We start from the raw sequence: 106,334 nt of genomic DNA on the forward strand, positions 1-106,334 counted from the left end.
GCCAAAGAAAAGTAAAATAAGTCAACGTCATTCGAAGCGGGAAGTTGTTGGGATGTCCATTAAGGTCAGCTGAATTAAACACTTATTTGGGCTGTTAACCGTCTTACGTTTCACTTGTTTGCTTGAAAACAGCTGAAGCGATATGGCGGACGGCCAAAATCCCCCCAAATTGGCCCAATTGCCACTTTTATTAGGCTGATATTGCACAGGCATGTGGATAAGGCAACGTAACCTGTCCATTTTAAAAATTTCACAGATTGCGTAATGTCTGGTTCTATTTATAGGTACGGGACAGACGTAAATTGAAGTACAAATCCTTTGTTTGGCCCTCGTGACGTTGGCACGAGAATCGGTTTATCTGGGAGGCGCGACTGTTTGACGAGCACACATTTCCATCTTGTTCAGCCCCTCCCTTCTGCCAAAATCCGTAATATAATTTATTCCAAAGTTATAGTTACGTTTTCAGTTGGTACGAGGCAAACAGTGGCCTTCGGATTTTCTCCTCTCGATATTTTTCTTCCTACATAGCTTCCGTTTCCCGTTGTTTTTGACTAACGAGCTTGACGCTTCGTCAAACTTCTAGAATCACTATTTTCGGCATTCGTGCGTAACGATTTAGGTTTCATCTACGAATTACGAAGTCGATGAATTACAGAGAAGCTGATTATTCTTGTATACTTAAAATTATTGTGACTTACACCAAATTGTTTCGGCAATCCATTAATGTTTACCGCGATCATTTTTAAATTCAAAAATTTCTAATTCGTTCAAGGGCGAGTGATTTGGCTTGTAATATACTATACGAGCAACTGCCTCTACCAATATAAAACTACGATGCTCGAATTTCGGTTCTAATGAAATGGTAAAAGAAAAATATTTACCAACTGATTTTAATTTCTCTTCAATTTTCGAGACGACGTATAGCGTTATCTTTTCTCATTATACGAAGAAGATATTTCCTTCTCAAACGAAATTCTATACTACACGCGTGCGAAATTGTGGGCGTGCAAAATATTGAAACTGGAGCGTGAAAAACGTATTCCTGACTCATCGGCATACGAGCTACACAAACAGAAGCCCACACTACGCGCACACCACGAAGTGTTGCATGGTATTTGGGATTAGAAATCTAGCCCATACACTATGTCCTATACGATGATCACTGAGTAAGCAATTCTAAATTTGACGCCGACACATAGAAACAGGGAAAAAACTAAAAAGAAATAGTTTCGTTTGTTACCATCTCGCGATACGTCGCCGTTGAACCAAGATGAGTATGCGAAGGTGGTTCTAATACCGTAATCTAAGTGAAAAAGTTCTTTTTTCAAACACCAAGCCTTCTCGGCTGTCGTACAAAAGTCTAAAATATAGGTGAATAGGACTTTTAATGGTAAAGGTGATTCTTTGTTGTATTACTTAAATAATATACTATATAAGTGAAAAGGCGTACTTATTTTTAAAACATGAGGAGATATCCAAAAACGTTGCAATCGGAAAGAGGTGATAATTCCTCTCGGTTATGCCCTTTCGTTACGAACCTTACGAAGAATAATCACATTCACTAACTATACAACGAAAATATAAAACTTTAAACATTCTTCCCGAAATCGATAAATCTTTGGGTTTCAAAGCTTTTTGCGTCGTTCAGCCTTTTATAAATGTGACAAATGAAAAAATGCAATTTTGGTATTGAAAGGGCGTATCCACTAAACACAAAGCCTTTCACCTTTATTAATTTTTTCGGTTAATTTTAGTGTTAATATACGCTTTGAATACTTCATAAGCGAATGCCGGGGAAAAAAAAGTATTGCGCGTCGTTTCACCACCAAATTTGCCTTTTTGGTGCATGCATCTTTATGATTCTTATACCATTAGACACGCGATAAGTTTCGGACCATACTAGATCACCGTTAGCTATAAACAAGACAAAGGTGTAACAGGTTGCGCGAGATATTCAGCGTCTCAAAATAAGCGTACAACTAACCTAACCCTAAGCAGTGAACCGATTGACTCTCTTCTCTGCGCCATATTGCTTGTAGCCACGTCATCATCGTAAAGCAAAAATACGAGGGGTGTTTTCTTTTTTGTTAAATTTTTCCTTGAACGTTAATCTTTGAACTAAACGTGTATCGATGAAACAGAATATTCCCGTAGACCAAGTTCAATGTCAATGTCAAATATACAAGCGTCGATTCCCTCGTCTGCAGGCTCAGCGTATGCAAATATATAACACACAGACACATTCGCGTGATATATACAATGAACACGGACCGCAAGCGTGTCGAACGTTTTTCCACAGTTCTCAGGGACGCAGTTATAACTTGGAAATTTGAAGGAAAACAAAAAGCGGGTCGACGGAAACTAAAAAAAGATCGAGGCAACGGTAAACAAAGTCATGTACTATACGACGGACGTTAAAATATGTATAGCTAAATCGATCGCAAGCCTGCAGCTCTGAGGCCTGGAAACGTTGGTGACTTTTAAAAAAATATCGGAATTCTCTGATGCTTGCGTATGACGAGAAGATCAACTAAGTATAGGTTAGGTTAGGTTAGGTTAGGTTAGGTTAGACTAGAGCGAGCGTTCGTTAAACTCGCCTCGACGATAGCATGCATATTCGCAAATATCATAGACGTAGATGAAAAGGAGCGCTGCGCAGTTATCGATAGAAAAATTTCTATGTATTGTAACAAAGACGCGGCAATGGATAACCTAATGTATTACAAATAACTTTCACCTACGAACAGAGTATACAGGGGCATTCTAGTTGGGCTGCCAGGTAAGTCCAAGTATCGAATATCCCCGTCTATTGGGAATAGGCAATATACGAATGTATGTGTGTTCCTGCTTGCCGATTACACATATTCATGGACAAGTATTAAGCCCACAGACACAAATATGAACTGCCGAAACGTTGAGGTATAGCCTTGGCAGATCCGGTGATATAGAATTCCAGCGATCGGCGAGACACGGCGATACGTCCACAGACACCTGCGCAATGTTCGTGGTTCCGACGAGGGTTTTTTCCACTTTTTACATGAGTTTTAGCGACTCGTTTGGAACGAGGTCGAGTCGAATTCTGCGAAAAACATTTCGGCTGTGTCCATAGCGATTTTGCAATGTTTTCAGAAATCCTGTCAAGCCTGACGTCGGAGTTCAAGATGGCCGCCGACGCGGGTGATCTGGTGGGGGATGCGGTTCAGCTTATCGAGGGTTCGACTGTATCGCGCGCATCGATGTTGCAGGGCTTTCCCGCTTTTCTTCGCACGGTGTTTAGAATGTTGGAAAAAATACGCAGCGTGCAGCCACACACGTGCGCTTATTACAGCGATGGCTACGCAGCTGCACACAGCCTTTTAAATGCGTCACTTGTCGAGCCTAGGCTAGGCTGTATATCTAAGCTGGTCTAGTATATTTATCGCCGGTTGTTTGTTACAAAATGTGTACTCCCACTTACTCTGCCCCAGATTTTCATCCTCCAACGACGACGACGAGAACGAACGCCGCGTCGTGTGAATGAGCTTCTTGTTTCGACGGTATATCTATGCAACAATTTCTTCTTCCTCTTATTCTTATTCTCCTATTCCGAAATGCATCGTATGTATATCGCGTGTACATTGTAGGCATTTTCGTTGAATACGAAACGTGCCAGTCGATTGTTCAACGAGCAATTTTTAAATTATAAAAACAATTTGGCCAAAATACAGTACCCATTGACTCGCAAACACGTGAAACTAGTATGCGGATGTACATATGTACATGTGAAATAACGGTCAGTGCGAGGAATATATAAAACGCAATTAACTTCGACTTGGCTATCGCCAAGCGCTCGGTAAAACCAGATAAAAGGAGGAAATATTTAGCGTTCGGTTTTCATGATTATATAATATATCTATATATAGATGTGTATGCCTATATCGCTGACGTTGACATCGTCGATCTATAAGAGGCAAAGGGCCACGATTTCATCAAACGAAATACAAGATACAATTAGAATAGAATATACGATATAGTTTACTTTGTATCTAATAACGCGAACCGGAAACAAGTTGTAAATTGGAATCTGCACCGCAGCCAGCTTTACTGCGTTTCATTCGTCACTCGATCGTCGTCCAGCCACTGGAAGTATAAAAATGAAAATTTCTTGCGAAATGGGATTGACGATGTTTTTTAAGCGCGACAATTTTACGCTCTGCAAACTGACTTCGTTACGTTAGACATCACCCGGTACATTACCCTAATGTAAGCTGTTCTGTACCAGACTGCGTACGTAGTCTGAACGTGGTAATCATACGACATAAGTCGACTCTCTAGTAACTTTTGCATCGTTCAAAATCAGTTTCAATGGCTAACGAATCACCGCAAAATTACCTTGCAAATGCTCTTTATTTTCTATATTTCTCCTGAAATATTACGATTTCATGATTTGTAAGAAGTTCTTTCGCGCAGAAACTGCACACACGTACAGGTGGGGGAAAAAATTTTTTAAATAAAAATTGCGTACGTCTAAGAGACCATTAACAGGATAAAATCTGGTCGTGCGTATATGACGATCGTAAATACATCTCGAAATAAAATTGCCGGAGCTCTGACGTTCGTCGCCGTAAATACGTATACACAATACATATGTATGTATGTGTGTGTGTATGTATGGCATAAGCATAGACATCTTGAAACAAACGCGAAAAATAACATATATAATACTTATAACGATTCTTATAAAAAATGTATTAGAATAAACGTATGTTATAATATTATTAATCGTAACTGTACGATAAACAAATTGTTCTTGTGGTTTATCCGTCGTCCGAATTCTTGAGAGTTTTTACTTCACGATATTGGCTGCTGCTTGGAGTTTTTGATTCATATGCGGTTTTTTCCGCAAACTGAATTCACAGCTACGTTAATGTTTGGACCATTATAAACGAGATGACGAATTTTCGTGCACAAAGGAACGAATGAGATGAGAAGAATACCGATTTGAAAGCTGGGAAACGGGCGATATTTCGTAATCATAAACCGCTGTCCCAATACCACAAATTATACGGTGAAGGATTTGGGTATCGCAATTCGCGCGAGAAATTTTGAGCAGCAAGTTTTTATGGTGAAAAGAATTTATGCGTTGCACGGTGAGGAACAAATAGAGATAAAAATAAAATAAGTACCGGCATTTTAATTGAAAAATTGAATCACCTTGTACCTATAACATTTAATTTACTCACGAATAAAGCTCATCAATGATTCCGTGAGTGTTTCTTTTGAGATTCATCATTCCAGATTTAAGGTCGCAACCGCGTGAAGCGAGAACAACAATTTTTGTGAAAAAGAAGAACAAAGACACTCCGGTCGCGAATAATACAAAGTTCGCGTACAACCACGTAGATTATTTCGACATTTCGGCAGTTCAGTGTGTGGAGTATTCAACAATCAAGCATCAGCTCTCTATGTTGCAGGTAATAAAGTGACTGCATTTATATATCTACAAATAAGATAAGAGTCGGATGTAAAAGTGAATACTGATCAATTGATTTGTCAGATAAAGAGAGTTTCGTTATACTGCACATACGATAAAAGCTAGAAAAGAATAAAACTCGAGTTCATCGCGTAACGAATTTAACCACGGCGAAAAATTCTTGGTACTGCGCAGCCCTGAGAGTAAGGAAAAAATTTCGGGGAAAAGATATTCGCGAATAACAGCCGCGTTTCCTGAAGAGCGAAGGAAGTCCCGTTTCCTCGCCCACGTTTAACGACCACCGCGATGTCGACCTTATCTAGCGTTTTCTTACGTCAAGATAAGAATTAATCGAAGATAGGCAAACAAAGTTACCACGCATCTAGTCGAACCATCGAGTAGAGTTTTTGCAGCTTTGCGTCGTCCGATGTATCCATACGTCTGTCACAAGGACACTCTACTGTCGAAGAAGACGGGAAACGTGTCACTGACAGGGTGCTCCGAACGAACTCGATACAAATTAGTCAAAAAAAAACTATTAGTAACAGTAACTAATTCCTTCGTTATAAATTCTGTATTTCGCAATTCGGTGCAAGAACGAAGTACCAAGTACGACGAAGAATCCGACAGTAGGTAGGTACTATCGAGGGACCAACAGCAGTCCTGGTGATCCGGAATCCGTCTCTCCGATGGCTTCTTCGTCTGTACCCGTTGCCTCGCGTACTGTCGTTTCTTCGTAAATTCTACCTCCGTTTCAGCTTCTCTTCCTTCCTTCTTTCCTTCCCTCTTTCTACCATATTTGTGCTATCGTTAAGTTTGATTTGAAATAAAGTCTGCGGTTTTCGCCTCTGCTGTAGATATCGTTACGAAATTGTTTGAATTTTGATTTCTCTTGTATGTTGATTATCATTTCTTCGGTGACATTGCATCGTGTGATTCTAATATGTTCGCGAATCACGCTCCGCCTCTCGTCATCGTATGCCTGTGTGATTTCCGTTGATTAAATTTGAATTACTGAGTAACTCGGTAGCTAACGAATAAGTACTTTCTCTCTGGTTTATAACAATATCTCTACTTTTCTACTAATCTTCTCTAAGAACTGCTTCAGTAATATCGGTCGTATATTGAGCTATCTCTATTAATTTCCATTGACTCAATTTCATCTATATATTTACTGATTCAGCTGGTGAATACCGCCGCTCTATAATCAGATCGCGTTGTCAACTTTATTATATAAAAATGAACGCATTAGCATTTGGTGGCCAACTCGGCTGAACGATCTTCTCTTCCGATTGTTTAATTGACGCGAGTCTAATTGGGGAATCACACCGCAGGCAGTGTCGACTGCGATAGTCCTCAACTGGTCGTAGCAGAGAAATATCGTTACAATGTACATATATATATATATACACACATGTATCTATATATTATATATTATATATGTATATATATATATTCGCATATGTTATATACCGACACCCGCTTATCTAACAATAAACAATTCCATCGGTCGCTAGAACGTGCCAACAATAAGACACAAACAAGACTATGACTGATCCTCCCCCTTCGCCGCGAATGTCTCAAGAATCGAGAAAGACAAATCTCGGACAAATCGGACTTACAACTATACATAGCCGTATAGTTACCGTGGGAGAGGATATCTCTCGGTAGATCGATCGTCAATGAATTCAAAAATATTTGCATTTCGCGTTTACGGTCTATATAAATACGAGAATCAGAGGAAGGAAGGAAGGAAGGAAGGAAGGAGGAACACGAGACGGAATAATAAAAAAACCACTTGCGGCGCAAGTACGACTATGGAAGTCGGTAGCGACGCCGATGGTGGGGATGTCGACGAGGAGGCAGGAGGAGGCAGGAGGAGTCAGGAGGAGGGAGGTGAGATTAGGTCTAGCCGGATGTTCCATCGGGTGCTACGACAATGGCAGAGGCAACGCCGAACGCCGCCAGCTGACTCGGCTCCGTATCTCCGTAGTATTCGCCGTGTGGCCGTGTAGCTTCTCGGCAGTAGCTTAGCCAAACGAGCGACAGTCCGCGTTGCGCGCCAACGAGCCGAGGGTTTCAACGGAGGTTTTGTCGACCAAGTATCGCAAAGTATCAAAGTATCAAAGTATCAACGAGGCGCCGGATCGGACAAGCGCTGAAAGTGGCTGAAATCGGCGGCGTGTAACGTGCGCTTCGATTTCGACAGGAGCGGAATTCGCGGAGTCTTACAAATACGGCAGTTCTTCCGTTCTTTTTCTCTAGTCCCCCCCAAATCGCGGGAGTCGTGTCCGCAGTGTGACTACGTATATTATTGTCTGTCCCCCGGTTACAATCCTTTCTTTTCATAAATCGTAGTTATCAAAGTATCTCCGTCGCTGTGCTGCCTGCGGTACGCTGTGAAATTGATCGATAACGAAGAGAAACAAGGAGGAGGCGTTATACAATAGGTGCGTCGATATTGGAATTAGAAATTGTACTTGTATTGTTGATTGAGTGAGGTGAAACACAAACCAACGATACCTACGACGGAAATTCGCTTCTGTTGACACAACGACGGTTGCACATCGTTTTTTAAGATGCGATTGCGACGCGACGCCGCGTGTTTTTCGGTTTCCTCTTTTTTTTTAATTATTCCCCCACCTCCCCCCCCCCTGCCGCCCGTCATATTGATTCATTTCTGTGTGTTGTGCCGTGCATGTGCCTCGAATGATCAACACGTGGGACATTATGATACTTCGTACACGACACCACTAGCTTTGTAATGCATCGTGTATATAATACGCGCGGAATATTTAATTTGGCGATAAACAAACATCTAGATTTACCGCGTGTGTGTGTGTGTGTGTGTGTGTCTTTTGTCCTGGTTTTTTCCACCTCCTCGTGATAATTATTTTTGCAAAACAAACAAACAAACAAACAAACAAACAAACAACGCAAGACTCGTGAGAAGAGAAGGAAATAAAAAAAGGAAGGAACGAAAAAACGACACAAAACAAAACAAACCCGCCAAGAACCACGGGATAAAAAACGAATAACAACAATCCTCTATTTCTAGGCAGGAAACAAGTTTTGAGGATCACTATAACTAAGACTGTTTAAAAATAGTTCGATATACGGTAGGGGCGGATAGAGTTATAGTATAGACTCTAGGGTACCTATGTGTACGAAGAAAGAAGAAGAATCCGTTTCAATATCACATCACTGACATAACCGAATAGAAACAATCGACGCGAGACTGTGAAAAGAATACGCATTATTATACTTACGCGAATCGAGATACTACGTACACACGTATGAGGACAAACAGTATCGTCTACTATCTAATTGTAAGCGGTGAATTAGAAAAAGACAAAATATTTACCGTTACACACGCATATTACGCATGCATGAATCTACATTGTACATACATACATACATACATACATACAAACATACATGAATAAGTTGTACATACACGTATGAAACTCGCAACGCAATTCTTATAATCGTTCGCGCTAAGGCAATCGTCGAACTTTGAAATACACGCATACGTAATGTGAAAATAGTTTTCTAACTTGTAAACAAAGAGCGGTGAAAACGGGACGGCTGTCGAGTAAACAGCGGCTCAAGCGTGCGTGCGTGCGTGCGTGCGTGCGTGACTACACGCGTACGCGGTGGGAGCGACAGAGAGAGAGAGAGAGAGGGAGGGAGAGGGGTCGACTCTTGTACGCGACGAAGGCAGCGCCGCCGCACCGGCAGGCCGCAAACAGCAGCAGCATCTGCGAGGAGAGATAGAAGGCCTGGCATTCGCCTCCGCCTCGCGTGACGCAACTCATTCACGTCTCACAGCTTCCTTCCTCTACGCCCGTCTCGCCACGAGAGAGTACGAGAGATCCTTACTACGCAATATTTAAACCGACGCAACGCTCGAGAGACCCAGAAAACGCCTGACGCGCGCACAACAAATTACGCGTGTAAAGCAACCCCGGATTTTAGGGTGTTTCGAGAGGAGTTTCTTACGCGTTAAAGATTTGGGAGATTTTTCTACGAGAATACGTCTCGTTTCGTTGTTTCGGCAAACTTTTTAATCGGTACGGGATTTGGCGTAAAATGATCGCGCCGTGTTTGCTGGATATAATAAGGATTGTACGAATTTTTTGTCGTATGTTTATTTTTAGCACTTTGACCTATAAGTCACGATTTTTAACGTAATTTTTTAGTTTTCGGGAGAAAAATTACGGCTCGGAACTTGTACCGGTAAGGTTTTTTGACTCGTGTGTTAACCTCACGTCTGTCTCGTTAAGAAACCGTATCCAAACTCTTTACGAAATTTACTATTTCATGTATAACGCGAGCTTGTTTTTTACGCGGTTTTCCATGCTTGTTTTCCGTACACAAAGTACTACCCGTTGCTATGACGGTAGAGTGAGTCTACAGACGCGCATGTGTGGAGTACAGAAAAGGCTAATTTTTACGAGTCAAGCGTTACTAGTGATCTTTTCTGCACTGCGCGCATGCGCTGTCGCGAAAAAATCTAACATTACGCGACCCTAATCTCAATTTCGTGGTTCGTGAAAAAACGCGTAACTTATTCTTGTTATATAAAGAATCGTGTACAACAAAGACGCGTATTTGCAATATTCGACTATGGCTCACCTACGACTCATATTGCAAACTTACACTCCAAAAGACAGAATTTGCCACCTTGTTGCACTATTCGCTAATTATTAGGTAATTTGTAATCAGTCGTATGATAATAATTAATCGGTCCTCTGACCGATCACATCCCACTTCCGGACCTCAACACGATCATATCACAAACAATTTCAAACCGAATCGGTGTCTGGTGAAAGAATCAGATGGATTCCCGTAAAAACTCCAACATCGGTCACGTGACATCACGCTGAAAAGTGACGTAGTTAATCGCTTTCGGAAATTGAGGACCGCTTGTCTATTCTTATCGCGTTGAGGACGGCTATTATTATTAAGGACGGATATTACACGGATTACACACCGCCGCCGGTTTATTTACTCGTCCACCGATATATGGGTGGAAAATAGGTCTGTATGGACGTACGTAGATACATACATACTCGTATGCCGTCCGGTTTGCATTTTTTTTTTTTTAAACAAACTACGAAGAAGATGGAAAAGAAGAAACGAGAATTGTTTTCTTTTTCTCCTTTTTTTTTTATTTTCAACACTTGTTCAAATTGAAATTTCGCCGCCACGGAACGATCGAACAGCAGTCAGTCGTATTGTTGTCGTATTTCCACAGAAATTCGTAGTAGTACAGATATGCTTGCATCAAGGGGGAAAATTTCATTTACCTTGTAGTGTTTTGATTTCACGTGACGTTGACCTTTCTAAAGTCAATAAATAAAAAGATAAATGATTATTTCACAACCTTGTAGAATTGCCGAAATTCAGTTGATCGTAATAAAGCTAAATATGCTCTTAAATATTGAAAATTACTCAATTTTCGTTAAAAATCGTTCTCTTAAATTGAGAAGGAATGAATTTTGTGACAATAAGTTATTTAAAATATATTCGCGTCATCAGCTTGAATTAGTTTCAGGTTGACACGAGAAACATATTTGTTCGGCTAAAAAAAGTCGCTCAGCATTTCTACGAAACGATACAAACGACATTATAGATACTAACGTGTATAATTGAATAGTATCGGAAAATCAGTAAAACTCTTTTGAATTTGACGACACGACGCGACGTGTTTACTATTAATTTTCTGCCGAGTCAAATACATAAAGTTTTTTTCCAACCCAATAAAACTCTGCATTTAATTTATTTTGTACAAACGAAGAATCGTTAGGATCACACACGATTTATCAATATTGAACAGCGTGCATTAGGTGTATATATTCGAAGTTCGTTTTATTTATATCGTATATATAATAAATACGACGTGAACTTGTCAGTTCGCTGCAGGCATGTGTCACGGCCACGAGATAAAACGTTAATTAATAATATCGCGACGCAGTTATAACCCCGAACTATCGTACTGACAGCCAGACTCGACTCTCCGACGGTGATTTCTCTTCGCTTCGATGACCAGCAACGCTGCTGAAACAACACTTCGCTATATACTCTTAATTCAAATATGTGATAATCCAAATCTGGCATATTGCATATTTCTGAGACCTTCTTGTAATTAACAACGGATTGACGTACGCACGTAAAAATACTCTGCATTATCGTCGTGGTTTCTTTCTCTCTCCCTCTCTCTCTCTCAACTTATGACGCAGCGTTTGGTAATCGGTGTACCAATAATCAAGTTATTACGATTGGTCAGTTGACTGGAATTTTCTCTCCACCGTAAGCGGGCAAATTTTAACATTTCTGAGATTTTTATGAAACGATGTTAAATTGTTATCATCAACACGATGTCGGGAATATTTTTTTCTTATCTCTTTTAACTGCACGGCGTCTTGTTCCATGCATGCTACACGTATTACGTGCGTATATAGTACGTATGTGTAACGTATGTTATGTATATCGTCGTCGTTTTCGCCATTTCGTTCGCTCGCTTAGCTCCCAGCCTAATTCATTGTATCTATCTATCTACCTACCTACTACCTACCTCCCTACCTCCCTACCTCCCTACCTCCCTACCTCCCTACCTACGTGCCTGACCGACTGCCTGTCTCCTCGCGCCATATGGAGGAATTGAATTCTCGTTAGTGAACGTTAATTCTTTAATGCGTATTCTCACCGCGTGTCAAATAATTTCTACCGCCGTATTATAAGTAGCCTTCTCCCGCTACTCCGCAAGATCGAATTCCTTTAGCTTATATAAGAGTACATAATCGAGCATCGAAAATAACACGTTCTTAATTCGTATTTATCCGAAGAGCGCAATTCGTGTTTTACCGCCTCGCTTAACGGTTATTATTAGAAGCGTGGTAAAAAGAAACTCGTCGCATTCGTAATTCGTTTAATTTCAGCAACGATCTCCGTATTGCACCGCATTATCTGTCCTCTCTTAATATTCAACTTTCAGCTTATAGAACGTAACAAAAATTAACATTGTGCGAAATAAACTTGTGGTGAAATAGGTATCGTTGCATTAACGATTCTAAATATTCTTGCATTTATATAAAAAGATTTGCTCCAAGAAATTATTTAGTCTCACTAAAGACGTCAATACAAGACGCTTGACGGTGTTACAGAAACGTCGAATACGACGTTTTTTTTTTTTTTTTTTAATTATTCACACTTCATTTGTTTTCAGTCAAATCTCACAGCGTAGTTAAAAAATAGATACCATAATAGTTATACGTACTAGATTTTTCCGGTTACAGTTAATAAAAGTCACTGCAGCTGATACAGTAAACGGAACAAGAAATTTCCCTCGTATCATACGTGTGACGGAAAAGTTACTTAAGAGTAGGAAAATTTTGTATCGCACAGTAGAAATGAGCTCATATTTTTTCATTCTTATTTTGTTACATTGACCCTGTCTTTTTAAAACCGGTTCTATACTTCGTAATATGTCTTCCTACTACTAAATTCAAGACATTCCTAGAACAAACTGTGTTTGTCTATATCTCTGGATATACACGTGTATATATACATATATGCGCGTGTGAGTAATGGGTCGTAAAAAAGTAGTAGAAGAAGAAGGGGATAAAAATTCTACGCAATATTTGCGGACACGCGCGTCACCAAGTGCTTTTTCATCGTCCGACATTTAATCGTTATGTTGTTTGGAGCAAGTTTAGCATTTTTTCGACATTCCTGTCGTCATTTTTTTTGACAAAGTGAATCTTTCGCTGGCTGTACCGAAGCGGAATATATTCTATCCTAAATACGGTTCTAATTCACTTATTGTTAGTCTTCATCCCTGTTTCCAACCTGCACGAGTTTCCGTTCATTTTCGTCATCCACCCCCCCCCTCTTCGTGCTGCGACAAATCACTCGACGAAACTCACGAATCATTAGAGAACACGCGACCGTTCGACAGGCATTAACTATTAGTCATCGCCTCGCCGCGTAGAAACAGCTGTCTAATTTTTCCCGCAAAAGTAATCCGTATTTTTATGTGCATATCTATGCATATATATATATATATATATATATATATATATGTATATATGGATACGAGTATGTGGTGTGTATTAACGACGTGTGTTTAACGTACCCTCTCAACAATCAGTCGTTGCTTGCATGTTTGAGTAATTCTCAGAAGATGTTTTAACTTATCATCGTTGTGTATATACAGATATAAATTTCTTTCTTGGTATAATAAATCATACGTTATAGGAGAGTTGGACGATCCAGTCAAGGATATTTATTTGCATTCAAATATATTATGAAATATTATATACGTTTACTATATGGAGGTGCAGCCCACAAGTAGAACACTATACACATAATTTAACTATGCAGAGTTTGAAGATATTTTTTCCCCATTATAATAGCTTTATAAGCGAAAATCTGTCTTTAGGAATACTTGATTTTTCCCATACTAAGTATCCGTTTTATATGTCTATTATCTTGTTCGGTTTACAGGTCGGAGGATAATCGAAACACAGGCGTCCTGCGGTCTTGGTGAATGATCACGTTTTGGAAAACGACTTGGGTTCATCGGTCCTGCATCTGGTTATAAATTAGATTGAAAAAATTTTTTGTTTTGAATCAATAAAAAACAAACAAAAAAACACAATAGTGAAAGGAATTGACTACACGTGAAGCAAAGAACAAAGATAATTAGAAATAATCAAAGAAATTAGATAGCTAATTGTGCTTTGTTTTTTTTTTTTTAAACTATCATAATTTATAAACAGCGCGTTTTAAACATTACGCCTAGTGTGTTATTACATAAAAACTTGTAAAAATAAAATAATAAGTTGTTAAAGAGTGAGAGCTAAAAGTTGACTTGACGTGAAAAAGTAAATTGAAATATCGACAAAGCGTTTGTGGCCATTGGCTATGAGACACAGTAGCGGGTGTGTAAAATTTGCGGTGTATGATTATTTGAATAAGAGGTGAAAGGAGAACCAGACACCGATGAAAAACGGTAATCATGAAGGTGAAAAGATCGATTGTCCTGTTTTGCTTTCTGGGCTGTGTGTTGTGCAGCGAGGAGAAAGATGGCGATATCCGAAAGACGAAATCGGTGCCGAAGCAACGTGACAAAACGCCGTACGGAAAATACCTCAAACCGTCTCTCGACGAGGGTGAAAAATCGAGCGTCATCGATTTCGCACGTGATCGAAGAATAACCGATTCGAACGGTTCCGAGTTTGAAAACGCGACGAGTCGGAACAACGAGTACTCGGTTGATACGGAATCGACGAAAATGGTCGCCGCGAGATCCGCGGCCGAGGATCAAGCGGAACCCATCGTCGCCTTGTCGAAGAGTTCCCACGAATCGACGCCGTTGAATATGCCGACATCCAACGCGAAGTCGAAGGACCGGAAACGCGGAAAGTACTGGCCAACGAAAAACAGTACGAGCAAAGCGGTCGACGGTATTTGCCCGTCTATGGACATAAGGAATTCGGTGAATAATTTCAACAATTTGAAGGACTGCGAGATCATCGAAGGATTTCTTCAGATCGTACTGATCGATCGACCGAACGAAACCTTATTCGAAAATATGACTTTCCCAAAGCTCAGGGAGATCACGGGCTACCTCTTGTTCTACAGAGTAAACGGACTGAAAAGCCTTACCAACCTGTTTCCCAACCTCGAGGTCATCAGGGGACAAACGTTGATGACCGACTACGCATTAATGGTCTACGAAATGCGCAATTTGCAAGAGGTAATATATAAATCTAATCTATAATCTGTGATCGGCTCGTGAAATATTAATAACAAGTCTGTCAGCAGCTATGCTTAGTAGGTTGGACCGAAAATGGAAAATTTTAGAAAAATCGATATTTAATGGCCGGGTGTGGAAAAGTTGTCGTTTAAAGGTACGCGTGTAAATACAGAAATTTTTTTTGCCGCCATTTCGTAAGTTGAGATCTTCAGCTCCGGAAAAAGCTTCGAAGTTTCGGTTTTATCGATCAATCCAAAATTCACGCTTATTTCCGTACTTGTACATGTAAGCACGATCATGATGGTCTCTTATTTCGCATCAAATTGGGATATTTTGAAATGTCGTTCTCGTGTATAATAGACTATCGAGAAAGTTATAGAAAAACGCAAAGTTATAGTGTTTAGAATTGAAATCTCGCTATTTTCATATCCGTGCTTGAAACCGTGTTTGGAGAGATAGCGATAGACGCTGGATCAATAACGTGGGATCCGCGAATTAGTGATAGAGGACAGGAGCGAGTGAATCGGGATGATAATTAAAGATATTTGATGATTAATGAACAAAAGACATGTTTTATTTATGCACACGACACGAACCGTATCGCTAGATATTAGAAAGCAACTGAAGTTTTACAAAGACGAGGGAATACGTAAATGATGCTGAGATATGATTTTGAGAAAGTAGACAATTGGCAAGTGTGAGTAAACCTTGATAGACAGAGTTGTTTCAATTCTTTCTTTTGCAATTTTTTCTTTTCTTTTCTTCTGTACTTTTTTCTAATTTTTATCTATTTCTGGTTGGTTCAATATGATACTTTATGTACTCTTATTAGAGGAAACCGTTTGTTGAACCACCAAGAAAGTATTTGTACGGATTAGAGAATTGGGAAATAATTATTTTTCGTTTCAAGCTTTCTCAAGAAACCGGAGAATCTCAAATATTATACTCTTCTTCGTAGAGGGCGACGAATAGGTTGCTGCTTGAATTTATCGAGTAAATTATTATTACTTAGGTCTTAGTTTTACTGACTAAGTCACTGACTAACTCACTGACTCAATGACTTAGTGGGTTCCTAAGTAATAGGACCAGAATGGAAAAGCCTGAAACAAAATTCAACTATTTCTCAATTCTCTAATCCGTACAAAAACTTTATCTAGTTTAAAAAACGGCTCTTTTTATTGAGAGTGTACAAAAAGTATCACATCGAACCAATCATAAATGAAAAGACATTAGAAAAAGTACAGAAGGAAATGAAAAAAAAAAAAAGAAATGAAACGAATGTGCAGCCAATGACGATTCCAAGCTCGGACACGAAAAGAACAAGATTTCGTTTCTAAATGAATGCGAAATTAATCAATGTGTCCGGGAAACTAAGCAAATGTTTTAAGTACCTGCTTGCAGGAAAAAAATTCCGTTTGGATTTTTTTTTTAAATTCATATAACTCAAGTTATATTACCTTTTTGTCCGATATCTTCGAAAAAAACGACGGAACTAATAACTTGAAAACAAAAAAAAAAATAGAAAAAAAAATTGATAAATAATATCGAATAATTTTTTGGATATTGAATAATTGATGAAGCAAATAGCTATATGCAATTTTCACTTTGTTAAGGGACTGAAGTGCTAATTAGCTTTTCGATGAACATTATGATCACAAATCGAGTATAAAAAAAGCCAATTCATGCCTGTACGATAAATATTATTCTGACATTTGAAATAATATTTACACACTATGTACCGAGTGTGATATTAAACGACTGAACATGCAGAGTATAAAAAAAAGTCGGTAACAGCTGCGCATGAAGAATGACCTGACGGACCCATAAAGGTGGGTTGCGCTAGGCGCGTTTGTTGAAAGCGGGACGTGCCCCAGATAGCTTATCTTATTTTTCCTTTGAAATAGTTTTATTGCGTTCATACCTAACTGTCGGTAGAAAGAGAAAAAAAAAAAACATTCAACATCGTGAAATTGAGATTTGCTTGTGCAAAGTTATTGCAAAGACGAAAATAACAACGGTTGCATGCCATCATTTTAACATTCAGAATGGAAGGTCACATTTGCAATTTCCAAGACTCGTTGAATATATTAAAAGACGAAGAAATAACAACTTTCGATATTTATCGTGCATTTGAAATATTCAATGGATTGACTTGTGGCTTTTTTTTTTTGTTAACATAACTGATTAGAGGAAAAATAGAACCTATATACCTACCCATTCGATGTTTGGATTCGACTAAAAATCGATAATGTATTCATCGTACGTTTTTCACGGTATGTTGTGCTTACGAAACGCGTTTTTAATTCTAAGATAAATTCTGCTTACTTCCCACACACAAGGAATCAAAGGAGCTGAACTTCGAAGACAATAACTCGTATTGAGGTCAATTGACGGCAAGGTTAACCAGCTTGAACCAATTGACCCTTGGTTGAATTTGGCGCCTGACCTCTCTCGCTTTTATTCAATTGAATAACAAATTCTCATACCTATAATATGTTTCAGCTCGGTCTTAAGAATCTAACGGAAATAACGAGAGGAGGAGTGATCATCGAGAATAACCCGAGTCTCTGTTTCGTGAAAACCATCAACTGGTCGATGATCGTTGTTGCCGGTGACATATTCATCAAGCAAAATGGAGAGTCCACTTGTCCGGGTTCGTTGAAATATATAATTATGAAAATAATGTCGATACGTTAATCGTCCGGATCGCCAATAATGTTGTATTTCATGGTCTCTTCGTTTCCCATTTATCCAACACGCAGGTTGTCCGCAATGCAACCTTGGCTATTGTTGGACGTCGAAACATTGTCAGCTAATGGAGAAGCCTCGGTGTCACTCGGAGTGTTTGGGATGGTGTCACGGACCCAAGGATACGGACTGTTACGTTTGTAAGCATTTCCGTCACGACGGAAGATGCGTCCGAAAATGCCCGGCGCACCTGTAAGATGATTATTTTACTTGAAAAAAGGCAGCTTAGTGCACTGTGATACCTTTCACGGAATCGTAAGTTCTACTTCCTGTTCTTTTCTTCTTCATGTTCATACAGGTACGGTTACTTGATGAGGAGATGCATCACTCAACAGGAATGCTTGACGATGAAACTGATCCTTCCGCGAAACGATTACGGGGAACACGATCAAGACGTTTTTCGTCCCTTCAACCATTCTTGCATCCAGCAATGTCCCAAGGGGTTCGAGGACGCCGTCGATCCGAAAACTAATGTAAGTTTCTACTCGTTGTTAACGATGAGTGTTTATGCTTGATCCTTTCATTACCGCAATGCAGGATTTTCCTGGCTTTAAACCCTCGAGTATACTTCATTTCTAATCCTAATTTTCGCAGATCACGACGTGCCGAAAATGTGCTGGACCTTGCCGTCGAATATTGATTGGAGGTACTATCCGAAATATGGCCGACGCTCAGCGTTACGAAGGTGTCGACGTCGTTCAGGGGGGTCTTGAGATTCACATACAAAACAACAATCCAAACCTAATGGCCGAGCTTGCCAAATCGTTCTGTTCGGTTGAAGAGATCACCGGGTACCTCAAGGTGACGCATTCGTTTCCGATCACGTCGCTGTCGTTCTTTAAGAAATTACGAGTGATCAGGGGAGAACCACCGGACAGCAACAACTCAAGTCTTACGATACTGGACAATCCAAATTTATCGTATTTGTTCCCGAAGGATCAAAATATCACAGTTCAAAGGGGCAGGATGTTCTTTCACTACAATCCCAAGCTCTGTTTTTCGAGGATCGAAGAACTCGGCCGCATGGTCGGTATCCAGAATTTTTCCAAAGTGGACGTTGACCCGGAGTCTAATGGTGATAAAGTCGCCTGCGACAATGGTAACATAAATATAACTGTGAGGGAAACTGGGCCGGACGTTGCTGAAGTTGAATGGAAGAGTTTCGAGCCGTCGACTGGCGAGCATCTTCTGGGCTACATTTTGAACTACATAGCAACCGACAATACGGACGAGACGGTATTCGACTCGAATTTTTGCGGGAACAACACCTGGCAGTCAGTGGACGTCGATCCGCCAATGTCCGATGGAAATTCGCAGAAAGTTTCGAAGTCGATAACTGGCCTGAAGCCGTACACCCGTTACGCGATATACGTGAAGACTTACACCCTGGGGAACGAGGGTTCCTTCGCGAGTCCGATTGGTCAGTCGGAGATAATTTTTTTCCGTACTCGAAGCGACGTACCGTCACCCCCGACGAACTTGTCCTCGGTTCCGTCAAGTGATACCGAAATCATAGTGCGATGGAGTCCGCCAGAGTTCCCAAACGGACCAATAGGATACTACATTTTGTCAGGATTTGTGAGAAGAGACGATCCCGAGTTACTCGAGGAGAGAAACTACTGCAAATACGGTCTCGTCGACGAGACGGATATCGAATTTGAGCCTGGCTTCGAGGTGACGGAGAAAGTGGCAGTGGACTTGACGACGGAAAAATCTGACTTTGAAGCTGCAACGCGGAAAGATAACACGAAGAAAACCACAAGGTCGTGCTGCAAAAAGGACCTTGTCGAGGCTAAGCCTGCGCCTCCGATAAAGTTTGCGATCACGTGCAACGAGAACATCAGTCTCAGCCGTTTCGTACCTGGCAAGCAGAGTTTCTGCAGACCGTCGAGTATGAGTTACCCGAAGCCAGTGGTTGTCCGGGGTGCGTACGAAGTCTTTTCGTTCAACGTTACCGGCGAAAACAATTCCTACCTCGTTAAAAACCTGACGCATTATTCGACTTACACTATTTCCGTCGCCGCCTGTGGTATGAAGCTCGAGGACGGCGCGGAGCAGTGTTCCCTGGTCGAGTACACGAACACCAGGACCTTGAAGAGGGAGTCGGCCGACGACGTGCGCAACGTCAACGTGGAGATTTTGAATAACACGATAGTAACGGTCTCTTGGGATTCGGTAGCCGAGCCAAACGGATTGACGGTCGCCTACAAGATCGAGTACACGAACCTCGACGTCAGAGATGTGAAGAAAGCTGAAGATTGCATTACGGAGAAGGAGGCACGCGAAAAACGCAACACGTTCACTTTGGGCAATCTGAATCCGGGAAAGTACAGCGTCAGGGTCCAATCAATGTCGCTCGCCGGAGACGGAAACTTTTCGGGATTTGTCGAGTTCGCTGTTGGAGTACAGGACCATAGCTCGATGGGTGTGATGATAGGGTTATGCTTTGCCATAGTCGCTGTACTAGTGGCATTCATCTTGTGTCTCATGTGGAATCGGCGGCAGTACAAAATGAAACAGATCAGATTAATAGCGAGCGTGAATCCGGACTACATTGAGACGAAATACGTCCTGGACGAGTGGGAAGTGCCGCGAGAGGATGTCGAGATAATGGAGGAGCTCGGGTTGGGTAATTTTGGAATGGTTTACCGCGGCATCTTGAACGGCACAAGGAACGTTGCGATAAAAACAATATCGGAAACGGCTAATTATCGTGAACAAAACGAGTTTCTGAACGAGGCATCGGTCATGAAGAATTTCTCCACCTTCCACATAATCAAACTACTCGGTGTCGTCTCGATTGGTAGTCCGCCGTTCGTTATAATGGAGCTTATGGAGAACGGGGACCTTAAAACGTATCTGAGAAAGATACGAGACACCCAGTTGGTGCCGAACTTTTCACGCATATGCAGAATGGCCGCAGAAATCGCAGACGGAATGGCTTACCTCGAGTCGAAGAAATTCGTTCACAGAGATTTGGCAGCGAGAAATTGCATGGTATCGAAGAATCTGGTTTGTAAAATCGGCGACTTTGGTATGGCCAGAGATATATACGAAACTGATTACTACAAGATCGGCAAGAAGGGTTTGCTGCCGATCAGATGGATGGCGCCGGAGAATTTATCCGACGGTGTTTTCACCTCTGACTCTGACGTTTGGTCGTACGGCGTTGTATTGTACGAAATATTGACCCTCGCCGAAATTCCATATCAGGGATTCTCGAACGAGGAAGTACTGAACTACGTGTTGCGCAAGGGCACCGTTGAAATACCGAAAAACTGTCCTGAGGTAATTTACAAAATAATGGAACGTTGCTTCAAGTGGAGACCTAACGACAGGCCGACCTTCCTCGAGATAGTTTCCGAGCTAGAGCCGTTCCTTTCCCAAGATTTTTGCACAACGTCGTTTTACCACTCCTCTGACGGCGTCGAAATCCGTAACTCGGGGGTAAAAAAGGTTTACCACAACGCTGCGCCCATCAGATTTTACTTTGGCAACGAAACCGCGAGGTGGGTGAAGGACTTCGAAGACAACGTGATGCTGCTTGATCAAACTAAGGCTGGTTCGAGTCGGGGACGCATTTTTAAGAACGGTTTTCAACAGTTTGGCGACATCTCCGCCATGGAGGACATATCTTTGGATCGTTGATGCGTTCATCCACTTGCAAAAACCTTCAGCGGTTGGTTAGTATCTTCGTTGAAAGCTGATCGCCGAAACTCCGCGAAAGACTGCAGCCTTGTTCTCGATCAAAGTACCTAAATTTCGAGACATTTCGGTGGTGGTTCGCTACACATTACCCGTATTCCGTGTCTCATTCAAATTGTAAAAGAGCGTGCGAAAAATATAGGAGAGAAGGGCGAATGTGTGAGAGTCAAGAAGTGAACGAGAGACTGCTGTTTTTGTGCCTTTAGACACAAAGTGCCTTATTTAATCAACGAATAATGAAATTCATGGAAAATGTGTCTGGAAAGAAATTCATCTTGGCTGTTTCTCTACAATTCATTTCCGTCAGTCTGTGTAGAAATACCGTTTTAAAATATTTTACCTTGGATAAAGTCATTCTTGAAAGTAACTTACTCCTGATAAGTTGTATTCAATTACACATCGTCATCACAGATCTTGGCGCGGTTTGTTACCAAGAAGGAGAAGAAGAAGTTTGCGTTTTGAAGAACGAATACCGCTAAATATTACATGCATATGATATATCCAATGCTATTTCAGACACATTTTTCTTGTTTTCGGGACCAACGAGTCGGAGTTGAAATTCTCTGAAGAAACATGTAGAATTGGATTTTATTCTTCATAAAAAAATTTCTTACGTACAACTTCCACCTCTGTAACTATGACATATGCATGTGCATATGTATATGTATATCGTAGATAGTTTTTGAACACAACACAATGAACTGAGGCTTAAATATTATTTAATTACTTGCGTCACCGTATCGTAATATGGGTTATATCATAAATCCAACTGTATTATTATCATCAAAGATTTCTTGGCTTCGATTGAACTCCGGTTGAATAGATCGCAGATCTTAAATTCCCTTGTTTCATACGATCACCTTGAACTACAGATAAACCAGAACTTCTTGTCAAGCTAGTTATTCCAATCTTGATTAATCAACTTTAGACTTGGTCCGACCTATTACCCATTTTTTACACATGGAACTATACTTTACGTGCATCCGTTTAATTCACCAAATAATACAACTCATTTCAACATTAAATTCCAAAGATGTATTTCAATTCAGTAAGAGTGCGATTTGTCAAGAATCAGAATTTCATTGAATTCCAGACTCGCGAAAACGTCAAGAGAAGCTTTTTTCGAGGTTGAAAAAAAAGATTTGTTCTACTCGGGTGAAAAAGATTTCTATTTGTTTTTTTTTTTTTTCTTTTTAATTGAATTGTTTTTATTTTTTGCTGCTCACGTACCTTAGATTTAACGATCGTTTCTGTTATAACTTTAAACACTCGCATATGCCGAATTTAAAAAAGTTTGGCACGCACTTGCGTATTCCTAGAAGTAGACCCTGTACTCACGTGTGTACATACATGCATACGTACACTCGACTCATTAGATTCCGAATGTACCAGAATCGGAGACGTCGGGTGTACGTCTGTCAATTGCAACTATATTTGCGATTAGGCAAGTCCTTTCGCGCAACGTCGCAGACACGAGTATAAACATTTACTTATTTTACGTCGCACTTATGACGGTTGCACGTGAGAATTTTGCACCGGGATATTCCTAATCAAAAAATCCTGCCATACCGTCTTCCACAAGAGACTATGACCATTATATTGTATACAAAATTAATTTATACACCCTAGCGATTAAGTTAAATTATTCTATTTTAGATAATAAACCAATTCTCTATTTTGTTTTCGTTATATTTCTTGTTTCCGCGTACAGCGACGTTCTTATTCTTATAATTAAGGTGTTCGTTGATCGGGAGCAGGAAAATTTGAAATCAAATAACTTGTACTTTATAATATATTTTATATTATGTATAATTATTTTATGTTCATACACTTAAGACTTACATTCAATAGTTATGGACCGTAACAATGATTAATTAATATCCTAAGCCACGTTACTGTTAGTATTGCCGCTGAGTATTACAACTAGTCACATAAGCCAAAAGTTTGTTATTCTCGCAGAAAAGTTTTCTTTTTTTTTTCAGTTTTTTAAATAAACAGTAATAGGAAACCCAATAACCGTGTTCGTCAATCATCCCCACCTCACGTTCACGCTTATCTATACATAATCCGTAACATCCGTAACCTTATTGTTAAAACACCTACACATAGTTCTCAATTATCGCTATATCTTGTGCCGGCCGCACTTGACCTCTTCACATTTACATAACACGATATCCAGTTTTTCTTTTGCGCCTATTTTTTTTCTCTTTGTCCTGGAGCAAACAGCAAAGCTCTAATCTAATCTCGCTGCGATTATACTCTCAAGAAGCCCGCACGTATATCGACTAGACGTTGAGCAAGCAATAAGGGTGTCGGTCCATATGGCGCTTGGTAACGCTCGTTTGTAACTCAATCTCGGCTTCAACATTGATAATTATGAGTGATCAGGTGTCTGCTTGTCGCCTACGTACTAATTGTCTTACCGAAGCAAGTATCGACGTGGGTGGTCCCCATCTTGCGCCTCGACGATGTGCAGGCCAAACTAGAGTTTAACCAAGCTTACCGCAAAAATCACTCCTGAATACCGGTATTCAATTGAAAAAAAAAATCCCGTTTCCTTTCCTATTCCAACTTTGACAGCACCGGCAATATATTACATCGTACATGATATAACAACCGTTTTAGATGAGCAAGGTACATTTTCAAAGTCATGGAAAGTCGTTTTCTCCCGTGCAAAAAGAGATGGAATTCGCAATAACCGAATCGACTAAATATGAGGCCATTCAGCCTGTAAAACCCAATTCAATCTCAATTATACAACATCACAGACATCGCATGATGTTCATCTAGTTAAGATAAGGATTGTAATGATTTGCGTTCATGTTTTCAAGTTCAACGACGGTGTACTTTTTCGTGGGTATCGGGTAATGGTCGAGGTTTAAGAGAGGGTTGTAAATATTCGCATTCCTGGTTTCGATCTCTTCGAAAGTCGCAGTCTTCGATTTGTCTTGGTGGTGCTTCGGGTCAAGATCGAGACCAAGGGACTGAGAGTCTGCTTTTCTTTGGATTTCATTCGAGTCATCCGAGCGATCGACCTTTGAAGGCCACCAGGTAGCAGCGGGTCGGTTCGGTTTTCTGGGTTTTGTTGCATCTGCTAATGTTGCCGGGACGAGCGGGACTTCTGGCTTCAGGTAACTGGCATCGTCGTCGAGATTTGTTCTCCAATCCAGGTTCAGCGGTTTCTTCACCAAATTTTCTTGAGTAATTTCACCTTCAGTTTCAGCAGGAATTAACCGCGATGAAGGAAGCCCGAATCGGGTACTCATCGCCTGTAAATTCTTCAATTTTAATCGAAAAATTTTACATTGTGAAGAAATAAGGTTTGAGCATGACTGCAGAAGGAATGTCCAGATGATTTCGAGATAGACTAATTTGTTTTTGCCACTTATCGTAAAAGGAAATTAATTTTACTATTTATCGGTAAAAGTCATTTTACATTTCACTCTGACAATTTGTTTTTACGCGAAGTACTTATGCTTACAAGTGATTAGTGAACGTACAAGCAACGATTTTAAAAACAAAAATTTCTACTTGAAAAAAACAAAAAAAATTAAAATAGGACTTTCGGAGAAACAGTTCCAATCGACATTTCTTTGAAGGTCGAGCGATATGTATTCGGGTTTAATGACTCAGAATTTTGTCTGACCGAAGAGTCCCAATAAATATCAGGTCAAGTAAGAACGGTTTACAAATAATTTGGCATTTGTATGTATAACAGAATCATATCTTCATTAAATGCGCAGTTATTTTTATGCACCCATCCCTTTCTTTCAAGTTAAATTCGCATACGATGATAAAAGAATTTGTAGGAGTGGGTATAAGGTGTTCTCGCGATTAATGAAATCTCAAATAGAACTCAGATTCTTGGTCAATGCTTAATTACGGTAGACGGATACACTTACCAGAGCTTGCATGGTAATTAATACCATTAGAGAGCAAAGGTATAGCAAGAAATCCATCACTAAAACGGAGTAAAAGCTGCACTGCACTACACGGAGTAACAATAGTCGACTAAGGACTCAAACTGACCGTCCTCTCGGCGCGCTTATATTTATAAGACGGCTCGAGATTTCATCGCTAGTCGATAGCCCAGAGTCGAGCTGATCTGAAGAGAAAAAAACGCAGTAAGCACCACTTCGAGAAAACAGGAATGACGTCTTTGGAACTTAGCAGGTCGAATCAGAATCAAGGCGACTTTGCACTAGAGTGGTTAATGAATTCATTTGTTTACTTCGCTTTTTCCTTCTTATTACGCATTTATTTTGTATTGTTGTTTTCCGAACGTTGTCTGTCGACGTCTACGTAGAGAAACGTTCGTCGAGACTACAACAGGGGCGTAAACACCGATGATTACGATTCTACTAAGACGTTAATCCATGTTACGAAGGTACCAATTGCCATCGTACCCAAGCCAATTGACCAATTTACCAACGAAATGTGCTCTCTATTTTAACTACGGTATCTCATTTATGCTTATGCGAAATTATTTCTTTTTACAATGTTTACTAGCAAACATCACGCTCTATATTTTTCAGGTCATTCGTTGACCGAAATCAGTTCACGAAAACAGAGATGATAAGCATGGTTTAAGCGATATTTTTCGTAAGTGGCTTGACGAATTCATTTAGAGTTTATATTACGTGTATGACACGCGTGCTTAACCGACCCAATGGTCTAAATATTTCTAATACAGTTGCCTAATAATTTACCAATCCAAAGAAAAATAAATCTCAAGTATTTTGAATGCACGATTATCGAGATTTTGTCATTAATTTTTATGAGACTTTGAGTACGCGTGACTGACTGATAACTCGTCTCAACGACTATTTCTCTAATTATTTTTCGTCCATTTAATACAGGAATAATCTTTCTTTATCGTTATGCACCGTGCACGAAAAGCATTTACACATTTTAATGCGTCGATATGATAATTTATAATTTATAAAAACACATTTAATCGAAGCTACATCGTATCTGTTATGGAACCGCACTCATCGTGAACTTGAAATATTTGCAAATGCATCAATAATCATCTTTACAAAATTACGTAGCCTGCCGAATTATACTCGTTGACAGAAACTGTTTTCTGCTATAAAATCGTTGCAAACTCCAGACTAGCAGGTCAAAGGCTATCGCTAAGATACGAAACTTTTTAACCCTCTCCGTTGTTACGTAACTCCTTATTTCTACACCGCGCAGCATTAGTATTTTCGATTTTACGTATATACGAATTGTAACACGAAGCCGTTTATCAGCATAGCTTTCTTCCAGGTTCTCTGTGAGAAAAAGAATCACTTACCACGACTTCCTCGCGAAACATGGTAAATACTATTTGTGGTAAAAAGTAGGAAAAAGTCTGTGATCAAATGCATTTCTGAGTTGACTAACAAAAACAATAATTTACGGTGCGGATTCACTGTTCAATAATAATATACATGACATACTTTCACTTTTCAACTTGTCGATTACAGTACGAAATTAGAGTAAGTGAATCAGCAGGGATTATAAGTCAGGCAGAATTTCCGGTGAAGATTCTACAAAAAACGGATTAAACAAGCATCGCTTCACCAACTCCCTACCATGTCCTTCGTCCACTGTGCACTCGAGGCTACTTCCCTGCCCACAGTTACAATTACGAAATTCATGTATAGCATGTGGGTTTGTGCATATGTGGCAGCGTGTCTCATGACTGATCGTACGCACTAGTACACTGCAGTAGTTCGAAGCCGGCTAGAGAGAAACATACCGTGTTTTATTGTTAGTGTCGTTGGCATAAGCACGCACGTGTTGCTATTTCTTTAGTGTCGGTTGTGCCAATTGAGGTAATAACATGCAGCCGGGCGGTAGGTTGTGCCTACCATACACGTCCATGGTTCTCTAAAGCTGCACCAGAGTTCGTCCTTGAAGGGGTGCTTCGATCAATGTCCAGTTCGCGGGTGGTTTGGTGCTTCGATATCAAACCAGCCTTGTAAAAGTCGCATTTGTCACACACGTGTACTTACCCAACTCCTCGGGCTTCCTCGCGGTAAGGCAGCTTATCGTTTACACAACCCTCTAGAGTCTAGAGGTTGTTTAAAAGTCGTCGTCCATTCGGGACTCTGGATAATATCGTTTGAGTCAATTGTGTCGAGAAATTGAAGAGATCCCGGAAAGTGTATTTTAGTGTGGAAATCTGAAGATTGTCGTAACTCCTAAGGCACTGAAAATCCCAACAGGAAACTCTTAACTTGATACTTTGTACTGCAAAATAATCGGAGTTGATCCGTACGACGGGTCAATCGGGTATCTAGGGTCGTATAACTGAGCCTGACATATTCTGTGAAAAACAGAACAATTGTGCTACACCCTAAAGACAGAAATACGACGTTAGCTGTGGTGTAAAATTGGTAAAGATAACAAACACGTGGCGCTCAAGGTTCCGTTTCTACAGCCACAGGTGTGACCGTATTATCGTTGGTCGTGAATCTATTGTTATGGAAATTGAGAGGAATTTTTTATGACTCGAATTACGCCGCGATGTTCTAATGGATTAATAATAACGAGAATGATGTTGAGTTCTCAATCTTTAAATCCTATTCCACGTGGTCGTGTCGATGGAATGAAACAATCTGTTTATATTCATCCGGCGATGATTGGGTAACGCTAAAAACGTCTTTTGCATATTGTTTGTGGCTATTTTTTTGGGGGCGTGACGTATTCATCAAGGCTCCACCCACCGAAAGTCAGGAATTGATGACACATCCGTTTCAAACGTTCTGGGTTCAGTCAAAAAATTGTTGCGTTCCATCAGAGAAGAACTTCACTTACACCATATCGTATTAGGAATGAAAATTTGCGTTTTCCCGAGTTTCACGACTCTACTCAGACTGCCTTACGTCAAGAGAAAGCCGTGTTTACCGTAAAAATCGCGATAAACTAAACCGCAGGTGTTACAAGAGTGATACAATCAGAGCTCTGATATTCAGATTGTAGAATTATCGAACGTGGCCTACCAGTTAATTAAAAGGAACTAACGACGCATACGTTGATCGTATCCACACAATAAGAGGACAAAATTTTTCCTCCCAATTAACGCCACATACCTAAAGTAGAGCGATAAGCTAATACGATAAATACGCGGACAAGGTGAGTAGCCAGATCCAATCCGAAAAAGCAGGATGAAAGCAGTAGCCGTGATTTTTGGAGTTGCTGCTGCCATTCTGGCTAGTGTCACTTCCTCTCCGACGAAGAGGGACACCGAGACAACGACCAATGAGCAAGGTGAGTACTGTATTCACAATCAGCCGAAAGCATAGCGTTCGCACTCACCAGATGCTACTTGCAGCGATGAAGAAAGACTCGAAACACCATGATCCGGTGAAGTTAACCGGTTTATTCTAGTCTCACAATCACCGTTTCAAAGTGCATAGTTAAAGTTTGTCTGCTTGCTACTACTTATTGTCAGTAACGCGAAGCAGGAAATGTATACACTCGTGACGTCGTTGGTCGCGGAAATAATCAAATGAAATGAAATTTAGTGTTAATTTTACAGAATTCGAGGCGTCGCACGTAGGCCTGATCATATCTCCGATACTGTCGACTACCGAAATTCGAGAGATCGAGGTCTACTGGAGCCACAGCTGTATCCGGTCCGGAGATACAATTGCCGTCTACACGAAGGAGCCTTCGATCAATGCTACGCCAATTTACAGCTTCCAGCCAACCGCTTCCAGCGGCATTAGGCAGACCGGAATCGATGCCGAATTCGTCCCAAGTTCAAATCTGACGTTTGAGAGACAATGCCTAGGTGGGATTTATCATTTTAGATCTACGAACACCGAGGCTTCTTCGATTCAATTCTCAAGTGTGTCCTTGATTGTGTATGTGCGCGACAGGATACCACGTCGCTTGGCTGCGTGATGATTCGATAATGAAGACCAACTGCTTGGAGACTCGACCAAACTGGATGGCCGACCGGCAGGAAGCATTGGGCTCGAAGAGATTCCGCGACCTTTTCCTACCGGGAACTCACAATTCAGGCTCATACTCAATCGTGGAAGAACCAACTTCGGAAACTCTAGTGTCCAAATACGTCATCTGTCAGGTGACAAGTGAACTGTCTTAAAATAAACTCCTCTGGCCTGATAGACCACTGTGTAACTGTAAAAGCCACAGTATCGTGTAACTGTTAGGTACATAAATGACCAAACCGGATTCCTGAAGGTACAGACAGACCGCGTACAACATTGCATTTGCGAGACTTGATATTTTGATATGCTAAAAGCAGAATAGTTCGGAATTCAAGCATAATTCTTTAACTCAAAATCTATTCATGATATATTTACGAAACCAGCTGAGAAATATTTTTTCTCATTTGTCGCAATAGCGGACAACGAATTTTTGGAAAAAGTACCGCAATATCGTTCACTTTCTGCTCGTGTAAAACATCAAGAAAAAGAATTGACGATGTCTTCGTGCCTGATGAATTTCATGTTACATCAAATATAGTAAATAAATTTGGTGGATTATTTTTTTCACACAGTTGACTGTTAACCGCAGTATAAAAATCATTCCTAGCCAAGAAACACCTTCGCAACAATCGAAAGAAACTTGATTTTCCAGGATGAGGATATCTTGGCCCAACTGATATACGGGGTTCGGTACCTTGACATCAGGGTGGGATATTACAGCTCCTCGGATCCGGTCTGGTGGGTTAACCACGGACTGTTCAAGGTGGTCGAGTTGCAAAGTGTGATCGATGACGTTAAAACTTTCCTCGACAATACCAAGGAAATAGTAATATTTGACGTGCAAGAATTCCCTATTGGTGAGTGACACAAGAAGCTCCAAAAAAAAAAAGGAAACTTCCCTATCACGAGGCTACCATGTTTCGTCTAATTCAAGGTTTCGGTACCAACTTGACGATACACGCAAAGCTGGTAGCTTATCTCGAAGAACAATTTGCCGACTACCTTTTGCCGAAGAGTTACGGATGGTCGACCTCGCTCGAGACCATTTGGGCTTCCGGAAAGCGGTTGATTATCGGCTACGATGAGAGTAACGTCGTTCCTCTGTACGACTCAATTTGGCCCTGTGTCACCCAACAGTGGGGCGATGTCAGGACCATATCCGATCTTTACACATATCTGAGCGGAATCGAGTCGGTCGCGCTAAGGTATGAACCATATTCCACGAACCACTCTATATTCGATCCCTAGCATCGCCCCTCATATCCGTCTCTGCTTTTCTAGCTCTAGTGCGGTAAACCCTAGATCAGCCATGGCGGAGTTAACTCCAAACACTTGGGACGTTTTGCTCGACCGACTTGGAGGACTGCGCCAAATGGCGGATGATGTTAATATGAACGTGACGAAGTGGTACAACACCAAGTTTCAGGAGAGCGCCAATATCGTCGCCGTTGATTTTTTCAAGGGTACCGGGATCGTCGAAGTGGCGATCGATTGGACCGACAAACGGGTTTCCAACGCCTCATCTTCCCTCTACACTTGCACGGCGAAATAATAGAAGAAGAGAGTCGTAAGCCGAGCGGATCATCAGAGCGTGTTGCGTGATCTTTGGCCACTTTACGCGTGACTATGCGAGATAAAATCAGAGTCAAGTGACTATGTATACCTATGTTCGATTGGTATCAGTACACAGATATGGTCAGTCTTGTAGTCTATTTACAGATTCGAACTTAATCTGTCCAAGTATGTACAACGCGTATGTTTGTTTATTAACGTACGATGCATACACGTCTACTCGCCTATATCTATGGATTATATGCTTATGTACAAATATTGTTTGTGTTGTTTACCAGTCGTACGGCGGTCACCCTGAATTTCACCTTTCACCTTTCACCTATCAAATGATAACTTTTATTTTCCACGCAAATTAGCACGTCTCCTAGAAAATAATATTCTGCACGGACATTGCTGTTGAATAAACATATTAAAAATTGTACAACTTTGATTTACTCCAACCGTATCTCGCTCTTTCCTTACTCGACCTTGACTCTTCCCTACGCAATGCCTGACGCATTTTTAACATTTTGCAAAAGCTTCCTGTAGAGTCTATTCACATAACAGTGAGTGTTACGCCATCGGATGGTAATGATACAATGGTTAAAAATAATAGCAACGAACAACACAACGTCGCAGATTACACTCTGTACATACGTTTTTGGTACACTTCAAACGTCACATCGAGATATATCCGCTCATGAATATCGCGTGGCGGTTGTTCCACGCCAACCTGGATGGACAGTCGAGACTTTTTTTCCCCCTATTAATTGCAGATTTTTATTTCTGATGATGACGTTCCCATTTCCGCCGGAAAAGAGAATAACACCAGGTTTGTGACCAAGGTGATCACGAAAAGCGAAATTATCCAGAAATCATTCTTCCCAAACGATGGGTTTGAAAAGCTAGACACGTACGTTATCCGATCTACTCGCGATCTAAACGCAGTCCTGAATTTTACTCCAACGCGGTATAACTATTCGCACTAGATAAATAATTAAGTTGAATCTGCACGAATAGAGGCAATAATTGATAACCAAGTTATTATAAATATTACGCCGGTCGTGTAAAATGGTGAAATAAATAATTGATACAGTTTGTTTTTTTATTTTATTTTTTTTATGTGCAAGTCATCTCTACTTGTAAAAATTTTGCCAAATTTCCGGAGACAAACATTTTCTCAAATGGATCGTAATTTGCTTGTGTTATTCTATTTTTACGTAATCATCCTCGGTGCAGAGCCAATTTTTTCCCAGTATCTAAACAACGGATTGGAATTTGAAAATACGTTATTCTGCGCGGATAAAAAAAAGTGTGCGACAATCGATCAGTGCCCAGAAATCTTGTCCCTAATGAATCGTAGAGCACTTCCGGTTCACAGGTAACTATTGAATCGACTACACCTCGAGTATCGGGCAAACTTCCATTACAATCTATCATTTTAAACCGTAGGTTTCGTCACCTTGTGTGTGGCTATGTAGGATCTCACCCTAAAGTCTGCTGCGACGTGTCGACGAGTCAGTCAACACCGACGTCGACGGCATTAGGATTACGGGGAGAGTCCCTGCCCTTCAACAAGAATACCGGCTGCGGAAAGAGTTTGATTCGAAGCAACATAGAGACTCTGGGAACGTTTCCTTTCGTAGCAAGAATCGGCTTCATAAGTAAAGATAATACTCTTTTTATCACGGCTACGAACTATTCCAAGCAATAATTCTCTCAAAAACTGAAAATTTCTCTTCTAATTCAATCACAGACGTAGACAACGGACGGATTAAATACCCTTGCAGCGGGGTGATCGTGAACGAAAGGACTGTTCTTACAACTGGTACTTGTGCTCTGGCTACATCCAACAATTATAAACTGTAAGTTGTACAAATTAATACTCTGTATAAATTGTATACTGGCAAGTTATGTTTTCTTTAAATTATTTCATTCATTCAGCGGCTTGAAGTAAAGTTGAGAATCCGCCAAAGAGAACAAATTGTTGAACCATTTATGTTGAGATTTACGTTTTATTATTTCAGTCAAACTGTGGTGTTGGGAGAATTCGATGAGGCCGATAACCCGGATTGTAATTCGCTGTTTTGTGGGCTACCAACTCAAGAGTACAACATATCCTACGTCGTCAAGCATCCGGACTTTAGATCAGATACTTTTGAAAATAATATAGCATTGATCCGTCTTCAAACGACAATTGACTATACTGGTAGGTATTCTACGCAAGTGGAAATGATTAATATGTTTGGTCCACTTATTCCCGTCAAGATATAATAACATGCAATTTTGTACAATTTGATGTTTGCCGACGTTAGTCACTGTGCAGTCAATTTGTCTTTTGGAAAGCGAAAACTACAATTTGGTAGGCAAGTCGCCGGTTTTAGTCGGCTGGGGTAAAATATCAAGCCAGAAAGGTGCGTAAAATACGCTTTGAATAAATACCGAAGGGTGTCTGTGCGGCGAATGAATAATTTAGCGAATATTTTTTCTACACCGGCAGAAAAATCAACTCAACAACAATGGTTGGAAACAAAAATTTTGCCAACACAAGACTGTGCAACGTTCATGAATCGTGGTTTTTCCGTCGAACTGTGTGCCGGAAGTGTGAAAGAACCATGTTCCGGTTTCAGCGGAAGCCCCCTGGCACTGAAATACGGGGACACTTACACTCTGGTAATTATTGTAACTATTGATATCGAAGTAAATTATCTTTTGTTTGGATTAAAGCATCCGGTTAGAACTGGGATGTGTAATCTGTGCGAATCAATTCGCTGCGATTCTCGATCGCGATTTCATACACCTATAGCGACGCAGATATTAATACGTATAATCATTGAACACAGCATTTTCGTAATTCTACCTTCAAGCACGTATATGTAACATCATACGTAACATTACGCGCTAACGTTATCGTCGTTTCAGGTTGGCATCCTGTCATACGGATCGGATTGCGAAATTAATTCAAATTCACCGTCTGCATATGTAAGCGTTGCAAAATATGCCGACTGGGTTCTCACCAATTCTTAAATATGTTATATACGTATACATTCGGAATAAAAAAAAGGTAATATGAGCCTTCCTTATATCCTCGATAGAATTTTTTTTTACAATCTCACGAAACAGTAAGAGAAAAACGTTACTAATAAAATACTGTAAAATTATATCAAACTGGTTTTGACCCACGTCCCATTTTGTTCTGTTAAATAGCTTTGAATTTCCGGTGTCAAAGTATACCTGACACCGAAGCTACTTGGTAATGTAGATGAATTTCAATTAACACAAGTGGCTTAGTTTATATTTTTTTATAAAAATTGGCGGTTTTGTTACGAGTGTGATGAAATCACTTTCGTAAAGTGCATCCCGCACGTTGTCCAGCAAACGATCAAGCTGAATTCAAGTTTCAGTATTCGATTAACAGTCAAATAAATAAATAAGACGCCGGAAATGACAGTTGAATATTACCTAAAGAGTTATATTCTGTGAAACATAATTGGAATCAATATTTATTTTTTTCAACTCGTCCATGATTTTGGTCAAGTATGCCTCGATATTTGCCAAAGATTCGTCTATTACCGTTTGGCCAATCCAATCCTGATCCTTAACTTTCCTCACGACGCCTTGAAGGGACAATTTCGCACTGCCCAGCATCGCTCTTCTTTGTAGCGGTGATCCAGATTCAGCACACTTCAAGTATGACTCTGCCAAATCTGCGCATAAATGAAGCACATCTATCGTCGCTTCGACCTCCTTGAACCATTTCGGATTGGCAACAGCGGTACGATGAGCTCTCTGCAAGTATTGAGCCGCTTTCTGATAATCCATTTCCGTATTCTTTGTCGCTGTCAGCTCGGCGTACATTTGCCAAATCGAGGCATTATTCGGCACTGCCGACGTCAAATGTCCAAACAATTCCAGGGCTTTCTGGAGTAGTTTACTAGCAGGATTACCATCGGCATCTTTGATATCGGTGATAATTGCCTTGGTAAGAATTTTCAAAATTTGTACATCAGTGTGATGAGCTTTTAGCTCGAGAATACGGTGGTAACATCGAATCACCTGCAAAACGAGAATCAAATTTTTCATACGATGTGATTGAATTTTCTTTGTTTTCATTACTGTTTTCGCCCAAAAAACCTCAAATCTTTTTACCTCCGAGAAATGTCCCAAGTCAATACTAACTACCATTAGATTGTCCCACACTTCCCACCTGTCAAAGTTACATTTGACAGCATCTTGAAGGGATCGCCAAGCTCGTGGCTTGTCTCCGAGCTTGATATACGCCTTCGCCAAGTTGTTCCACGCCTCGAAATTCTAGTAAGTAAACAGATAGATTAAATAACTAATTCTCACCAATATTTCATTCATATTCCTGATGAATGTACTGACCATTTGCTCTAGAGCACAATAATGGCGGTATGCGTTGGCTGCCAATTTCCAATCTTCTATTTGTAATGCAGCAAATCCAAGCCTAATCCATATATTCTCTTGAATATTATTCAATTCTACAGACAATTTCAAGTGCGGTACTGCCTCTGTGTACTGTAAAAATTGTAAATTCATCGTTACACAGAATGTTTGAATGTTAATTCCTCGAATTTGTCTTCAAGATTGATTAAAAACAATTGCATTAGATACGATCTTTGATACACAGGATAAAAATTTGATTAGCTCTATCTCAGTCGACTTACATTTTGTTTTGAGTAATAATGTAGACCCCAGTGCCTTTGGGCACGGCTGCTCTTTTCACCAGATAATTTCCATGCAGTTTCATAACATTTTGTATCCTGCGTCGCGTCACCCAAGAGACACCAAAGTTTTACTGTTGGTTTCTTATCGATTTCTTGCTGAATTATTTCTGCAGCCTGAAAGAATCAGATGAAATGATATCAGAATACCGTAATTAATCATCGGCAGATGTTGATACTTTTGAGCAAAAGTCTAGAGGCACTTGATTTTAATCAGTTAGAGAGGAAGAAAAAGTGATTTTACAGATATTCGCACACCTTGTGTCTTAATTCTAAAATGGTGTAGCACACTATTACGCTTTCCCAGAGTCGCAGCTGTAAGTACAGATCAAGAGCGCTCTTGACCATGCCTAGATTAAGCATCAGATCAGCCAAGGTTTGTCTAACTTCCCAAACAGGTTTCATGCCACTGGCAAAAAATATATCCATACGATGAGAGACTAATGGCTTTGAAGAATTCAATTGCTCGATCAGATACTCTGTCTGTGACATAGATCTTTCAACGGTTCTTTTGTGATTCGATTCCAGTACACACCGCTGACACAGAGACGACATTCTCAATGGCCAGTTACTCGAATTCTCTATAACATTCTGATACAAGTTTAAGATCATTAGATTATATGTAAAATACATTGAAATCAAGATCAGATTCTGATATCAATTGATAAACATCAATTCTCACATTTAGGTATGGTACGACCTCTTCGTCAGCAAGTTTGTCTTTCGGTTGAGATTTTTGAATCTGAAAACTATAAAAACAAATAAAAATTAACTGATTGTAATTTCTTCGTGTAACTTATTATTGATGTTTTTATGAAGATTTTTAACTCAACGAATAATAGCGTATGATTAATTTGTAACTTATGAAATTAAACATTTGTCTAGATGTCGACGCAATTTCCCATGAAAATTCTATAACCAATTTCTGATAATGAGATGAAATTTAAATATTTACCATACATACTATTTTGCCAAAACAACTGCCTCTTCCAAAGCACCCAGTTCGATAATTTCTGCAGCTTCTGAATACTCCACTCGTTCCAATCTCAAGTCATCGTTCAATTCAAGAGCCGTCGGCAAATCTTGACACTTTCTATGTGGGAAATTGTCTTTGTCCATGGAAACTTTCAACATTAACTGAGCTTTTTCGTCTTGTTGATACTTGGTGCGTTTACCTAGCATGCCGACTAGCTGCATATTTAGTTTCGCTGAATGCTGAGCAATTTCCACGTGTTTTTCCATGTTCTGTATCCTTCTATGATACAAATAAAACTGCACAGTCTCAACATGAAACAACGTCCTGAGGTACTCATCACCCAAAATATCATCAGCAGAAATTCTTTCTATTAAATCATCAGTTTCTTTGAATAAAGTTGCAGAAGCTTCTTCAAGAACAATTTGATGCAATAGATTGGCTCTGAACAACCACCAAGCAGCAGTTTTGTGATGATTTTGCAATTTTTCATTAGAAAACAATATCTTTGACAGATACAAAAGCTCGGGCTTCTTCACATTTTCATTGCATTCATCTTCGAGGTGCAAGAACTCCAATGCCTCCTCACGTTTACCTAATAACCAATCGACGTCCGGTGTATTTTCTGGGCCAGTGAAGTTAGTTTGAACAAAAAACAACAGCGACGCTATTCCAGTGGACAATAACTGAAACGTGCAGTTAGGATCATCATCCACAGCGTTGAGTAAACATTTAACAAGATTATCGTCATTAACAAACTTCTTGAGATAAGATGAAGAGAATTTGTTATTCAAGATTTGTTCGTAATGTCCCACATGGAATTCCTCAATACTGGGTATTGCCTGCGGAGCTGAAATACATTCGATTTGAGTGTGATAAATTTATGCTTGTTTTTTTTTGCGAACAAGTAATATTTTCGTGCGTATAAATTTACATACGCAGTGCAGAAGTTAACCTTACCTGCGTCATCCAAGAAATTCATGATGAGTTTCACCTCCGAATTCTTCATATCATCAGTATCCATTTTCTCCATATTTACGTTCGATTTTAGAAAACACACTCCTCACGAATCAGGTAAATCTTTTTCTGTTACTGAATACGTTGCAACAAATATCACTCTACAAGTGGTAACAAATGGATCCTCATTGTTGCCACAATTTTGCAGACCGCTGGAGGAAATGGTTTAACTTTCCATCGCGCAGGACAGCAGTGTCGTCGTTGGCCACGAATTACACGTCACGCAATAGAGTGTACGCTGCAGGCAAAATCTAACCACATCCACAAGATCGCAAGGTCTTAAGTCCACGCGCAAAAGGCTTGGTGAATTCTCGAACGTGCGTGCGTGCGTGTGTGTGTGTATACATATGAAATGAAGTAGTCAGACGTAAATTTTTTTACCGACATCGAAATCAATTTCTGTTAAAATCCTCATATTTGTCAATAGGCTCTTGATAAGTCCTGCAAAAATTGAACTGGCATGTGCCATGAACAATTGCTAATCGGGGAAATATTTCAACTCAAAAAAGATACCTACTCTGCCAAAACACCTGAGGTAAGATATGTCTTCGATCAGCAATTATACACATGTTAATTCAATTTTGGCAGGTTTTATCAAGACTTTATTGACGATTCCGGAATTCCTAACAATAATCGCTTCAGATGTTGGGAAAAAAGTTTTATCGAAAATACAAAAGATACGTTGAGCTGAAACAGACAAAAGTTTGATTAGCTGGAACAGTCAAAAAGTTTGATTAGCTGCAATAGATAAAAGGTGAATCAACTGAAACAGTCAAAAGATTTAATGAGCTGGAATACACAAAGGGCTTGATTACCTGAAACAGTCAAAAAGTTTGATTAGCTGAAACATACAAAAGGTTTAGTTCCCTGAATCGGACGAAAAGTTTAATTGCCTGAAAGACAAAAAATTTCGTTACCTGAAACAGACAAAAAGGTCTAGTTAGATAAAGCGGTTAGAAAATTTGATCAGCTGAAACAGACAAAAGATTTCATTAGCTGAAACAGATGAAAAGTATGATTAACTGAAAGAGTTAAAAAGTTTGGTTAACTGAAACAGAAAAAAGGTTTCATCAGCTGAAACGGACAAACGATTTGATTAGCTAAAACGGACGAAAAAACTATTAGCAGCACAATGACAAAAGTGTGTGCATCGACAAAAACAATGTCGTTCAAGTGAATACAAAATATTTCTTGGTATACTTAAAAAAAATTAACAATTAAAATATCGTCAAGCAAAAGGGTCGATCGATCGATTCGCATTATCAGGGTGGCGACAACTTCGCTCAAATATAATTCCTTGACTTTTCCCTCCGAAAAATTCGGAATTCCCTGACATTTTCCCATGAAACTTAGGTAATGTTGGGCAGCTTTTACGACTAGAAGCTCCAGATGTTGTGCACCTTGGATATATAAATTTGGATCTAAAAACACATTGTATTGTCTTCGTTTCACACGAATAATTAAAAATTGCACGATCTCATTTCCCAAAGTTAGCTTGACTGAATTTACGAAGCATACCTGAAGTTTGAAAACGATTCTTTAAAAACAGCACGTTTTTCCCTATGGTCCATCATACTTCCCTATCATTTCCCTGACTTTTCCCGATAAAGTGAATTCTCGGTTTTCCCGGTCCGTCGACACCCTGACTCGATCACTGGATCACTCGATCAGTCGATTAGTCTGCGAGGGAACGTCAGAAATTCCCGGCTCATTTCCATCAAATTAATTTTTTTTGTTCTAGTTATCCGTGTATCATATAATAGTAATATACGCCTTCCAACGCACCCCCACGACGGGTTACAGGATGGTCACAATTACAGCAAAACATTGGCAAAAAATGTATAGTCACATATGCGAAACTTATTGCACACATTAAATGATCGAGACATAAGAAACCTAGAAAATATCGTTTTCCACCTAAATTCCACGACAAAACTTGTCTTCCACCCACATAAGTGAGTGTGATAAAACATTCAACAAACTCACACCCGCAGGGATGAAATTGGTTACAATGCTTCGTTCTGTAGTAAGAAACACAAAAATAATAGTCTTCCACCTACGAGATACATCAAAAGTAGTCTTCCAAGCCTTTACGACTTGCCTGAAAGACGATCGTTGTTGTTCTGGATGTTGAACGACTATCATGAAGTTTTTTTTTTTTTATTCCATACATTTGTTTAGTGAATTAATTTGAACTTTGGCGGATACACTAGATCTCTTACCAAGAAAATTGGGAGTTCGATATATTGATAAAACTTCATAAAGTGCTTCTAGATGAAGAAAAACAATGTTTTACTATGCCATAAGGAGATGATTTCGAGGAAATTCACACTTATGTTTAAAAAAAATATAGCTGAGGTAATATTATAGCGCCTTTTCCCGAAATTTCAATCTATTCTTTTATCAAAATAGACGTAATATGGGGTAAAAAACTTACTTATTGATTTCAATTTCGAATCAATTCTATATTTATTATATACATCCTGCATAAATTATGCTGATCTTGTTTGACAGCCGTAATTTCGTGACCCTTCGTTCAATTTTATGTTGAAATCTTCAGTATCAGACTTATTAATTTCACTATCGTCTTCTTCGTCTCATTGATCTTGATATTGTTCTGTATTTGTTTCTTTATTTGTAAATATATAAATGTAATAATTTGTTACTGGCTGGATAATTATTTTTATACAACTTTTTATGTTATTTTTTTTAATACCTTGATTTTCATTCAAGTAACTTGTCATTTCGTCGATGGATTTGATTAATAACAAGTCTATTACTTAATTCCTCCCAATCATAGTCAGTAGGAGAAATGTCTATCGGTTACGGAAAGCAAGCATTACTCGAAAGATTTTGAAAATTTAAATATAAAGAAAATCTTCTTCCACTGACTATGGTTGGGAAGAATCAAGTAATAAACTTGTTTTCCAATGAAATCTATCGATGACATAGCAATCAACTTAGAAAAAAATCTGGGTGGTATAAAAAAATTCAAAAATAATTCAAAACTAATTATCTAGCCATTATTACATTTTTACATTTACCTATTGAAAGATGAAGAAACGAATACAGAACAAGACCAAGACCAATCAGACGAAGAAGACGATGCTGAAATCAATAATTCTAATATTGAAGATTACAATGTAATAATCAATGAATGTTCACGGAATTCCGGTTGCCAAACAAGATGAGCATAAATTATGCAGGATGTACAGGTTAAATATAGAATTCTTTGAAATGAAAATGAATAACTAATTTTTTTACCTTATATTACGATTATTTTAATCAAAAGATAGATTGAAATTTTGGGAAAAGGCGCTAAAATATTACCTTGGCTATGAAATTTCCGAATATCAATGTAAATTCCCTCGAAATTAATCCTTAATGTCATTGTGAAAAATTGTTTTTTTCATCTTAAATCATTTCATCGAATTTCGTCAACGTATTTAAGTCTCGTTTTTTTTACGGTAGAATATCTGGTACAACTATCCATCAAAGTATTAAATAATTTACCGAACAAATATGCAACAGAAAAAAAAAACTTCATGATAGTCATTCGACTATTTCGAACAACAACGGTCGTCTTTCAGGCAGGTCGTAAAGATGCAGCGTCGTAGCCGCGTGCTGGGCGCGGCTTCATGGGCTTGGAGGACGACCTTCGTTGAATCTTAGGGCGGTTCAAAAAATGCCTATTTTAAGATTTTGCTCTTTAGCAAGATTTTTGCACTTTTTTATTAAAAAAAAAGAGATTACGTGAAAGGCCTGAGCTGAAAAAAAAATTTTACTACTGCCTTAACGACGTTGAAATTTAGAAAAAAAGGTATTTGCAGGAATTTTAAAATTGAGATATTCCTCGATGGCTATGTTTGATTTGTGTGACGAAACAAAAGTTACGGTTAAACCTGAGATACGTGTGATTTTTTTTAGTACCGAAAAATATATGTCGAAATTCGTTGCAATGTTCGAAAGTGGAAAAACGTATTTTTTTTTACGAACTTTAACATAAATTTTTCAGTACTGAAAAAATCGCACGCCTCTCCGAATGTATAAAAACTTTTGTTTCGACGTAGAAAACATAGCCACCAAAGGATTCAAGGATATCTTAATTTCGAAATTCTCGAAAATAGCCTTTTTTTGAAATTTCAACATCGTTGAGGTAGCAGTAAAAAAAAATTTCCATCCCAGTCCTTTCACGTGAGCTGTTTTCAGTAAAAAAAAGTGCAAGAATCTCGGAAAAGACCGAAAACCAAAATAAAGGCCCTTTTTGAATCGCCTAATGAAATGTATTTTATAAATGGAAGACTATTATTTTTGTCTTTCTTACGTTAAAAAGAAGCATTGTAATCAATTTTATCCTTGCGGGTGTGATTTTTTAAAATATTTTTTCGCACTCACTTATCGATGTAGATGGAAATCGAGTTTCGTCGTAGAATTTAGACAGAACACGGTATTTTCTAGGCTTCTTAAGTTTCAATCAATGCGCACAATGAGTTTCGCGTATGCGGCTATACATTGTTTTGTCAATTTCTTGCTGTAAATTGTAACCCTCCTGTAACCACCCGTTGTGGGGGTGCATTGGAAGACGTGCATATTACTATTATATGATACACGGATAACGCACACGAAAAAATTGAAATTGCGGAAATGGTATAATGAAATTTGTCGATACCTCTCGGACTAAATCACTCGATCACCCGATCAAGCGCAGGATGGCTCCAATTTTACTCAAATAAAATTCCCTGACTCTTCCCGTCAAAAACTTTATAATTCCCTGACGTTTCCCCATTAATATTAGGCAATGTTGTGCTGTTTTTATGATAAAAAGTTCCAGAAGTTGTGCACCTTCAATATATAAATTTGTATCTAAAAAACACACCGTATTGCTTCGTTTCACACAAATAGTTATAAATCGAACGATCCCATTTCCGAAAGTGAGCTTAACTGAATTTATGAAGCATAGCTGAAGAGTGAAAAAGATTTATAAAAAAAAACGCCCGTTTTCCCTCATGGTCCATCAAACTTCTCTCACTTTACCCGATAGACGAAATCCCCGAACTCTTCCCGACTATCCCGGTCAGTCGTCACCCTGATTATCAATCGTCGCGCAAATGGCGCGTCTGATTCCCGTGGTTAATCTACGCGCAAAAAGGCGCGGCCGATTAATCCGTCAAAAAATCTTAAATGTCTAGGACTTGTCGCAAAATTCTGTAGAAAACCAATTCGCATCTGCGTCTTTTTGAATCCGACACATCGCGATGCGAATTGTTGTTCCGAGATGCGAGTCAAGTCCGGGAGGGAGGTGGAGGGCATGCATTATTGTGTGGCGTGACGGTCGGCGGTCCTCTTCGACGCGAAGTCTTCGAGCGCAGCATCTCTCCCCATCTAGCGTACCACGGAACGCGATAGATGGTCCAGAGATGCGTTTTGCCCATTCAGACGATCACAGAGATCAATTTAATGAAATAATGATAGAAAATGACTGAATAATTGAGTTCAACAACGACTGGAAAATGATAGCAAAGTGACGAGAAATGGGAAATTTAACCTTGTTAAAATTTGAAAGCTTACTGATAAATACTTCGAAGACTCTTATATTCACGAGTCTTTCACGTGTTTCTGGATGAAAATCACTGTGATCGTTTGACGCTGTGGATTACAAAAGTTAGTAACATCGCTGTGCATCGCGACCTTCCTACCCCCGCCTAATTCCCGACGGAACCACCCAACGGAAATGTTGAAAAGAGATTCACACGCGCATCCATATCAAACCCCGCGACGGATCCCATGACGACCACCTACCTACCCGATTACCTATATTCGCTCTAAACGATTCTCCATTTTTTCCAACACACATCATTCATCGTCATTTGCGCCGTGGTCACTGTGACTTACTTTTTCATTGATTACCTGTGGGGAGTAAAAAGTTTTTGTACCATAGTCAGCGAGTGTATTGTTTTAGTGATTGCTGGCGGACTATCGATACATCAACCTTTTGTAAAATGGATTAAAAACATCCTGCATTTTTCTAAGCGAGCTAAGCCTGTAGTTGTTCGATAGTTGCTGGGCATTAAAAAATTGAAAATGATTCAAGATATATGATACAAGTTGATTACGTTACGTTCTGCCAGACTTTGAAACGTTATTAATTAAACAATCGTTGAAATATGTTTAAACCTCAGGTTCATCCACCACTTAAACGACATTATTGTAATTATATAATCTGTAGCTAAACACAATCTGTTTTCTCGAATGTTGAGTAAGCGATGGTAACCTGTCGCGATGCTCATTCCACTTTCAGCAACGTGCAAAATTTCTAACTTTGAGTAATTGAATAAATAAATGTGTGAATTGAGTAAATGAATCGACTGAAAGTCAAGCACCGTTGAGATCGCGAATGAGCCTATCCATGCAGCTAAGAAATCGAAGATTTGTGCAACAATTTTTACCGCCACGCCACGAGACAAAGGAATCCCAGGGAATTAATACCCGTAGCCTAAACACATGCAAACTCACCAACGTTGCTGAGTAATGGAGAAGTTACTCAGATGTCTCTGCTTAGTTCTGAAAAAACGAAAAAGGAAGCTCGAATTAATTTAGCAAACTGGATTTTCTATTATTACTTTTTTCTACTTCCATATTTGTCTGCCGCGTGATACGCAATAACAAAAATTAGGTTTCAAATGCAGCACATTGAATTATCAAACAATAATTGAACTAAGTTTTCTTACCTCCTCCGGGTTGCTCCACACTTTACACGTACATGTAGTAGTTCTCGTAGCTTCACAGGCTGCATGGTGGTTACACACTTTTCACACTACAATAAGAACATAATAAAATATTAATCGCACAATGTCTTGGATCAGATTTCACGTCACAACAGACTAACTGTGTCAAAATAAGTTATTTGCATGATATTTCAGTGGTTTTTGATTTATTTATAAATGTAGTGTAGAAATTCCATTGCAGGGCTAATAAAATAAGAACAGATATTGGATAAATGCATGAAATTAGTGAGGAGCTACAATCATTTACGATCAAAAGACATGGTCATTAAAAATCATATCGAATATGTACCTTTCAGTTTTATTCACAGCACAGCGGGTGGTTCAATTTTTGGTTTGTTGTCAGAGGTCGATTGATTGGATTACGTCATTTGGATCATTGCTAAATGTGGTCGATAGTGCTGCAATATAGTTTGCCCCTGTTAACAGGTTAGAAATAACAAAATTTTATTAACATGCAAAACTAATAAACAAACGTTGAATAATTACCATTATTTTTTGTAAATATAATAAAAAACTGAATACCAACAAATTTTAGCTAACTGACAAATTTCCCAGATTGAAGTTGGCCAAAAGACATAATCAAGAATGATCTCAAATGTGTACCTGTTTTCTAATCTTTCCACAAATTCGCGAGCGGTTCAGCTTCTGCATTTTATTTTCCAACATGTATTACCAGGGTCACTCAATGCGAATCCTCGGTAACCTCGTTTATCCTTGCAGTAGTTCAATTCTGCAATCAGGTGAAGAACAAAACCATAAAATTTTGTTAATATCTGATCTAAATCAACAGTCATATACTCAATGTTTAAATACATGCAATTTTGCTTTGTAGGTAATGCGTTATGCCAAGTTTTCGAAAATTTCATCGATCACATAAATCAGTGAAAAGTAATTGGGATTGTTTTGTACCTGGTGTTTATATGTAAAAAAATCATCAGTTCCCCGCTACCCAGTAATGTCTTCCAGAACGTTGTCGGGGTCTCTTTCTGCAATCAAGTAAAATAACACAATATTTTGTTAGTACTTAATGTATCTTCAATAATGATTAGAACAGCATTCAAATTTCACCATAATTATTCAAGACACAATACCTGTGTATCAGAAATCAATAACAGTTGACGATTTCGATTCTCACTCGAAATTTCGAAACGATTAATAACGCCGTGATGCATTAACTTTTGTTAAACCGTAATAAAGGATTACAAAATGGAGGATCCTTCCATCGATCGATCCCCAAGAAGAAATTCGGAAACAGATGCAATCCCATACAGTTTTATCTAGCATAAGAAACGAGGCCACAGTCAACGACGCAATAAAATTTTCATTTCAAAAACGTTTGTTCACGTGACAGACCCGATCCGCGAACCAAAATCCGAGACACAACTCGCCCGAAGGTCACCTTCCGCAATGTCCGTGTTTTCCGAATGTTAGAAAGAAATCGACAACGAAAGATTATCAGATCATTTTCTTTTCACGAAAACCTTGTGATTATATGCAGCGTAGTAATTACACTCGATTCCAAGTTCATTCGCACTTTTTGTCTTGTAGTTGGCTGCCTAAACAGACTGAGTTAAACTTATTTTAACAATACAACTACGCACTTACCGAAAATCAGCCCCACAAACAATAACAAACGACACGCGACGCGGAGAATCGAGAATCGAAAACGCTACAAGCTGAAGTTGCACCAACGAATAAAAATTTGAGATACGATAACTCACCTTTGACGTCCTCGACTGTTTTTGTTTCAGTACCTCGGCTCTTTTCTGGGTAATACGCTGCTGCATGCCGTTCGTATATTATTCACACTGAGTTTCGTGGGCTTTATACACTGATTGAATCACAATACACAGCCTTTTTTAACCGTATATAATGTATCACTGCTCGGCCATGTCCCGAATAGTCAAAGCCGATTGTACATGCCGATTTGAATTCTAGACTTATTACTCGCGTAGTTCCACTACGGCTGCTCGAAAGCGACTGAATGCCGCGCTGCTCTCGGTAGCAAGTCTCGACCGGTCGGAAATCCCATGTGAACTGTGCACAAGGCGGTCAGATGTTCGAAAAATTGTCGTTGGATGCGGCTTCAGGCGTGAATTGAAATTTTCCGGTGATTTCCAGATGAACAAGGTACGTTGATCGAAGATATATTCAGTCATTAGCGGAAAAAAAGTAGTCCCGCAAAACGATTGTGAGAGAAAAAGTTTTCGACCTTTGAAAATCGAAACAAAAGAATGTTAACCCTTTCGATATTTTTAGTCGATATTTAGCCGATTTTGAAAAATACTTAAATCAATTATTTTATATTCTTCAGTCAACGAATATTTTCACGTAATTCATTTCCATTTTTTCACACTTCCAATTAACAATCCTCGATTTTTAAATTGTTCGAATGAAAATGTAATTGAGATCCACTGACCTAACCACGTGGATTTCGACGCGAGGTATTATGCCACTGACATATAGGTTAGCATGTACATCAGTGTTCGCTAATATCATGAAAATTGCGTTTAATAACACAGTCGAATCATATAAGGAAATAATTACTTTGCGAGCTTACCCATTACCAACATCTGCAAAAAAGTAAACTATTTCAGAATTGTTTTACGTTGTCGCTTATGGTTTCCCAATCACAACTCTCTCGGCACAATAATTCTTATTTATACTCATCCTTGAAGCATCTCAGAGTTGTTTTATTCAATCTACGTGCAAATTGTTATCTGTATTCATTGATTATAATATTCTATAATTGCGCAGAAAATGGCTAGGCATAAGTATAATACAGTTCCCGACCAAAGTTATATCAGTGGCTACTGAAGTTCTCACACATTGGATTCAAATTGAATAACGAATGAAGTGTTTGGTAGGCTTTGCAACGTTTGATAAAGCAATAATTAGGTCCAGTTACAACTACTCAGCTGCCGGTCGAAAAAGATTCAAAGAATTAAAAAGCTTGATACACATCATCGAATTAAACGCACATAGGCGGTACTGTGAAGTTGATACGCATTTGTTTAAAGTTTGATGACATTCGAGCTTCACATATATTGTTCTGAAGGCCTGAAGGAAAAAGACATAATACATGGCCACGATAGTAAAAACTACAGATTCTTGATACGGCAAATATGTAACTTAATTTTCAATCATTCTAGCATGAAATAGTAGACCAAAAAACGATCTGCAGGATATCTACATCAGCACAAATGAATGATCTAAAATTAATACAAAACAAAGCTAGAAATATTAAATTACAAAAGTATAGCAAAAATATATTTCTGTAGTACTTTTACCATAAAAAAAAAAAAAACAAATGACAAGAATTAGGATTACAGCTTAGTGGATTTCTTCACCTCGCATTAACTGTAATTAACATGATTTATTAACAGTTTTTTATTTTTTATCAAATGTATGTTCATTCAAGTAATCGTTAAAAATATTCATCGTAGTGACTCACTCAGATGTCCCAGGTTTAGCTTGTCGAGGATATCGATCCCTAAAAATACAAATCTCTTGTAGCATAGCATACAAAGGGCCAACCTAGTGTACAGTGCCTGTATAAAAAACATCTGAACAAGATTTTACGTCATAAACCAAAATACGAAGTTAATTCCTTGACCTAATGAACTTGGTCTACTCTTTACCGTCTGCACGATAATCGGCCATTGGATCTGCTGGAAAGCGATGACCAGTAACAGTCGAACTATGAGTGGAATTCGTACGACCGGTTCCCACCAATTGCGCAGCTACCAAAGCATCCATTAATTCTACTTGCGTACGGTACATTAGGCGAGCATGACCCTCAGCTAACCTATTGTGCATTAGAAATCCTTGATAATTCAATCATTACGATGATAATAATAATAACAATTAGTCCTGCTATAGCCTTTCGGGCATGTCCCCATAAGTGCGTAGCTTCTGCAGGATGAGGGAGGGATGGTATAGTGCCATCATTATGCGTAATGGAACTCTATTATTTGTCAATGTTTCAAAATGTTATGGCAAAACCTATGTGTCTGATTTAATTATCGATAATTAAAGCTCTGACGAAAAGCTTAAACGAGTTACCTAACAAGGCTTTCTAAGAGTCGTACAGTTGTCCTTTCTGCTCGTCTCTCTGGGTTCAACCTGTGGTATCGGTAAGTGGCTCTAATTACTTCTGAAGCCTCTGGACTTATAACAGGTTTGAGTGTATGTACCAAAGCGAAATAGTCCCTCACCGTTTCTTCTGTCCATAAGGTACCCGGTTCCAAAATGTTCAGCTGCTTTTCTGGTCCACTAAAATCATACATGACAATTGTCTCCTTTGAAGATAAGTTACACTTCTAATAAGATCATGCACACAGAAGCCTGTAGAAGCAAAACGATCTTACATGGTAATTTTTTTTTCTGCCGATTCCTGAGCTGTTTTTAAAATGTGGCTTGCTATCATCTCGTCCCATTCTACATTCCGATTATCTCTTAGAACCACGATCAGATCAAATCGGCTTAGAAGAGCGTCTCCTAAAGATGTTACAACTTGTTTTCCATCAATGCAGTGTCCGCCGATAGGATTAGTCGCCGCAATTACCGTACAACGCGAATTTAACGTGCTTACCAGCCCTGCTTTAGCTACTGATATTGTTTGCTGTTCCATCGCTTCGTGGATTGCACCTTGATCGTGTGACCGCATTGAGGAAAATTCATCAATGCAACATACTCCGCCGTCAGCTAATACTAATGCTCCACCTTCCAACTGCCAACCTCCTTCATCCTTGATCGCAGCAGCTGTCAGGCCAGCTGCGGTTGAACCGATACCAGTTGTTAACACAGAACGCAAGGCTAATCTAGCCGCGGTGCGGAGAAGCTGTGACTTGCTGGTTCCGGGATCGCCAATAAACAACAGGTGCGGTTCACCTCTGATTCGTGTACCTAATTTTGAAACATTATCATGACGTTCTTGTTCTACATGGCAAATTGTTATTGAGAATAATACCCTCATGGTGTCTAACAGCTTCATGTCATGTAGACGTAATTTTCTGCATTTTTTGGAAGTTTTTAATGGAGCAATAACGTGATAATTTGTCTAGTGAATTTGGTGATCAAAATTTCTTCATTATCATCAAACTTATTACCTGAAAGGTATAGGAGGTATTGGTAAATATTTCATATAGGCTTACCAGAATCTTGAGACTTTGATACTCCGCCAGCAAGCACAACTGCAAGTGCCTTTTTGACATTGTACATACCATAGATCTGGGGAAATAAACGTAGTCTCTGTGGTTAAAATGCTCGAATTATTTGAAGGTGTAGATTCATTTTATACCTGAGGGCAAAGTGAGCCAAGTATGATATCTCTACCGACCAAAGGTTGTGCTTTATGAGCTTCCCAATACCTGGCAAATATTTCTTTCGCTTCATTGGTGGAGAATTGTGCCTCGTTCATTTTACTAGAGACAGCAACGCTGTTTGCCATAATCACAGTGCTTGCTTCAGCTCGTTGACCCGGTGTTAATGAGCCCCATTGTCTTATCACCATTCCACTAGGAAAATAGTTTAATGTCGTAAAACAAGGTATTCACTATTTAGAAGCACAGCTTTTTAACAGAGATTCGAAACATGAATTGACTCCAGAAATTACCATATATCAACGTGATCTCCGGGTCTACATTTATCAACCAAGTCATCCAAAAGAATTATCCGAGTTCCACTAGCATATGAAGCTCTTGTGTCAATCTGACATTTCTCCTAAGCATGGTAACAATCGAATTAGTGAAGTTCATACTAAACGTGATTAGTATATCAATCCGCGATATGTAAATTTACCTGAATTTTTACTTCTTGATAATCTGAGCAATCGTTCTGCTGCAAAGTTGGATCTGTAAAGATGCTTTTTGAGTGACATGCATCGCATTCTTTGGTCTCCGTGAATTTCCTTCTTTCCCATTCTAACTGTTCAAAATCAAGGCAAAATTAACTCTATGTTTCATGTTGTCATAGACTCTCTATTGTAGATTATTTTGATCTAATGATACAAAATGATCAAAGATAAGCGAGCAAAGAGTATTTTTCAACTCAATGCTATTTAATCAGCATAAAATATGGAATAGAAATTGTAGAAGAATGTAGTAGAAGAATTAATATACTCAGCAGGAGAATTATGTACCTGTACAACGGTAACGTGTTTACATTTACGACAGGTATAGCGCTGACAGACTTTCAACACGGTAGGCTGCGACGTTCGCACAGCGATTCCTGAGGTAGAAATCAACTCCCCAATCGGACTTTGGTTTACTTTTATCGGGAAAGATGTTATTCGTGTATGAATCTGAAATTTCAGTTGCATCTGTATTACGATCTAGTTTCATATATATAGAGATAAATGATATCAAATATTTGTATCGGTACGTTTCGTTATTTCTTTCACTTTGTTCATTTGGAACAGTATAAAAATGTATCCTGAGTCGGTATTAAGACATGGAATAAACGAATTTTATACCTTCTGTTTTACTATCAGTCCAGGGCTAAATAATTTTTCCTGCGCTGTTATTGCCGATTTATCGCAGAGCGGCAAATACTCTCGAGGATTGTGCAAAAGTATAGTGGCAAGTTCTTGATCCGTTTCAACCAAGGATAGAAAACTGAAAAACACAGGTGTATTGCATATTTAGTGTTGTGTATGTATTTACATAAACAGCAGAAACCAAATTATATCCAGAGCTTATAGGTTAAGGTTATTGATACAGCGATTATCTCCAATCGTAATAAAGTTATTTGAAATGTATTATCTTCGTATTACTTTGAATAGAAAAAAAAAATCCGAATGGCATTTGATTCAATTGTAGTGCTAGCTGTGCAAAGTATATGGCAAGAATGGTCAACAATGCTCCGTACTTTACGTGTATCGAATAATGTTGAGTTTCGTTAACAGCTTCAAGTATCTTCATCAAATCATCTTCGTGGTACTTTAAAAAGTATTTCTCAAGCATTTTAACTGCTTACAGAGTTATTTCAAATCCCAATGGAAACAAATGAATCAACGATGAATCGAGGCAGAGCAAATAGGATTGGATTTAATTCGGTCAACTTCAGTCGGGATCCGCAAGAGGCGCGGGAAACCAAACGCACGAACTTCAGATCGAAGCGATCGCGAAAAATTGACGATCGATGCAGTGTGAAGACGGTCGAAGAACGCGTTTGTTTGGAAAAAAGTTGCTGTCTAGATTGTTTCATGTCTCTCATTTCTCTCTCTACCGGCTCTAATTCGAGTTCTGACGAAGAACAATCGTCAACACTCGCGATTCTTCGAGATATATCTGTGATTGACTATCAGACGGGAAACAAGAAACAAGAATTGCTCGAAGAGTTCGAGAAGGCAGGCGGCGTGTGAAAACGTGGACTCTGCTGATTTTTACAACAAGGTATGCATTATTCGCAACATTCTTAAGAGGTTTTACTTTGTGCTTTATGTCGATGAAATATGGCTTCGGATGTATGTACGTATTTTTTGTTCATGTGGAATTTACATCAGGCTGAAATTTGTAACGTTATTATTTTGACGATGTATCTTTGGAAAAAGTCGTGATTTTGTCACTTACAAGCAACAAACTTACAACAAACCGTTAATACAACGTCGAAAAACTCAGATTTTGTTAATTCAACTTTTTCGGGTATTCTAAAGGTGAAAAATAAGATTTTTTGTTTCAACGGTTCCATAAGTTAACGTTACTAACTTCAGCCTCGTGAATTTACTGACTTGTCCAAAAACCTCATGTCTTTATGTTGCTTTCATGGATGACTTTTTAATAGATTTTAAAATATTTACAGACCAATGGTCTTGCTGTGTTCAGTTACAACAAGATGCAAAACGAATGTTTCTGTGCTGTATTATACGATTCCGTGGAAAAGTTAGCAAGGATCAGCAGAGGTTACAATCCATCGCATGAAGTTTAATTGGTGAGTTTCTTGATTTGAATTTTTTTTTTATCTATGTGTCGTTTCCTTTTTCTCTGCAGTGGGGTAGACGATTAACCAACATATGTCAGAATATTCAAGAAAAATATTCTCAACAGCCTTTATTCGTATTTACGAAATTACAATGTGGATATTGTGTGAATATTAAAGGAAGAGGAAAATGAATTTGAATTTATTACATATGAATAACGATGAATCCTAATGCGTGATTGCTGCAGCTTACTTAATTTATCTTGAAAAATAATTTTCAATTTGTGGTATTTCAACTAGCCATAATCCGCCTGAGCGTAGGCAAGCGTTTCACAAATGTACTTACGGTTGCCTGAACACAGGCGATTCAAAACTGGCCCTGTGTTGCAAATTATGCTAGAACAATCAGAGTTGAAGTTCAGAGTCGTCCATGTATCTGATTTTTATCTCTCTTATAATTTTTACGGATGATTCTTGAATTTTTCTATCTTGAATTATACAATCTTTACACAAGGGTAAACGTTCATAGCCTTGAATGAGATTGGAATAAAGCTAATTCTGGTACTCAGATACCCAAACATAATAGCAATCCATCGCTTGCGTGTAAAATAGCGTCATGTGATTTAATGTAACGCTTACACGTGAATACAATAATTTTCCCATATACGTGGACATGCATACCTGAACCATTATGTATGCAGCACAAAAGAGTAGTTTAATAAAATTGAACCATTGCGAAGTCACCTGTAAACACACATCATTGCTCTCGATTGAGCGATGAAATCAGGGTGCGGTAACGACGCATTCGCAGCAGAAGTTGACTGCCCGTTCTTCCCAGACCCATAACTCCCTCGGTTCGTCAGACGAGCTGGAATCGTCGATATTCGTCGGCGTCGAAGCGACGTTCAGAGACGGTGAGGGAATGCAGACTCCGGTGTAGCGACGCAACATTTTCACTGTAAAAGACTTTGGCTTGCAGGTGTAAAAACCGTACCAGCAGTTGGTCTTCTCGCACTCTAAGATTCGCAAAAATCTTGGAAAATAATCGTTTCCCAGGTCGATCCATTCAACCTTAGCGTTGCATTGCCACGGTGTATTTTTTTTCACATGTCTGATTTCCCGGTTTCTATCTTCCGACATGTTTTCCTCTGTATTCGGGTTGCTTGCAGGTAACTCCTCTTCGTATTTTATGTTCGAAAACTCGAAATCCCAAGCCGGGGCGTTACTGTACACGGAATTGTACTCTTCGTCGACATAAAACGACGGTATTTTATCTGGAATCATGAATATTCACAAATCAAATTTCCAAGATCATCGAAGAGAAAACGGTCAAAGTCGAATCGTTAGTTGTGTGCGAAATTATGTCGGGGCCTTACTTATCTTTCGTTTCACGACTCCGGAAACTGTTGGCTCCGACTGAACGCTTTCTCTGGGATCAATGATGGACATGTACCTCGCATTGAACGCCGGCCCCAGAACGGTGCTCAGGATGGCCTCCGGGATGGTACGACATTGTTCGGGACCTTTAACGTCTGCACTTAGTCCGACGTCAGTATCTCCGCTGTTATTCGAAAACTGGATTCCATCGCGTTTGATCGATGCTCCGAATACGGCAAAGCGCGTGTGATGCAAACACAACAAAAGCACCAACACAATGTCCAGCCTCAAGCCCATCGTACTTGGCAATAATCTATCGTCCGATTCTCAATTCAACTGTTTACTGGCAAGTTTCCTTCACCGCGTGTCCTCGGAGCACAATGTTTGCTTATCTATCTCCGGTTTCTTACAACCTACTTCGACACAGATTATTAGATGTTCACAGACTGCGTGACGTTTGTCGTTTGGCAGGTACTCGTTGATTGTTCTGAGCTCAAAGGTTCGCGACTTATTTAGACCTGGATTTTTTGCCCCTTCTTCCCTCATTCTATCTATGGTTTCAAGGTAAGAGGGAGAGGGTACGAGGGATTATTTCGACGGTTGTACAAAGTCGTAAAAGGTTTTCTAATAACTTTCCGTACTGCACCTGTATTAAACTTAGGTATCAACCCATGTACACCCAAGTTATTGTTGGAAATTAGGATTAGACAGTGATGTAGCGGGAAAAAGGTTTTCATTCCTCTGCTGTCCGTCAATTATTCTTATAATGACACATGACAACGATAGAGGATAATTGATAATTTATAGAGTAATGAAGACGGTGGTTTTCTTTTTTGTTTTTAATTTTTATTATTTTTCTTATTTTAAAATAATATTTATACATTTATAATTAAGAATATGAATCTATATTTTTTTTTTTTTTTTTACCATCGTAAACGTCTGCATTCTGGACGTCTTTGTTAAGCGTTGTAGCATAGATACAGATAAATGTGCGAATACTTTGTTAGTATAACCGTAGGTGTATACATATAATATCGTTCTACGTGTACACGGTTTGGAAAAAAATTTTGGTAATTTCAGGTACCGCTCTATAAATAAACCTTACGAAGGGATAATATTATAATATTTGTTTATTAAAGTAGCGTGATGGATAAATTACTAGTTTAGAAGTATAACGAAACGTGCGTGTATTGTTAATAATTTGAGATACACATGTTACTAAATCGTTAAAATGCTTGAAAACTATCAATTAACTCTACGCAGTGTATGATTATAACCAGACAATTGTATTCACATATATTATATCTATACATATACACAGTGATTTATACGTGTGAAACAATATTATTCGTATAAAACGTTCGAGAAGAAGGTGAAGAAAAACACGCGAGCGCGTCAAAGTCGTTGTTTTTTTCTCGTAAAATTAAAAATATATCACAATTTCGAAACGAACGATTTTCAGATATGGTACAATTATTGATGCACTATCGTCTTAACGATATATAAAATTAATTATCAAGGAACCTCGAGGGATGCGCCGCGTGTACCTCGGACGCGATAATTATGATAAAAATTTTCTTCAATTCTACGAAATCCGAGTAGGTGTAAAATTAGAATCCGTCAAATTTCTAGGTCTAACTAATATTTTCTAGTCCAGAGACCCTCGAGGCTATATCATCAGGTCGTTAGTGAAGCGCGAACCTTTCCGGCTGCGGTATTAATATTCCTAATCCCGAATCTCCTCCAAAAGATAATCCTCCAAGTTATCCTGGTCGTCGTCGTCATCCCCCTGCCCGTAGTCGTCGTACTCGTCATCCGCCACCCGATTAACCGTAGGACAAAGCCTGCACCGGGACTCGTTTATGCCGTAGTTTATACAGGTGTCGCCTACGCATTCGCAGCATCCGTCGTGAAACCACCTGTAGCTGGCTGCTCCCATGCTCTGGCACGTTGTCTGGCACTTGTTCCAGGAGTTGCATCGCGCTATGAAGGCAACCGTGCAATTCAGCGTCACGATTCTCGCGTTTCGAGGACCGGAGACGGTGCCCCGGTGCCTGGAGTCTTCGCCTGGATATGGAAAAGAGAATAAGAGAGAGAGAGAGAGAGAGAGAGAAGAAGAGCGAGAATTGGAATTAGAAGATTAGCCTAAAATTAAGTAAATAACGAGAACTATACGTAAATAATGCAGAGTTGACATAGTAAAAGACAGGGGGAAGGAGGGGGGGGGGGGGGGGGGGGGAGGGATAAGGCAGGAAGTGGATCTCGCTTACCGATGTGATACATAAACTCGGGCCTTGAGTCGAAGAGCGAGGCGTCAAAGTCGACCGGGAAGCTGAAGCTCGTCCACCTCTCCTGAGGATCGGGGTCCATGGTCAGAGCCTGGAAGAGTCCTGGAACCGGTTCGTCCAGTTCCTCGATGTGGGACTTTGCGCCGAGGGGATTCCGTGCCGTCGCGTTCGGCTTTGGACAGAGATCTTTCGGGGAAATAAGGGGACGGTTTTTCGTTCCATGAATGGAAGGTTGAAGGTATCCTTCGACTTACCGACGCACGAACAGCACTCGTCGTAGAGGTAGCTCAGGCAGAAAAAGCACTCCTTGCAGCAGCTGCAAGTCTTCAAGTCGCACTTGCAGCTCTCAGTCAATAAACACTTGCTAACTATGCTGCCGCAAACCGCCTGGTTACAGGCACTTGTGGCTGCTACTAATGACACCAGCAAAACTGTCAAACGCGCAATAAATTCACGCGACATCTTTCCTACGCGCAGATTATTCGATTACTGTACTGTACATACCGTATACAAATTATTGTAACTCCCTTCGCTGTAACTTCGCCCACGCTTCTACGTATGGGTAATGCACATGCTCTTACTGATACCTTCTTTTTTTTTTCTTTTTTTTTTCCTTTCTTTCTTTCTTTGTATGTATACTATCTCGTGCAGATATTATTACGTATACATGTATCTATATGTACACGTATGTGTGGGTGTTTGTGTCGTTGCGTGTATTATGTGCGCGGGTGTCGCACGCGTGTCTCCTCTTCGACGACAAGTTTTACTTCATTGGCTCTGAGTTGATTTGTGTTTGGGTTATTTATACCTTCGCAAGTCATTCTCTTGTTCCTACAGGTAAGGACTGGGTGGGGTACTATCGGAGGGTGGGGGTGAGGATGAGGGCTCGGACGAGGAACGACCGATTTGTTAGCCTGTTGTATATTCTAATTTGCTGTAATTTCTAGATTTGGTTATACTCGACATTCCTTGTTACAAATGGTTTCGCTTTCATATCATTAACGAAAATTATTTATTCGCACGGAGGGGAATAAGGATTGTTGGATCAACAGTGGCTAATTCTTAATACTTGATGGGTGGGAAAGGAAATATTTTACTCGAGGAAATTAATTTTTTTCTTCAGCTAATCGAGTATTTTTAAAAATATTTTTATGTTTATTGTGCAGTAACAAAACAGTTTACATATACCGCAGAATTTCGCACAATTGCGATAATTTGATGTCAGTACGACGGTGAATTGATATTGAGGCCACCTTTTTCAAGTGAAAGAAATTTAAACAAACAAATTTAATGTTGCACCGACAAAAAAATGCATAAGCATTGAAAACTATAAACGATTTTCACTCAATTAACATAGCTGAGAGCTTCGGCGTGTAGAAAGAAACTTCTTCTTATTGTTAGATTAAGAAAAAAAAGGTTAATTAATCGATACGTATAGACAATCGTGTACAACACACCGGAATTCGCGGTAACATTTGCCAATAATCGAAGCATCGCTTGGTATAGAAAAGGCTTGAAAATATACGCCTTGACTTGAAAAATTTGCGCGATCTACATTCGATGCCTATTTAATAAACATCCAACACATCGACACAATTGTTATACGTACGCGTCGCTTTTCGCGAGCTGTCGAGCCCCTTTTTCTTGGAATACTCGTACCCGGGTAGTCGAAGGGCAGGCATAGAATTAACCCTCGTAAAACTATCTTCGATGATCCGAGGGATTAAAAGGGTAGCGGAGACAAAGCTCAGGTCAAGGGATAATGAAGGGTGCGAATAGGTCATCGGTCGCAAGTCTTTTGCGCAGCTGTGCCAATTGCAGGTATGTTGTATCAGAGTTGAAATCCTTGGAAAATGAATATTTGGAACAGCAAGAGTTGGATTTATTGGTTAATCCGCTTACCGATAGATCAAGGGATCCTGAGCTTTTCTACAGTTGTGCAATACGTTCATAATGCTTTGCCTATAATTACTCAACGGATTTTGACAGAGCCTCATTTGTGTGGATTTTAATACACCGGTCGTTGACAGGTGAGGGTCTAATTCATTTCAAATATCGACTCGTCCTTCATCCGGGATTAGGAATAAACATCGCGCGGTGAGAGAGGCTTTTCGTTTGTCAGGAATTTGAACCTTTGTGTGTACATTGGGTCTTCAAAGGCACGGTCGAAATTTGAAACTCGAATTTCCTGCTTTCAAAATTATTTTTTACTGATAACGGTTTCGAACGTTTGACTTAGACAGCTTCTGGTCCATAAAGTAAAGACTTTGAGAAGTAATCCAGATTTTTTCACATCATTTCAAATCCTAGAAAACTTTGAAAATCGGACTGTTTCTTAAAAGACACAGTGTACACAACGCTTCTCGGAAAGTATAGTTAGGAACGAACCTTATACTCATTATACTCATACTCAAATCCCACATCAATCTTATACTCATTGTTAATATCCATCATTAATAATAAGATCAATTAGCCTTCGATCGTTATGTCGGAAAATTCTGATTCTTCTTAAATCATTTATCACTTATCACGTGGTCGACAGACTTCCACGATTTTTTTTTAACACAATCAGTAAGCACGAAGGATTTATCCGTTTTCCCTCTTGGCTAAGTAAAATTGATTCGATCAATTCCGGTGAATTCTCTTTCCTTTGAGGTACTTCGTGTGCCAAGTACCTGAAAATATATTCAATCTGCACACCAATATTTGGCCATGCCGTTCAGGAATAATTGCAAACAATTCGCTCTCGAGTATCAGGCTATTTGCAGGATCGCGTGGTAGGCATAATGTGCACAAAAACGTACAGCATCGATGCGGTGGATACATTTTATTACATACGTACATAATTATTTAAATACAATTGCGATATTGTACTATGTTTTTCTGTTATAGGCTACGCGCGATATGTAACTAAATATATTTTTGTAAGCTAAAAAAAAGTAGTGTAAGTGAAAGGCGTAAAAATCCTTGCAGACGGTCGGACCAGCCAAGCTCATTCGATAAGTTCATTAATTGAATACCCGATACGCGCAGCATTAAGCAGTTCAGGCTAATTACTTGAAATTGCAATGGTCCTGACAATCTTAAAATCTACCATCATCATCATCGTTATGTTTATGATAATTATTATCACTATATTACCTATCTCTTACATCTATTATTTCTTCACTATCGTCTGTGCTTGTCGGACTGATTTTCACATTGAAAATTCATCCAATACTTTACGTACGTTGTATAATATAAAGTACAATACGAGTCACATTATTTTTTGGTTCATCCAAGCAAAGCGCCCATTAACGATATAATTTGCTCGTTTCACGATCGAGTAAAAACCAAGCAACGCGCTAGTCTCTTCTGTATTCTCCAAAGAGCGCATGAAACGATGAATTTTGAATACATCGTCAAGGAACAAACTTTTATCACGTATCGCCGTGTTACTTTCCAACGAACTTCCTTACCAATTACCTATAATTTCACCGAGAAATCCTAACTCCGACTTATAATTTATCCTTAGTACGGGTGAAAATCTGCGAAGCCATTATCTTCACGAATGGCTCGTTAATTTGCTAGTATCGTCCACTGATTATCGACCAGAATTTTTCCACGTCGGTACTGCAGTAGGTAATCGGTTTTACGTCGGATTAAACTGGGTCTCGATCCTCATCCTGGCGTAAGGGGATTCCAATTTTACGTGACAACAGCAACTCGAAGGAAGCTTGAACAAGTCCCGAATCGCCGTGCCGTTTTCACTAATCGCAGCCAGTTGCCGGTAGATGTATTTCTGCTTGCACATCGTCTTGTATCCGGTCGCGAATCCACCGATTACCGAACATTCTCCCTCGGGCGATCTGGACAATGGTTAAGAGCCAATGAATCACTGCATCGCGAGCCTTTTCGCCCATCAACAATAGAGAATTGATCATTGCACGCGTCTTAATACTTACCGGCATGTCTCGATCCGAACTCCCTGTCTAAAGCCTTCCTGGTTCACAATGAACAGCCAATTGTTATCCTTGTTCTGAGCAGCCGTGGGGAAGATGAGCCGCTCCTGGATGATAAATTATAATTAGGTTAATTAGCGTGTTCATCGAAAAACTCGGGTACTCATAAGACGCACAATTTGTGGCCAATAGTACCATTTTTGCCTATGTTTTTGCAAAATGCAGTATTTCTTGAATCGACCTTTCATCTCTTCAATTTATACTCCATTCCTGACCAAATTATTTTGACCGACTTTGACAAAGATTTGGACTGAAAAATTCGATACGCTTTATTTTTAAACCAACCAACTTTGCCATAACTTTTACGTCTACCAGGCGGAGAAAAATTTGACACCTACCGTCGTAACGCAAAGAGCAGTGCTGTCGTCTCTGTTGAATCTCTCGGCGATATCGTCGACCTGCGAATTATTTTTTTCCAATTACTGCCCGTCTCTTTTACGTGATTAACAGAAAAGGATGAGGAGGAGGGAGAAATCTCACCATGTCTACTACGGCAAGATACTTGAGATCGTTTTGCCGCTTTATCAAGTTGCTGACGTAGTTCTCTGGGTAGGAATCCGTCTTCTCGCAGAATGTTTCATCTCTGCATGCAGGATCTGGTCCAGGTTTGAAAGTTTTTAGCACAGGCGACGATTCGTCGTCGGGAAAAACTATATCGCCGGTCGATGATCCGTCACGTCCTGAAGACAGAGAGATACGTCAGAGGGATCCTTGCACTCTATGCCTACGCTTTTCATGCACTCTATGCTATGGTTTTGAAAAAGAAGAAAAAACATGGGGAAAGCGATTTACTCACCGGTGTCTCGATTCGTCTCTGCATTTATTTCGCTCAGCAATTGCCAACGGTGTTCTGTTCTCGGAAGGACGTATTCGTCGTGCTTGTCGAAGGACCTGGACACTGTCGCCGAAGGCATCGATACGCTCATTTCGAAGAGCTGAAACAGCAAGTTTTGTACGTAAGGATAGATGCACTTTTCTCGGCTGTTTTTTGATAGGAAAAATGATGCCCAAAATTCCGAGTATTTAGTATTTGAGTAAAACTTGTTATCCTCGATAACGAGGTGAAGCTAACGTCAAATCGACGCGTCGCGACGTTGAAATTGGGATATTATAGAAATGCTTGGAGAGAAAGAGGGAGAACTGAGAAGAAAGATATTCAGGCGAGCTTGAAATATATTCGTGTGAAAGGCGAACGGCGAACAGTTATGGGAATTACTCGAATGCCAGATAGCATCAGCAATCGCCAAGGCCACAGCCGAGGGTAAACAGTTCGTAACTATATTTATATTTGGAGTTAATGGTCAAAGATGGTCCCGTAAAGGCGCTATCGGAACCTCCGAATTCGTTAAATTCCGCGTGATAATAAATATCGATAGAACGTCACCAAACACCGAGAAAAGAGTTTATTTATTATTTACAAACGTATATTTAGATGTGGAGAAATAAATGTTTTTTTATTATCATCAAGTTTTAACTGCGGGCCAAGTAATGACCGATAGAACTCTGTTAATATGGTTAATACGTCACGATTTTGGTTCAACTACACAAATTTGATAATGATGATGAAACTTTGCCTTCGCCATATACAAATATACGTTTGTTATCAGTAAATAAACTCTTTTTTTAGTTTAGAGAAATGTTTATCATTTTCCTCTCGGTTTGCACACAGCAGCTTGTATTGATATTTCCAATTATTCCAACGTTCCGAGTGACGCCGAGAGAATCTCGCCTTGTTTGCTTCGCTTCTACGTCAACGATTCTGCAACCTGTACCTAGAACCCCGTTGCAGAAGGTGGCAACCATCGTTACGTAATGTAATGACTCGTAAACACGTCATTTAAAGTACACGGAGATAAACTTTGGGCAAAAAACATTCCGTTTAAGACAAGTCTGAGAGAGGCGAAATGTCGGTTAACCCTGACTATTAGAAAAACCACTCACCACGGTGGTGAAAATTAATCCGACTGTAACCAGGTTACGAGGCAGTTGATCAAGCGGCGAAATCCGCCTGCCGGGGGATTCCCGTCGACTGACGGTTCTGCTCGTTAACGTCATCGCACTAGCGCGGTTTCAGCTAGCGATTCGCTTATTCGCGAGTTAGATCAGCGCGCCACTTCGTCTGAATGGTAAATAAAATCACAATGAATCGGGAATTAAACCTTGCTAATTTGTGGCAGCTTCACTGACTGGTCACTGACTTCCGGTAAATAAATAATTATACCGCAGAGGTATTTTCACAGCGAGGAGACGCGGCCGGTATCGTTCCTCTAACAGGTTGCACTTGATTAAACCGGCGGCAACCTTCTTTCGTGTATTTATGACCAGTCGGGTTACTCGCCAATACCGCTGAGAGGAAGGGGAAAGGGGTTGAGTCGCAAGTGGGGCGAAGGGATTGGGACAATTGGCAAGTGCACGATGCGTTTAGGCCGTTGCAGACCTGTAGGGGAAAGGTCGTTGGAAAAGGTTAGTACAATGGTAAAATGTCTACCGAATGCTGAGTCGTTGATAGAAGCGATGACATGCCTCAGATTTCTTGAGATTTAAGATTGTGCCTACCGATGCGAATTCAGGAGCAACATCGACGTACGACAATTTAGGTTCGACTAAAATTTAGTCAGCCATTAAAAAGATGGGCTAATATTTTGTAAATTTAACTGATCTTTGTAGTCACTTTGCGTAGTCGTGATTTTATTTTTTATGAATTTTACAATAAGATATAGTCGTATCTTGAGTATTTATCAAGTAATTATATTCGTGAGTTGTTTGTATCTCTATAAAACTTATAAAAATAGAATATACGGGAATTAGTAACAAAAGATTAGACATTGATGTTTCGTTTCAAATCGCTTTTAAAGGTTAATGATCAAAGGTTCAATCTGTAATGAATGAGGCTGAAATTAGTAACTTTATTGTAATGATTTACTTACGGAAAAACCGTTATTTCAAAATTGTAGGGATGTAGGAAATGCAGCGAGCCATAATTATGAAAAACTTATTTATATTTCGAAGACTTAACTTACTTACTTCAAAGTAAGAATATTTACAAATTTGCAAAATATTAATTTTCCCCCAATATTTCGTTACCTTAAGGTTACCAACTTTAGCCTCATTATACCGACTCATTTTGTCGGAACAATTATTTTCTACAAAGTAATTTAAACAGATTTTTGTTTTAACTCCCCCCCATATTGATATGTCAAGTTTCTTTTCCCCGTGTAGTTAGCAGGTGAATGCAGCATGCTCTGATTCTTTTCAAATTCACCAAAATCACCATTTCGCGAGGTCTCAGGCTTGGTGATTTTGGTGAATTGACCAATCAGAGCATGCTGCATCCACCTGCTATATAGCTGGACGTGAAAATCCAGCCTTACACATTCACGATAACGTCAAGTTACGTATTACGCTGACTCACGAGGAGATCACGTCAACTTGATGATAAATAATTATACCACGGATTAATCGAGAATCGCGCGTTAGTGTACCACGACAAGGGGAAGGCCAGACCGGATGTTTCCATTGCACGAGCGTCAAGATCTTGAACTCTGGGAATTCATAGAGTCGAATGAATTATAGCGAGAACCGACGACCGCACTGCGTACATGTTCATCAGCCATAAAAATGTTGTTGTGCTCACGATGGGAAACGTGAGGCGGTTATTAATATTATTTTATGTATACAATGTGCTGCTTTTTACGGTTCGAATCTCGTGATACCGGATGTTGAGTAGACGCTCGCGATCAGCGGCCTCTGGACGATTCATCTCGGTTGTAAATCATGTTTACATTTTTTTTCCCCCTTTAATGGATATTTGTTACACGTGCGAAGAGTGTCACGTTTTCCTGTCTATCATTTGTCACACAGAGATCTAATAATGTTATAGTGTAATAAACATTCCTAGTCACGTGTCACAGGAATTTTATTTACAATTTGATTGAATGAATTCTGTAAAAAGGATTGCGTTTTTTGCTGTTATAATTATCAAAATTTTTCTGCATATTATTGAATATGAATTAACGAAAATAGCACATATACCGTCAAAATATATTCACAGCGCTTTGCATGGAAGACGAAAGACGTTTATGATGATTCTCGTATAATTTTCAAAACTAACTGTGTACGTAATAAACTTTTTAATTAATGAGAGAATAAAAATAAAAAATAATTGAAATAAAACAACGTGTTAAACCAGCTGTGGAATTTAGCTCGGTAGTTTTGTACGCGGTATATATAAGATCCTTGGAGTAATTAAGGCAACTTGAGATCTTGCTGAACCTCGGCAACCGGTGAAATGATCAACCAGCCATTTCTCCTGCTGCGAAACCTGCAAAATGCGAAACGGTACTAGTTCTACTGTAATTAGCCGACTGAGTCAAACGTTCTGCCTAATCTTGTGTCTCAATTTATTCTACTGCTCAACATCATGTATTCGTAAGTGCGCATAAATCAGCATACATAATATTGGCTAAATTATTACATGCGAATACTAGTCCAGATTTATACTGTATATAACTTAGGTCGTAAAATTCATAGAATTCGCGCCGCTCAGCCGTAGGATTATTAGCAGCTTTCTGGAATATGAAACATGTAGATTGGAAATATACGTAGCAATTATTCAAAAGCTAAAAACACTCGCCACTTTGTGATTGATCGTTACGAGTAATTTATGATTAGAAAGAATTCAAATAAAAATTATAATTGGAATCAGTAATTAGAATTTTCGTTACAGTTCACAATTGTAATTAATCATTGATTTTTTACTATTCCAAATTATGTTTTTATAATTGGGCATTCGAATCTAATTAATTACTTCATCTAATTTAGTAATGCTCAATACCTACGTCATTTTTCAATCCCAATATCAATGCAAGGTTTTGAATGATGCTTGACCTCTTTTTTGTGTACATAATAATCCGGCATAACAGCTGATACGTCGCAGCAAGTAATAATATACTTCTTAAATTGGCCTGATGGTAGGCAATCCAACATACTTTCATTGTTTAAATAGTCGCCTAGAGGTAGGCAATTTAACAAGAACAACGGCTCGGATAGACGCCTATAGTTAGGCAACCCAGTCTGGATCCAGAATTAGATTTTTCCGAGTCTCGATTTACCCTCATTTTCCGTGAATGTATTAAATAATTTGAATTTTGTGGAAAAAATGAGTTTATTCACTCGCGTTTTTTTCTTATCAACATTTTTAAGCCCTGAGCTCTTGATGTGAAGAAATAAATTTTCTTTTTTAAATCTCTGTACTCATTTTTGAGTGTACCTATTTTAGCCGGCAAAATTTTTAATATACGAAATGATACATCGATTTTTTGCGTGAAAATGAATTCAAATTTGAAAATCAAAGTACAGATTAAAAGTCGAGCGTCTTGATAAAACTCGGTAAAACCTCGAACGTAATTTTGAGTAATTCAAAATTGACGAGTAAAATTTACATTTGTATGTAAAAGATGAATCGTAATCAGAAAGAGCGAGAATTTCGAGTTATTAACAAGTCTTTCAGTGGCGTAAATTTTATTTATTCATTCATTTAATAATATTTCTACACGCATCTTACGTCTAATTAGAGTGTACTACCTACATCCCTCTGCCATTATAGATGCAAAAATAGAATGTTAATCTATTTTTGTTGTAATCTTACAAGTAGGAATGTACGATGATCTTAGAATAGACATTTGGGTTAATACAACGGACGATGTAATTAAAACACTCGTATCCGAGCAAGATATAATTCGAAAAATCTTTACTCTTTATCTATTCTGATTTTTCGTTTAAAATCTCATCAAGTTTTTCACCGTTTGCCCAAGCAAGTATAACGATAGTTTACAAAATCGAACTGATGTTCTCTTCCGTTGAACAAACTTGCTTCGCAGAAGTTCCTCCTCGTACGAGGACTAAGTAACATTGAACGGTGAAAATAATATATTCTGCTTTCAATCATTTTATTTACAATTCGTATTCATCGTTACCGTTTCCCTGAACGCCGCCTACGTTGTTACTCATTCGTAACTCATCTGCCCTCGTCGTGCTCGCTATTTTCGCTATAATATCCCGTGTATTATGATTACACATTAAATTATTACGTCTGAGAACAAAAAGCACGGTGAAAATAGGAACGATGCTATCGATAACAAAAAAAGGTAACATGTCACATATATGTATATCGTATATAACGTAGGTATACTTATAACATGTGATATATATATATATATATATATATATATATATATATGTATATATACACATACATATATTTACAATATATGCTGCGATTTAGGTATAAAGTATAATTAGCATTAAAACATGATTAACTCGCGAATTGACGGTTAGTTAATAATATAAGTAATAGTAATAATGAAACTAATGAATGGTGAATTTTCATTCTGAATAGATGCAATGAACAAAATATATATATAAGTTTCGAAACAGTCTTGAATACGTGTCTAGATATAATGTAAAAATACACATAGCTCTAGCTGTATTATAGCAAAATAACATTAATTACATAATTACTATATTATATCCATAATATGTTCATACAGACGATTTCAACGTCTAATTACTAGCTAGCGACTCTCGTAGCGTCATAATTATTGATTTATTATTCCCTTTGTCCAATCAAACGTTAAAACAAAAAAGAACAAAATAAACTCTTGTAACCACGCGAAATAAAATTCGTATATTTAAAATAATCTTAAAACTAGAGTACTTCGATATTATCATTTTCGCTACCTTTCATGATCTGAATATTTACAAAGAGAGAAAAAAATTACAATGACAATATTTAGAATGAAAAATAATAATTCTTCGCTCAATGGAAAAAAAAAAAAAAAAAAAAAAAAAAACAGTGTATTGTTAAACAGAGAATTCGTCAAGGATTAATTTCGTATCAATTTTTTATAAAACATTTACGTTTTCTTATCCAAATATCACCGTATCTTCCAAAACTAATTGTAAGACCGATCTCTGTTAATTCATACATATTTCTATTATCTTAGATTTCGGACTGTTTCAAAACTTTGCACTTTCATCGTCGTCGTTGTACTTCTTACTTCTGATTTTTTCTTTCACTCAAATCGGTAAGAAACGATTCTAGAAATATTGTAATCACGCTGCTCAATCGACGTGCCAGTAATCAGTTGCAATTTACGCTTTATTTTCGTAAAACTAGAAACTGCAAATGAAAAAAGAAACATATATATATATATATATATATACCTATATATGTATACATACAGAGTGAATAGCTAACAGTCGACTGGTCTAACGCGCATGCGCTAAAATTGAAAGAGCAAATGCAGTTGTTTTGTCAAGTTGACCAATCGTCATAAGTTTAATCACCGCGATGTATGTAACCTCAAAAAATTTCACAGCTGATGGTGGCAATTGTGCGCAATTTCGGTCATTTCCCGATTAATACTTTTTACGAATAAGAACGTCCGCAATCCGTCCATTCGTTATTCAAAAATAGTTCCAACGGCCAAAATGTTTTATCTTTTACCGATGCTGTAAAAATTTTGAGATTACGTAAATCGCGGTGACTAGACTTACGACGGTTGGTCAACCTGACAAAACAATTGCATTTGCTCCAGAATTTTAGCGCATGCGCGTTAGACCATTCGACCGTTAGCTATTTACTCTGTATATGTATATATATATATATTACATATTTATATAGAATGAAAGTTGATGTATGAAATAATTGCAGTAGAGTTGTGGCAGTAATTTTAAAACTTATCGTCAGAACTAAAATTGCTGTGATAAAGACAATACCTCTTCATATTTTTTCCCACATGAACTTTACATGTGTACGTTATATTATATCCTGATTTTCGTAAATGCCAGCGCGACTCCCTGTGTAAATGGAATACAGAATCGCTGCATAAATTCCTAAACCCAGCCAAGCCTTACTTACATGTATTATGATGATGATAGTAATAATAATATTAATAATAACAACAATAAGAGCACGACGAGGCTGAAAAGTTCAATAAAAAAGAAAATAAGAAAATAACGTCCGTAAAGAATCTAAACCAAATATATAGGTGAACGTGAAATGTACTAAACATTACATATTGTATACCTATACATATATAATGTGTAATAATGACGAAAATGATCAGCGATGAGAAAAAATATTTCAAACGGTATTGCGAACCGATGAAAAATGAAAACCGAAGAGCATAAATCACCATTCCGTTAGTTCTCTTTATCATTTCCTCTACGTCATATATTATATATATATATATATATTCTTTCCGTGTATACATGTACTCCATGAGATATGGAAAAAAGCAGCGATCCGTGCCCCCGTGTTTTCGAAGTTTTTCAAAGAGAAAAGGAAAACTTGCGTATAAAATAAAATATGAGTAAATCGGCGTCCCTCAAAAACGTTCATTGCTCCTGGGGCACTTTGAGGAGGACCGTTCTGGTCCCGTCAGCGTCGGAGATGTTTATTTTGAGCTCGTTCGTCAGCGCCTCGAGTTTGTCGACGATCTTCGTCGCCGCTTCGCCCCCCGGTTTTGGCGGGGGCCAAACGTCGTCGAGGGGAGGCTCAATGAACCTTCGTCCCGGCTTCACGTCGCCCTCCGACCCTTGGCCCAGGGTTCCGCCGACGTATTCGTACCGCGACGTCATCTTCGACGCCGGGTCCGGGTCCAGGCGGGGGCGTTTATGCGCCGGAACCGCCAAAGCTGGACTGTTGTAGTCGTGGTCGAGGAGGCCTTCGACTTCCTGGAGGAGCTCCTCGCCGCACTGCAGCTGGAGGTCTTCGCCCAGAAGCTGCTTCGTATAAAGCAGGCTGCGCGATCGTCCTGTAAAAGACATTTTTATTATTTATTATCAATCGCGTTTTTTGCTTCTGCAATACGAATTATTGACTTTTATACACTCAGATTAATATGGATCTCAACGAATGATATTTCGTTTTGGCGGACTAATTGACTGAATTCATTGAATTTGAAAAATGTTTTTCAATTTATCGACATTTTTTTTTCAACGAAGTATGTCATCTTTTGTGTTGTACTTTGTCTGTTAGGATTAAGCAGTTGGACGTTTCTATCTCTATCTCTCTGTCTGCGACAAGTTTTCTTAACAGCCTTATTATACAGAATTAACGATTCTACCGGCATTTAAAATTGTGAATTTTTTTTTCACAAAATGGTCTGAGTGTATTAAAAAATGGATGAACAACGATTTTCGATCGTGTTTTACGAATGAAAAAAAAAGTAATTTAATTCAGCATTGGTCACTTATACGATAGCGAATATCGTATGTATGCCTATAATAAGCTATATTATCAGTTGGCCAAAGAGAAAAAAACAATTCAAGTGTTGCGCAGCGCTCTTCTGAGAGTGTCCTAAAATAACGTAATCGTTATTCAAGGTAAAATTCCAAAGCAGAAACGAAGGGGTAAAAAACGTAGAAGAAATTTGAAGGCAACATTTTTTACGCGTTTGAAATTTCGACGCCGCAGTATTTGATAACGATATTATATGATTAGACTGACAATATTCAGCCTTGGGGAAGTTTATCGCAGGTATTTTATATCGTCAAGGAAGATCTTTGAGCCAATTGTGTAAACAATTAGAGCTAAGGTAGATATGAGTACGAATCTGAAATGCCGATATAAAGCATTTATATTTGCCACTTGTTATTTCCTGTAGCGGGGCGTTATATTTTTCTCGTGAAAATTATGCTAATCCGATGGATTATAAAACTTTCAAACTAGCGCAAAATTATCTATAAAATTGAGGGAAATTCACTAGAAAATTAAATATAGCGTGGTGCAGAATCCGTAACAATATTTGTGACAAACGAGCGAGGTTAAATATATTCGAAAAATTGAGATTTCAAGGATAATTGTGAAGAAAATGTAGTTGTAAGAAATAATTATACAAAGACGACGAGTTGACGAAGAGAATTTGTCATACATATGTATTATATATATACCTAATACGCAAAGTTCGAAACGAACAACTATAGTAAGCGTTATAAATTATCTCTCGGAACGCAGCGTCTCAAACAACTGACGCATATATTGGGTCAAGAATATTATTCCGCCACGCGAGGCGGTTAAATGCAGTGTGTGTGATAATCGGGACTGCGTGATGTAACTGTACAATTTACGAATGACAAAGTAATAAATGAATCCGATAAGAGCAGCTGCGTACACTCGGCCGCAGTGATTCTAAAACGGTTTGTGATTTTTTCAACGCGTCTGTTACGTTGGCAGCGCAAAATTCCCTAGACTGTTACTATGCAGAATCAGCCTGCAGCGCCAACATCGATCGCCCGCGAAACAGGCTTGATCTATGCAAATATAACAAGACCATAGACAGATTATAAATGGAGTAACCAAGGCATAGGCGTTAGCATAAGTGGAAAGGTCGGATGGACTTAAAGAGAAAAAAAATCGAGTGGCCGGTCTATCCTGGTTTGCATACGGCATACGCGTTCACGCATGCGTCAAAAACACAAGTCCGCGTAAAATACTGCGCATGATTGTTAGAAGAGGATAGATAGATCACTCGATTTTCTGTCTACTTGCCTATTCTATGAATAATATCTTTACGAACAAAATCCATGACCATCGAATCTAACTCGAAGAATACATTATGTAACAAGGGAATAATCAGCTTTATTCCTGTGTTGCATGTAGGACTTTATTCCCAAGTTAACTGTGGCCACTTTATTGTTTTGGAAAGTAGGACTCACGCACAGAGGCGAAGAATTTTGAGTTCTGTAAGTTTGAAAAGTAAAATTTGTTGAGGACTTATAATGATATAGAAGGTAATAATTGAAAATTGAAAAAAGAGAGGAAATGAGAAAAACTGCGGGCCGATTCTGCATTACCAACGTAACCGACTCGGAATCACTGCGGCAAGGTATACGAACTGGAGGGGATACGAGGCCTGAGGAACGTTCGAGTCGTTTAAGGTCGCGGCTTCTAACGGTACGCGCTTGCGGGATGGGATGCTTACAATTAGCGATGAGTAGTTTGTACGGCTACCAGTTTTACCGCGACGCACCTAAATAAACCTTGAAAAATCGATGTACTTACGTAGGTCGATCCCGAGGAAAATCCTGAAGGAGAGATAGAGAGAGGCGTAACGCGAGAACGAAGAGCCCCTGATAAAACGAGGGTAAAAAGCTTCCATAGCTCGACTGTTTAGACGCACGTACGATAAGTTATCTCGATATGTATTTTTATTGTATACGTAATACAATATTTGTCACAGTATCTACGCAATGCGACGTGCATATTTGAATTCACGCGACAAAGATCCAAAGATCGATATTTTCTTCTCATCTCGACGATTTAGGTATATCATGGGCAAAAGTTGATGTTTTCTTTTTACATCGACAGGTGTTTTACACCTATCGAGAAGACACGAGTATCTTTGATGACGTTACGCGGTTGCAGCAATTGTGTTTGAATACCGTGAAGAGATATTCTGCAGGGACTGTAATTAATTTGATTACTAATTGAGACACGGGGAAAATGTATATAATGGAAACTAATGGGCAAACACGGAGATCTTATACAATGCCAGTTTTTGTAGAGAAAAATATACAAGGAATTACGAACATGATGCTTCGTACATCTATAGGCTCGTGCCGATTTTGATTCTTCGAGCAAGAAAACCTTTTTATCGTCCCGGCTGATAAAAAGCGATAAGAAGAAAGACTCGAGGAAAAGTAAAAAACAAATAAAAATAAAACGAATAAAAATCTAATTCGATAACCTATTATGCAATGTGGAGGAATAATTATACCGAGTTGCAAATTCCGTACGTCGGAAAAAAATAAAAGCAAATTAAAAAAAAAAAGAACGCCATTTCTTGCAACATCGATCTACACACACGAGGTCCAAATTAATACGAACGTTTACGTTACGAAACTTATTTAAAAAATAACTAATTCACGACTTTTAAGTGAATTTACATGCATTGAGTTTGCAAAATATGCGGTTTCCTGTATTTCGGACAATTCTAAAATCGCATAACTACGATTTTACACAGTTGTATGAATGTTGAGAACTTCAAGCTTACAAGTACAGAACGTGTCGATTTTGACTGCGTCTTCCATTACACTTAAGATTTCGTTCGAATCGGCGTCTCGACTACGATGAGCATTAATTGTAGACCGAAGAGATAAAATTCCTCGAAGAAATGCTACACTTTTTTCGAAACCGGTGTCCAGAGTTCGGAATACAGTCAACATCGGGTGAAAAGTAGTTCAGCGGTTTCTTATCGTGAAATGTAACGGCTGGTAATCCTCGCCAAAAAACCCGCACGTTATTGCAAACCGAAGCAATTCGAGGAAAAAATAAATGTAGTAGAAAAAGAAACTGTATCTTCTATTAATAAAGGCCGTGTAAACAAATACGTGCATGAAATCGGTTCAGCGAATTACGCAACGTTTCTCCTCGTCAGCAATGACGAAGAAATTTGACCTCTTCGGGTGACAGAAAAGTAGATAGAAAGAGAGGGACAGAAGATCCGTACTTAGTTACCATATTTCGCCATGTTTTGGGCCCGATGGTTTGTCATACGAGCTCGGAATATTAAATTGTAAGTAGCTGGCGTGTTCTCCACTTTAGGGCCGACTGGTTAGAGTAAAAAATTCCTTTCTCTTACGGTGTCAATGAACTAGCTTGCCTCTGCCTCCGCAGTTCAAAAGTTATTATTTACGTACCCGTAGAATTCGCTGAACGAAATTGATCAATCGTTAACATTTTCGCAGAATCGGATATACATACGCGTATATGTATACCTATAATGTGAAGAAAATAAAATTTTCTCATTTTTATTCTTTCATTTATCCCGAGGTAGAAATAAATATATGTCTGAGAAACTGACCGATGAAGGAAGTGTTGGGGAGAAAATTCCCGTTAATCCGGGGCGTGAAATCTCGGCTATTATATCACCTCGAGCGGAGCAAGTTATACAGCGAGTTTAATTTCGAAGTTGAGAGAAGAAGAGGAGAACTGGTACAGCGATAACGAGAGTGTGACCCATAATAGGAGGAAACCGCGGGCGATATCTTATCTCGGTCTCTCGTCGGACACTCGGAGTATGATGGGAAGCTTAGTTAGTGCTTTTAATTTGTACAAAAATCATCACTTTGCGAATATGCACCATCCGTCTCAGGCAGTAACGAAGGAAAATGCCAAGTTTTCAAAATCGCTCCAGCATCCGGTAATGAAAGTACGATACAGAGCAAGCCGGGGGGGATTTGCCAGTCGACGAAGTGAAACTCCAGTTTGGCATGTAGAATCAAATCCGACACACGCGGTCAGTGATGATTAACGATTTAGTCTCCGTTAACGCGATCTATGATTATTATTATTATCTAGTTTTCAATGATTGGACGATTCGTTGAGAGCGATAAATTTGATACACAGAATTCGAGAAATGAGAGAAAAAATTTATTCTAGATCTCTTTTATTCTGTTATGGAATTTTGAAGTACTAATTTGGATAAATAATGAGATTTGTATCGATATTTTCCCATCAAACAGTAACGCGATGATTATGGTTAAGATTCTACTAGTCTATCTATATATATGTTACAATGAAAACGGTGAAAAAGGAGGAAATTTCTATTGCTTAGAAAGTGTGAAGAATACTTGCAGGTAATATCTTGTGCGATATTTAGTGTTCTTTGATCGTAAGAATCACTCTAAAAAGATTTTATCTCCGATGTTTATTCAAAGCGAAAGCGTCGGAATTTTATACTTTTATACAGTTTTACGAGATTTTTCCGACCGTTTCAGAGTAGAAGATGAAGACGAAATAAAACGTTATTCTGTGAAATAAAAAAAATTTATATACATTGTTATTAATCTCATTGTGAGGTTCATATTTAATTGGTGAACGAGAACTTAACTCTCTGTATCGGAGAGATGCCGAATCTGTGTACGTGCAATATATTATAACTGTTCAACGACTAATCGCACCGGAGCAATCTTTCTAGGTTACTTTCACTGTAAACTTGTCTTATATATCCTTGCGTCCTGCAGATACACAGACAGACAAGATACGCGCCTACATAAAGTTCACGTCTTTCTCTCCCCTTTTGCTCGACATCCGCCAGGCTTGGGTTTCGATTTATTTTAAAGTAAGCCTTGACTGAAAGAAATAATTCAAACCGATTGCTATTTTTTTTTTCTCATCGATTTTAACCGGATTTCTGGTTAAAATGTTTCCTGTTAAATGATTGTCGGAATCAAATCATTAAATTGGTTAATTTTTATCGGTTTCTTGTACAGAAATATGGTATTAATCCATTTAGATCTCACTTGACCGATAAAAATTGAGATCCCATTGGCGTCCGCTAATTTCTAATATCTTATATCGGAAGTCGAAAGTCTATTCATGGCTTCACAGATTGATGCAGCCAATGAATTTCTCGGACCGCGGCAAATCGCTGTATTACAATGAACCAATTGCTGTAATTGATACGACTACAAAACTCCAAGAAAGCAAACATCCGCACTGCGTTTATCCAAGTTGATTAATGTCTGGTAAATTGAACGTGAGAAGCTAATGAATTATTAATTCGCGGAAGGAAACTGGCTCTCAATATTCAAATACAAACGGATCCACACTTCCAAGTTTAACGACAAAAGTAAGAGGACAAGGAAAAAGAAGAAGAAGAAGAAGAAGAAGAAGAGTGTCTCCCTTCTCAAGTCCTCGAGCCTTTCACAATCTCGTCGGGTTCAATGTCCGGGGCGACCCGCGATCCTCGTCGGTCAGGTGTGTAAACCGAGAATCAAGCGACCAGCCGACGGATTTCAAGAATGCTACGTGCACGCGGACACGTTCTTTGATTGTAGTACAAGATTGTGCAGGTATAAGGAACGGAATTTATACCCACGGGAAGAGAAGCTTCGTCGTCACCGGCGAGGCAGGCCGACTTTGACCGTGAAACTTTTTTCATTCGAAGGCACTGCTAGGTAGGTCAGATTCTTAATCGCTGTACAGTTAGGTTAGAAATGTGAATGCGATGAGAGGAATTGAGATAGGACATTAAGGGGATTAAATTGCTGTTTAGCTAAAGATCGATGATGATTTTGATAGATTTCAGTACGAGGTAGTCGTGCATCCAGCATCCGGTACTTGTAAAATTATTATTGTATATACGTAAGCTACGAAGATCTTTTTGAAGATACAAAAATAGAAAGTACTGGTGTTATTTATAAACGAAAGCTTAGATATATCGATGATTCGTTTTAAATCGTTTCAGAATTTTTAAGAATCTAGTAGATTTTTAACCATTATAAAGCAATTTGGAAGAAAGCATCGGTACCTAAGCCTACGTTCCTAGTTCCAATATTATATATTTTGTATTTTTTTATTTTTAGAAGGATGTGCGTAGCTTACAAATATCATAATTTCATAAGTGTTGATTGTTTAGCTATCTCATAATAGAATTTACAAGAAGTATCGAAATTTTGTCAACTAACCTAACTTAACATCACGCAACAAATCAAATTAAACGTACACTTGAAGTTTTTACGACAAGCTCTATTTAAGAGAAGAAATTAGCTACGGAAATTTGGTTTGCGCACATCGAATTTAAAATCTAGGACACCGAATAATGCGTCCTGTTGATTAGTCGAAAAGTAGAATCGGTTTAGAGAAGTTTGGGTTTTGTGTCTCAAGAATCGCTGACGTAATTTTCTGTGCATTCTAACGCGGACCAAAAAGGGTCTCGTGATGTCAGACTCGCAATCAGCATTCGAGCCTTCGGCGTCTGAGAGCCCTGAAGCTGGACTTACAAAGAGACAGAGAAGGTCGGGACGTAATATCGAGAATTAATTTAGGTCACCGCGCGTGAATTCTGAATTGAAAACAGTCGCTTGGAGACACGGGAAAAAAGAGTTGAGAAGCCCGAATTAAAAAGAAAAGAAAAAAGCTCCGGTGGTTGAGTAGAGAGATAATTCCATACATTTCTTCTTTTATCGAAAACAAAATCATATGAACCATATTAAAATCCATTAATTTTTTTTTATCGATCTTGTTCGTTGGTAAAAAAAAAAAATATCTGTTAAGTAAGATCGTCATAGGTTACAAATGACAAACACATGGCTTATCAAAACGTACATTATCCTTATCTAAATGCTATTCCATTTAGAAACAGAATACACTAAAGTTCCGAATATTATCTGAACGATATGCTTTTGATTTATGTCAGAAAAAGTTACTCGTGATCCAGCTTCTTAATTAATTGTACTTAATTTTGTTCAACTTAAGGGAACATCGGACGAACCAAACTTGAATTGATTCTCTCAACTTTCGTCTCCTTGTTTTTTCTTTTTTTGGTAATATTTCGACTGGGCATTAAACACCGCAAAAAATATTCGGTGCGGACTTTGATAGTTCATAATTTGGTGCCAATCTAATACTGCTGATTCTTAACAGTACGGTAGTCCACACCGACTAATTTTCGTCCATTTCAATATCGAAATTATCATTTTTTCCACAGTACGCAGGTAATACACATTATTCAAAAAAATTACCTGCAAGTGGTGGCATTTTCTCCGACTGCTCCTGTTCCTGCGCTAGCTCGTTGCTGTTCGCGTTCGAGTGCGGACGAAGGTTTGGTACGGCGACGAGGGCGAGAGAAAGCAGAAGAACCATCAGACAAGTGGCAGGCTGTGCACTTTTGTTGCTGTTCTGTATGAGGGTTTGCAGCCTCTTTAGCTGCCCGGCGAGACTCTGGTTTTGGCTCTGGAGGGCCTTGATGCGTTTAAGGAGAGTCATGTTTTCCTCGGTGCACTGCTTGACGCGGTCCTCGAGGCCGTCGACGTACTCCTTTTTCCTCTTGCGGGAGTCTTGGGCGGATATCTTGTTGCGTATCTTGCGTCTGATCCTCTTGAGTTCGCGCTCCTCGTGTTTGGTAAGCGGATAGTGAGTAGGCAGAGTGATTCCCTCCTTCTGGAGCAACCGCTTTTCCTCACTGTTCAGCTTCAGCCGAGGGTACGGTGACGTTTCCGGTTCCGAACTCACTTCGTCGCTCGATATTCCACCCTTTTCGCTACCGGAATCGTCCTGCTTGATGCTCACCTGTTTCGGAAGTGGCGGTCATTTGATGGATACTTTTTTTTTCTACCACGTAGAAGGGAAAGAAAGAGGAGTTACAAGGGCTGCGGAAGCTTACCGACAATGGTTTGCTGATCACGTTGCCCTGGTTGATCTTGAAGCCTTTAAGATTCCTCGCCTGCGTCGCGTTTATGATTTTTATCGTCCGGACTTCCTTCATGTCCTTTAGGCTTACCGGAAGGAGAATCGAACGCGGATTTCCCGAGCCGACCGGTGTTACCCGGATCAATTGTCTAATGTTATTACGTTTGTTACTCTGAAGATTGCGCAGATTGATCGTCGCTTCCGGTGGAATTTCTGGCTGGTGTTGTGTCACGACGTCTGGAACAGTTAGAAATCAGGTCATTCGTAGCTTTGTATACTGCATTGAATTATCGAAGTATTTGACAGTGAGGATCGATGGATCAGCTTGTTCTAAATCAACGAGGCTGAAGTTAGTAACGTTAATGTATCGAAAAAAAAATTACTGAAGCATTTACTGCACCTTGAATAAATTGAATGTACAAAAATCTGAGCTTTTGATGCTGTACTAACAGTTTACTAAAATTTAAGTCATCTTAAAGCAGCAAAAATAACGACGTTTTACAAAGATGCGTCATTACAATAAAGTTACAAAATTCAACCTGATCTAAATCATCGATTCGAGTTTCGCGTTCAAGGCTAAAATCCAGTTTCTCTCTTTCTTCGATTTTTTTGAAGATTCTCGGATCGAATTTAAAAAAAAATTCGACCCAGAAATCCCTTGGAAATATGTTTAAAAAATTGTCGACTCAACCATGCTGAGTATTTGGTAATCGCGAAGAATATAGACCGCAGCTCGATAATGAGGTCAGAGTACCTACATGTGAAATTGGCTGAAGATAGTGGTTGTATAACATACGTATATGCCACTAAAGCGAAACAAGGCGCGTCACGTAATATCACGCACAGAGAATTCCTACACAAGAAGTGTATTTTACCTTAATCAAGTTAATTTACCCTAGAAAACGATGGGAAAACTTAGGACTTAGGAATTCATATACATAATAGCAAAGTTGCGTTCACACCCTTTACACGAAACATCTTCGAACTGCAGATAATATTCTTTATTTTATCAATTTTCACGTTTTCTTTTGGTGTACCACGTTACTGAGGACAGTAACAACTTAACGATATCATTTGTATACGAGTCTTGCAAGCTCAGACTTCAAAGAGATATCTTTGACTTTTCTAACACGAAGAACCCTTTCCAATCCTGGTTTTCGCAATTCCCGCGTCACCCTTTGTAACAACACTTGTAGGTACTCACTAAAATTGAGGGTCTGTTGCTGTTGCTGGACGACGACGGCCTCCTGGGATTGTCCGTCGGCGATGTTGTTGGGCTCGACGACGTTCACGAGGGTTTGTTCAAAGTCCATTTCCTCCGTGGCATCCGTCCCAGGTGATCCGAGGTTCGAGCTCATCACCGATCTGATCGGGCTGTCGATCGGACTTTCGGGGCTTGATTCAAGGGATTGATTCGGGCTCTCAATTGGGTCGAATTCGACGAAATCCCGAGGGCTGTTCAAGTCGGAGTTGAATTCTATCTGCTCTTCCTCGATCGGCAGTAGCGGGCTCAGCTGCTGTTCGCACGAGCTTAAAGCACTCGAGAGTCCGCTGTCCGACGAGGAGGACGGAATTGCAACCAGGTCGCTGTCTATCAGATCGAACTGGTTGTCCAGCTTGAATATCGAGTCCAGGAAATCGTCCGGATTCGTCGGCCATTCTTCCGTCTGAAATACGAAAAATTTTCTTTGATTTAAAAGTAAATAAAACGACACAAGTATGTATCTTGCAGATTTCAGCAGCTGTCCAGCTAAGAATTTCACGATTTTCTGCCGATTTAGCTGATTATTCAAGTCAAAATTTTCGTCGCAATTTGAGAATGAAAATTACTCAGTTTTTTAGGGTCAACTATGTGCAATCTACGAATCTAGTTTCTTCGTTTCGTTTTTTCTACACGAGAAAAAAAAATAAAAAAATTTCCGCGTTTTAGATCGTAACAGTTGTGAACAACAATGAAGCAAGTTTGTTTAAAAAATGCTAATGAGTAACGAAATTCAATACGAGGTTAATGAAATGACAGTTTTTCGACTTCGGAATAATTTTAAAGAAGCTGGATTTGAGAAATGTGAGTTTAGATAAGGTTTACAAAATTCGAGACCACTAAATTTTTTAAATGAAAAGTTTTCCTTAAAATTCACGCTCGTAATAAGTTGACAACTTGATTTGTTAACCGGAAAAATCGTTGAAGGCTTTCCCGAATCGGAATACAATATTTTTTTCAGCAAGTGTAAATAAATTGTTTGAAAAATAAAAACAGGCCGTTCAAGTCGAATTGAATTTGCCATGTTTGTTGGATTGCACGCAAGAATAATTATTCGCAATCAATAAAACGACCATTATCTGCTAGGGTGTGATTTACTGAAAAGACAGACAGCCGGCGCCACGATTCGCGACAGTGAAAAACGTGCGAGGGTGTGATTGACATCGATTTATTGACGCGCGTTCAGGGATGCGGAAGGACGATAAGAAGCTCGTTTCTCTGCCCCAATTGAGAAAGGTGGATCGATTTTCCATTCGGCTATCCTTTCTCATCAGTGTAACCAGTCAATTGTTAAATAAATTCTATTACATCACGCGCTGCGCTTGTACGCCATGATTTCCCGTATAACAATAAATCGTCCTAAGCCCGTTAAATCTTATTTAAAATATTGAAAAAAAAACAATAAAAATATAATACGAGATAACACATAGAATTTTGTCTGAAAACTGCAGTGAGATCTTTTTACGTAATATAATTATATGTGTTTTTTCTTGCAGGACATACGCGGTAGAAAATATCTTCAGAAAGCTGACAATCACGGCGAAAAAAGGTGGAAAGAAAAGTTATCAGAGTGTGGCAGAATCGTACTAAGGTACATAATTTTTTATTCGTTTTCTTTTAGGTCAGTTATTTTGCAGATTTCTCCCGTTTCCTGTCTCTCTTTATTCTTCACTCTCTCCCTCTCTTTCTCTCTCTCTTCGCCGCGTACCTATTATATTCCTCTCTTTTTGGAATAGTTGTACAGGCACCGCATGGTAACGGGTGAAATTACTTATGGCATAGTGGTTTTACTGTTCTATGGTTGTTACAGTGTTACAAACTTCGTAGTGTAAGAATATAAGTAGTGAGCTCGTACAGATAATTGCACCCTTTGTTCAGTACAGTCAAAATTTGCATAGAAATTAGCTTTATACCGCGGTCGAAATTTTGTCCGCAATAATCCGTATCAGTAGTAGTGCTGTGCGATTACACGACCAATCGGCAACTTCGATTAATCATTTTTTTCGACTAATTGGTTAATTGATTAATTAAGTTTTTCGATTAATCGTTTTCCCAGTTAATCTTTACTTTACTGGTTGACCGGCAGAATTGTCATGAGACAACTTTGATTAATCGATTATTTGGAGAAACGATCAACCGAAATCGCGTATTAATCGATTAGTCGAAAAAACGATTATTCGATTAATCTCACAGCTAACATTAGTACACATTGAGTCCGTGACTCGGTCCATAAATTTTTGTTGAGAAACTGGAAATTTCTGCGAGCGGGCTTCTGGACGAGCAGAATTATCGATCTTGAGAATGACTAGAGCCAAATCGCGCTTTTAGATGTCCGTCGGGAATTCCCGCTGGATTAACAACCTAAAGCTATTAGCTAAAAGCGGTTATTTTACGATGAAATTTAGGAAAATGTCGATGCTAGTGCGTAGTTGCCTAAATATTTTCATCAACGTTACCTGCACGCTTTATAATTTATATACAGTACTGCGAAAGATGATTATTTCTACTGGATCCGACTATCTCGCAAGTTTTTTTAATTTCTCCGAATTAACGATGCGCAACATCGAGCAATAATTTAAACAGTTCGGTGCAAGGATAATAACCAAGGCGACAACAATTAACTGCGTTGTGCAAAATTGTTTCAACGATTTCGGTTGAATTTTGCGGTATTATCATTATACAATTCAACCTTGCGATAAGAAATTACTCTATAGAAACAGTAATAACACGTGGACTGAATTGAACGTGCAACTTACTTGTATTTAAAACTCGTGAATGCATGAACAACAATCAGCACTGATTAAATTCATCGGTATCAAGCCATGAGAAAAAAAAGAATTGTAGATTCTTGCCTACCGAGTTGCCTCTTTGCTCTAGATATCGCGCATGCATTGTTCGTCTGCTCATTTTAGGTCTTCAGAAAATGAAACAATAAATTTATGCTCATTGTAAGGGATAGCATTGTTGTACAGATACACCAATTAAACTCAGTTCATCGTCAATCTTCACTGCTGAGTTCTTTATTCTCTTTATGCTTCGAACAGTCGGGCTTATAAGCGCTTCAGGGTCCCGCAAGCTAACGGTTCCTCCCCCCTCTTCGTTCCAAGAACGAAATTACACATGGGATGTGAATACTGGACACATTTGTTGTCTCGATCAAGATGCAGCCTTTTTCTATGTTGAATTCAGCGTAACAAAATGTCGGACGACAGTTTTCGAGTGTTGGCTATAATTTAATTGAAGAATAGTCGAAAACGAAGAACTGTGTGAGAGGATATAAATTGTAGAAATTTACAGGACGCAGGAGCGAATTTCTCCTTTCTTTCTGCTGGATTCCGTGTAACTTCTATTATCGAGCTCTCGACTGTACTTTGAGTTGTCGTAGGGGAGGGTGGCGCAAAGTGGCCCCTGGGGGCAAGTGGGTACCTTAAAATTTTTGATATGTAAAAAAATTTGAGAGCAAAGTGGACCCTCTGAAATTTTGTAAATAACAGAGGATAAAATTAACCACGAGAACTTTTCATTAAATATAAATTATTCGGAAATCATTTACTCGAGTAATTGCAGACTTCATAACGCCAAACGTCTGAAGTTGTGCTTTAGTCTCAACTCGTCAAAGTCAAATAATTTCCTGAACTTGAATTTGTGAATACTTTTTCTCGAGAAAGCTAGATAATAATTTAACATAATTGTTCATATGAAAACTAAACGTTTTATTCTGATTTTAGGCATTATTTTCTTAAGGGGCCAACTTTGCTCCACCTTCCCCTATGTATGCGGTGTTTATAGGTTTTTGAATTGAACGTCCTATCGGAATGCACGCAATTTTGTCGATACGGCTTGTAGAACCAAAAAGAAAAAGAACACTCATCGTTGCACGTAGCTTTATAATTATTCTTTGACCGATGTTCGCATAATTTCGAATACGTTCTCAGGTCTTGACGATAATGATAATGATTCGTGCAGTCACATATGGTCTGTACAATTAGGTCGATATATCTTCCATCTGGAGATCTCTCTTCCGAGGAGCGCGGTGCCTTCTTTTTCAACCTCGTTAAGATCGGTCTTCCGTCGTTGCTTCCAAACACGACGATAATGAAGCCATTTTGGATTTCGCCTTTCACTCTGTTTCTTGCGGTCCCAAGTTGCTGATTCTTCCGATCGATGAAAAACGTGTCCTCGATTATGCACTTAATCACCTTGGCAAAATCAGAATAGCGTTTGAAAAGCGGGTGACATTAAAGTGTATAAAAATCACTCATCGCTTCCCTCCTAATTCATTTCCGGAAGAAGTGAGTGCATTGAGTTGTTCCGATTCGGAAATAATATTCCATAGAACAGCGTCTAGCCTCGGTTTCAACCATTGCACCGTATATGTATAATAATGAAAGTCCTGAGTCTGATGATGGTTAGAGTCCAATTCCTCTACAACGGTGAATATGAGCTCAGGATGATGATGGGTCATCGCTACTGCGAATTAGCGGTAAACTTGCATGCCTTTAAGTCGTTTTCGCGTCCACCTTCCAGACTAACAAATTAAAAAAAAAAGCGGCGCATGTAGCTAGATTGGAACAACTCGTGGTAACAAAATGGTCCGTTTATTATCCACCGGAGTTTTTGCAAATTTATACTAGACGATGCGGGCGCAAAAAACGTTTCAAGTGCCCACACGTTCACCAAATTTTCAACTTATTATTCAAAATCAACCGCGAAGAACTGAAGAAGTATTCGATCAGGTTCACTTGTGCTGTAGCACGCAAACATTTACGTATCATGTATATTTGAAGTGTGAGTCATCGGCGTGTGGCAAAACAGTTTGAAATTTTACAATAGATGTAAAGTCTGTAGGCGCAAGCTTTGAAGTTTCGTTCCAAACGGGAAAGACCAGGATTCATGCAGATGCCTATTATACGTATACACGAGTAACATGCAACCCGGAGAATTCGATTGCAGAACTCGTGGTACCAGCGAGTCAATAAGATTGGATATGATACGAAGACCGAGGACCTCGCGCTTTATCTCACTTGTGCACGTATTCTACGTAACACATGTGTGTTATTTATGCAGCTGTAAAAGGCATTGTGCAACGCGTAATATACTAATTATGAAGAAGGATATAGGGAACCGGTTATCGCGTACGAAAATTTTTCGAACTTTGATGAATTTTTAATGAAAATATTCAAGTTTTCGACGGAACAGGATGAGGCGCCTGAATATTACAAGTCCAGTTGACAACGTTTGCAGAAATGAAGAAGCGAACCATTCCTCGAATTTCCAAAACCTATCATAGAATTTTCATCGACTTGGTATGCTTTTGAGCTGCTGCATGGGTTTGAGTAGAATGAAAACTGATTATCGTCGACCGGATTTGCGAATGAGGCAACTTGCAGTGCTAAGTGAAAGTATAGAAAACAAACGTGTGTGTACGTAATGTAATAGTCACCGACGAACTTGATCCGACAAAAGCGTAATGAATCATCGTGAATCGTTTCCTAGCATCGACTGTCCGATGTTTTTCCTCATTTCTTTTCCCCTTCTTCCTTGTGGACTTCGGCCACGGTTAATCGGTAGCCCGAGCATACTTGTCGGCTGATATCAGGTTTTATAACGATTGCCGATATACAGTCTGTGGACCAAAATGGCCGCCGTCAGCAAGCGGCACGTGTGGCGGCGCGTTAAAATCTCGCCATATGTTTAACAAAAACGTGAATCGGCATGATCTAAACTGGGAACTATCGGCATTGCCTTTGTTTCTTGGGGGTCGGCGAAACGCAGCGCAACTTGTTGCAAATCCCGGTTTCTATTTCTGGCTCAAACCCGCTGTTTTGACAAGCGTGCATATAGCGCGCGTGGTCCACTTTTCGCCGCGGCGCGAGCCGGCATAGGTTCAAAAACGAGTTTGCTAAAGTCTCGCTTGTTTTGCTCCTTGGCTTATCTGCGACGTTCATCTTCGCGATTCACAATCAGATACCTATTTCGAATCACCGCTCTATCTACACGTCTTGTTTGTTTATGCCGCAAGCCGAGCAGCGTCTGCTTGACTCGGAGGATAAGTATCATAAATCATTGAGACGGTGTTATCAATGTTCGTACTCTGCACCTAGACGGGAAACCGCTTTGGAAAAAAGAAACACGATGACGAGACCGGACTGGACATTTCGTCACTTACCGCTATAGCGTCGTCCCGGCAATCGTCGTCCATGAGAACGGACTCGTGCTTAACGTCTTTCAGCATCGGATCCTCCCGGTCGAACAGGAGGTCCATCAGACTCATGTCCGAGGACAGCGACATTTTCGAAACTCAATTCAAGTCGCTTCTCAGGGCGGGAAAATGTAAACTCGTCACTGCCACTGACTCACTGAATTGTACTCGCGATGCTCTCCCATCGATACAAACTGCACTGAACACGGCCCGCACCGCGATCGCGAGATAACTGACAGCAGCTGCGTTTCACTTTTGGCTTCCGCCCCTCCTCGTCGACGCGATTATTCCCCACCGCCTACTCTCGACGCACCGACGACGACGGCCGCGAACCAACGGTTCTTTGAACTTGGAACAGCGGGACGGAGTGGGGGTCACCCTGGGTGCACCGACCTTAGAAATTTGAATTAATCGACCGAGGATACGATATGAATTTTTTCAAATTCGATGGGATTTTTTCACACGCGTTGGACTCGCGATAACAGACACGGCTAAGCGTGACCGCATAGCCGACTGCCAGCGTGTAACTAATTACGTCACGGCGTCGCGGCGAGTTGTAAGATTCCTATTGGGTGAGCCTGTTGAGTCGATAGCCGATTCGAGTTTTGTTCCGACAACGGAGCGCCTCTGGCGGATCTTTCGACCGTGAGAGACTCGGGGATGAAGAACCTCCAGTCGGTGCTGCTGTCTCATGGAATCCCTCTGTACCATTTATGCCGCGAATCGGATGGTCAGATATAACTGTATGTTTCTGCACTCGTTTTTCAAATTCAAATTCAAATTCAAATTCAAATTTAGGCGGCAAAGCGGTTATTGCGCGGCAAACAAGTCGCCCAGGTACCTTTGGACTCGTTCCAGGTATTGTTGTTTGGGAATTTCATGAAAGGGCGTTAATCAGTCGTGCGGCAAAAGGAAATTTGGCTAGGTATAGAGGGGCTGAGGGGGGATGACTTGGCTGACTGAATTCTTACTCAGGCTAACGAGCGGTCGCATTTATAACGAAACTCATTAGAGTAATGCAAGCGACGGATTTTTCGGATTGCTAAACAAAGGTGGTCCTTGCTTATTGCCTTCGGCACTATTATACCGCTCGCATTATACCCATTTGCGTGTAACTGTAACTTTGGTTAATCGTCCAGTTTTAAGGGCGAAATCGATTATTGGCTTACTCATTGTCAGTAATCGCTAACGATTTCATGTATGGAAGAAGTATAGATTTATTTATGGCGTATAGTCAATAGTGTGCAGTATATATATATAGTGCTAGACGGGGGTAGAACTCACTTATTCGTCGCGTTCTCCTTGGTGCAACGATCAAATCATCTGTTCTTCAAATCATCTGAGATTAGTTTGATACCTAAAACCAAGCAATGGACACTTCGGATTCAACCAAGTCATAGAGAATCGTGACGTTTCAATTTCAATATGTCCATGCAGTTGGATCCACAATGACGGGTTCCAGAACCCATTTCAAACGATTTCAAACTCTCAAGTCCAAACGCTCATTTATCTTTTCAATTCATTTTATCATAAAATGAAAAATCATTTTGTAGTAGATAAAAAGAAAAAGGCGGGAGAAATTTTAGGTACGGTATTTTCTCAAAATCAACGTATCTTTCCGAATCTGATTTTACACGAATTTTCCTCGATTCAACCACGACTGTTGCAATCGTATGCTTTTGATACACAATTCGCGGAGTGACATATTTTCACATGAGACTATAAAGACGTTCTTGCGCGATCAAGTTGGGGTTGTTGCCTGTTGCTAACTATTGCTGAGCTTTTTAAATAATTTGACGCCCGCGTGTGTCGCTGGACTGGCTGGCTTCGGCTTCAATTTATTCGAGAATTGCCGAGCACGCGCTATTGGCATTATTGCCGCAATTTGCACGTATGTCCATACGACACATACATGTTCACCAAATACTCGTGCAAGCCTGGATGCATAGTCATCTCAGTCGCACTAAAAATACCAGGCATGCGCCAACTGCAAGCGGTGCTGAATCTGCTGCAATGTTGCAAAATCTATACAGCAAACTACTTGTGCTAATTCGGGTTTCGAGTTCTTATTTACCAGGAAACGTGGTATGTACACATATTTATTAATGTTCATTTTCGCAATAGTATTTGCAAATTAGGCAACAGTTACAACAAGCTTCGGAAAAGCAGACTTACAAAATGATAGAAATTGAAATTCTTGACATTATTACAAGGACTATATCCTATTATTTTTACCAGAATGAATACTCGAGGTATTTATGTTTATAGTCTGGCTGAACACTTGTGTCAATTATGGTCTGTTACGCGCAACATATAATTGATATTCGTATATATGTACGTTATTAACGTACAACGAATAATCGCGTAATGACACGATGCCGAGCGGTATAAGAAAAGTTGATTATATACTTCAATGTTTTCCTAATAGAAAAAAAATTCCAACATATTGATGATTACTTCTAACGTGTCTAATTGAAAATTCTGCAACAGTTAATCAATCAACAATGAATAGATATCGAAAATTTGATTAGTTATTTTTTTATTTTTTTTTATTTACACTATGGTAAGGTAGATTCGAACAAATTTCATCTCTACCACACAAGTTTCTCGCGAGTATTTCGTAGTTTCGCTCTTGCTTAGCAGAATACGTAACCACGGTGAATCGAGAGCAGCATACGAAGTTACCGACTGCATTGCACGTGAAGAAGCGTTGGTTCGATAACGTCAGATGATGCTGAAGGCGCTCCTCCCGGCTGTCAGCCAATCAAGATCATTCATAATTGCGCTGTGCATCGCGTCGCGTTGGTGGTTTCTAACCGCTAATAATATTGATTGGCGCAGGTTGCAGGTTGGCGGGCTCGACGATACGGTGAAGCACGAACTTATGAAGAGTGCTTCAAACCTATATGCAGTGCCAATGGATGGCCGATGGTTAGATGGTAACGTCCTTGTCGTTATTCGATCGACGATGTGTTATCTATCTTCTGTAATAGTAAAATCAACCTATCGCCAGTTAATTTCATAGGCATCTAATCGGATTTCATTTATTTTCACTTTTCATAAGGGAGAAAATTACATATTGGTGTTGAACTATTTAATTTGTTATCTGGCATTTTATATTCTATTCCACTGATACTTTTCAAGATTTTTTCTAATCAGTCTTTGACTATACAGGGTACTCTACATCAACTCGGACGAGTACTAACCCTCGCCAGCTTAGATTTACCCGTCGAATTATTGTGGTATTTCAACCACTGTAAAATATTTTTGGAAATTATTATAAATTTTTTTTAGCCTTCACTTCGGAGCTGTTGAATTTAACTTCTTCGCATCAAATTTTTTAAACGATCTTATACTTCAAAATGGAAGGGTCACACGGCAAAAATAATTGCTTTTTAATTTACCTATGTAATTTGAATAAATTTTCACAATTTTGTTTTTTTTTACACCGTTATGGAATAGATAATCATAAACAAAATAAATAGAAAACGCTTTATGGAAATCGTTGTAATGCGACTAGCACTCGATTGACGTCACATGTTTTACGTATATAGATACGTACTTGACCGACTAATATATCAATATAGATCGTCGACACCCGTGAGTGCCTATTTATCAATTTCGTCGTCGAGTTGCCGTCGAGTAGTTCGATTGTTACGTGGTTCTGCGGTTTGACATACGTTACGGTATGCAGTTCAGCTTCCCGTGCTCGTACCACCGACTAATTCGACAACGCCTTTCATCAAAGAGTCTCTATGTCACTCAATTCCGCGTACTGCATGTTTGAAACCCCTCGCGTCTCGAATGCATTAACCGTTAACGTCACCCCGGTACTCCGTCACACGCGACGTCGATCACAGTCGATATATGTTGACGTTGCTCAGGTACACCCGAGTACTTGAACATAAACATGAGAAGTATCCAAGTAACATTTCGTCCCCAATTCCGAGGGGAACGATGATTGCGTGCGAGTTTTATGACTCCCCTATCGATTCAAACACATTCCCATTTTCATCGGAATTTCACCTCGTTTTGACGTACGTCTCACGGTTGCGACTTGTTTTTCAAGTGATTTCAACTATAACTTTAACTAATGTTTCCAACATTCATATATACCGCAGTATTAGCTCAGGTTTCTGGTCACTTATTATGAAATTCTCCGGCAGAAACAATCGATCAATTTTTATCCATACATCTAATTTACTAGAAATTAACCTACCCTTAGAAGCTTAGTGAGGACAAAAATTACTATCGCCGACTAATCAGATGTGCTGAAAAAGCAACCTTCGTTTTACACGGCCATTAAAGTAATTGGTACAGTTATTTTGGGCGCCCATCGCGATTTCCTGCACGTACTTTCTATTTTCTCTTACTATATTTTTGCAAGCATGTATCTAGGCGCTGCACGTGAATCATCTCCTCGGGTGTTTAGCTAGCTACTCAAGCATGCATAGAAATTGCACTTAAAGAGGAGGCATTAGGATATTAAATGAGAGGCAAAGGCTTAGGAGTTATTCGGAAATTATATTTTTCACGATTCCTCGGAGATTTGCCAACCGAGGAGGGAAATCGCTGGTTAGATTATACTTAGCTCGAAGAATAGAGCGACATCTTCTTTACCAAACGACGGCTTAAGATGCAGGATGTGTACCGGCGCAAAGTGCAAATGGGTTTGACACTGGGATGCTAATGGGATTGAACCCGTTATCCCGTTTCCCTGTCTCGCGAGTAAAAATCTCGTTTAGACTAAACTTTACCCCATCATCTAACGGCGTTGTCAATATTTCGTTAACAGTAGGAAAACGTTTTGCAGACGAGTTTTCGACGAGATATTTGACGCGTTATTACTGCATTACAGTTATAATATCTTTCTCAATGCAGTTTCGCAGTGACGAAGAAACGTTCAAAAAATTGCAACCAAATTTCTGCAAGGTACACGTATGCAGAAATCTGTATCAACAGTTTTCAATCAACATCGTTATAATCACAATAACGTTGCCTATGTTTTAAAAAAATTTTCAAACCGTACTTGTTCGGACATTCCACCTCGAACCATGCGATTCCCTACGAAGCATCGCCACGCGTATTTTGCACCCTTTCAACTAGCACTTTGTGCAGAGCCAGGAAACTGACCCCGGCATGTCTGTTGCAAAGTTCATGAGGGTTGAAGAGAATCCGGGGCGACACGATGCGACGCGACGCGACGGCTGGCCTGGCGACGCAGCTCTTGTCGGTGTGAAATATTTGAATTTGGTGGGATCGTGTGCATTGTTACGAGGCTGATACAAAGCCTGGCCCTGCAGCGTTAATGGTGGCTACAGTGCAGCATTCATCGTGAGACAGGATATGTTTCCGAGGCCGTAAAACGCCCTACCCTCCATAACGTTTCAGCAGTTGGACTTCGCGGGGTTCGAAATGACCTCGCACATTCGCTGAGAGCCACTGACCGTAGAAACAATAACTTTGGCCTCTGGGTGCAGGGGTACCGTGGAGCATCCTTCGCAGATAATACGTTTATCACGAGCTTATTTATTGCCTCAGGTGCCCGCAGGGTTTTCCGCTATATTTACACGCGAGCTTGCCATGTGTTTCCTTATCAGGATTCCACCGATTGCCTACCTAAGCTACGAGTGTCATGTATGTACCTGCACCTTACGTTGTTACGCTGGCTTCTTTTCACCCATATATCTGATCTGCAATGTCATAAGATGGAATTACATCGGTCGTTTCCCTCCTGCACGTATCAATTTTTCACTTCTCTGCGTCATGGTGTAAGAAGAATAGACGATCATGTTCTATCGAAGCTCTGAAGACGGTTCATCTGCTTTGGTACCCTTAAGTTATGTCTGCGAGGATAGGGAAAAGATCCGAATGCGTGACGAGAGGAAAACACGTGGAGATGAAAAGGTTTCTGAGATTTTGGGTTTTTGAAAGGATACGTGCTTCGGGTTCGTATAACGGATACAACTATGAACGGAACCAGATTTGCCAGTTTCGTGTTTTCGTGATCCAGCTTATGTGTGTCCGCTTTGTTTAACGTGAGGTATTGGCTTGCAGGCTATACTTGGATATAGAATAATCGATACGTTGAGAAACAATATCACCTTCTCTTGAATGTTTTTTAAATGAAATTTTGATATTGCAAATTACACTGGACCACTTTTCGTCGTTGAAATGGAGATACGTTTTCAAAATCAAGCAATTGTCAGTCCGAAAGTGGGGAATCTAGCCGCGAGTGTTGATTAACCCAATTACAATATTTTAACAAAACAAACAGCCCTAGGATGTGGAATTAATATCAAGTCACGCCCTTTCCCGCCCTTCGGTTCTGACGCAGGTTCGACGGGGCCGCGCTGGACCTTCGAACTTTGGAAGGTCAGAGGGATTTGTGAAATTTGAGATCCAATTTACCAAGGTTATGACTTTGTAAGCGATGCTTACTGGCGGTTCGTAATTGCGAACCGTCAGACTGGGGCTGGTCCGAGGTTAGTTTTTGAGGGGTGGATTTACCCTTCCGATTATTATCCGATGTGAACTAATAACTACTTTATAGTAAATTGTTTACCGTATCCCAAGGGTGACGGTCGGTGTAATTACTCATAAATCTGATAAACTGAAACGAGACAGAATAAACAACTAATTCGTAAGTTTCGAACATTAGTTCAAAGGTTGAAAAAAGGCTGAGGGATGTCTGTTCATCGTTTGAGAAGTATAAATTTGCTTTGAAGGTAATTTATTTTTGATTTTTCACGGGTCGCAATGTAAACAAAATGGGTTAGTAATTGTCATTAGACGAAGTTTAATTTATCGAGTTTCATATTCTGTCAATTGAAATGGTTTTAATTTTACACAATAAACTTTCAATATCCAAACTTCTGAATAAGGACATTATTCACCGAATCGTGACAACCAAAAATTCATCCTCCGTGCTGCGGGTCGAATAATAGATTTTTATTCACAAATTTTGCAGTATGTGATTGAAACAAAAATTTTACGAATTCAGTTAATGTATCTTGAAAAATAAGAAATGTATTTTTTAATCGAAAATGTAGTCTATCCTAAGTGGGTTTAACTCGTTTAATGCTGGTTCTGGGAGTCTGCCATGAAGATAAATGGTTTCTTGTTCATCGGAAACATCAGAGTTGTCAGCCTCTAAACATAAGATAAATTCTGAAACAATGGATTGTATCGGAACACGAGGTGAAGTTTATCTCTTTAAAGGATTATAAAAAGAGATATTTACTCTGCACATCTCTATTGACATCATGATTGGTAACGCATTACAAAAAGAATTACAGATTTTGTGAACAGTTGATTTCTCGTTGTCTCGTACAATATTTCGGTGGTATGCTGCGATCGATGGGGAAAATAATTCGAACGCATATATCTACAGTGTGTGAGTATAAATCAGGATTGAAATCGGATTGACACTCTGCTTCCCACCGCGTCAATGCCAGTTATTCGACAATCCATCGTGAGCTGAAACGATTTTCGTTCGTAGCTTTGGCATACATCAATTCCCTTTTTCTTCTTTTTTTTCCACCACCCTATAGCCGCGTTTCCACGTACTACCTCCCTTCGTCTTCAATTTCGAAGGTATCGGTCTTACGCTTTTGAACCTTTCGAGTCGAGTTAAAACCGCCGGAACGTTTTTCATTTTTCACAATTCTCTCTAAAAATCTTGACCGATCAATCCGAAATATTACGAAAACGGACAGTGTACAGCTAGATTTCACTTCAACAGCTCGGTTAGGTATACGATTGTAGAATATAATGTGGATTAGGAAGAATTAGTCATGTGGATAAATAACAAGTTTTACGCAGTGCCAATCACCGAGTTATTATACTCTCTGATTTTCCGAGTAACTATCTGTATGTATATGTATATATATAGGTATATATATAGGTATATATATTAGCGTGCCAATTCCAGGTCTTGGCAAATATTTGCCAGCGACTAATATTGGCCTGATTTTATCAAGTCTTGTCGGCGGCAGTAATGAGACTCCTTCTAATTGGCTGGCTTGTTTTAGATGTAAAAATCCGCTCCTTCTTCTCCTTTCATCAGAGCCGTCTGATTACGCGATAGGCGAACGTGGTTCTCATCGTATCGACGGTCTTCTAATTAGTTGCGTTGAATTTCCGCGGAGATGGGGAAGAATGAAAGATAGATAAAAATAAAATCCTGATTGGATTTTCTACTAACATTCCAAAGATATGGAAAAAAGAAGAATCAAATCAAGCTAAAAATTACTTGCGTAACGAGTTTCAATAATGGAAGTGTTCGGACCGGGAACGTGATGGTTTCATCTGTCAAACATTTACCTGAAAATGAATAAACGATGCGATTGTAAAATCGACCCTGATGCCATTTAACAAGATAATCGCTCGGGCAATTTTAATTCCCGCGAATTATTATTACAAATTAACGGCGAGAACGATTTGTGATTCATTTATTCACTCCAAAATGGAGAGAAACTCGAGTATATTTTTTTTATGAGCTAATAATTATCGTTCGAGAGATTCCATTAAAAACTTTTAGTTTATAAAAAGTTTATTACTGAGAGTTCACTGAGTTTCTTTTAATATACGTATCGCTTCTTTATAACTAAATTCAATAAGGATTCTTTTTATACTTTCATGCGTGAAGGTAAAAATTTTAGGGAGCTTGTAGCGAATTGTTGTATTTAAGGATCTGACCTACATAAACATCCACTATAGGTGATTCTGATCGTATTTCAACTTCTGCAGTCTGTTGGTATAATTGAATAGCGCGGGTTTCACGCCAGCTGAGCTCGGTACGTGGTTGTAAAAGTGAGCTTGTTAAAAGTCCAAACAGGTTGAACGAGATTCGGTTTTTCAAAGCAATTAGGATACATTTTCAGTCAGATTTCAGATACAGCTGTGGTCGTTTTTTCTGTTACATTTGACTCGCTTTGAACATACCGGTTGTATAACGCCTGTCAAGAATAAAAGTCCCTTATTCTTCAGGGGAAAATCGTGAGCTGGAAATCCTTCCAAAGCCGTCGGTCTCATATTTCACAATTCTCTTTCCGCGACTCGTTACGCAACCGTCTTCCAATCACTCCTTCCAACCGTATCATTTTCATCGTCGAGACGAAGTGAAACGGCTGTGCGAAATCACAAGATCCGCTGCTTTTGACAGGGGTCGGAAACAAACGTCGGGAAAAATATCCCGTCGTTAGGATCAGGTGCACGGGTTTTATTTTTAAATTTATTCCCCGATTTAATCGGGATCAATCGCGTTTCAGACTCTCTTTTCTTCTATTTCAAATCCAAGTTTGCATTTCCCGGATATCCTCAGCTGTCGTCTAGCTCTCGTATAACTCAGGTCAGTCTGCAGCGATCGGAAGAGGGCTTTGAAAACCGAGAGAGCTTTTATACGGCGAAGAAAGGTGAGGAGCTGAAGCACACCGAGGCACTCGAATCGATTTACACAACGGACTGTGGAGTGCATCCTGCATACGTGCACCTCGCAGCGTCTACGTGTCCATCCGGATCGTCGCGGCCTTCTCCTCCCGAGGTTCGTCCTGATTCCTCCAATCCCATCCCCGTCCTCGCCCTCCTCCACCTGAGACCAGGTGCTGCTTTCCTGCACTGCGCCCTGTTTCTTCATCCCAGTGCATCGCTGCCATTGGGGATGAAATTTATCACGTGCAGAGAGCTTCCGGGGTTAGAGTGGAGGGATGTCCGGTCTGCACGCTGCAGATGCGACCAGCCGCGTCTTCGGGAAGACGTATTATATTCAATCTCTTGCGAATTTCCCCACCTGGATAAATATATCGCCTGGTCTCCAGGACAGCCGGTGAAAAATGCTGTGAAAACCTCGTCGCGGTGCACGACATCCTCACCTTTCGTTCAACTTGGACTTCATCAGTTAGTATGTGACACTTACTCTTCGTCTCTTCGTAATTCACGAGTTTATCATCCAGAAAAGAAGGTCAGTTCTAGTATTGGAAGGATCTATGGTGTGCAAGGTACCGCTTTTGCCACAGGACGACGAAGTTTCGTTACTTCTGTACACCGTTTTTCCTTACTCCCGAGTGAAAGTAATAGGCTACGTACCAGATCGCAGTTCCAGGGATTCCAGGAACTTAGAAAGGGTGGTTCAAGAGCTTTTCTTGTCGTTTATCCTTTCCTCCGCCGTTTCTTGATAGTCAGGACAAGTTTCTGTATTGAAAAGAATGTCTTGTCCTCGGTAAATTAGTGAACGTATTATGATTACTTTTCTATCCAATTATATATCGCTGCAATAAAATTAAATTCCTGTTTCTTTTCAGACATGAAGAAACTCTGACGTATGCATATCATAACTCCGGTGAAACTCACCTGAACGCGGATCGTGGAAGGCTTTTAAAGGACGATGCCCACTCGGCAGATACACTCAAAGTGCTGCGTTGTTATCGCTTCCGTGCTTGGAGGATGCTGGAGAAACAAGGTAAGATCAACCCTTATTCAGTATACTCCTTTCGTGATTTATGCATGAAGTTTCCTCGGCTCCCGACGATCGCTTGTTTATGTAGGCGTGTATACGAAGGGAGTGGACAGGTCGATCTCTCTGCCTCCTGGAGGAGCTTCCATCTTGCGGTTTAATATATACTTCGAAAGGGTAAATTTACCTGCGGGACATTGTCTGCTCTTTAAGGAATCTATTCACATCGGTAATTCAGCTGGTTGATGGTTTTGCAACCGGGGAATGCAAAAATAGGTTGGTAAAAGGGTCGACCATTCCTTTAATTTTAGATTACGTGCTCGCACATTGTTACAGAGAAAAAAGAAATCTTTTCCCTTAAATAAGTGCGCGACAAGGGACATGATGAGTGACAATAAGTTTCTTTTCATTGCTTACGTTCAAGCATTTTAATCTAATTAACTATTAAAGATGAAGAGGCTTACAAGTGTCCTAGATTCATTTCGGCTGGCATCGAATGGTCTGAATTCGAATCGAATTCCTTGTTTCAACCGCATTGTGATAACCCATTGTATGGAATATATAGTCAGTTTACCGAGTTTGCAATGTGCAGACGAGCGGAGGAACGTTGACTCGTTTTACTGCTTCTTGATTCTCCTTGTTTCATGCTTACAATAGTTGCATGTACGTTGGAGGGCGAAATTATGCTTTGAACTTTCCTATCCTTTATCCCGAAAATTATTCCGCCAGTGGAGACTCGGAGGATTCATCCACCCTGCTGAAATTGGGTATTAACGGAGTGATATACTATTCTGTCCTGATGAGTTTGATCGCGTTTATTTCTGGTTTTGAGATTGCTGGAAATGTCTTTGCATTGGATTACCTTCTTGAAATGTTTGAAGACCATCAGACCGGCAGCCACCAGGAGGAGAATCAGTGTCACGAAATTCCATCCCCTCCAACCCCAGATGGGTGTCCCAGGGGCATCGGCTCTGGAGCAAACTCCCATTTTAAACGATATCCAGAATTAATTTTGCCTGGATTGCGGAAATTTATTTATTTAAATTTTTATTTTTTTTATCAAAATCACACTGTTAATTTGGTCCGATTGGGTTCGATGACGTTTTTCTTAAATTTATATTGACAGATGTTGCGTGATTTGTTACTCCTTTGTTTTCATAGGGTTTTCTTTATTCTTTTTTTACTTTCTCCTCTCGCGGTCACGCAGTGAAACAAAATTTTTCATCGTTAGGTTGGCAGTCGTGCATCGTAATTAATAGATGTGGTAGCAGAGTAACAGACTTTTTGACAGTTATTGTACATTTCAATGATCGCGGTCATTAGAGGTGAGATGTTTTCAAGCTTTTTCCTGAAGAAAGTCCTCGTCATTTAATCTACTATACGGGAAACACTCAAGTTTCATCTTTTGCATGAATTTTCCGCTCTATACGATGGTCAAGTCATTTTTCATCTGCCGACAGCAGTTTTTCAGGAAAACGCAAAAAACGTCATATTTTGCTGTTTTCTCGAAACCCCGGCTATGCGGCTCAAAAATGACATTAGATTTGAGTTTCTGAGGGTCGAAAACCTCTGTAAACCAAAATGCGGTCACGAACCGAATATCTTGAATTCCGACTAATTTTGACTGGACTATGAAGACAAGTGTCGCGAAAAGTGACCAACGGATAGTTTTCTATGGGACTATAATCGCGGGTCGATTCCTCAAAGAAGCTTCACGATCGTCTCGGCGAGTTTCTTGTCTCTTGTCCATTTTCATTCTCGTCGCGTGACGAAGCAATTAGTCTCGGGGTAACAATTCGATTGTTGAATAGACGCCGGGATAAAGGCAGTCAGTCGAGCCTTAGGCTTTTGTGAGGAGCACTTATTAAACGAATCGCACGAGTGCAATGGCGTATTTCTGTATTCAAAAGTTTAACCCTCGGGAGGAATATAACCGAGAGCTTATCCGGCCCGATTCCGTCCTCCGGAGTCCTCGTGGAATTTGAATTTTTCATTTCTTGGCTAACGAGCGATTGCACCCTTGTATTCAGAGAGACTTTTGATACTCTGTATATCACGTATATTATACATCCTACATAGATATATAAATATATATATATATATATATATATAATACGAAAATTTTTAGTGACGCGTTTTACACGCCACGCTAATTGCTTTGCGGAGCTGCTCTGAGCCCCCTTAAAAAAAACTTCCACTCAATTTACCTTCGCTTAATCACACTTAGTCCGTGGTGTGAAATTTTCCGAGTTAATCTTGAGCCCGTGTCTTGTATCACGTTCGATTGCAAAGTGGCAAAATAATTGGTAGGTTTATACTGTCTTTTTTGTAAATAACTCTGGGAGAGCTGAAGAAGGATGTGATAATGAATAGTTTCAATTGAAATTTGGAAAATTGATTTGGTCCAAGTTTTCAAATCTGAAAAATATTTTTGCAATGGATGCGATCGTATTTTATGAACTCCAGAATTTCATCGACTTCAGGCAACGCCTGTGCATCGCATCATTTATCAAAGCCTCGTACCCGTTTTATGCAATATTATTTACTCGGGTGCAAATTTCAGCACGATTTATCTAAAAAATTATATTCCCACCGATATTGACTGTCGAGAGTTAATTTGTGCAGTGCGGTCTAATCAAAGTTGATATAACGAGGTTTCGAGGGTGTTAGATCGTCATTTTCTCTCTGATACACGCGGTAATGTGAAATGTAAAATCGAACGTGCATCAAAGTCAGTATCACAGCTTGAATATATGTTGCATTAATCATTTTCAAAATTCACAAAGATTGATTAAAATAATCCAGGCACACTGATAAAAATTTCATTTATTACAGTTACTATAAAGTTTTAGTAAAAAGGATCTGTTTACAATAACGGCGCAATATTGTTTAGATTATATGAAAATGTGGCACAAGTAACTATTTAGTATGGTTACAGATGTTAGTATTCCTTGAATCTGTCTTATTAGTTTACCTGATTTTTCAGTCAAATTACCGCAAATAATTACAAAAAAATATATAACGAGTAACTATAATAAAAAAAGAATAGTAAGAAATACTAGGGATTTTCCGGTTACATCGAAAGAAACTCATTTTCACTTTGTGTAAAAAACTATAACGTATTTCTCGATTGTCGTGAAAAATGAAGGTAGTCGAGGAGTGTATAGCAACCGCAATTTCAAATTTCTCTCAGTGTATCACTCTACTCTTTTGTAATGCGACAAAACGTAAGAATTCGTACAACACTGAGCTACAAAGGGTTGAAATTTATCGCTGTCTCGTGAGACCCTTTACCGCAAGCTCTTCTCTGTTCACGATTCATTTGATTAATAATTTCAACCGTCCAGAGAGTGGCTTCGAGCGGAAAAGGAAAGAGCTCTGCGAGATGAGAACCCGCCTGCTGGGACATCTTGTGCAAAATTACGCATTCGGGGCTTTCCACTTTGGCGTGGATCACCACTGTTTCTTGTCCTCCAACTTTCAGCATTCGACTCTGGTTATGCAAAAACTTTTCAAATAATCTCCGTACAGTCTAACCTCGATATTGTCGACTGGAAAGTATCACGGAAGACACGCGTCTTCTGGATTTTCTGTAATAGGCCATAGGCAAGTTGAATTAACTTTGTGAATATTTTGTCGAAAAAACTTTTGTAGGAAAACATTCTTTCTAACAATTCTTATGTAGAATAATTCATGCAAGATTATTTTTAATGTGAATATCGAAATTCTTTTTGTGGGAAAATATTCTCAGGAAAAAAGTTTTAGTAGAAACGAGTCTGTAGAACATTTGCCCTGTAGAATTGATTTCTATAGAATCGAACCGCATTTTAACATACTGTATATTGGTATGCAGTGCTTCGGAAATGCCCCACTGTATCGGCGAGGGTTGCGCACTTACATTAACCGGAAATTGATTCTGTGTAAACCGGAAATAGGCTGCTGCGTTACGCACCGTCAATGCGTCGACGTACGTACGTACGTATGTACGTATATTTTTACCGTACCTACAAACATTTTGAGTCCGATTTATTTTCGAGTTGGATTGAGGTCGATGCACTTTCATTCGACATGTTCGTTTATTGATGTGTGTGGACTAGATTCATCGATATTTTCATATTTCTCATGATTCATAATAATATTTGATTAAAGCGTACTTATAATTTATTAATTCATTAAATACCGGACCAATAATTTGACAATTTTAAAGTCATTAAACACGCAGATAAAGCGGATTTGTTAAATTCATCAAATATGGCAGACGAAACGTTCGTTTGATCCAGCAAAAAAGTAGTCAGAACAATAATTTATGTTATCAATTGAATCCAAATTCATTTCAACTAACAAAACATTTATTCCACTGTATTGGATCGCTGTACTTGGTCATTCCAACGCATTCTTTTTCGACTTCAGTATATAAACTTTCTTCATTCGAAAGTAGATTTCAAAAAACCTCCTGTAGGATGACCGAAAAACACAGCGATCAAGTTTTTCCCTCGTGTAACTCGTCTAGAATCGATATTGCAAATTCACAGACTTGTCCCTTCGCCTTTGGGTTCGGCGATTCGCCGTTCAGCCCTGAACGTCGTCCCGCATATTTGTAAGGGTGGTTACGGCCTTAATCAAGCTGAGGTTACAGGGGTTGTTTTAATTACGGAACCGTTGGGCCATAATTTTCCTGTTACAGTGACATTTCGTTCACCGTTGAACCGTTTTCCTCGGATTACAAAGGCGCTAACCGAATCGTAAGCAACACTAGGCGGAACAAAAATTTTTTTTTTTAATTTTTTTTAGTCAATATCTACAGCAATTGTGCCAAGATTTACAAATCCGATGCTAAGAGCTACAAAAATCAATACTAAAAGTTACAATATGCTTAAAATTAGGGAGATCTAACACAATTGATGTTGATTTTTCTCGAAAAAAGTGCTATTCATATATTCATCACAACAAATGTAAAACCTAAGTTACATTTTTATCCGCGTATACTTATTTCCATCAAACAAGCGTTACACTTAGCAGAAAATTGCGTTCACGGTCTTTTTTTTTCATCATATTTTTTGTCAAGCTAGATGACTTAATTACGTTATAACGAGCCCCGCTTGCATTTTCATTTGAAACTGTTCCGCTGCTCGCAATTTTCCTAGACGCGTTACAGCGACATGAGTGTTTATTTCATCTTTTTTTTTATGTAATTTTCCACTCGCCTCACCCCCTTCAATGAAGCTTTACTGCATTATTTTACTTTTTTTTTTTGACTGACTGACTGACTGACTTATAATGTAATTTTTATATGTTAAACTACCATAATTTTGCATTATTTATGATTTTACACATAACAAATGGTCCTTGGTCATTCATTCGTGACTTTGTCTGTTTCGAGTTATCATTTGAAATTCAATAACATTTTTCGTTTCGTTAAACTCGGAGCTGATGGATGAAACAGGAAAGAGAAATGAACGAAATATAAACGAAAATAAAGCTGTGTAAAAACAGAGGGAATAAAAGTAATTAGTTGAATTTTCACGTGGCATGAAAAGCTTCAATAATAACCAGAGGTCACTTCGGTCCCGATGTAACTCCCGACCCGTTCCATCGCCATTTGAAATCAATAACAGCATTCGCGGAAATTGCGCCTGGATATTAAATTGGAAAAAGCATTTGACCAGAAAGTTATGTATGGTAGAGTAAAGTAGAAAAAAAAAGAAAAAAAATTATTGTCCACAGTGCCCTGCGGGTTATACAGGTCATGGGGCTTTCACTCGTATTAAGCGAACCACTCGTATACATATATCTAGCTGATGTTACGTGAGTTAAATCTAGACCGCTGGCCAAATGAGATGACCTGACCTGCAATATTTAAATTTGTTGTATTTATACAGCTTTCATCTAGTCTCTCGTCGTCGCTCTCCGTGTAGCCAAATAATATTTTTACGTGTCAATTCCCGGCCGTTATACGTTGGGAAAATAAATATAGGTACGAGATGTAGAGAAACATTGTGACGCTTATTTCCTGATGCTTTGGTACCTATTAGGTAGAGGCTGAGAAGCACGGGGCAAAAGGTTAGACCTAACCTCGCCGAATCTCTGAAGATGGGCGGGTCGTTGACCCCGGCTCACAGAAATTGCTTCTATCGGCTTACCGGCTCAAGTTTTATTTGTTTTACACAGGCAACGGCCGTATTTCGGGCTGAATTCTACGTCGAAAGTTACGAGAACGTTTGGATCTACTTTCGGGTCTCCCAATTTCTGGATGAATCTTTTTCATCTATTCAATTCCGGGACCGAAATCAATACACAAGAGGCTATTCTTGACTGGAGATTTCAATTTTTAGTTACGGATTTTCGGGATTCGCTTCACTTACTAACGTATTTTTACTCACCTTATATTACATTAATTTGGAATTTTCTTAATATGACAAATCCAACAAGTTTCGTTAAAGTACCTAACGGAAATCCCGCTTGGAGTTATATGTATAAGTTAATATTTCTGATAATTTTGATACGAAAATGAATGACACATTTTAGCAGATGCACCATTGATTTGATTATGGACAACCGCATTTGTTGTGAAATTCATCCCTATTGCTTGCGGGTAAAGTGAATCTTGATTCCATCTTGTGGCCTTAGAATGAAATCATTATAGCACTTCGCCTCCTCATATTTCAGAGCGCTCTTGACTTTCCACTCTCTTAATATCGCAGTTAATACAATCTTTTGTTCCAAGAGAGAGAACTTTTGTCCAATACAGTTTCTCGGTCCGGCACTGAAGGGTATGTACGCGTATGGATGTCGCCCTTGAGAATTCTCCGGTAAAAATCTGTCCGGATCGAATTTATCCGGATTCGGCCAATGGTTCGGATGCCGGTGAACGTAGTGTATCAAAATGGAAGCGAGGGATCCCTTAAGCACTTTGTATCCAGCTGTTCGAAAAGATTTTTGTGAAAAAAGGTCACGTGTCGTATAAGTACTTGTCGTGGTGAATATTGGTAATCGTCGAGGCGTCATCGGCCAATTGACTCACCAATTTCCGTGTCTTCGGTTATCTTTCGACTCACCGACGGCACGGCAGGAAATAGTCTCAATGTTTCCTTAATCACCCTTTCAAGGTATCTGAGTTCGTTAATTTGTTGAAGCGTGGCTGGTTCCTTCGAGTCACCGAAGATGCGGAAATGCTCCTCGTGGATTTTCTCTTGGACTTCCGGATTATTCCCGATACAGAACAAGGCCCAACCCATAGTTGCAGCCGACGTATCGTGACCCTGGAGAAAATTCGGAAATTCGAAAATTGCATCACTTTAGCGATGAAACTAAACATTCCACTCGTGTTATCGAAAATAAAGTTCATTATCGTTTGTCGTACTTACTGCAAATAGAAACGTGTCAACCTCCTGTCGTAACTCGTCGTCAGTGAGAGGCATCTTTTCACGCTCGCACGCATCTAACAAGTGATCTAAAAATGCCTGTCTTTTTGGTTTCTCTGTGCAAAGGAAAGCGTTATTTATTTCAGTCGTGTAATCCACGCAACGAAGGGAAATATTTTTCTTGTTCTATGACCAGATATACCAAACATCCCTTATCGTAATTATTAATTTGAAACATATAAGACAAAGTTTTTCTCATTCATCTTACCGAATTTGTAGTTTTCATCGGGATTATTTTGACGAGGGATTTTCTGGGCCATCTTCTTTTCACTTATTACCTACAAATGCAGATAAAACAATTCACGGGTGTTTCGTAAACGGTCGGAGCGAATGTTGTTTCACTCTTACCTTATTTGTAAATTTGTGTGCCGTTTCGACAAGATGCTGGAATTCTTTTCCACGCTGAGTTTGATAGTATAACCAGTCATTGTGTAGCCAAGGTCGGAAAAGCCGTTCTATAGCATGGCTGCTAATTCTACGAATGAAATAGATTTTAGTAAAATACGTAGGATGCATTTATAACTATAGATCCATCAATCAATTTCTTCTTCTGACCGAGTGAAAGTTTTTCACCGTCAAGTCAAGTCTCGGTCTCTTTGTTCCACTTTCATTTTTACTAAGTACGACTAAGGCTTGTAATAAGTTATGACTTTTTATCTGTTTTGATATTTTTCCCGTATGTTAAGTCGACTTTTTTCAACAATATTTTATACGGCACATTATGCAATTACAATTTCATATGCCCATTATGATGCGATGTATTTCTGTTTGAAATTCATACCGTTCTATAGCTGTGGAATATGCCAAATTTTCGTCTTTTTTAACATTGATGTTGACCCCCATTGCTGCTTCTAGAGTTAATAAGAGAATTTGAAAGAAATTATATATTTTAAGACGAAATTGCTAAACGAATAGATTACTATATCAAAGTCCAATCTCGCAAGTGTCATTTCACGAGTTTGAATACCAACACCCTAAGTATTTAGTATTATATCTCACCACAGATTATATCCAGTGCACATTTTGTTACAAAAACATACATATCGATCGGTTCTTCTGGATTCCTTTTTAGCTCTGTCTCGATGCATTTTTTCAAAACTTCCGCCTTCTCAAACATCACCACTGAATATTCCTCCAATATATTGAAATGAAACGTTGGGGTGATCAATTTTCTGTGCTGATGCCACGTTTCCCCTGCGTAAGAAGTATAAAAACCTTTCATTACTGTGAACCATCGTTAATGACGAACATCAAATCTGTGCAAAATTGATAGCGGAATTTCATTATTGATTCGATGTAATAAACTAATTTTTAGTTATCTAAATAATTTCACTCACCTGTAGAAGTTATCAGTCCTGTACCCAGCCACGGTTGAATGAAACTGTAAATTTCTGATTTCGTAATGAGCGTCTTGCTGCGCAAAATCACCTAATTTACACAGAGAATAACAAAATCGCAGAATATCATTACCTTCCAGTGTCAGACAACGGGATGACTTATTCATGAGATTGAGGTATATTACTCACGCTGACAGTTTCTGGCGAAATAAAATAAACGTTGGCTGTAGTTCCAAACCAAATGCGAAATACTCCTTCCACATGATACCGCCCGCACAGATCACGTGACAGTTTCAAGCGATCTGTAAGCGTTATTTACACAAAGTAGAGGAGTAGATGTGCAGTGTGTGGCCAATCGTGTAAAGCGTTTCAATTCTATTTGGTACTAGAAATCTGTTCAGTCATTGATCCAAAGAATATCTTCTGCAGTAAGCATTAATGCAGCTTTTGACTACTCGATAGTTTGCAAATCAAATCTTACAAAGTCGATCCAATACAGCTTTTTGCCATTTGTGGCCAGGCATTTCTTTGACATGCAATGAATTAGCCAAAAATTGCACGATTACCCTAATTTTCAAGGGAAATCACTAATTACAAAACTGCCGTTTTGTTTTCTGCGTGTTATTCTTTTATTTAGGTTATTCAGTGACATATGAGGCATTCCATACCAAACCTACCTACGTCTCAGCCTCACTATCGGCGATTTTATCTATTTTTTAGTATAATGTAGAGTGTAAAAAAATAAATATCATCTTTCGCTGAGTTTCACACTTTTTGAACCACGTGTTTGATTTTTACTGCTCCCAATAATGCAAAAATCCAATTTCGAATTATTAGTCTTAATTGATTAGCGTCAAATTTTTCTCATAAATTCTACGTTAAAAATCGAATATTTTTAGACCTAAATAGAAATGGACAAAGTTTTGGTTTGGAAGCTACAGGAGAAACATAAGCAATTAAAAAGCTAGAAAAATCGCCCATTAAGAAAGAAAAAAGCCGATTCAAATTCAAAATGGTAATTCAACTTTTGGATACCAATCATTTTGCAACTGGCAACTACGTTACTGTTCAAATATCTCATTAATTTGACGCCATAATTCCAGAGCGACAAACAGTGTTCAGAGCTCGTTATTTATCTTTCCAATAACAAGGGCTGTATTTGGGCTCACCTTTGCGATCGACCCTAATAAACGTCAGCGCATTCCCCACTATAGGATGAGCCTTTGGTCCCGGAATTTTATTGATGGTAGTGACAAATTTATAATACTCGCTGAGCCATTTAGCCACTTTCGCGAAAACTATGGCGAACCATATCGTCAGTAACACAATTAAAAAAAAATTCATCACGTTTTATCGTAGAATTTACACTTGAAATTGAAAATTCACTGCAACACTAGTTGAATTTTCAGCGAATACATCCGGTCACTACAATTGGAACGATCGCAATGTGCGTTGCGTTATCGTTGCCGTGGAAATTTTTTCTACATTTATATTTTTCTTGGAATGAATTTGCTCTGCAATTACGCTAACGATTGTAGTAATTGACCACCCATAGAAAAGACGAAAGCAATCGGACTGGCTAGCGCCTTCAGGGTATCGCCGCAAGCATGCAAAGTCGAATTTGTCGTCTTTATGGTGCACCTAAAGCTCTTATATAAGCGACATTCGCAATCACATAAATTCTAATTACGCACGCGGTGTCAACAAAAACCAATCAATATGTCATGGTTATCAACTCGTCACCGATATACGATGCGTATGTTTCTTACCTCGTTATACTTTGCAATATCGCGGAGTTGTATGTTCACGTTTCAATTTTAATGTCAGCTTTTGTACTATGTTTTCTTGTAAATGCGGCTGCTACAATAAATTTAGGTTGAAGTCTGTTATTAACCTAAAAGAAACCGCGATAATAATATTTGTTTCGGTAGTTACAATCACTTAACAAACCAACTTAATTACTGGATGTATCGTTAAGAATGATAAGGATATTTTGCTGTTATTATTCCTTTTTATATATTCATTAGACGGTTCCTTGACTTTTCAATAAATTTTATTGCAAGTTATATCCAATTTCGCATCCTGGTTAAACGATGATTATAATCTTTAATTTGAATCATATTCAATTGTGTCAATTGTCGGCGAACACATAACTAAGGCGTAGGCGGATAACGAGTCGTGGC

The 106,334-nt window shown here is 39.2% G+C and overlaps 10 protein-coding genes and 1 long non-coding RNA gene across 14 annotated transcripts; 3 read left to right on the forward strand and 8 right to left on the reverse strand.

Annotated features, from left to right (window-relative positions):
• The first annotated feature begins 7,737 nt into the window (after positions 1-7,737).
• On the forward strand, positions 7,738-14,201 carry LOC124412942. The gene is made up of 2 exons (XR_006929834.1): positions 7,738-7,902; positions 13,964-14,201. It is a non-coding gene; the product is annotated as an uncharacterized LOC124412942 (long non-coding RNA).
• Positions 14,202-14,332: 131 nt separating this feature from the next.
• Positions 14,333-23,684, forward strand: LOC124412929 (insulin-like receptor). Its single transcript, XM_046893158.1, has 5 exons — positions 14,333-15,218; positions 17,721-17,871; positions 17,981-18,158; positions 18,265-18,439; positions 18,561-23,684. Exons 1-5 carry the CDS (start codon positions 14,478-14,480, stop codon positions 21,612-21,614), a joined length of 4,299 nt encoding a protein of 1,432 aa, XP_046749114.1. The 5' UTR covers positions 14,333-14,477; the 3' UTR covers positions 21,615-23,684.
• On the reverse strand, positions 23,453-25,730 carry LOC124412939. Of its 2 annotated transcripts, none has more exons than XM_046893172.1 (2): positions 25,574-25,730; positions 23,453-24,949 (listed from the first exon to the last, which is right to left on the reverse strand). In XM_046893172.1, the coding sequence occupies exons 1-2, from the start codon at positions 25,628-25,630 to the stop codon at positions 24,458-24,460; spliced, it is 549 nt and encodes a 182-aa protein (XP_046749128.1). In that variant the 5' UTR covers positions 25,631-25,730; the 3' UTR covers positions 23,453-24,457. The 2 variants fall into 2 exon arrangements, with proteins under 2 accessions (XP_046749128.1, XP_046749129.1); XM_046893173.1 differs by having other exon boundaries at positions 23,453-24,940; positions 25,574-25,729.
• Positions 25,731-28,475: 2,745 nt separating this feature from the next.
• On the forward strand, positions 28,476-34,601 carry LOC124412941. Its single transcript, XM_046893175.1, has 13 exons — positions 28,476-28,931; positions 29,203-29,457; positions 29,546-29,754; positions 30,273-30,477; positions 30,555-30,825; positions 30,902-31,027; positions 32,624-32,835; positions 32,928-33,036; positions 33,199-33,380; positions 33,487-33,585; positions 33,672-33,844; positions 34,094-34,461; positions 34,502-34,601. Exons 1-12 carry the CDS (start codon positions 28,829-28,831, stop codon positions 34,196-34,198), a joined length of 2,049 nt encoding a protein of 682 aa, XP_046749131.1. The 5' UTR covers positions 28,476-28,828; the 3' UTR covers positions 34,199-34,461; positions 34,502-34,601.
• A 26-nt stretch (positions 34,602-34,627) lies between these two features.
• On the reverse strand, positions 34,628-37,997 carry LOC124412930 (tetratricopeptide repeat protein 27). Of its 2 annotated transcripts, XM_046893159.1 has the most exons (8): positions 37,850-37,997; positions 36,881-37,739; positions 36,599-36,665; positions 36,175-36,507; positions 35,860-36,033; positions 35,558-35,710; positions 35,321-35,482; positions 34,628-35,227 (listed from the first exon to the last, which is right to left on the reverse strand). In XM_046893159.1, the coding sequence occupies exons 1-8, from the start codon at positions 37,920-37,922 to the stop codon at positions 34,634-34,636; spliced, it is 2,415 nt and encodes an 804-aa protein (XP_046749115.1). In that variant the 5' UTR covers positions 37,923-37,997; the 3' UTR covers positions 34,628-34,633. The 2 variants fall into 2 exon arrangements, with proteins under 2 accessions (XP_046749115.1, XP_046749116.1); XM_046893160.1 differs by lacking the exon at positions 36,175-36,507.
• A 10,041-nt stretch (positions 37,998-48,038) lies between these two features.
• On the reverse strand, positions 48,039-51,718 carry LOC124412932 (DNA helicase MCM9-like). Of its 2 annotated transcripts, XM_046893164.1 has the most exons (11): positions 51,562-51,718; positions 51,167-51,308; positions 50,834-50,995; positions 50,494-50,619; positions 50,309-50,415; positions 49,994-50,210; positions 49,848-49,923; positions 49,062-49,599; positions 48,757-48,966; positions 48,333-48,499; positions 48,039-48,184 (listed from the first exon to the last, which is right to left on the reverse strand). In XM_046893164.1, exons 1-11 carry the CDS (start codon positions 51,654-51,656, stop codon positions 48,129-48,131), a joined length of 1,896 nt encoding a protein of 631 aa, XP_046749120.1. In that variant the 5' UTR covers positions 51,657-51,718; the 3' UTR covers positions 48,039-48,128. The 2 variants fall into 2 exon arrangements, with proteins under 2 accessions (XP_046749120.1, XP_046749121.1); XM_046893165.1 differs by lacking the exon at positions 51,562-51,718 and having other exon boundaries at positions 50,834-51,050; positions 51,109-51,179.
• A 1,066-nt stretch (positions 51,719-52,784) lies between these two features.
• LOC124412937 (protein trunk) lies at positions 52,785-54,448 on the reverse strand. Its single transcript, XM_046893169.1, has 2 exons — positions 53,988-54,448; positions 52,785-53,885 (listed from the first exon to the last, which is right to left on the reverse strand). The coding sequence occupies exons 1-2, from the start codon at positions 54,283-54,285 to the stop codon at positions 53,395-53,397; spliced, it is 789 nt and encodes a 262-aa protein (XP_046749125.1). The 5' UTR covers positions 54,286-54,448; the 3' UTR covers positions 52,785-53,394.
• A 518-nt stretch (positions 54,449-54,966) lies between these two features.
• On the reverse strand, positions 54,967-57,037 carry LOC124412938 (twisted gastrulation protein homolog 1-A-like). Its single transcript, XM_046893170.1, has 3 exons — positions 56,531-57,037; positions 56,259-56,462; positions 54,967-56,055 (listed from the first exon to the last, which is right to left on the reverse strand). Exons 1-3 carry the CDS (start codon positions 56,736-56,738, stop codon positions 55,715-55,717), a joined length of 753 nt encoding a protein of 250 aa, XP_046749126.1. The 5' UTR covers positions 56,739-57,037; the 3' UTR covers positions 54,967-55,714.
• A 2,677-nt stretch (positions 57,038-59,714) lies between these two features.
• On the reverse strand, positions 59,715-62,547 carry LOC124412936 (protein spaetzle). Its single transcript, XM_046893168.1, has 6 exons — positions 62,219-62,547; positions 61,074-61,212; positions 60,758-60,957; positions 60,616-60,675; positions 60,221-60,324; positions 59,715-60,124 (listed from the first exon to the last, which is right to left on the reverse strand). The coding sequence occupies exons 1-6, from the start codon at positions 62,330-62,332 to the stop codon at positions 59,908-59,910; spliced, it is 834 nt and encodes a 277-aa protein (XP_046749124.1). The 5' UTR covers positions 62,333-62,547; the 3' UTR covers positions 59,715-59,907.
• Positions 62,548-68,613: 6,066 nt separating this feature from the next.
• On the reverse strand, positions 68,614-85,335 carry LOC124412934 (cyclic AMP-responsive element-binding protein 3-like protein 1). Its single transcript, XM_046893166.1, has 5 exons — positions 84,908-85,335; positions 78,682-79,144; positions 77,452-77,714; positions 76,811-77,357; positions 68,614-69,096 (listed from the first exon to the last, which is right to left on the reverse strand). Exons 1-5 carry the CDS (start codon positions 85,028-85,030, stop codon positions 68,678-68,680), a joined length of 1,815 nt encoding a protein of 604 aa, XP_046749122.1. The 5' UTR covers positions 85,031-85,335; the 3' UTR covers positions 68,614-68,677.
• Positions 85,336-101,958: 16,623 nt separating this feature from the next.
• Positions 101,959-105,566, reverse strand: LOC124412935 (cytochrome P450 4C1-like). Its single transcript, XM_046893167.1, has 10 exons — positions 105,321-105,566; positions 104,341-104,453; positions 104,152-104,242; positions 103,814-104,008; positions 103,596-103,665; positions 103,163-103,289; positions 103,023-103,092; positions 102,758-102,870; positions 102,415-102,652; positions 101,959-102,313 (listed from the first exon to the last, which is right to left on the reverse strand). The coding sequence occupies exons 1-10, from the start codon at positions 105,493-105,495 to the stop codon at positions 101,973-101,975; spliced, it is 1,533 nt and encodes a 510-aa protein (XP_046749123.1). The 5' UTR covers positions 105,496-105,566; the 3' UTR covers positions 101,959-101,972.
• Positions 105,567-106,334: the final 768 nt, after the last annotated feature.

This window comes from Diprion similis, chromosome 12 (genome assembly GCF_021155765.1).
Source record: "Diprion similis isolate iyDipSimi1 chromosome 12, iyDipSimi1.1, whole genome shotgun sequence".
Lineage (NCBI taxonomy): Eukaryota > Metazoa > Arthropoda > Insecta > Hymenoptera > Diprionidae > Diprion > Diprion similis.

Bases quoted from the DNA above. Each gene is read 5' to 3' on its own strand.
- LOC124412929 (XM_046893158.1), top strand. From the start codon at position 14,478: ATGAAGGTGAAAAGATCGATTGTCCTGTTTTGCTTTCTGGGCTGTGTG. The intron at 18,159-18,264 runs GTAAGATGATTA...ATGTTCATACAG, and splicing joins CGAAAATGCCCGGCGCACCT to GTACGGTTACTTGATGAGGA. The intron at 18,440-18,560 runs GTAAGTTTCTAC...TAATTTTCGCAG, and splicing joins CCGTCGATCCGAAAACTAAT to ATCACGACGTGCCGAAAATG.
- LOC124412939 (XM_046893172.1), bottom strand. From the start codon at position 25,630: ATGGATTTCTTGCTATACCTTTGCTCTCTAATGGTATTAATTACCATG. The intron at 24,950-25,573 runs GTAAGTGTATCC...TTAAAATTGAAG, and splicing joins TAATTACCATGCAAGCTCTG to AATTTACAGGCGATGAGTAC.
- LOC124412941 (XM_046893175.1), top strand. From the start codon at position 28,829: ATGAAAGCAGTAGCCGTGATTTTTGGAGTTGCTGCTGCCATTCTGGCT. The intron at 28,932-29,202 runs GTGAGTACTGTA...TTAATTTTACAG, and splicing joins GACAACGACCAATGAGCAAG to AATTCGAGGCGTCGCACGTA. The intron at 31,028-32,623 runs GTACAACACCAA...TTTAAACCGTAG, and splicing joins AATATGAACGTGACGAAGTG to GTTTCGTCACCTTGTGTGTG.
- LOC124412930 (XM_046893159.1), bottom strand. From the start codon at position 37,922: ATGGAGAAAATGGATACTGATGATATGAAGAATTCGGAGGTGAAACTC. The intron at 37,740-37,849 runs GTAAGGTTAACT...AATGTATTTCAG, and splicing joins GAATTTCTTGGATGACGCAG to CTCCGCAGGCAATACCCAGT. The intron at 35,228-35,320 runs GTAAAAAGATTT...CTCGTTTTGCAG, and splicing joins ACTTGGGACATTTCTCGGAG to GTGATTCGATGTTACCACCG.
- LOC124412932 (XM_046893164.1), bottom strand. From the start codon at position 51,656: ATGCTTGAGAAATACTTTTTAAAGTACCACGAAGATGATTTGATGAAG. The intron at 50,996-51,166 runs GTATAAAATTCG...CTGAAATTTCAG, and splicing joins GACTGATAGTAAAACAGAAG to ATTCATACACGAATAACATC. The intron at 48,185-48,332 runs GTAAAGAGTAGA...TTGTATTTTTAG, and splicing joins GGCCGATTATCGTGCAGACG to GGATCGATATCCTCGACAAG.
- LOC124412937 (XM_046893169.1), bottom strand. From the start codon at position 54,285: ATGGGCTTGAGGCTGGACATTGTGTTGGTGCTTTTGTTGTGTTTGCAT. The intron at 53,886-53,987 runs GTAAGGCCCCGA...TCATGATTCCAG, and splicing joins AGTCGTGAAACGAAAGATAA to ATAAAATACCGTCGTTTTAT.
- LOC124412938 (XM_046893170.1), bottom strand. From the start codon at position 56,738: ATGTCGCGTGAATTTATTGCGCGTTTGACAGTTTTGCTGGTGTCATTA. The intron at 56,463-56,530 runs GTAAGTCGAAGG...TTTCCCCGAAAG, and splicing joins CGAGTGCTGTTCGTGCGTCG to ATCTCTGTCCAAAGCCGAAC. The intron at 56,056-56,258 runs GTAAGCGAGATC...TTCCATATCCAG, and splicing joins CGAGTTTATGTATCACATCG to GCGAAGACTCCAGGCACCGG.
- LOC124412936 (XM_046893168.1), bottom strand. From the start codon at position 62,332: ATGACGTTAACGAGCAGAACCGTCAGTCGACGGGAATCCCCCGGCAGG. The intron at 60,958-61,073 runs GTGAGTAAATCG...CTCTGTCTTCAG, and splicing joins AGAGACGAATCGAGACACCG to GACGTGACGGATCATCGACC. The intron at 60,125-60,220 runs GTAAGTATTAAG...ACCATTGTCCAG, and splicing joins GTTCGGATCGAGACATGCCG to ATCGCCCGAGGGAGAATGTT.
- LOC124412934 (XM_046893166.1), bottom strand. From the start codon at position 85,030: ATGTCGCTGTCCTCGGACATGAGTCTGATGGACCTCCTGTTCGACCGG. The intron at 77,715-78,681 runs GTGAGTACCTAC...TAACTGTTCCAG, and splicing joins GCAACAGACCCTCAATTTTA to ACGTCGTGACACAACACCAG. The intron at 77,358-77,451 runs GTAAGCTTCCGC...CTTCCGAAACAG, and splicing joins TGATCAGCAAACCATTGTCG to GTGAGCATCAAGCAGGACGA.
- LOC124412935 (XM_046893167.1), bottom strand. From the start codon at position 105,495: ATGAATTTTTTTTTAATTGTGTTACTGACGATATGGTTCGCCATAGTT. The intron at 103,666-103,813 runs GTGAGATATAAT...TATTAACTCTAG, and splicing joins TGCACTGGATATAATCTGTG to AAGCAGCAATGGGGGTCAAC. The intron at 102,314-102,414 runs GTGAGTCAATTG...CTTTTCGAACAG, and splicing joins AACCGAAGACACGGAAATTG to CTGGATACAAAGTGCTTAAG.